General features: G+C 39.7%; 1 protein-coding gene, 1 non-coding gene and 1 pseudogene across 2 annotated transcripts; 2 read left to right on the top strand and 1 right to left on the bottom strand.

The window, feature by feature from the left end:
- Positions 1 to 49,664: 49,664 nt before the first annotated feature.
- Positions 49,665 to 49,804, top strand: LOC121141016. Its single transcript, XR_005877969.1, has one exon. It is a non-coding gene; the product is annotated as a small nucleolar RNA SNORA70 (small nucleolar RNA).
- Positions 49,805 to 49,842: 38 nt separating this feature from the next.
- Positions 49,843 to 50,245, top strand: LOC101840408 (60S ribosomal protein L10-like; the record flags this gene model as incomplete). The annotated part of the gene is made up of 1 exon (XM_005082953.3): positions 49,843 to 50,245. A coding segment is annotated over one exon (324 nt), but the record flags the coding sequence as incomplete, so codon positions are not given.
- Positions 50,246 to 60,509: 10,264 nt separating this feature from the next.
- LOC101824472 lies at positions 60,510 to 118,776 on the bottom strand (annotated as a pseudogene).
- Between the last annotated feature and the right edge of the window lie 25,403 nt (positions 118,777 to 144,179).

Raw genomic sequence — 144,179 nt, 5'->3', positions numbered from 1 at the left:
TATTGCTTTTATTATATTCAGGAACGTTCCTGTTATCCCTGATCTCTCTAGGACCTTTATCATGAAGGGGTGCTGGATTTTGTCAAAGGCTTTTTCAGCATCTAGTGAGATGATCATGTGGTTTTTCTTTTGCAGATTGTTAATATGGGGGATTACATTGATAGATTTTTCTAATGTTGAACCATCCCTGCATTCCTGGGATGAAGCCTACTTGATCATGGTGGATGATTTTTCTGATGTGTTCTTGAATCCGGTTTGCGAGTATTATTTTGAGTATTTTTGCATCAATGTTCATGAGGGAAATTGGTCTATAGTTCTCTTTCTTAGTTGTGTCTTTGTGTGGCTTGGGTATCAAGGTAATTGTAGCCTCGTAAAAAGAGTTTGGCAGTGAGCCTCCTGCTTCTATTGTGTGGAATACTTTGAGGAGTATTAGAATTAGCTCTTCTTTGAATTTCTGGTAGAATTCTGCACTGAAGCCATCTGGGCCTGGGTTTTTTTTGTTTGGGAGACTTTTGATGACTGCTTCTATTTCATTAGGGGTTATAGGTCTGTTTGGATTGTTTATCTGTTCTTGATTTAGTTTTGGCAGGTGATATCTATCCAGGAAATTGTCCATTTCCTTTAAATTTTCAAATTTTGTGGAGTACAGATTTTCAAAGTATGCCCTGATGATTCTCTGGATTTCCTCAGAATCCGTTGTTATGTCCCCTTTTTCATCCCTGATTTTGTTAATTAGCATGCTCTCTCTCTGTCTTTTGGTTAGTTTGGACAGAGGTTTGTCTATTTTGTTGATTTTCTCAAAGAACCAACTCTTTGTTTCATTGATTCTTCTCAGTGTTTTCCTGGTTTCTACTTGATTTATTTCAGCCCTCAATTTGATTATTTCCTGGCGTCTGCTCCTCCTGGGGGAGTTTGCTTCTTTTTGTTCTAGAACATTCAGCTGTGCTATTAATTCTCTAGTATGACTGTTCTCCAGTTTTTTCATGTGGGCACTTAGTGCTATAAACTTTCCTCTCAGCACTGCTTTCAAAGTGTCCCATAAGTTTGTGTATGTTGTGTCTTCATTCTCATTGAAATCGAGGAAGTCTTTAATTTCTTTTTTTATTTGTTCCTTTACCCAGGGATGGTGCAATTATGCATTGTTCAATCTCCATGAGTTTGTAGGGTTTCTGCGATTTGTGTTATTGTTGAATTCTAATGTTAATGCATGGTGGTCTGATAAGATGCAGGGGGTTATTCCAATTTTTTTGTATCTGTGGAGATTTGTTATGTTTCCTATTATGTGGTCAATTTTAGAGAAGGTTCCATGTGGTGCTGAGAAGAAGGTATATCCCTTTGTATTTGGATGGAATGTTCTATAGATGTCTGTTAAACCCAGTTGGGTCATAACTTCTATTAGTTCTTTTGTTTCTTTGTTAGGTTTCTGTCTGGAGGTCTTGTCTAGCGGTGAGAGCGGAGTGTTGAAGTCTCCTACTATTAGTGGGTGAGATTTTACGTGCATTTTGAGCTTTAGTAATGTTTCTTTCATGAATGTAAGTGCCTTTGTATTTGGGGCGTAGATGTTTAAAATTGAGACTTCGTCTTGATGTATTTTTCCTTTGATGAATATGAAGTGTCCTTCTTCATCTCTTTTGATTGATTTTAATTTGAAGTCTAATTTGTTAGATATTAGGATTGCTACACCCGCTTGTTTCTTGGGACCGTTTGATTGGAAGATCTTTTCCCAACCCTTTACTCTGAGATAACGTCTGTCTTTGATGTTGAGATGTGTTTCTTGTATGCAGCAGAAGGAAGGGTTCTGTCCTCGTATCCATTCTGCTAGTCTGTGTCTTTTTATAGGCAAGTTGAGGCCGTTGACATTGAGGGATATTAATGAGCATTGATTGGTGATCCTTGTTTGTGCTTGATTTATTGTTAGTGAAGTTATTTTGTGTAGTTTCTCCTCCCTTTTTCTTTTGGTGTTTTGTATAGTGTGATTATATATTGCCTGTGTCTTTGTGAATGTAGTTATCTTCCTTAGCTCTAGGTTTTCCTTCTAGCATTTTCTGTAGAGCTGGATTCATGGATACGTATTGTTTAAATCTGGCTTTGTCATGGAATATTTTGTTTTCTCCATCTGTGGTAATTGAGAGCTTTGCTGGATATAGTAGTCTGGGCTGGCATCCTTGATCCCTTAGCGTTTGTAGGACATCTGCCCAGGATCTTCTGGCTTTCATCGTTTCCATTGAGAAGTCAGGTGTAATTCGGATAGGTCTGCCTTTGTATGTTACTTGGCCTTTTTCTTTAGCTGCTCTTAATATTTTCTCTTTACTCTGTAGGTTGGATGTTTTGATTATTATATGGCAAGGTGACTTCTTTTTCTGTTCGAGCCTATTTGGTGTTCTGTAAGATTCTTGTACTTTCATAGGCATATCTTTCTTTAGTTTAGGGAAGTTTTCTTCTATGATTTTGTTGAATATGTTTTCTGTACCTTTAAGTTGAATTTCTTCACCTTCTTCTATACCTATTATTCTCAGGTTTGGCTTCTTCACAGTGTCCCATACTTCCTGGATATTTTGTGATAAGCATTTGTTGGTTTTGAGATTTTCTTTGGTTGACGACTCTATATCCTCTAATGAGTCTTCAACACCTGAGATTCTCTCTTCTATCTCTTGTATTCTATTGGTGATACTTGCATCTGTAGTTCCTGATCGTTTACCCAACTTTCCTATTTCCAGCATCCCTTCATTCTGTGTTTTCTTTATCGTTTCTATTTCAGCTTTCAATCCTTCAACTGTTTGAGTTGTTTCCTTAATTTTTTGGGGTGTTTTTTCTTGGTGCTCTTTAGATTCTTTGAGAGATTTGTTTATTTCTTGAATTTTTCCCCCATTTCATGGATTTTTTTGTTTGTTTTTTCTTCTATTTCTTTAAGGGATTTCCTCGTTTCTTCTTTGAGGGTCTCCATCATCTTCATGAAATAATTTTTAAGGTCTGTCTCCTCTTCTTCGTCTATGTAGTGCTTTTCGGGTCTTGCTGGTGTTGGATCCCTGGATTCTGGTGGGGCCATGTTGGTGTTTCTATTGCTGAGTGATCTCTTATTCTGTCTTCTTCCCATCTCTTCTTCCAGTGGGTGCTGTTGGGGTCTTTCCGTCTCCACTGGTCTCCTTCCTTCCTGCAGCTGAATCTGGGGATGCTGACATGGAGTTTGGGTCCTGGTAGGGCTGATGTCTTTCCTGAAGCTGAACTCGCTGGGGTTGGGGTCTTGGAATTGTTGACTTCTTTGCTGTGTGGGCAGGTCTCCTGAAGCTGTACTCACTGGGGTTGGGGTCTTGGAAGGGCTGATGTCTTTCTTGAAGCTGGACTCACTGGGGTTGGGGTCTTGGAAGGGCTGATGTCTTTCCTGAAGCTGGACTTGCTGGGGTTGGGGTCTTGGAGGGGCTGATGTCTTTCTTGAAGCTGGACTCGCTGGGGTTGGGGTCTTGGAGGGGCTGATGTCTTTCCTGTGTGGGCGGGTCTTCTGGGTGCCAGGAGCAGCCCGGAAGATCAAGGGGGATGCGTGATGGGTGGGCGGTCCCCGCCGGAGACCCAATCTCACCTGAAGCTGGACTCGCTGGGCAGTAGATTCTTTTCTAAGGTCTATGACCCCACTAGTCCCAGGAAGCTGCCTAGGTTTTCAGTACCAGACATGATATCCCTCCTTTTGAGTAGGTCTTAAGTCCAATTAGCTGTTGGTTGCTGCTAAGTTGTGGGTACTATTAATTACACCTTGCCAGGCTTGCGTAGGATTGACATCTTTAAGTCAGATCCAGCTTAAATCATCTGAGTCACGTTTTCTAAATGTGTGAAATTGTCAGCAATAGGGGACCATTCTGGATCCCTGAGAAGCAACCATGGCTATGTCAGTAATCTTTATTGATTGGGAATCACATGGACTATCCTCATCAACCATTTGAAAAGAGGTTTATCATGCCTGGTACTGAGATTTTTGTTTATCTATGATTAATTAATTGAGTATTGTCAGCCAAACTGTCTTAACTTCCTTTATACTTCCTATCTGTCAATCAATCTGTGTATGTGTGTCTATGTATTATTTGTAATTTTTGTAACAATAAAATAATGCTTCCTTGAAGCATATCTTATCAAACATATCTGTTGTTGTATATTTTTCATCCCTCCTTTTCTGGATTGACTTCCCACCTTCCTAGTTTTAGCCTCCCCAATTTTCTTTTTCCTACTTCATATAACGATTTTCATTCTGTTGCTTGACAAAACAATCTCACCAAAATTGCTTAGGGGAGAAAAAGGGCCTATGTGACTTATGCATCCAAGTCACATTCTATCATTGAGGGAAGTTAGGGTAGGAACTAAAGCATAAACTATAAAGGAATGCTACTTGCTGGATCTTTTGAAGGCTCATGCTTACCTAGAATTCTTATAAAGTATAGGCCCACCTGCCTAGGAATGGTACCACCCACAATGGGCTGAACCTTCTTTCATTAAATTATAATGAAAGCCAAACCCCTGCAGCTCTGCATACACACCTGCAGGCCAATGTGGTCTGGACGTCCCTCAATTGAGAGTTCTGTCTCTAGGCAATGTCAAGATGAAAATGTAAAGTTAACTATAATACCCATTCTCAACATAACAAATGCAGTGAGCATAGCCGTCTGTCTACATACATAATGAAACCATGTTCATCATGCTTTCATGTCTAGGATGCCCTGCCATTGTGGACTTCCTTATAAATTCATTTTTGGTCCTTAAGATTCAGAACACAGTGGGTACCTTTCCTTGAAGAATTTTAAATTTTCTCTGATTAAAGAAGCTCTTTCGTAGCATGCTGAGTACATTTGGTGTGAACACATTTTTACATTATTCCTCTTAAACCTTCTTTAAAAATAATTATTTTTTTATTTAGGTTAGAAACAATCTTGTTTCACATGTCAGTCTCAGCTCCCTCTCCCTCACCTCCTCCCTCACCTTCCCCACCGGGTCCTAACATGGTTCTTTGATCATATTGCATCATCATATAAGCTTTAGGGTTTAGCAGTAAGTAATAAAATGCAGGGGGAGGGAGGAATGCTTACTGAGTGTTTGAATTAAGTAAAGTTGACTGTGTTTGAAGTGTTTCCATTTTACAGAGTTGCCTGATGCTTCATCAGTGTGTGTGTGTGTGTTTGTGTGTGTGTTTGTGTGTGTGTGTTTGTGTTTATGTGTGTGTGTTTGTGTGCGTGTTTGTGTGTGTGTATGTGTGTGTATTTAAATTAATGAATCCGGATTTAATTAGAACAATTGATTTTATTTTCATAATCATTAAGGTTAAGCCTCTAGTTTAATATTGGCTTCACTTTTACATTTACTATAATTCTGTTTTGCAGTTATCAAATTGAAAATATTCATCATTTTCCCTCCAGGAGTAAGTAGAAGATGATAAGAACACAGCAGATGCATTAAATTTTTGATGCTTGAGTCACTGAGGAATAGATAATTCAGCTTTACTTTGTCGCTATGTGTGAAGTGGTACACACTACAAAATGTCATTCAGATCGTCTAGGGGAAATGCCAGTATTAAAGATGCATTCTTATCTCTCCACCTTAAATGTTGGCTTGCTCTTTGGAAGCAGCAGGTGGTGTGCTGGAGTGACTCTTTACGGACACCTACTACTCATATCATTTGTGCTTCTCACCTACACACAGAGAAGGCCCCTCCTTCAGTTAGAGGTCCAGTTTCCATATCCATCCTCTCTGCTTCCTACATTGAAGGACGTCTTCCTCCTCTGTTCACCAAAGTCCCCAAAGCCCTCTCTCAGAAGATGTGCTCTGTGGCCTTTCACCTTAGTTCTGGAAAAGTCCTGCTTCATTTTTATCCATTTACTTCTTGCCTTTGCAGTTCTTGCTTCCGTACTTTCGGCGAACTGGTAGAAAGGATGAGAAGGTGTGACTGTGACCCACTGGCCTAGAATATATGTGACTATGTAAGGATAACTGAGCAAATGGGTAAATGGTATTTCTGTTAGGTGAGTTACCAATGACACACAGGAACCACAGAGCATTTCAGAAATTGGGTCTCATGGGGAAGAAAGGAAGCCATGTAACCAAACAAATGTCATCATATGCATTAGCTTTCTACATTTCTAGGGTGGGATAAGATGAGATGTTTACATAAATGGCATTTCCCTGAGAGTCAAGACTTAGCAGCTATGAAGAATGGCTAACCAGCCTTTGTGGGACATAATGATCACTTTCCTGTCTATGGAAGAAACCACTATTGCTGCAATGAATCGTGCAAATAAGTCTCCCAGCTGAAAATAAAGTTCAAATTTAAAAGAATGCCTATGTTTCTGCCTGAAAGTGTCCTTGCAGATTTGAAGAATTAGCTGGAAGTAAAATCAAAAGACATGCATTATGGAGAACTGAAAGGAACTCAAGAGCAGTTTCAAGAGGAAAGCGTTTTTGAAGGACAAGCACAGAAGCAAGCAACTCAATCCCAGTGTCAGTCATCAAGAAAACTCATCTGGAGGCATCAGACACCTGGAGAGGAGAAGCGCCCCCACCTGAGTTCTCAAAATGAGCTTCCATTTTACACAGCACAACATACATTCTTGATTGGCAGGCAGATGGCAAGAGACAAGCTCCATAGAGAATACTTCCTGGGGGAAAGGACACACACCTTCTGGACAAGGTCTTCTAATCAAGTGCCCTGTTTATTTACGTTGTTTGCCACTGGTGTTCATTCTGGCTGTGACCTCACATTCTTGGCTGTGCTCACACTTGGGTCAGACTGGTAAGCAGTGAGGCTGCAGCCACAGGAGAGGCCCAGAGCATAAAGGCATGCATGTCCAGAAGCACCTAGATCTTGAGTATTAACATTTATGTTTTTATTTCAAAAAGCAAGCTTTTGAGTCAAATAATTGTGGATGTTGTCTTTTATTGATTTAAAATCCTTTACTTTTTGAAACTATAGAATTTTTACCACCCTAATTAAAATTATGTACTCAATAAAATAAATATTCTCATAAACACAAATCTTGCATACGATTCCATGATATTCTCAGAACTGTAAACCTATTCATGAATAATAAATAAGAACCCTGCCCTGGAAGGGGAATATGAGTTATAAAAGGATGAAGAAGTAACTGCTACAATACAGAATTCAAGGATTCCAAGCACAAACAGTGCATCTCATGAATTAAACAAGAGCTCTATTCTGGAGACAAGGATATGACCTTACCTGTCCCTGACTTAGCTGGTCATGTTTCAGGCTGCCACCCTGAAAAGTGTCTTCATAGGGGTTGATGTCAGCTCTACCAACTCCATCTCTAAAATATTCATACAGTAAATCACAGAAGAATGTCAAAATCTATACAGAGAGAGAAAGAGAGAGAGAGAGAGAGAGAGAGAGAGAGAGAGAGAGAGAGAGAGAGAGAGAGAGAGGAGGGGGTTTCTAGGTGTAAACTAAAAAATGGAAATAGAAGACCACTAAAATGTATTTAATATGATGGAGAGAATGGCAAATTTAACAAAAACAAAATAAACAGCAACAACAAAAACCTCACCAAAGTTGATAATACTGAATGATTAAAGCTAAAATTCTTCAGGGCATAATACTCTACCTGCTTCTCTAGTAAAATACAAAGGCACAATTGAATAATTATGTATCACTGAAATTCTTTCATGGAGAAATCAAGCAAATTGTTCAGAGCCGTGGAGACCTTTTCTTGCCGTGAGCATGAAGGGAACTGTGAATCAGGTTGAAGAAGCTCAGCTGCCTTTCTCAAGAGGCCCAAGTGAAATGCCACCACACATTCCTCAGAGCCTTGTCATGATGCCACCTTCTCTGATGGCAGGGATTAGCCTGGCAGAAAAATCTGTTTGGGGAATGAATGTGGCCTCTTCCTGAACTACAGACTTGTGGGTGACTATCCATACCATCTCCTGCCTTCTCAAGGCTAGAAGACAGCCGCTCTGAGAGAACTTCAGGCCCAATGCCTTTACAAAACAAAAGCATTAAATGACAGTGGAAGGACTGTGAACAAGCAATGCACTGAGCTCTACAGACTATGTTCCTCAAGTAAAGAAAATTGCTTTGAGTCACTGTGCCAGCAGGTATGATGGCCAAGATGGTTAAGTCACAAGATAATGAATTTCTCACTGTAGGGTTATACTCCTGTTTTAGTTATTGCTGCCAACAATCCAATTCATTTGAAGGTCTACAGAAGTACATACATACATACACACACACACACACACACACACACACACACACACACACACACACACACAGTGGCTTCCAGAGAAATACCCTAACTAACTGGAGCTGAGGCTGTATGTATAGATGAGGAATGAGATTACACACAACATCCAAGGGAGGGAGAAAACTATGTCCTAGACAGGCAGTTGAATTTTAAAGACTATTCATGGAAGAGAATGTGCCCAAACCTGGAGACTGTCAGTGAAAACAGGAAGAGTTCAGTTCTAGACAAATGGAAAAATCACAGCCAAACTCAAAGCTGCTTGCCCTCAGGATGCAATCACAGGCCAGTTGCAGTTATTGATGAAGCATGTGCATATCAATGATCTCACAAGACTATAACAGACTGAAAACATCCCCATCTCTAAGGGATATTATTTCAATGTTATATTCGTCTCTATAAACAAACCTACTATGCTGTCTGTCATACATATGCACAGCATAGACAACTACTGCAAATAGTAATTTTTGTAGATGGAATGATTGCAATGGTTCTGTTCATAATCTGTTAGTCCCACAAGAATGAGGGCATGAGTTTAGAAGCCCCAGAATCCAAACAAAGCCTATAATCACAGAGTTGAATAGTTGTAGATGGAAGGATCCCTGGGACTATCTGGTCAGCTGGCCTAGCCAAATCAGTGGGAGACCATGTCTCAAAAAATAAGGTGGAGAATGATAAAGGAAGACATCCAAAGTCAACATCTGACCTCCACACCCAGGTACATACACATTACAAAAATACATACCTACATACCAAAAATGCCTACTGATAAAGAAGGAAATATGCATCTTGGTTTATTACTCTTTTACTATATTTTTTTATTTATTTTAAATGATCCTTCTATACTTGTGAATTAAAAAGTTAACTATAAACGACCCTTGCACAGCTCTTTGGGAGTGATATTGAAGAAATCATTCCAAGGACACTTCAGAAGGATCAGACATGGTTGGCGATGACAGTGGTACTCATGTCTGGATCAGGAAATATATCTTAGTTTTAAGTAAAACCAGTTTTAAAGTAAATAAATTGTTTTAATAGAAAAAGATTTATAAAAATAAGGACATATAAATAGTTTTATACAGTGGTTTGATGTGGTCACATTTCAACTTATAATTGAAAAATATCAAAAAAGTTAAAAACACAAAAGCTCAGAAAGTGAAATTGTTATACTAAGCCAACGTAATTTTACTGTTAGGAAAAGATCCTCTAAAGTAGGTTCAGCATAGTTAAGTTTATCCCCTTATGAGATCTAGAGCGATGTTCTGGAGGTAACCTGGTCTTCACACACTCTCAGCCTTCACTTACTTGTGACTCAAACAAAATCAACTCCTATTTTGTCGGTTTCCTTCAGAGTAAACTCTGTAACCAGGTATATAATTTTTAAATATTTTATGTCATCATTTTCTGTGCTTTTGTGCATTTACATATATTCAGATGCACAAATACTTTATATTATGCTATTAATGCCTGCAGTAATGAGTAGAGTAATGTGTTTACAGGTTTTCAGTGAGCAATAAGCTTTACTCTACCAGGAAGCCTAGATGTGTAATAGAGTCTACCATCTTAGATAGTATAAGCAAACCTTACCACACTCTTACAATGATAGAATCACTCAAAAATTGATCTCTCGGATTGAATCCAAACAGTCAATAACTTATAACTCCAATTAATTTACATATGATTTGTCCTGGAAGTTATATTCAGTCTTTCCTGTGAAAGAATTCAAGCTTCATTCTCTGCCTTTACTATACCCATGTTAGTTACATTCAGTATTTATTACCTTAGTTTTTTCTTTCCTTGTTATGATAATTTTCTGTACTAGACATTACAATTATCTACTTATAGAACTGGTAAATTTTTCACAATGAAATTTTAATATCTATATTCATATTATGACTTTTTGACACTTTTAGTAAAAGCTTATCGACTATCTTTGTTCCTAAGGCTTTTTAAAGCTTTCAAGTAGATTATATTGCATGATATTATGACAGTTAGAGCATTAGATCAAAGCATGTTTGTGTTCATGTATGAGTGTCCCTCAGTCATTCTGTGGTTGAGTGTAACTGAATAGGCAGAGATTCAGCTAAACCCTGGCAGGATAGAGGAGGTATCCTAACGTCTAAGCAGATGTACTTATGTTCCTATATTTGTAAAAAACAAAAATGCATAGATAGCCTGAGACCTTGTGGCCTTCCATACAGGTGAAGACACCCTGGAAATGAACTAGTTAAACTCTGTCATAAACAGTTCGACTCATCTATTGGCCATTCTCTAATGGGTTTCTGTAAACTTTTTTTTTATTATTTATTTTTAAGTTTAAATTTAGATTAGAAAAAACGTTGCTTCACGAGTCAGTTCCAGGTCCCTCTCCCTTAACCTCCCCTCCTCCACTGCCTTCCCCCCCAATCCTCCTAATATCCCCTCATTTCCCCAGGGGGGGTGGGGCCCTCCATGGTGGTATCCACAGTCTGTCATTTCATCTAGGGCAGGGCCCAGACCCACCCCCCAAGAGTTCATGGTGAGAGTGCATCTCACATTGATGGATGGGAGTCCAAAGTCCATGGGTATACTCGGGATGAATACTGATCTACTGCCCAAGGCTCAACAGATTACCTAGGCCTCCTCACTGACACCCCCATTCAGGGGGTCTTGATCAGTCCCATGCTGGATTCCCAGGCATCAGCCTGGGATTCAAGAGTTAACCCTCATCAAGTCAGCTGTTTCTGGGGGTTAAACCAGCCCAGTCTTAATCCCTTTGGTCATCAGTCCTCCCTCTCTGTTACTGGCTTTCTTGAGTTCAGCTCAGTGCTTAGCCGTGGGAGTCTGCCTCTTCTTCCATCAGCCACTGAATGAAGGTTCTGTTTCCCAGACTCTCTGGCCATAGGGTTGTAGGCTGGCACTCCCCAGATCTATGTCTAAAATCCATATATGAGAGAGTACATGCCATGTTTCTCTTGTTGTAACTGCGTTACCTCACTCAGGATGGTTTCTTCTAGTGTCATCCATTTGCCTGCAAATCTCAGGATTGCATTTTTTCTGCTGAATAATACTCCATTGTGTAAATGTATCAAATTTTCTCTATCCACTCTTCAGTTCAGGTGTATCAACATTGCTTCAAAGTTCTGGCTACTACAAATAATGCTGCTATGAACATAGTGGAACAGACATCCTTGTTGTATGAATGGACATCTTTTGGATATATGCCTAAGAGTGGAGTTGCTGGGTCTTGTGGTAGATTTATTCCCATTTTTCTGAGGAATCTCCATACTGATTTCCAAAGTGGCTGAACCAGTTGGCACTCCCACCAGCAATGGAGGAGTGTTCCCCTTTCACCACATCCTCTCCAGCATAAATTGTCGTTGGTATTTTTTATTTTAGCCATTCTGACAGGAGTGAAATGGTATCTCAGAGTTGTTTTGATTTGCATTTCCCAGATGGCTAAGGATATTGAGCACTTTCTCAAGTGCCTCTCAGCCATTTTAGACTCCTCTATTGAAAACTCTCTATTTAGTTCTGCAGCCCACTTTTTAATTGGATCCTTTGGTATTTTGGAGACTTGCTTCTTGAGTTCCTTGTAAATTTTCGACATCAACCCTCTGTCAGATGTGGGGTTAGTGAATATTTTTCCCATTCTGTGGGCTGCCTTTTTGTCTTGCTGACTGTGTCCTTTGCCTTACAGAAGCTTCTCAGTTTCAGTAGGTCCCATTTATTAATTGTTGATCTCACTGTCTGTGCTACTGGTGTTATGTTCAGAAAACTGTCTCCTGTACCAATTCTGTTCAAGGGTACCACCCACTGTCTCTTCTAAGAGGGTCCTTGTGGCTGGATTTATGTTGAGGTCTTTGATCCAGTTGGACTTAAGTTTTGTGCATGGCCATAAACATGGATCGATCCACATTCTTCTACATGCCAGCCTCCAGTTATACCAGCACCATTTGTTGAAGATGCTTTCTTTATTCCATTGTATATTTTTACCTTCTTTGTCAAAATCAGATGTTCATATGTGTGTGGGTTAATATCAGGGTTTTCAATTCAATTCCATTGGTCTACCTGTCTACTTTTGTGCCAATACCAAGCTGTTTTCAGGAATATAGGTCTATAATGGAGCTTGAAGTCAGGGATGATGATGCCTCCGGACGTTGCCTTGTTGAACAGGATTGTTTTGGCTATTCTGGGTCTTTTTTTTTCCATACAAAGTTGATTATTGTTCTTTCAAGTTCTGGGAAGTATTGTGCTGGGATTTTAATGGGGATTGCATTGAATCTGTAGATTGCTTTTGGCAGGATTGCCATTTTTACTACATTGATCCTACCTATCCAAGAGCATGGGAGATCTTTCCTTTTTCTGAGGGTTTCTTTGATTTCTTTCTTTAAAGATTCAATGTTCTTGCCATACAGGTCTTTCACTTGTTTGGTTAGCATTACCCCAAGGTATTTTATGTTGTTTGTGGCAATTGTAAAGGGTGATGTTTCTCTGATTTCTCTTTCAGCCCTTTTATCATCTGTATAGAGTAGGGCTACTGATTTTCTTGAGTTGATCTTGTAGCCTGCCACTTTGCTGAAGGTGTTAATCAGCTGTAAGAGTTCCCTGGTAGAGTTCTTTGGGTCATTGATGTAAACTATCATATCGTCTGCAAACAGTGAAAGTTTGACCTCTTCCTTCCCAATTTGTATCCCCTTGATCCCCCTTTGTTGTCGTATGGCAATGGCTAGAACTTCAAGTACCATGTTGAAAAGGTATGGAGAGAGTGTACAGTCTTGTTTTGTTCCTGATTTTAGAGGAATTGCGTTGAGTTTCTGTCCATTTAGTTTGATGTTGGCTGTTGGTTTACTGTATATAGCTTTTATTATGTTTAAGCATGTTCTTGTTATCCCAGATCTCTCCAAGACCTTTATCATGAAGGGGTGTTGGATTTTGTCAAAGGTTTTTTCAGCATCTAGTGAGATGATCATGTGATTTTTGTTTTTCAGCTTGTTTATATGGTGGATTACGTTGATGGATTTTCGTATGTTGAACCATCCCTGCATCCCTGGGATGAAACCTACTTGATCTTGGTGAATGATTGTTTTGGTGTGTTCTTGGATCCGATTTGCAAGTATTTAATTGAGTATTTTTGCATCAATGTTCATGAGGGATATTGGTCTGAAGTTCTCTTTCTTAGTTGTGTCTTTGTGTGGCTTGGGGATCAGGGTTATTGAAGCCTCATAGAAAGAGTTTTGCATGGAACACTTTGAGAAGAATTGGTATAAGCTGTTCTTTGAATGTCTGGTAGAACTCTGCACTGAGGCCATCTGGACTTGGGCTTTTTTTGGTTGGGAGACTTTTGACGACTGCTTCTATTTCCATAGGGGTTATACGTCTATTTAAATTGCTTAACTATTCTTGATTTAATTTTGGCAAGTGATAACCATCCAGGAAGTCATCCATTTCCTTTAAATTTTCAAATTTTGTGGAGTACATGTCTTCAAAGTATGACCTGATGTTTCTCTGAATTTCCTCAGAGTCCGTTGTTATGTCCCCCTTTCATTTCTGATTTTGTTAATTTGCATGTTTACTAAGGTTTGTCTATCTTTTTGATTTTCTCAAAGAACCAACTCTTCGTGGCATTGATTCTTTGTATTGTTTTCCTAGTTTCTTATTGATTTCAGCCCTCGATTTGATTATTTCCTGCTGTCTACTCCTCCTGGGGGAGTTTGCTCCTTTGTGTTCTAGAGCTTTCAGCTGTGCTGTTAATTCTCTAGTATTACTATTCTCCAATTTCTTCATGTGGACACTTAGTGCTATGAACTTCCCCCGTAGCACTGCTTTCAAAGTGTCCCATAGGTTTGGGTATGTTGTGTCTTCATTCTCATTGAATTCTAGGAAGTCTTTAATTTCTCTTTTTATTTCTTCTTTGACCCAGGAATGGTGCAGTTGTGCATTATTTAATTTCCATGAGTTTGTAGGTTTTCTGCAATTTGTGTTGTTGTTGAATTCTAATTTTAAAGCATGGTGGTCTGATAAGATGCATGTAGTTATTCCAATTTTTTGTAGCTGCTGAGCTTTGATATGTTGCCAAGTATGTGGTTGATTTTTGAGAAGGTTCCATGTGGTGGTGAGAAGAAGGTATATTCTTTTTATTGTGGATGAAATGTTCTATTGATGTCTGTTAATCCCAGTTGTGTCATGACTTCTATTTAGACCCTTTGATTCTTTGTTGAGTTTCTGTCTGGTTTTCCTGTCTAGTGGTGAGAGTGGTGTGTTGAAATCTCCCATTATAACTGTGTGGGGCTTTATATGTAATTTAAGTTTTAGTAATTTTTCTTTTACGAATGTGGATGCTTTTGTATTTGGGGCATACATGTTCAGGATAGACACTTCATCTTGGTGGATTTCACCTGTGATAAGTATGTAATGACCTCCTTCATCTCTTTTGATTGATTTTATTTTAAAGTCTAATTTGTTAGATATTAGGATTGCTACCCCTGCTTGTTTCTTGGGTCCATTTGATTGGAAAAATTTTTCCCAACTTTTAACTCTCAGGTAATGTCTGTCTTTGAGGGTGAGGTGTGTTTCTCATATGCAGCAGAAGGATGGGTTCTGTCTTCGAATCCATTCTGCTAGCCTGTGTATTTTTATGGGTGAGTTAAGGCCATTAATGTTGAGAGATATTAATGACCATTGATTGTTCATTCTACTTTGATTTGGAATATTTGTTGTTGTTGGAATTATGTGTGGAATTTCACCACTTTGTTCTTTTGGCTGTTGGTAGATAGGGATTCTCTAATATCTTATGTTTATCTTGTTGTAGTTAACTACCTTGGGTTGGATTTCCCATCCAAAACTTTCTGTAGGGCTGGGTTAGTGGATACGTATTGCTTGAATCTAGTTTTGTCATGGAATATCTTGCTTTCTCCATCTATAGTGACTGAGAGCTTTGCCGGGTATAGTAGTCTGGGCTGGCATCTATAGTCTCTTAGTGTTGCTAGAATATCTATCCAGGACCTTCTGGCTTTCAGAGTTTCCATGGTGAAGTCAGGTGTAATTCTGATAGGTCTGCCTTTATATGTTACTTGGCCTTTTTCCTTAGCTGCTCTTAATATTCTTTCTTTATTCTGTGTATTTGGGGTCTTGATTATTATGTGGTGAGGGGAAATTTTTTGTGATCCACTCTATTTGGTGTTCTGTACCTTCTTGTACCTTCATTGGCATGTCTTTCTTAAGTTTGGGAAAATTATCTTCTACGATTTTGTTGAATAGGTTTTCTGCCCCTTTGAGGTTGTTTTTTCCTTCTTCTATACCTATTATTCTTAGGTTTGGTCTTTTCATGGTGTCCCATATTTCCTGGATGTTTTGTGTTAAGGATTTGTTGGACTTAAGATTTTCTTTGGTTGATTAATCCATTTCTCTTAGTGTATCTTCAACACCTGAGATTCTCTCTTCCATCTCTTGTATTCTGTTGGTAATGCTTGTATCGGTAGTACCTGACCGTTTTCCCAGCTTTTCTATTTCCTGCCTTTCTTCAGATTGTGTTTTTTTATTGTTTGTATTTCAGTTTTCAAGCCTTGCACTGTTTGCATTGTTTCTTGCAATTTTCAGTTTATCTTTTCATCCATTTGCTGCCTTTTATGAATTTTTTGGTTTGTTCTTTCTCATGTTTCTTGCATTTTTTGATTTGCTTTTTCTTCCATTTCTTGCACTTTTTGGTTTGTTTTTTCTTCCATTTCCTGCCTTTTTTGATTTGTTTCTCTTTCCATTTCTTGCATTTTTTGGTTTGTTTTTTCATCCATTTATTTGAGTGATTTTCCTATATCCTCTTTTAGGGCCTCTATCTTTTTCATGAAAGTGGTTTTAAGGTAATCGTCTTCTGCTTCATTTGCAATGGAATGTTGGAGTCTTGCTGGTGTGGAGTCTCTAGAATCTGGTGGTGTCATATTTGTTTTTCTGTTGCTGAGTGTGTTTTTGTAATGTCTCTTCCCCATCTCTTCTTCTAGTGAGTGCAGAAAGAGCCCCTTACTGGTCTGGTGGTTAGGGGACCAGAGTTCCCTTTTGGTGGGTGCTAGCAAGTCCAATAATCTGGTAGTTCTTCTATTCCTTGTCCTCACTCTGGTCCTGTGGGTGGAGAAGAAGACCAGGAATCTGGGGTGCTTAGCCTCCCACCTGGTCCCCTGGTCTTTTTGCTGGATCAGCTGGTTTCCTGGTCTAGTTGGTGGGAGAGAAGACCTGGAGTCTGGGGTGTTTGGCTTTCACTGGGATTGGAAGCTCTGTGCAGTTCCCAGGCAGTCCCCAGGCACTGGAACACAGGCCCCTATGCAGGGCCTGTTGTACCTGATCCTGCTGGAACAGCTGGGGCCCTTCTGTAAACTTTTAGACTGCCAAAGGCACTTTGAGGAAGAGATTACATATTTCCCACTACTTTGGCCAAATAGTAAATTAGCTTTTCTTTACAAATTATTATTGTTAATAATTTTGGAATAAAGGGAAACTAAGACAGAAGTAGGCATGAAGCTGAATGTCTGGTAACCAAAACGTGTGTGTATATGTTTTTCTTTTCTTGTCATTTCTAAATGACAGACAACACACTCAGACTATGCCCATGTATAACTAGTAAGTGCTCAGTGCATTTTTATTCCATAAAGACAAGACAATAGAAGTTGGCTGCTAACTGAGCGAAATTAAGTTTCAGAAACTTTTGCTCTCAAGCATGAAAAAATTAGCAAATAGCTTCAGAGTACTAATTGTGAACCTTTACAACATATAGGTAATTTTTATAAGCATCTCCAGTCAACTTTCATTATCTGAGCTTCCTAATACCTATGTGAAATACCAGCATCTTCACATTTTTATATATGCAGCAGCATCTGTCAGTTACAATGAAACAAGCAATAGAAAACTGTTCGATACATATATTGCACAAAATTGTCATTCAATAATGACATGAATAACATAAGATAGTACTTTTAAGTAATACCATAAAATATTAGGTTGCAAGCAAAAAGAATAAAACTAATTAATGAGTAAACATTAAAGGTTTCTTTTCTAGAAAATTAATAAAAATAGAGAAACTATACTGAAAAATGATGAATTTGGCAGATACAGAATGTGCAACTTAAACAGAATATCAAGTAATAAATGGCAAGTCAAAAAGGGACTCTATCCAAACTTTATATTTAGGGTTGGGTGAAGGGTGGTAGGTTCAGTCAGTAAAATGCCTACCATGATGGTAAGAGGATGGATCCTCAAAGACTTGTTAGGAAAAAGCAGGGCATTTCCTGTCTACTCTAGTATGTCTATTGGTATCAACCCTGTTCAGAGCATGTCTAGGTAGTCACGTTGGAGAGATTTATGGATGTATCTTTTGCCATTACCAGGAGACACACTTTCATATAAATTCCTTCTGGTTTGGCTCTTACAATCTTTCCAAATCCGATTCTAATGTTCCCTGAGATTCAGAGATGTTTCATAAATATGTCTGTTGGGACTTGGCTCCAGAATTCTGCATTTTGATTGCTTGTGGTTTTCTGTAGTGATCTCTCTCTCTCTCTGTTGCAAGGGGAAGTTTCCTATATTATAAGCATAAAATATGAAATAATAAAACAAGTGTGACAGCATGTTCTACAACCACAATGCTAGAAGATGAGCATATAGGACAATAACCTCAATATACGCAATGTGCTTCAGGCACACTCTACATAACATCTCAACAGCATATTTCAGAAAACCCAAGTGTGCTAGAAATAGTGACAGGAATGAAAAGTTTTAAAATGTCAGCAAGAGCAAATGTAACGGGCATCCTAGGATGGAGTACTGGTTTTGTTGGAGATTGTGGTGAAGTGTTAGTGAAACAGATTCTTTCTTTTAGTTATCAGCAAAACAATGAGCATGTAGGCATGTAGTTTTTGCAAAGTAGCCATGCTAACACCTAACATTACATGAATGTTTATAGAAGCTATATGGACACTCTTTCTTTAAAACTTGTATGTAATTCTTAAAGAAAATTTCAAAATTAAGCTAAAATAATCACACTTACTGTAAGGAATATTTGTCATACTTGGTTATTATAAAAGTGCAAACTAAATTTAAAATGAAATAGCATTAATTATCTATCAACTGCCACATGTAAAATAACAGCATGCCATGTTAACTCAAACTGTACAAAACAATTTATTGTATACATGTGAAATTGTGCACTTTATGGGAAATATAGGCAGCAATTCCTGGAAATATGGCTGATATGTCTACATCTTGGTTCCTCACTCTTCTAGAAAAATTTAGCATACCTATTGTCCAAGAGAAAATGTTACTGTACAATATTACTTGTAATAGCAACAACTGGAAACACATGAAAATTCTAAAATGGTGGAATGTTTATGGATTGAGAGATTCACACAGTTGTATATACCACACCTACAAGAAGGGATGCAATGGATCTTTGATATGAACCCATCACTAAAAGAACTCATTAAAATTTCGAAGCAAAGAATTCTTCAGATAGCATAAAACCGTCTGATGTCTTGCATGGGAGAGAGGATGAGGGGTATGTAGGCTGAATTTTGCTAAAGAGAATCAAGAACATATATGCTAGAACAATAGTTTATTTCAGAAATGAAAGACTACTGGGCAAAGGAATGGAAGTCAGACTTTGAGAAAAGTTAACGTCTTCTTGAAGGAAATACTTAGGCTTAGAAACAGGTAATTTAAGCAGAAGTGTATTTAGTAATGCAAAGGCATAGTACACTTCTGTGAGACAGTGAGAAATTTAAGTAGGCTGACCAGATAGGGAACCAGCAGCCCACTAGCTTCTGCAGTGTGGACTTTGACAAGATTTAATGACTATTGATGCAGTGGGTAGCTTATTCGTGAGGCAAGTGTAACTCTTTCTTTTCCCAAATTGCAGGGGACTAGATTTCCATTCAAGGTATTTCTTCCCATGATCCTCTTTAAAGCCCATAAACAGGCTTGACAGCATGGCAAAAAAAAAAACTTATAAGAAAACTAATGTATTTTCAGGGAGATGCTAACTCTTTCTCAGGATACATATAGACAATTGATTGCCTGTCCATACACCTTAATTTCTGATATAGTTAAAGAAATCTAATTGCAACTTCAAGGATGCTTAAGCTGCAGCTTGAGGCACATTCCAACACAAAGGTCATTTTGACCTTTAGTAGACATGACCTCAAAGGTAAGTTCACATTCCTCTTGGCTGTGCCATAGCTAAATTTCTATCTATTTGATCTCAAAACTCATCTAAATGCATATTTAAGCAATATCACAACCACAAAGATAAGTGACAAGAATTTGACTGTATTTGATCAAATATGGTCAAGATTCACAAAGACATTTTAAGCTTCCATTTATAGGTTCATTTTCATACTAACTTATCTGGAGTGGTAGGAAAATGATGAAGATTGGTATACTGTTGTCAGAATCCAATTTTTAAAAGATGAACAAGAAAACAAAAGCAATGAAATTAAGAAAAATCTATCCATATAAAATTTGAGTGAAAAAATCATGGCTTATTTTTGCTTTTTATTGAAAGTACATAAATTCTATAAATGCATAAAGGACTATCTAAAGGCCATGACAGCCCTACAGCAAAAACTATAGACAGTGACAAGTTAATGCTTTCTAAATAGCATTTTCTGGTTAAAAGGCAGCAGAGTGCTTTGGGTGATTGTTGGTTCCTTATTTGGGGCAGGGGATGCATGATGTGGACTGTGTTTACCTTGTCCTGCCTGGTAGCGAAGAAGCTTCAGTGCCCAGTAAGGTCACACAAAAGCACTCCAGATTCAAACAGAGGATCCAACCAGAAGGGAAAATATTAACTGTAATGAATATCTTAAAACTTTGATGGTAATACACATATAAATAGTGAGGAAAATATAATACAATACAAAAATATAATACAATGTAAAAGAAAGGAATTGAGAAAGAAGGGAAGGGAGCAGAAAGGGAGGAAGGAGGAAGGAAGGAAGCAAGGAAAGAAGGGAGGGAGAGACAATTGAGGGAAGGAAGAAAGAAACAAACAAATTACTTGCTTGTGCTGGGTACTATGTTGATTTTTTTGTGTATTTTTTTATTTTAATTTTAAATAGCTTGTTTTACATGTCAATCCCAGTTCCCTCTCCCTCCCCTCCTCCCGCACTCCCCTTCCACCCTCCCTCCCACCCTATTGCCAAATCCTTCCACATAGGGGATGTCTAGAGTCTATCATTTTACTCTTGGTAGGGTCAAGGTACTCCCCTAAGAGTCCAGGCTGAGAGAGCATCTCTCTTTGTGCTATAGGCACATGAAGACAGATTGTATACCAGGGATAGACACTGATCCACAGCTCAGGGCCCCATAGGTTGTCCAGGCCTTCTCACTGACACTCACATTTGGGGGGTCCAGATCAGTCCCATGCTGGCCTCCCCACTGTCGGTCTGGGGTCCAAGAGCACTCCCCTGTTCAGATCAGCTGTCTCTGCTGGTTTTGCCAGCCCATTCTTTGCCAATTTGCTCATCATTCCTCTCTCTCTGTCACTGGGTTCCTTGGGTTCAGTTCAGTGCTTAGCTGTGTGTTTGCCTCTGCTTCCATCAGTCCCAGGATGAAGGCTCCCGGATAGTTATAGACATCAAGTTCATTATCAGGAATGGGCATTCGAGGTGGTCCCTCCACTATTGTTGATTTTTAAACCTACTCTTAGACTTTCATGTTTCCTTCAAGGTATAAGGTCCTACTCATCTACTCTGAGTGTTGTCTGGCGTCAGTGACTGATTCCTAATGAAAAATATAAAGTTGTGTGTAATCTGAGAGACTACATTACAAAAGATCCAGTTACTTCCTCTTTGCCCAATTTGTGCCCTTATTTGGATTCTTTACTTTGAAAGAAGTAACTAACTGTATAGAAAAGTTCATGTAGCAAAAAACTGGGGTCTCCTACCAACACTCAGAAGGACCCCAGGACTTCAGAGAGCAGCCATGCTATGAATGTTCTGGAAAGAATATCTTTCTCACACAGTCAAATTAAATGAAGATTTTAGTTGTGACTCTTTATAGCTTCACATAGCCTCCTGAGGATGATACAAAATCTTCATTTACACCTGAGAAACCATGTGACAATAAATGTCTCATTCATAAGCACTTATGTTTGGGATAAAGTTGCTACACAGAAACAAATAAATGCTGATATAATTGGAACAGCTTAACCCTCATAAAATTAGACTTAAAAGGAATGAAGACGCAAGGTTTCATAATTCAAATATGAACAATAATTTTCAATAAAGACATAGATGATAAGGGAAAGCATCTTTTTACAGAATCATTTCAGTTAATAAAGAAGAGGGAAGACACCCATAAACAAAACATATTTTGTGAGCCTCAAGGTAATCACTGATCTAGACAACCATCAGTAACAGACGCGGCATTAAAAAGATGGTGAAATGGGAAATTGTGGAACTATGCTGTCATTAAAGGAACCTACTGATTAATCCTATCAGAATGAATCAAATCCAGCTTACCATGTGTTCTTCACTCTTTGTTTACAGGCCAAGAGGAAAGGCTATTTTTGAAATAAAAAAAAGATTTAACTCTGAACTTGAACATACTGTGGCACAATTTTAAGAAATAGCTGATAATTGTAGAAAGTTTGAACTAGCATTCTAGTTCCAAAAGCAATGCCCATAGTTTTATAAGACCAGGTTGTGTGTGCATGAAATGATGGATATACTGGGCTTCTTTCAAAATATGAAAAGAACTGGATCTGCTGTATTCTGACATAGTCAGTCACACATAGCTATTGCAAAACCAGAAACACCAGGTGTAGGAGCTTCACATGGAGCTCAGGGGGTAGGATGCTTAACCTGTACATGTTCCTGGGTTCAATTTTGAGAAAAAGCAAAATAATAATAATGATAATAGATATTCAATTGTCACCAATTTAGAACAATCATCTTAATTGTAGAGCTCAACTGAACAAAAAAAGATTTGTTAATCAGGCAACACCATGAGCTAGTGAACGTTTAGATTACCATATGGGGCAGGCAGCTTTTACAGACAGAATAAGAATATAAGACATTGAAATTCTGTGCATATGATTGGCTGCACTTTAGTTATTCATTGCAAAGATATAATCTCAAGTTAGGCTGTAGATCATTGCACAGTAGCTTAGGTTGTCTAATCAGGAACAGGAAGCACGGGGGGGCTGCTTTATATCAAACACAATTTAATAGCTGCTATCAGTAGTGTAGGAAGTCAATGAGCAAGGAACAAAGAAAGACAGTGGAGGCTTCTTTCTGCAGCCACCATGCCAGGGTCACCTACAACTTTTTATTTATCGCCTGCTGCTCCTCTGATTCATACACAATTCATATGAACATAAAAATTAGAATCCACATTTGTTGTATGAAAAGTAGTTCAGACCAATGGTAGGAAAATTCTGTCTCCCAAAAGCAATGAGTTCTTATATAATTTGATAAACCAGTAGGTTCATGATATTTGAAATCTACTATAATAAAGACAAAATGAATGATCGACAAACATCTCAAAGTGCTAACTTTTCAGTGGCAGACTAAAAGTGACTAAAGGAAACTTTTTCATATTTAATATTTTCTGTGCTTCTTAGTTTTTCACTGTGCAGACTTAACACACACAAGTCTTATATGTAAGCACTTGTTGGGTGAAGACAGGAAGAAACAATGACAAGTCACTTAAGTTTGAAGAGTGTAGCCTCACGCAGAAAACACACTTAGACACTTTTTTTCTAAGTAACACTTGAGGTGTTAGAAGTTTGCACCCTAAAGCCCTATTCAATTTCATGTTTGTATACAAAATTTCCATCTCCCAATTCACTGTCATTTGCCACTGGGGCTTCTACTCTATGTTAATAAGTAGCTAGAATATTTCTCAAATATTAACTATCAGAGGAAAATATTCACATGCCAGACTTCTATCTGGGCCTGCTCGATTCCAAGACAGTGAGACTCTCACCAAGAACTCCCCTGTAAGTGTCAGCAGTGTCTCACATGTGGACCAGAGCCCAGCTTTCACTACCCTCTAGAGGTCAGAAGCCAGAGATAAGCACACAATGAAACACTGCCACCAGGCCAGGTGGCCAAGCTTCTCAGTAAGCAGAATATCTGAGCTGCTGATCATACCAAAAAAAGGTATGTCATAATCATGAAGTATTCTGTCCTGTGAAAATGCTCATTTGTCTATATAACAAGAACTATAAACTCCTTTTGTTTTTACATTTTAACTTTTGAGATTATACTTATAACATTTTCCCTTTCCGTTCCTTTCTCCAAATTCTCCCCTGTAACCCTCATTCTCTTTCAGTCACAGTCTCTTTTTCCTTGCTATTCCATATATATGTACATTTATATTCCTATGTATAATGTACTCATTCTATATAATGTTACCTGTGTGTATGTGTTCAGGGCTGACCATTTGGTATTAGGCAATAAGCTGGTGTGTTCAGCCCTGGGAAAGACCATTTCTTCTGCTCTCAGCATTCTTCAGTTACCGCAGCTCTTTGTATAGGTTTGAGATCTCTTGGGGTTTCCATGTCCATTTTGCCACATCTACTAATGGTGACACTTTATGGATGTATCCCTCACTAGGAAAAAAATGCTACTTATTTTATTTTTTACCATAAAATCAGTATCATTCATTGTTTAAGATCATAATAAAACACTGTTAATATAGAATTAGTTTTACTGAAGTATCTAAAAAGTGGTGTTGAATAACTAAGTATGTAGAGGAAACATTTACGTGTGACATCATTGTAAAGCTCATTTTATTTTAAATGTTATTGAAATTATTGCAATTTTCTGGACAGTGATGGTGCACGCCTTAAATCCTAGCACTCCAGAGGCAGAGGCAGGCGAATATCTATGAGATCTATGAGTTCAAGCCCATCCTTGTCTACAAAGCTACACAGAGAAACCCTGTCTCAAAAAAAAAAAAGAGAAAGAGACAAAAAAAAAACTGCAATTCTACTGAACATTCTTCATGATCATGCCTAAAATTGCATCTTTTTTTTTTTTTTTTTTTTTGGTTTTTACAAGACAGGGTTTCTCTGTATTGTTTTGGAGGCTTTGGTCCGGTCCGGCCTCGAACTAACAGAGATCCGCCTACGTCTGCCTCCTGAGTGCTGGGATTAAAGGTGTTTGCCACCACCACCGGGCTAAAATTGCATTCTTAATTTATAAGTTAGCATATGATCCAGAGTAGAGTTTGTTTACAGTCTTGTCTGTACTTGATAGTTCATAAAATGGAAGAAAAGGAAGCTAAAGTGTTAAAGAAAAACTTTTCTTTAAGTTTCCGCTGACCACTGCGCTCTGGCTTTTCAGATGAGAAATATATTGTGCATAAAAATCAATGGAATTGTGTAAGTCTCCAACCCCAGAGACAATGGGGCAGAGCCCTCCTGGGTCTGGAAGCACAAAAGGGATTGACTGCAGACAGGCAGCAGGAATACTTTGAGAGGTAGAAAACATCCTAAAACAGCTTTCTAATGAAGGAATAGATTGAATTCTACCGTAAAAGCACATGAATTAAATCTCAATAAAGCAGTTTAAATTCATAAGCTGTGTGTACGACTTTTCACATTTCAGCTCTACCACCTAAAGATCCTGGATTCATTGTTCTCATCCCTACAAATAATAGAACTGAATCTTTCATGACTCATGAAACAAATGAGTGTCAGCCCCAAATATGTAGAGGCGGGGCCTTCAAGAAACATGAAACAGCATTCTGCTTCCCAGGAGACAGCACAAGAGACATTCTGGTGGGCATGTTTGCTCATAAGTTTGCAATCACATTTAATTACAGGATGGTAGCTATTAATTACTATGAAGTTGAGACACTGAAGGAATCAGTCTTTGGTTCACATTCTCATAGGCTTCACAAAAGACTTCAAAGTGTGTTTACCTGGGGTTCTTCAAGACAAAGAAAAGAAAATCTACTCTAAAATGAACTCAAAAGTCTTCATAAAAGAGGCTGAACCGGAAAAAGAGAAGACTCTTCCAGAACTTTATATCAGCTAAGGAAGAAATGTCTGTTACACAAAGAAAGGACATCTAAAATGCAGTAGGGTTGATAGGAGGGGCAGGTACACAGGACACCCACACATACTCTCTGTGGTGACTTGTTTTAAGAGTCAATGGAAGCTGAAGATCACAGATATCACAAAGTCCCACACAGAGAGCTCTGTTAAGCGTATATAATGTTTTGATATAATTTTGCTTATAAATTAGACACAACAGACTGGATGACCCAGAGACCTAGGATAGAACCAAAATGAACTAGAGGAAAAAATGTCAATGTAGCGACATCACAGATTGATGTCTAGCCCAACTGTCACCAGAGAGGCTTCATCCAGCAACTGATAGAAACAGACGTAGAGACCCACAGCCAAACATTAGGCAGAGCTCTGGGAACACTGCAGAAGATTGGGAGAAAAGATTGTCAGAGCCAGAGTAGTCAAGGACACCACAAGGAAAGCCACAGAATCAACTGAACAACCAGAAGGCCTACATTTAACTAACCTACTTACTCTGCATATATGTGACAGCTCTTGTGGGACTCCTTAGAGTGGAAGCAGTGACTGTCACTGACCCTTTTACTAGGTTTTGGGACTCTTCCCTCATACTGGGTCACTTTACCCAGCCTTAATACAAGGAAAAGGTGCTTAGTCTTACTGCAACTTTGATATGACATATTTTTTTAATATCCATACGATACCTGCCCTTTCCTGAACAGAAATGGAGGAGGAGTGGATGGGGTGCAGAGGGAGTTGGAAGGAGGGGCTAGGAAGAAAGGAAGGAGGAGCAACCGAGGCAGTGATGTTAAAAAAATATTTAGAAATGGTAAAAGGAAGCAGGACAATTAGTGCAGTATGCTGTATTAAAGTAGGTTTTTGACTCTCCTGTTTGGTTGCCATTGTCGGCTGAAATGAGAGTGACTTGAACACAACTCCTGAATGGACAGCCTGAAGTAACTAAGAGACTGATAACATATGCAGGCCATATTACATGACTGAAACCATGGAGTAGGTACCCTGGATGGGAAATATTGAGACAGTGCAAGATTCAATCTGGTTTCTCATAAAAACTACAGAGTTGAAGGTATGTGGATTATTTCCTTGTCTTTTCCTCTCATCAGACCTGGGCCTGTCACAGGGATTCTTCTAACATCATCTCTGTTGCAAAACATATGATGTGACGCACATTTTGTGTATACAAATCTGCATCAGAACACACTATAACCTGTAAATGTCAAAGTTTCTAGTTTTCCATTCATGTGCAGTTATTATTTTCTTCTTCTTCTTTTTTTTTTTTTTTTTTTTTTTTGGTTTTATGAGACAAGGTTTCTCTGTATTGTTTTGGAGGCTGTCGGTCCAGCCTGGCCTCGAACTCACAGAGATCCACCTGCCTCTGCCTCCCGAGTGCTGGGATTAAAGGCGTGGGCCACCACTGCCTGGCTCTTTTTCTTCTTTTTTAATTAAATTAGAAACCAGCTTGCTTCACATGTCAATCCCAGCTCCCTCTCCTTCTCCTCCTCCCCCGTGCAGTTTCTTTTATCAGTGGAAAATGTGAGCATGCTTTCCACTTGTATTTGCCAAGACAGAATGTAGGGTTTGCTAAAGTTTGTTGTATCCCCATTAAGCCAACTTCACCATCTCTGTCTTCTTTTCAATGATTAAACTTCTTTTCTGATTTTACTAATACATTAAATGTGTTTAAGCCATATTTTTTATTTTATTTACAATTTTTCTCAATTGTTTACCATATACATGTCTTTATTATTATTTTATTTTATAGTTTGCATGCCTCCATCATCACTCTGATTGAGCATGGTTTTTTTTGCTGAAAAATACAAGAGAAAAAGTCACCTCTGTTGCTCTGTTTCTCCAACGTCTGGTGCAAAGAAAGTATTCAATAGTAAACTTTTATTTAATGAATTTTTAAAAAGTCTGTTCAGGTGTGTTGTGAGACTTCAGTCCTTCCAGAAATACAAATTGTGTTCATAAAAGCACAAACAAGGAAACTAGTTGGGTTTTTTTTTGCTTGTTTTTGTTTTTATCTTTCCTTTTTCTTCTTTGAGATGTCTTGACTTAATAGCAGGTAGAGGAACTCTGAAGAATTCAACCTGTCCTAGGAAAAAAAAGAAACCCAAGGACCTTGGTTTTAAGTCTGCTTGCTTGTGTGACCTTCTAACCTGCTGTGAACCAAATCGCTTATTATGTCTACTCTAAATTGCTTATGATGTCTACCGTTTCCTTCCTGTTATCATGAGAAATTACAATGACCAAAACAATTTATAAGAGAAAGCATTTAGTTTGGGGGAATCACAATTCCAGAATGTAATAGAGTTCATGACCATCATGACCGGAAGCATGGGAGCAGGCAGGTAGACAGGAAGGGCTCTGGAGCAGGAGTTGAGAGCTTACATGTTGGTACAAAAACCAGAAGGCACAGAGAAAAAGAGAGATAAAGAACCCCAACTGAACTGGTGTGTGTTCTTGAATTCTGAAATCCTTCACCAACAAGGCCACACCTTCTAATACTTTAAAAAACAGATCTACCAATTGGGTAGCAAATATTCAAACACGTGAGCCTATGTGGGCCAATTCTCATTCAAAAAGGCCAACATGCTTTCATCCCCCAAAACTTGAAAAATAGATAAAGGATTTATATGAAAAAATTCTACCTTTGAAATTAGCAAAATTAACAATAGATATAAACACAAGTTCAAGTAAGTCTGAGATCATGGATCAATATAAACAGTGACTATAAAGTAAAACTCAAAGCAGGTTGTACTGATCTGTAGAACCCAATTCAGAATTAAGATGTTGAAAGTACCTAGAGTCAGGATTGGGGAAAACTACAAAGAGAAACAAGGATAAGGATGACAGTGGGATTCCCAGAATTCATGTATGAAAAAGATGGGCGTGAAATATTTTTTCTTCTTCCAATTGCTTTTATTAGATAATTGAAATATTAGTTTTAAGCAGCTAGTATATTTTCACACAAAGGATCAAGGGGCACATTGATAAAGACATCCACTGAGCAAAAATTGTTATTGGCACATAATCATACTGGGAATTGGACATGAAACCACAATACATGGCTCCAGTCACCTCTATCCCTCCACTAACACTCACACAGATTTCCCACTTTGAACTGTGTTGAAACACTGCAACTGTGTTAGGAACAAAATGCTACCACAGAAGAGGGAAGAAATGTGAACCCGGAAACTAAACTTCAGTTATATCCCAAGGTTCAGTTTTAACACATTGCAAACCCATCAGACTTTAGCTCCCATGAATAACCGTATCACTTATACTTTTTTTTATGACAGGTTCACTCATGCAACATTAGCACTGTATTTGGTTGATATCTGTTGGGAAAATGCTTGTTTGATTTTGTAAATTCGTTTGTTGGGAATTTTTATATTATCATAGTGAAGTGAAAAGAAAGATATGGAAAATTAATGTGCATGGTTTTCTACTACAACAAATAATCATTTTTAGTTTTCCAAGTAGTGTTGCATTTTTTGCTTTCCTCAGATATTGTTAGTTTCTTAAATAAAACATCTTTCTTAAATAGGATAACCTTGTAGAATGTCATTGGGGAATGTCTAAGATTAAGATTTCATTTTCAGTTCTGTCTTCCTCTTAATAAGTAAGCTCTTTTTCAACAGATAACCTAGAATCTGAGATGCCTAAATATTATGGTTATAACAAAACTTGAATTACAATCCACATGACTGGGTGTGAAATTTTAAGGAGTCATAGAGGAGAGACCATTTGCCTGTTCTATATCCAAAATTAAAATTCAAAAGTATGGAAGCAAGAAAAGTAAACATTTCATTTGCTAAAGCTATGCATGAACAACTTTAAGATACATTCAGAAAAAAAATTTCAAGCATAAAGATAATACTATGGGTAAGGATCTCAGCAGTACAAAGATGTGATTGAGGTAAAAAAAATATCCTCTGTTGAAGCAGCTGCAAATGACAGCCTAGTTTTCTATATTACAAAGAAGATAAAGGAGAAAATTATGCCTACAGCAATCGGGGAAAATTAAATAATAACAATGAAGGCACAATTTAAAGGATTAAAAGGATCATAGCACAAAATGGAAGATAGGCATACAAGAGTCAATGAGATTCCTATACAACAAAAGTGAGATTAAAATTTAAACTTAAAGCACATAGTATACAGAAAGGAAATAAACAAGGTACACACAGAATCTACATCTGTCTAAAGCAAGTGAGTGATAGAAGAAGAAAGAATAAGTTGTAGGATAAATACAGGTTGCCAGGATTCAATATTGTTAAAATGTTGGCTCTTTTCATCTTATTTATACCTTATGTAACCACCACAACTCCCAGCAAGTTATTTGGGGGAAATCATCAGTTATTTTAAATGTATATGCTGAAACTTGGAATCTACAATAGCCTAAATAGAGCAAAAGTAACACCATCACCCAGCCCATGACTTATTATAAAGCTCTGGAGTTGTGAGGAATAGACAGGTACCTGAATCAGAGAAGCTCAGAAATGGTTCCCAGTTAGGTGAAATTATTTTCTGTGTGTGTGTGTGTGTGTGTGTGTGTGTGTGTGTGTGTGTGTTTGTGTGTGTGTGTGTGTGTGAGAGAGAGAGAGAGAGGGAGAGAGAGAGAGAAAGAGAGAGAGAGTATGTGTGAGTGAGTGAGTGAGTGAGTGAGTGAGTGAGTGAGTGTGTTGGGGATGGAATCTACAGGTGCACACACCTGCGTGGAAGTCATAGAAGGATCTGTTCTGACATCCACTCTGCCTTATTGGCTTCCGGAAGGGCCTGTCTCGGAGAGCTCACTCTTTTGGCTAAGCTACCTGGTTAGAAAGCTCTCAGGATTTCCCATCTTTACCATACAATGCAAGGATTATAGGTCCATGCAGTCATCCTTATGTTGGATATTTGAACTCAGCTCATCAGGCTTCAGGAGCAAGTACTCAACTACACTAAACCATCTCATCAGATCCGCAACTTTCCACTTAGAAAGGTAAAAGTCAAGTAATCAGCAAAACTACAGTCTTTTCAACAATTGTTTAGTGGATCCAGCATTCAAGCAAGGAAAAAAGGAAGAAACAAAGAAATTCTGTCTCAAAAACCCAAATAATAAGAATAAGAGTAACAGAAACACACACTTTACATCTCACACAAAAAGTAATCAGCACTCTTCATCTTCCTAATATAAACCTCTAACTCTTGTAATAGAAAAGGAGAGAGTTTATATGACCTCAAAGATGATCATTGAGTGAAAATATGGAGAAGCTGGAGTTAACTGAAATTTAAAGATAGGTAGACATTAGTAAGAAAAATTAATAGAAAACCAAAAAATTAAGAAAAGAACTTTTGTAAAATTTATACCAAATGCAAATAATCATTAAAAGTCAATATTAACTTTAAAATGAGATTTTAAGTGGGTAAAATACTAGCTGCTCAGAAGATAAAAGTCAGAAATAGGCCTTTTAATAATCTATCCAGTTTATCTACTATAAAGAAGTTATAAATTAGCATAATGTGGTAGAAAATCTTCATTGCCAACCTGACAAGACTTGGAATCACCCAGGACATACACCCTCAATATATCTTTCAGTGAGTTTCTAGGGATTCGGCTTAACTGAGAAGAGACCACACTGAATTAGATGACACCATTCCCTCAGGCTGGGGATCCAGATTGAATACAAAGAGGAATAAACAGCTGAAGGAGTGTCAGCATCCCCCACTCCCTCCTGTGCACACATTCAGACCAATCGCCACCCACCCGCACCTGCCACTGTGTCTTTCTCATAGCCATGGACTGTATCCAGTCAGACCATAAATCAGCCTTCCTTTCTTACATTACTTCTGACAGGTGCTCTGTTACAGCCGTGAGAACATTCCCCAGTGCACAAAAGAAAGAGAAAAAACTATTAGAATGGATGAAACCATTGAAACTGGCAATGCCATTTCCATCGAGGATATTGAGCAATAGAAACTCCAATTTAATGGTGCAGCCCATTAGGCAGACTGGCCTAATGTAAAAACTTATATATTGTCTAACTATATCTAGCAGTCAAACTTATAATGCATATCCAAATTTGGTGCATAAATATTTATAGAAATAGCACCAGGATAATGTCAAAGTAGACAAAAAATGTCTCCAGTATACATGAGGATATACAAACAAAGGTAATTGGTAATCCTAAAACTGTATACTACTCAGTCACATACAGGAATCAGCTCTCTTTTCACACAGAAGAAAGGAGACTTCCTAAGAACACATTGCTAAGAATAAGAAGGCAGTGTGAAAAAGCCACACACGGTATGAGTGCATTCACATCCAGGTAGAATGCTCAGGTCCTGAAACCCTGGGCATATCAGTGGCCACAGAGGGCAGCCAATAAAGCTCTGAACACATTTCAAGGTGGGTCCAAGACATTATAGAGTTTTCAAAACTTTTAGAATTTTAGCACATAAAGAGTGAAAGGTTATAACATGCATAATTTAAAAAAGAAATGGAGGATAGAAAGCATTGTTGACTTTGATATGACCCTATGCAAGGGGGTGGGAGGAGCTGAACATTCTGAAAAGAGAGGAGTATGAAAGGCTAAGTAGGGACAGAAAAGAAATGGACACCAACTGTATGATCTAGTCGATGATATTATTTTTCACAGGCTTGTGATGAGTAATGCCAATATTCCCTTGGTGTATGACAGTATGGGACAATTAACTAAAGGGAAGACTGGGCCTAGGTTGTTATGATTGGAGTAAGGAGCAGATGAGGAGGGAGTGGGCGCAATGACCTTAGCAGAGGATTACATTGAAGGCATCTGACACTCAGAGGATGCTTTGTGAGTTGAAAACCTAAAAGTCATTGCTTTACAGCAGTTAGCACACTGAGAACTCCATTCTATAACTATTTTCCAATTTAAGGAAGTAGGAATCTTTGGCAAAGAAATTCAAAAGCTGAAGCCCAACAACTTACAATGTCACGGAATTTTAAAAAATGTAAAACAAGACAAAGCAAAGCTAAACAAATCCACAGCTGCAGACATATTCACATAATATGGAGATAAATGTAGGGGAACTAAAGGCTCTCAGTGGCCCAAAATGGGACAATTTCCACAACATGGTGGGGAAAGAACTAAATCACAACAAAACAGAAAATAACTCTCCACAAGTTCTTGCAGGGATGAGTCAGGTATTGGACCCTTAGCAAATTCTGCATGCAGCAGATTTATGAAAGGTTCTAAGTTATTACTCTAATCATGGAATGCCAGAAGAAGCCGTTTTGGCAATGTTCTGCAAAATGTCTGGGTGGTGTTTCTTTTCCTTTTTTTCTTCCTTTTTTTGTTTGTTTGTTTTCAAGACACAGTTTCTCTGTGGACCTCACTCCATAGACCAGGCTGACTTTGAACTCGCAGAGATCCGCCCTCCTTTGCCTCCTGAGTGCTGGGAATAAAGGTGTGTGCCACCACTGCTTGGCCTGTGCTATTTCTAAAACTTCCATAAAGGAGGGATGAGGGGAAGAGAGAGACGTCTTAGCAAACAAGGAAATTCATGCAAAGTTTTCTTGATGAGATCTTGGGACATAGCAGGGTATTTGCTTCAGCTAATAATATTCATTTGTGTTCATTAACATTTGACAAATGTCTCAGAACAGCCGATGCTAATGATGAGTGGTGCTAGGTTTGGCTGTAGAATGCTGCCTTCTCAACCATTTTACAAACTACTTCAAAAAATATTTGGAGTCAATGAAAATAACATCAAAATATGCTTTTTATATTTAATACAAGTTTAACTAATATTGAAATGTGGTTGCAAGAAGTACACCATAAACAGAATAAAGTACACCCAACTGACAAAGTACATTGATGAATATGCTAACATTTGCCTCAAAATTATTAAAATAAGAACAGCATCCTGATGCATCCTCTCCTCCCAGGAGATCACATGGCAACTCTCCACTCTTGACTACATTTCCCAGAATCTTCCTCGACTCCTAGCCCCACCTATCCTGCTTCCCTATTGGCCAACAGTGCTTTATTCATTAACCAGTAAGAAAGACATATACACAGAAGGACTTCCCCCATAAAACAATGACAGATACATGAATAAACAGATAGAGTGTTGTAAATAAATATAAAATAGAACTTAAAACACTCAATAATGTACATATTTATCTTCAAGAATTATTGATTATAACTTTTAACATACTATCACTTCTCTGTGTGATTATTGATTTACTGAAGTATTATTTGCAGCGATAAAATGTTGAGATATTACATAAGAATATTGGTAATTATTGTGAAATCCCTCTAACTGTATATGAATAGAGTCTATATTTACACATTGACTACAGATATGTATTCAGTTTGAAAAAAGCTTATAATTCAAAATTTCATCAAATTTGTGTATATCAAAACTTGGAGACGATAAACTATTATTTTAACATAGAGTTTCTTGGATTATTTGGATTCTGAGTGGTGATGGTTTCCGTGTTACATCTCTTGACTTCACCTGTCATTTATTATTTTGAAATGTGAATGTGTGATGAAAATTAATGTACTATGCATACTGAGTTTGGGCATCTTTTATTAATAATAGATTGAATCTATAAAATTTCCTGTAGAACCATCACCTGGAATAATGTATCCTTCTGCTGAAAGATCATGCTCATCAGAATGTAGAACTCTTAATACCAACAGGACCAGAGATCTGAAGGAGTCATTTACCTTCGGCGTTTCTTTCTTGCCTCCCATGATCACCTATCTAACTATAGGTTCTATCCCAAACCTTCCACACTACATAAGCTATGCTCACATCTAGATCTTAAATGTTAAAAAACAGGGAAGAAAATGATTAAGTACCACATCCTGAAATTGAAAACACATATAAAGATTATAAACAGGAGACCCTGACCTCCTCCTTAAAGGTGAAACATATCTGGGAAGTGAATGTGAGATGAATTAGGTATAAAGGGTGTAACAGTTACATTTTTAGTTATTCAAACCTTGGATATTCACTTTATATTAAATTATGAAGAATATATTGCAATTAAATATAATCTGGGCACTGGAGATTATCATCAGCAATGTTAAATGTGTAGACTAATGGGGATAACACTCAAACTCAAGTGTCTATGACAGATACTTGAAGGTAGGGCATACCAGCTAATAAATAAAAAACTAGGTGGAATAAACTGAAAAATTTATAACTATCTATAACTAAAAATGGGATCAAAGTGAAAGGGTTTTAGATTAACCATGGAAAGTAAAAATAATTGATGACTAGTTTTCCTAGTTATAACTATATATATAACTAAAAATGTGATCAAACTGAAAGGGTTTTGGTTTAACAATGGAAAGCAAGAATAATTGATGGGTAATTTTCCTAGAGCAATGGCTGTCAACCTTCATATTGTGGTGATGCTTCACTATAAAATTATTTTTATTTCTACTTAATTACTATAATTTTGGCACTGTTATGAATTCTAATACAAATATTTTTGGAGACAGAGGTTTGCCCACGGGTTGAGAACCATTGGTGTAATCTATTACTTTTAATTTGTTAAATTTAACCCTTTTAGTTAGCCACTATTAAAAACTGTGTCAGAATGGCTGAGTGGGTGAAGGTACTTGCTGCCAAGTCTTCCTGAGTTTGAATCTGTAGGGCCTATGTTGGGGGAAAGAACAATTTGATACCTGAGGGCTATCTTCTGAACTACACACACAAACACACATACACACACACACACACAGACAAGGACATGCACATGGACACAGACATGGACCAGAACATGCAAGTATACACACAAACAAATAAGTAGACATATAAATGTTTAAAAATTAAAATTAAGTGGGAGAAGTTACTTAAGTTTTTATGTACAGCAATTGCATATGTAATTTTTAATGTGGTGTCTAACTTCAGGAAAAGTATATAAACATATAACTTTATTTAAAACTACTATATAGATTTATGAATATTATTTATATACCCTCTATAAACAATTTTATCAATAATAATGGAAATTATCAGACACATCCTATTCAAAATTCAGGACAGACTTCAAGAGGTTAGTAGAACTATAATTAACATACAGACATGTTAATGTAGCAGTTAGGAAAAATCTTCAAGACAACTTCATTGAATGATTTCAGTTCGTGTACAAGAAATCTGAGAACCTGTGAAGTTGATATTTTTCAGTGAGTGATGGAGATAGACCTATCACAATGTGTTTTTTGTGAAAAACTGTAGAAGCATCGGGTTCCTCCATTAATGTTTTCCTGCAGTTGGAGCACAACACCATGACTCCAAAGTCCACCTGTCCAGGGTCATATGTAATATTATAGCTATTATTGTTAAGGTCATTATTGTTTGAAAAATAGACAACTTAGAAATCATTACTTTGTTGCATTTCAGAATGGAATATAAACTTTCCTCAGAGCCAGACTCAATTATCTTTATGGATGAAATGGCTAAAATAAACTTTGCAATTCATTTTGACACTCTCAGTTACTCATAAAGTGAAGATGGGTTCAACTTTTTAATTGTGTTTTTCTGTGGATTATCCTGGCCAGATGGAGAAGTTGCAAATCATTATGCTTGACATCACCACTGAGCTCTCCAGGTACTTCATAGTTAGGAGGAGATTGAATTTCAGGGCTTCCTGACTTTGGCTGAGGATTGATGGAACTTCTCCATGGGTGTAATTGTAAAATCTACAAAGTGCAGAATTTAAGCACAGGAAAACATCAAATCCAAATCCCTAAATTTTATGATTGAAAATTGTGTTTTCTTAAGATACCAACTGACTTGTGTAAAATCAACAAATGAGGAAAAATCTCCCACAATATGTGAAACAGTAAAGGAACCAATTTGTAGGCAGTTGTCTTACTCAGTAAGACATCCCTTACAGAACTTCATGATCAAGTCTCGTTTTTGTGGCATCTGTGCTTTGCCTCACATTAGTACTATCAGTGTAATGTCAATTACAATGGCTTGTGTGTAATGCTCAGAAATACAGGCATTTGCATTCACTGTGTGTACTTACTGAAGCCAAACAACTGCTTATGCTTACTGCTTTGGCCTTAGTCATGCACTCCCAATTTTGCATCTAGAGCTTTGCGGTGCTCTTGCAATCAGAGCTGATAACCTCTGCTTATTTTTACTCTTGGAAAATGGATTCAATTGTGTGTCTTATCGTTGAAGTCATAGAAGACAGTTATACATTTGGGATTTAATTAAAGTTCACAGATGTTATTGCCTTTGAAAACCACGGCCTGATATTAGGGAGAAAGTCTCTTTTATCACAAATCTTACACTCCATTGTAGGAAAACAGCAAAAAAGCTTCCCAGATTAATTATTTTATAAAGGCACACATGATATTCAGAAACATGGAATATCTTAAACTGGGGAGGAATGCAAACTCCATGGAGTATATTGGTCATGGAATAGATCTTTAGAAGCACAACAGGACTGAGTGGATTCAATCAATATAAAGGAAATGAATTTGTAGAGTGATGAGGGAAGTCCTTCTGTATATATGTTGTCTTGTTGCTTGATTAAATAAAGCACTGTTGGCCAAGAAGGGAAGCAAGATAGGTGGGACAGGGATTTGAGGAGGATTCTGGGAAACAGAGGCACAGTCAGTCATGATGTAGGATGCAGGAGAAGTTAGAGTTCTGGACCCTTTTCTCCAGTCAGAGAAGACCATGTGGAAATACTCAGATTAGCAGTTATGGTTTAATAATTAAGTCTGAGCTAGCCGATAAGGAACCAAGAAAATGACCAACAGCTTCATAATTAATATAATGTTTCATGTGTTACTTGGGGACTGAGACAGCTCAGGACCCAGGCAGCTGGCGGGAAGACTACACATTACTGTAGAGAATGTTGCAAAAGAAAGAACGTGAAGGCAGAAGACAGCAGGTGAAACATATAAATAAAATTTTTAAAAGGTATGTTTCAAAGGGGAGAGTGGAGGAATTACAAGAGCACATTGGGCATGAATGAGTAAAGCCTTTCTCTTTTGTGTATTTTTCTATTTGGGCTGTTATTATTAGGTAAGTTTAACTTAGTTTGAAAACAGATGGTTCCAGACACCATTTCCTATGCCCATCACCTCAGAAAATGTGGTGTCTTCTAAAGACCATCCTGAACAGCATAGTGAGATCCTGGCTCAAAGTAAGTAAATAAGGGATTGGTATGTAGCTTGCTTCATCCACTGCTTTGCCTTGTTATACACAAATTCCCAGGTTCGATTCCCCACATGACATAAATCAGACTTGGTAGTACTTGCCTGCAATCCCAACTCTTGTGTGGTGGAGGCAGGAAGATCAGAAGTTTAAGGTCATCCCTGGCTACATAGTAAGTTTTAAAGCCTTGTGATACCAGACTGATGAATTTCGACAGGTTTTGATCAGTCATATTCATATCTAATTTCCAAGACTTGGAATGAATGGACTTAAGGCCTTCCAGAAGCCTGGAAATAACTCATGGTTTGGCATGAAAAGAAGTCACTGGTTCTTGGGGTGTTTTTTTCAAAGGTTGCATTTACATGTGGGGGTGTTTTCCCTGTATAAGTGAATGTGAACTATAAGTGTGCCTGATGCCAGAGAAGAATTAACCTGACTGGAGTTATGGACAGTTGGGAGCTGCTGTAGGGATTCTGGAAAACAAAGTGGTTCTTTTTTGTGGAGTTGTTAGAGAATATTTCAATTTTATTTTCTATCTGTATGATAGAGAAACACCATGATGAAAAGCAAATTGGAGAGGAGAGAACTTAATTCCATCTGACACTTCCTTGTAACGGTCTCTCACCGAAGGAAGTCAAGGCAAAAGCTCAAGGCTGGAACCTAAGGGCAAAACATGAAGTAAAAGTCATAAAGGAATGCTTGCCAGTGGCTCTTTACTGGCTAGCTAAGCTTATATTAATCTTTTTACTTATATGTTCCAGGCCTAGTTGTATAGAGAGAGTATGTTACTGGCCATAGTGGGCTAGGACCGCCTAATGAATTAGCAATCAAAAAGTATCCCCACAGACATGTCCACAGGCCAATCTGATGGAGGCAATGCTTCAGCTGAGGTTCCTTCTGTCCAGGTGTGTCAAGTTGACAAGCAAGTTTAGCCAACTCAAGAAAATTTACTGATCCAAGTTTGCATGGGCATATGTTCCCATTTTGGTTTCTTGGTCGTGGAACTTTCTTTACTATACAGGGACAGAAAATCAGATAAATATCCAGTTCTCAGCTAAAAGCTAACATTAAGCAAAATGCATAATTATCCATAAAATGATCACTTATCAGTGAATCAGAAACACCATAAATCTTACTTTTATACTTCTTTTTTACATTATTAAGATCCTAGAGAATTTACTTTCTGTAGATTACAGCAGCATTTCCAAAACAGGAGTGTACTTTGCAGAATGAGGTTCCATTTCTGCAGATCTGTGAGGCTAATGGGGGACAAATGTGCCAAGAAAACAACCCTAGGGCCAGAGAAAGGAGTTGGAATCTGCATTCAAGCTGCAGATGTCTCATAGTCATAAATCATGGCTGCCCAGAACTGTTTCTTCCTTTTCAAATGAGGTCTAATGGCAAATGCTATACCTGTTTTTGAGACTTCTAATAAGAACCCAGGCAGAATGTGTATGAAGGCTGCCTGCAGGCAGTAAATACTATAAAGTTCAGTTAATACGTTACAAACATCTAAGAGTGGGCAGTACAGATAAACATGGTCTTCGCCTTCCTGGGGAAAGACACTGGTTCATTTCTAGAATTTTCCCCTTGCATCAAATTTGCTGTACACACACACACACACACACACACACACACACACACACACACACACACACACTCACTCACTCTATATGTCTTCAAGACTCATGATGTTTTCTAGTTTTTCTTCTTTCCACTTGCTAATATTGCTCTCAAATACAATACATGTGATAAACAGCTTGGTAGAATTTCTCCCTGAGGAAAAGGAGAACAGAAGCAAATATTTTTTCCACTCTTCATGTTTATTTGAACCATGATACACATTTGAAGAAAGTCCAAAGGAAGCTGTTGCTAAGTAGATAATTAGTAGATAATAGATGATTGGTATATGATAGCTGAACTGTACTGATGATGTGATATAGATGTCATGGCATAGCTTTCCAAGAAGTTGTGACAGATCCCACTGTCTTCCAAATGACTGTCCTGGGTAGTTGCAACTGTCAAATTGACAAAACCTAGACTCACCCAGGAAAAGGGAACCCGAGCTGAGGAACTTTCTCTATCAGATTGGCTTACAGGTGGGACCATGGGACATTGTTGTGAATGGTGATTAATGTAGGACCCAAGCCACTGTGGGTGACTCCATCCCTATGCAGATGGGCCTGGACTGTCATATAAAGCTAGCTCAGAACAAGTCAGGGAGTGAGCCAAAGAGCTAACAAATTCTTCCACAGATTCTGCTTCAGTTCTTGCTCTAGTTCCTGTCAGGGCCACCGTCAGTGATGCTTATAACCTGGAAGTGCAAGCTGAGTTAACTCTTCCCTCCTGAAGATCAATTTATCACAACACAAAAGCAAACCAGACCAATAACCGAACTGGTAGTAATTTTATTTGTATATGACTTTTGGACAGGGTCACAGAAATGCCTGCAAAGAGGTTTGCTTGACCTTGAATACAGAAAACTCAGGAGGAAGTACGCAAGGTCAGTTTCTGAGGATGCGCAAAGCCAAAGTAAATGGTTTAGTTAACAGGGTATGCATGACTCAGTGTATTCAAAAGTGAGAGCAGACAGAGGCAGGACATATGCAATGCAATCAACATTTCTGTTACTTAAACTGGCGTTTAAAATGCCTGCTGATTCTGACCATTGGAAATAAAGCTACTATGAACATAGTTGAACAAGAGTCCTTCTGGTATAGTTGAATATCCTTTGGGTATATACCCAAGAGTAGTGCAACTGGGTATTGTGGTAGATTGATTCCCAGTTTTCTGAGAAACCACCATACTGTCTTCAAAGTTGCTCTACAAGTTTGCACTCCCACCACAAATGGCATTGTGTTCTCCCTGCTCCACATCCTCTCCAGCATGAGATGCCACTTGAAATGACATGTCTCACTGATAGTCTTGGGAGATCTGCCTTTTCCTAAACAGAAATGGAGGAAGAGTTGAAATAGATGTGACACTGGATATTTTCTACCTCTTGTTAAATTGTTTAAGTGAACATATTGTATTTCCATTTAACAAAAAGGAGCCTTTTCTTTTACCTATTCCTTTATGAGATTAAGATATTTGCTGATACAGCTTTGTGCATACCCAGTCACCTGGATCAACACACACATACACACACACACACACACACACACACACACACACATACACACATATAAAACATAAATACACATACAAACACACATACACAAAAACACATGTACAGACACATGTAAACACACAGAAACATATACACACACATACAAACACACACATACACATAAACACAGATACATACATACACATATACAAATAAACACAGATATACACAAACATACACAAACACATATATGCACATGCACATACAAACACACATAGCGGGGACTGGGGGGGATGGATGGGGAGGAAAGGAGAGGGGAGAAACTGCAGCAGGGGTATAAAAATAAATAAATGCATTTATTTTTTTTAAAAATGACTTGTTGATATAAAGGCACATAGTTAAGCTATAAGCACCACAGGACAAAATCAATGAAGCACTTTGGGGATTTTGAGTCACTAGATATTGTAGAAGGTAACTGCGAAACCAAGGAGATGCTAACAAATAGAATAGTGGTTTCTGCCAGACGTTGGTGGTGCATGCCTTTAATCCCAGCACTCAGGAGGCAGAGACAGGCAGATCTCTGTGAGTTCTAGGTCAGCCTAATCTACAGAGCAGCCTCCAAAACAATACAGAGAAACCCTGTCTCAAAAAAACAAACAACAAAAAAAAGATAGTGGTTTCTAACAGGTATCCTTTCAGCCCCTACAGCCCAGTTGTTGGAACAAAAGGCATGAAGAAAATCCCATAGATTTCAGCTAATTCTTCTCCCATCAGTCATTAGTTTCCTGTAGGTATTTTTTTGTCTAGATTAGAGCCCCCCAAATTTTTCTCTCTTCTACAATAACATGTATTGATCTTGCCACTTTTCTGGTATTGTTTACACAGCCCTTGACTTCCTAGTACTCTAACTCATAGAATCGTACTGCCTAATCCATAGGTACAGGAGCTGTGAAGTCCATGTATCCACTGAAGCTGGGGTTCTCCACAGTATTTTGATCTTGGCATTGCATCCAGTTGTGGGCTATTTTCAGTGATGAGAGACTTCTTTAATTAGAGGTAGAAGCTGAACTTATCTGTGGTATAAAAATAAGATTTAGAATAGAATAAGGGAATATATGGTCTAGCAAAGTGGTAGTAGTAGATTATTTACAAAAGTCCATGACCTCACTGTCCCAGGAAGATGACTAGGTTTTCAGTATCAAGCATCATATCTCTTCTATTGAATAGGCCTTATGTCCATTTAAATAGCTGTTGGTTGCTACTGGCATGTGAATGCCGTTTATCACTCCTGTACACATACCCTGTCCTGTCTATAGGTGTTAGAACTGGGAAGGGCTGCTTAATTGCTTCTCTACTGTTTCCATCTTCCACATTAGTATGTACATTGACCCTGTCTTGCTTGGGTCTTGCCTATGCAACTGTTTCTAGGAAAACTGTTCCACAGCATACTTTCTGGTACTTGAGCTCTTACAATCTTTCTATAATGGTTCTTGAACCATGGATGCAGGAGCATGACTTGGTCTCCACATAGTTTCTTGATCTTTGCATTGTGTACCATCATGGTTTCCTGAGATGGTCTCCATTTACTGTAAAGAGAGGTTTCTGTCATGAGAGCTGATTTTCAGGTTGTGGTGTGGTTGCAGGTTGTGGTTTGGTGCATAGTGGTTGGATTTGGCGAAGAAGCAGAGATAGTGTGGCATAACTCCTTGTATCTTGTGAACTATCACAGCTTAAAATTAGAGCTCAACGTCAACACAAATTGCAGAAACCTCACAAATTCATGGAAACTGAACAGTGCTCAAATTAATCATACCTGGGTAAAGAAAGAAAGAAAGAAAGAAATTGAAGACTTTCTAGAATTCAATGAAAATGAAGGCACAACATACACAAACTTTCAGGATACTTTGAAAGCAGTTCTAAGAGAAAAATTCCTAACACTAAGTGCCCACATGAAGAAACTGGAGAATTGTCACACTAGAGAATTTACAGAACACCTAAAAGCTCTAGAACAAAAAGAAGCAAACTCACCCAGGAGAAGTAGACAGACACAAGGAAATAATCAAATTGAGAACTGAAATCAATAAAGTAGGGCCGAAGAAAACAATACAAAGAATCAATGAAACAAAGAGTTGGTTGCTTGAGAAAGACAACAAGATAGACAAACACTTATCCAAACATACAAAATGACAAAGTATGAGCATGCAAATTAACAAAATCAGAAATTAAAAAGGGGACATAACAACAGACACTGGGGAAATCCAAAGAATCATCAGGTCATATTTTGAAAACCTGTACTCCATTAAATTGGAAAATTTAAAAGAAATGGATTACTTTCTGTATAGATATCACTTACAAAATTATATCAAGAACAGATAAACAATTTAAACAGATCTATAACCCCTAAAGAAATAGAAGCAGCCATAAAAAGTTTTCCAAACAAAACAAGTCCAAGGCCAGATGGCTTCAGTGCAGAATTCTACCAAAAATTCAAGGAAGAGCTAATATCAATACTCTTCAAATTGTTACACACTATAGAAGCAGATGGATCACTGCCAAACCCTTTTTACAAGTCTACAATTACCTTAGTACCCAAGCCACACAAAGACACAACCAAGATAGGGAACTACAGACTGATCTCCCTCATGAACAGTGATGCAAAAATACTCAATAAAATACTGGCAAATCAAATTCAAGAACACATCAGAAAAATCATACACCATGATCAAATAGGCTTAATCCCAGGGATGCAGGGATGGTTCAACATACAAAAAATCCATCAACATAATCCACCACATAAACAATCTGAAAAAGAAAAACTGCATGATCATTTCACTAGATGCTGAAAAAGACTTTGACAAAATCCAACACTCCTTCATGATAAAGGTCTTTGATATCTGGGATAACATACCTGAACAGAATATAAGCTATATACAGCAAACAAATAGCCAACATCAAACTAAATGGAGAGAAACTCAAGGCAATTCCTCTAATATCAGAAATAAAACAAGGATGTCCACTCTCTCCATATCTCTTCAATATTTTACTTGAGGTTCTTGCTAGAGCAATAAGACAACAAAAGGAGATCAAGGGGATACAAATTGGAAAGGAATAACTCAAACTTTCACTATTTGCAGATGATATGATAGTCTACATATGCGAACCAAAGAATTCTACCAGGGAACTCATACAGTTATTAAATACCTTCAGCAAAGTGGAAGGATACAAAATTAGCTCAAAAAAATCAGTAACCCTACTATATATAGACATAAAGGGGATGAGAAAGAAATCAGAGAAACATCACCCTTTACAGTAGCCACAAACACCATAAAATATCTTGGGGTAACTCTAACAAAACAGGTGAAAGACCTGTATAACAAAAACTTCATGTCTTTACAGAGAGAAATTAAACAAGATACCAGTAAACGGAAAGATCTCCCATGCTCTTGGATAGGTAAGATCAACATAGTGAAAATGGCAATCTTGCCAAAAGCAATCTACTGATTCAATAGAATCCCTATCAAAATACCAGTGCAATTTTTCACAGACCTTGAAAGGACAATACTCAACTTTATATGGAAAAACAAAAGATCCAGGATAGCCAAAACAACACTCTACAAGTTGTTCCTATAAAGGAACTTCAGGAGGCATCACCATCCCTGACTTCAAGCTCTATTATAGAGCTATAGTCCTGAAAACAGCTTGGTATTGACGCAAAAACAGACAGGTAGACCAATGGAATTGAATAGAAGACCCTGACATCAACCCACACACCTTTGAACACCTGATCTTTGACAAAGAAGCTAAAACAATACAATGGAAAAAAGAAAGTATCTTCAACAAATGGTGCTGGAGTAACTGGATGTTGGCATGTAAAAGACAGAAGATAGATCCATATCTATCACCATGCACAAAACTTTAGTGAAAATGGATCAAAGACCTCAACATCAATCCAGCCACACTGAACTTGTTAGAAGAGAAAGTGGGAAGTATCCTTGAACGAATTGGTACAAGAAATCACTTCCTGAACTTAACACCAGTAGCACAGACAATGAGATTGACAATTATTAATAAATGGAACCTCCTGAAACTGAGAAGCTTCTTCAAGGCAAAGGACACAGTCAACAAGACAAAAAGGCAGCCCACAGAATGGGAAAAGATATTCACAAACCCCACATCTGGCAGAAGACTGATCTCCAAAATTACAAAGAACTCAAGCAAGTCTCCAGAACACCCAAGGACCCAATTAAAAAGTGGGGTACAGAATTAGAGAATTCTCAGTAGAGGAGTCTAAAATGACTGAGAGAAACTTGAGAAAGTGCTCAACATCCTTAGCCATTAGGTAACTGAAAATCAAAGCAACTCTGAGATACCATCTCACTCCTGTCAGAATGGCTAAAATCAAAAACACTAATGACAGTTTATGCTGGAGAGGATGTGGAGAAAGGGCAGCACTACTCCACTGCCGGTGGCAATGCCAACTTGTACAGCCACTTTGGAGGTTGGTATGGAAGTTCCTCAGGAAAATGGAAATCAGTCTACTGAAAGATCCAGCAATTCTACTCTTAGGCATATACCCAAAGATGTACACTCATATAATAAGGACATCTACTCAACTATGTTCATAGAAGCATTATTTGTAATAGCCAGAACCTGGAGCCAACCTAGATGCCCCTCAACTGAAGAGTGGATAGAGAAAATGTGGTACATTTACATAGTGGAGTACTACTCAGCAGAAAAAAACAATGGAATAATGAAATTTGCAGGCAAATGGTTGGCACTAGAAGAAACCATCCTGAGTGAGGTAACCCAGTCACAAAAAGACAAACATGGTATGTGCTCTCTCATATATGGATTTTAGACATGTAGCCGATCATTGCCAGCCTACAGTCCCACCACCAGAGAGTCTGGGAAGCAGAGAGGACCCTAAGAGAGATATGCATGGTAACCCAGAGAGGGTCATAGGAGGAGATCTCCTAATTGGATTGCGAGGGGGGACAGAAGGAGATGTGAGAAGTATTGGGGGAAAAGAGGAAGGAAGAGGAAGACAGGAGATCAGAAAGGTTGAGCCAGGGTAAGAATACAGGAAAGGAGGATGAGAGATACCATAACAGAGGAGCCATTATAAGTTGGAGGAGAGATCTGGCACTAGTGAGATCTTCACAGATCTACAAAAATGACATCAACTGGCATTAAGGCTACCTCAAATGCCCTCCTATGATAATGAGATTGATAACTACCTTATGTGCCATCCTAGAACTCTCATCCAGTGGCTGATGGAAGCAGAGGCAGACATCCACAGCTGAAAACTGAATTGAACTCCTCAAACCAGTAGCTAAGAGGAATGATGAGCAAAGGAATCAAGATCAGGCTGGTGAAACCCACAGAGGTAGCTGACCTAAACAAAGGGGAACACATAGACCCCAGACTGATGACTGAATGGCCAGCATGGGACTGATTCAGACACCACCCCCTCAACCTGGGTGTCAGAGAAGAGGTCTCAGCAATCTGTGGTACCTTAGAGAGTAGAACATTATTTATTCCTGGCATACAAATAGACTCTGGGAGCCCATTCCACATAAATGAATGCTCTTTCAGTCTGAACACATTGGGGGGGACCTAGGCTCTGCCCAGCATTATATGATAGACTCTGAAAATCCCTCATGGAAGCCCTTACCCTCTCTTGGGAGTGGAGGAGGGATGGAGGGGAGTGCAGGTTGGGAGGATTGTGAGGTCAGGGGAGGAGGGAAGGGAGAGGAAACAGAGTAACATTTGTAAAAAGTTAAATTAAAAAAAACAAGAATTCCCTCCATCTGAGTGGGCATAGTGGTGGAGGTCTTGATTGCTAATTGATATGGGAGTTCCTGAGACACCGTGGGTTTCATTATCCATAGGCAATGGACTTGGGCTCTGTAAAAAAGATAGCTGAGTATGAGCCAGCAGTGTTCCTCCATTGTTTCTGCTCTGTAGGGGCCCGAATATTATATTTCAACATAGGCCTCAGGTCAATTACAGGACCTCAAGTCTTCTATTGTCTTTTAGATGTTGGCTGGTTATCTTCAGATAGCCTGGCCACAGTGGGGAATGTCTTCTAGTTTGCACAACAATAGATCTAGGCCCCTCATGAGGGCTAGTGGGACTTGCCTTGGAGCCTGAGGGCCTTACCTTAAGACTATTGAGATGTACTGGTGAGTGTTCATGCATTCTAGGACTTCTCTAGGGTTAAAGGAAGTGTTTCCTAGTCAGCCCTATATACATGGTCATAGATGTCTTCTGGCAGTGCCCCTGCTTCTAGAAAGCTATTTAAGAGGATGCTTGAATAAACCAGTTTAAAAAAAAGAGAAAGAAAGAAAGAAAGATATGAGAAATGGAGAAACCTCTGTGTTTATCATAGCTTTAGATTGTGTCTTGCTCTAAGAGATTCCATTTTACAGGCATTCTTTACTCAATTTTGAGAGATAAATATAATTCCCTGAGTGAACCCAGAAACTGTACCATCTATCAGTGAGAACTTATCTAGCACAGGTTGATAAACAGTTTATCCTCGAGAAAAAAAAAGGAGCTACCCTCTAAGTTTATTCAGAGTGGAGAACAGTCTGATCTTAACCTACCCACAAAGCTACAAAAATCTCTCTCCATCTTGGTCTTGAAAGACCCCCCCCCACTCAAATACAAGCTAGGGAGGCAAGATCTGCCTCTTGCTCGATCTAAACCTAAAACAGCAGTTTTAGGCAGCAAAGTCTGCTCCACCCAACAGGCACCCAGATGGCCGTTGAGATAGAACAGGCAGAACATCTTGTGGTTCTTTCCAGAAGGCAGGGTGGCCCCACTTCCCTGAACCCTCCTAGCCTGAAATTTCCCCAGAAAAGTGCCATGTGTGACCCCTTGATAATCTTATGGTTTTTGCCTTTAACAAGAGCTTGTAATAGCTGCTCAAGGCTTCTCTGCCTCCCGTGGCTCAGGAGCCAGTTTGCGCAAACGTGGAATAAAATCCTCTTGCTTGTTGCATTTTCTGGTCTGGAGTCTGAATCTGTGGGGCGTCCACCTAGATACTTTGGAATCCCAACATTTCGGGGGGGTCCAACAGTCTCTTCATCTGTAAACAGGTGTCATTACAATGTTCAGAGTTGCTATGAGAATCAAATTAGTTTGGTATATAAAGCATTTAGAACAGAAAAATGAGTTGTGGAAAGTCGCTGTCAGTCTGAGGATGTAGCTCAGTTAGGGGAGTGTTTGCATAGCAAGTGTGTATGAATACCAACATGACATAAACTATGTATGGCAGTGCAACTCAGCAAACCCAGCTTTAAAAAGCTAGAAAGAGGACTATCAAAAGATCAAGGTTACCTTTAGCTACATAGACACTTCAAGACAAGCCTGGGTTACATGAAACATTATTCCCCTGCCAAAAAAAAATCATTGTCTTTGTTTCTGATTTTGTGTAGTAGTTAATGATTTGTGATATATCTACAAAGAACTCAGTTGTGTTAGGTCTGTGAGGATGGTTGTAGATAGCTGCTCTACACTTAAACTCACCAAAGCATTCTTACCATGCTTTCTTTTGGAATTTTTTGTACCAGCACTCCTAGAATGCTCCTTTGTGTCTGCATCATGCTCTTACTCTTGGGTTTATTCCTGACATGTTTATATATGTGATTGTATAAAACTAGTTATTAAATGTTCCTTTATTGAATGACTAGAGAATTTAAAGGCAATAACTTTGCTTTGTTCATTTTTGCAAACTTCCATTTCTTCCTTCCTTTTATCATGGCCTTCAATGATTCAACATAACTCAAACTAGCCTCTATCCTAACTAAAATGTTTCAGTGGATTTGCATTGGTCTTAGCCACAGCAAAACTGTTTTTTCTGGTACTTAAAAGTCACACCATGTCTAATCCAGGTACAAAAACAGAAGGCTAAAAACCCATGCATAATAATGGTCAGTCAGTCTGGCTGACCAATCATGTACACAGAGAAGAAGCTACAGTTGGCCTTGCTATAGAACCCTGCTGGCAAGTGGATTCACCCCCGGCAGTCCAAGCAATCCAGAGTTTGCTGACATTGCTGTGCTAGTCCCACCTACACCCACCAGGAAAGGGAGTGTATCAGACTCACCTGTACCATCAGAGTATTGGACCTGCTTACAACTACTGGAAGAGAACCTTGGACCCATTACAACCAAGAGAGGAAAAGACCCACCAGAATGTACTGGAAGAAGGGATGGGAAGATGGCATTATAAAAACACTTTCAAAAACAAACAAAAATACCGATGTACCACCACCAGAATTCAAGGAATCCACAACACCAAGAACTGAACATCCCAATATAGAATGAAGCAGAAGAGAATGACCTTAAAAACAACTTCATGAAAATAATACAGGCCCTCAAAGAGGATATGAGAAATAGCGTTAAAGAAATGGAAGAGAAAACTAACTAAAAAATGCAAGAAATCAACAAATCTTTTAAGGAAAGCCCAAGAAAAAAAATCAAACAGATGAAGGAAACAATTCAAACAGTTCATAGACCTAAAAATTGAAATGGGAATATTAAAGAAAACACAAATTGAGGGAATGCTAGAAATAGAAAGGCTGGGTAAATGATCAGGAACTACAGATGAAAGCATAGCCAACAGAATATAAGAGAGGGAACAGAGAACCTCAGGCATTGAAGATACACTAGGAAAAAGAGATTCATTGACCAAAGAAAATCTTAAGTCCAAGAAATCCCTAACACAAAATATCCAGAAAATATGAGGCACCATGAAAGTGGCATAAGAATAGTAGGTATACAAGAAGGTGAAGAAACCCAGCTCAAAGCGTCAAAAAACATATTCAACAAAATTGTCGAAGAATACTTTCCCAACCTAAAGAAGACATGCCAATGAAAGCACAAGAAACTTATAGAACACCAAATAGAGTGTGCAAAAAAAGTTCCCTTGCCACATAATAATCAAATCCCAAACATACAAAATGAGAAAGAACACTAAGAGCAGCCAAGGAAAAAAGCCAAGTAACATATAAAGGCAAACCTATCAGAATTACATATGACTTCTCCACAAAAACTGAAAGCCAGAAGGTCCTGGATAGATATTCTACCAACACTAAGAGCCCATGGATGTCAGCCCACACTACTATATGAAGCAAAGATTCCAATCACTAAAGATGGAGAAAGCCATGGGAGCCTGGTGTGCAATGGTTGCAAACAGCAGCCTCCTTGGTAGTGTATGCAGCCTGTTGCCCAATATGGGCTGCTCTAAGGGACCTTGGAGACAATTTTCTCAGTTACTCAAGTTTCTGATCTCAATGATGTCCCCAATCTAGGCTCCAGACAGGTATGCATGGTGCCTTTGGGAAGCCTCAGGGCACAGTGGCCAGGGTTCACATTGGCCAGGTCATCATGTCCATTCGCACCAAGCTGCAGAATAAGGAACATGTGATTGAAGCTCTTCGTAGAGCCAAGTTCAAGTTCCCTGGACGCCAGAAGATCCACTTCTCCAAGAAATGGGGCTTCACCAAATTTTATGCAGATGAATTTGAAGACATGATTGCTGAGAAATGGCTCATTCCTGATGGCTGTGGGGTCAAATATATCCCTAATCGTGGTCCCCTGGACAAGTGGCGAGCCCTGCACTCCTGAGAGCTTCCACAGTACTCTCCTGTACCCTACCAAATCATGTTCAGTAATAAATCTCACATCCAGTATGCTTAAAAAAAAAGATGGAGAAAGCAACATATTCCACAACAAAACCAGATTTAAAAAATACGCATACACTAATCCATCCCTACAGAAACTACTGAAAGGAAAACTACAACCTGAAGAAGATAACTGCACTCACAAAAACATAGGCAATAGATAATCCCACTTTACCAAAAGTCAGATGAAAAAGGGAGGTAAACCCATACACAATACCAACAACAACAACAAATACAAAACAAGCAAGAACTAACACTCAGTGTTCCTTAATTTCACTCATATTAATGGTCTTAGCTTGCCTATAAAAAGACAAAGGATAACAGAATGGATACGATGACAGAATCCATCCTTCTGCTGCATACAGGAAACATACCTTAACTTCAAAGACAGACATTAGCTCAGAGTAAAGATTTGGGATAAGATTTTCCAATCAAATGGACCCAAGAAACAAGCTGGTGTAGTTATCCTACTATCTAACAAATTAGACTTCAAACTAAAATCAATAAAAAGAGATGAAGGAGGTCATTTCATATTCAATACAGGAGAAATCCATCAAAATGAAGTCTCAATTCTGATCATCTATGCCCCAAAGGCAAAGGCATCCACATTGAAAAAGAAACATTACTAAAATTCAAATCACACATAAACCTCACACAGTTACAGTGGGAGACTTCCACACCCCACTCTTACCACTGGACAGGACCACCAGACAGAAACTTAACAAAGAAACAAAGTAACTAATGGAAGTTGTGATCCATTTGGGTTTAACAAATATCTATAAAACATTCCATTCAAATACAAAAGAATATAACTTCTTTTCAGTGCCACATGGAACCTACTCTCAAATTGACCACATATTCAAAAACCTTGCAACCTCAACAGATAAAAATTTGGAATAACCCTGTGTATTTTATCAGACCACCATATTTAATGTTAGAATTCAACAACAAGACAAACTGCAGAAACCCTGCAAACTCATGGAAATTGAACAAGGCTCAATTGTACCATTCCTGGGTCAAGGATGAAATAAGGAAAGAAATTAAAGACTTCCTAGAATTCAATGAAAATGAAGACACAAAATACCCAAACTTATGGGACACTTACATGAAGAAACTGGAGAATAGTTACACTGAAAGCTCTAGAACAAAAAGAAGCACACTCACCCAAGAGGAGTAGATGACAGGAAATAAACTGAGGGCTGAAATCAATAAAGTAGAAACACAGCAAACAATACAAAGAATCAATGAAGCAAATAGTTGATTCTTCAAGAAATTGAACAAGACAGACAAGCCTTTATCCAAACTAACCAAAATGCAGAGAGAGAACGTGTTACCTCAATGACTAGCTTCTTGAGTTCTTTGTATATTTTGGAAATCAGCCCTCTGTCAGATATAGGATTGTTGAATATATTTTCCCATTCTGTGGGCTACATTTTTGTCTTGTTGACTGTATCCTTGGCCTTGCAGAAATTATCAGTTTCAAGAGATCCCATTTAATAAATGTCAATCTCAATGTCTGTGCTACTGGTGTTATGTTCTGGAAGCAGGCTCCTGTACCAATTTACCCAAGGGTATGTTCCACTTTCTCAACAAACATGGTATGTACTCACTCATATATGGATTTTAGACATGGATCAGAATAGTGCCAGTCTGCACTTCCACTGACAGAGAGTCTGGGAAACAGGAAAGAACCTAAAAGATATACATGGTACCCAAGAGAAGAGAAATGAGGCAAGATCCTCTGAACAGATGGGGAACACGGCAAGGGGTGGGGGGGAAGGGAACCTGGGAAATACAGAGGGGGAGAAGTGGAAGAGAGAGTAGGACCTGGAGGAACAGGAAGGTCAACTGGGGGGGGTAGGATAAGGGGAAGAGGGAATCATAGATTAGAAGACAGATCAGGCACCATTGTGACCTCTAGTGATCTAAACGGATGACACCAATTGGCAAGCTAAGCAATAGTGTAGAGACCACCTCGAATGCCCCATTTCTGATAATGAACTTGATGTCTATAACCATCCTGGAGCCTTCATCCAGTGACTGATGGAAGCAGAGGCAAACACCCACAGTTAAATACTGAACAGAATCCAAGGAAACCAGTGACAGAGAGAGAGGAGCGAAGAGCAAATTGGCAAAGAATGGGCTGGCAAAACCAGCAGAGACAGCTGATCTGAACAGGGGAGAGTTCTTGGACCCCAGACTGACAGCTGGGAGGCCAGCATGGGACCAATCCAGACCCCCTGAATGTGAGAGTCAATGAGGAGGCCTGGGCTACCTATGGGGTTCTGAGAAGTGGATCAGTGTTTATCCCTTGAATACTAACAGATATCATGTGTCCATAACACAAAGAGGGTTGCTCTCTCTGCCTGAACTCTTAGGGAAGTGCCAGGACCCTACCCTGAGTGAAATGATAGACTGTAGATATACCCTATTTGGAAGGAATTGGCAATAGGGTGGGGGAATGGGGGGGATGGTGAGAGGGTGCGGGAGGAGGGGAGGGAGAGGGAACTGGGATTGACATGTAAAACAAGCCATTTAAAATTAAAATAAAAAATTATGAGGTGAAAAAAATAAAAAAATAAAGTCAAGAAAAAAAAGAACAAAAAAAAAAAGAAGCTAGTCACCAAAATACCAAATAATCCAATTAAAAATTATTGTACAGAGCTAAACATAGAATTCTCAATAGAGGAATCTAAAATGGCTGGAAGACAATTACAAAAGTGTTCAAAATCCTTAGCCATCAGGGAAATGCAAATCAAAACAACCCTGAGATACCATCTTATGACTGTCAGAATGGCTAAACTCAAAAACATCAATGACATTTTTTGCTGGAGAGGATATAGAGTACGGGGAACATGCCTCCACTGCTGGTGGGAGTGCAAACTCATACACCCACTTTGCAAATCAGTATGGCAGTTCCTCGGGAAAATAGGAATCAGTCTATCCCAAGATGCAGCAATCCCACTCTTAGGCCTATACCCAAAAGATGCACATTCATACAACAAGTACACCTGTTCCACTATGTTCATAGCAGCATTATTTTTAATAGCCAGAACATGGAAGCAACCCAGATGCCCCTCAACTGAAGAATGGGCAAAGAAATATGGTGCATTAAGAAATAGATTACTACTCAGCAGAAAAAAAGAAATCAATGGAATCTTGAATTTGCAGGCACATGGATGGAAGTAGAAACCATCCTGAGTGAGGTAACACAGTCACAAAGAAACAAACATCGTATGTATTCAATCATATATGGATTTTAAACATAGAGCACAGTATTACCAGCCTGCAATCCACACTGCCAGAGAAGCTAGAAAACAAGACGGACCTTAAGAGAGACATACATGCTCCCCAGGAGTAGGGGAAAAGGACAGGATTTCCTGAGCAATTTGGGAGCATGGAGGGAAGAGGAAGGGATTTAGGGAAAACAGAAAGGGAGACAAGGAGGGAAGAGTAGGACGTGAGGGAGCAGCAAGTTTGGGTCAGGGGAAGAATAGAGGAGAGCAAGAAAAGAGATACCACAACAGAGGGAGCCAATATAGATTTAAGTAGAAATCTGGCACCAGGAAAATGTCCAGACATCTGTAAGTATGATACTAACCAACAATCCATGAGATTCACGACTACCCTATATGCTATCCTAGAGACTTTATCTAGTACCTGATGGAAACAGAAGCAGAGATCCACCGCTAAACACTGAGCTGAACTTCTAGAATCCATTTGCAGAGAGAGAAGACTGATGAGTACAGTGGTCAAGACCAGGCTGGAGAAACCCATGGAAACAGCTGACTTGAATGAGGGGAAGCTCATGTGCCGCAGATTTATAGCTGGGAAACTAGCATAAGACCAACCCATACTCCCTGAACATGGGTGTTAGGAGTCCTGGTGCCTCTGGTTGCAGATCAGTATTTGTTCCTAGTGTATGAATGGACTTTGGGAGCCCACTCCATACAGAGGGTTACTCTCTCAGCCTAGACACAAGGAGGAGGGTCTAGGCCCTACTTCAAATGATATGAAAGACTTTGAAGATCCCCCATGGAAGACTTCACTCTCCCTGGGAAGCAGAAATGGGATGGGATAGTGCTTCAGTGGGGTATGTGGGGGATGGGGAGGAGGGGAAGGAGAGGGAACTGGGATTGACAATGTAAAACAAGCTGGTTTCTAATTTAAATTTAATAAAGGAAAAAAGTTTGAAAGGAGAATTTTGAATTTCAGAAGAAGGGGTAAAATTAACAACTATGACATCTCTGAACAAAGGGAGTCTTCCCTTGCTATGGTGATTATCAGGAGACCAGTCAGTCTAGAGAAGACATGCAACTCTAGAGAAATTAATTCTAAATTGCAATAGAAGGTATATTTTGGGTGATGATCTTGCCTGTTGAGATAAGTTTCTCAACATATTATAAGTATGTTTGAGCAAGAAAATAGGAGGCATATTGATGAAGATTAATCTGGGACCAAGAGAAAGCTCAAAGGAGACAGCTGATGCAAACTGATATTTTGGAAGTTTATTAAAATGGTCTCAAGAGATACTGAAGTGAGATAATTAATTTGCATTTAAAAGACAAAGTTTTAAGTCCTGATCCTGTAAAGTGACAAGAAACTTCAAAGGAGAAACAAGTCCTATGACTTTATTTTTGTGGGATTATCATTTAGCTATTGTTAGAAGACAGTGATTTTTATTTTGTTCATTTGGTATACTGAATTAACTGGCACTTGGTCCTTTTTCATTGAAAACTATTTCCAGCCTTTTCATTAAGTTTTACACACCTATCATCTACTTTCCAACATTTTCCATAAGCAAAAGCTGCCTCTGTGTGCCTTCATAATCTGCATTTTTTAGATGGCTCTGCTGATACTTGCAGTGAATAGCCATACTCCCTAGATGACAAACCCGCCTTTCACAGTTTGGAACACACAATTATTAAGATGCTGAGTTAAGATGATTTCTGGTGTGTAGAATATTTATTAAGATATCCCAGGTCTCAGAAAAAATTCAGCATGAAACAAATAACCTTCGTGTGGTTTAATAAAATTAATCCATCATGCTCCTGTGGTGGAGTCCCTTGTATTATTGGGTTATCTATAAAAGCGTTTCCTTCACAGATAGTACAGAGAGTTCTGACCTTGAATTCCCTAAGAGACAATTGGCAGTGCTTCTATGTTATTGCCTGAAGCTAATTTATTCATTAAATGAAGTTAGAGGCACTTGGTCAACCACCAGCTCTCCACAGATCTTTCCATGTCTTCTTTCCAAACAGATTCTGGACACCATGCTGTCTTCTGTTCACATCCTTGACTTTGCCAGAGAGAAGCAATGAATTTAAGTCTCCCATTTCTGCTGATAACTATCTCATCCAATCACTCACCACTGTTGTGTGAAGTCAGTCTTCAAAATCACCTCCAAAGTGTCTGTTTTCCTGTATGTCACCATCCTATTTCTAGGGACATTTTTTTTATTTATCAAAGAGTATCATATTACAGATTGTTGTGTACAACACCGTCTTCACATTCTGGTAAACTTATACTTTGACAATTGAATTTCACAGCCTCTAAGAGAAAGCTATAATCGCCCTATTTCACAGGTGACTGATAATGAAACTGAGAGCCAGAAAGGTTTTTTGTTTGTTTGTTTCTAACCAAAAACAAACAAAAATGAGGCTGGTTTACAAATTCTTACTTCTGAGGTGTGCCTTTTCCAAGATGATTAGAGAAAATGAACTCAAATAGTCTCCATTTGGTTGAATTTTTCTATTCAAATTGTGTTGAGATGTGGGGTAATATATTTAACTTCATTTTAAAAAATTTTAAAGGCTTTTAAGTGTGTGTGTGTGTGTGTGTGTGTGTGTGTGTGTGACTGTATGTGTGTCTCTCTGTGTGTGCTTATGTGCTTGTGTGTGTTTCTCTCTCACTCTCTCAATCGGTCTAAAAAAACTCCTGCTTACACCTGCTTTGGCAACACTAGTGTTACTGTGACTTGGATAGTTTTCAATAGCTCTGTTCTTTTTGTGTCTTCACTCAAATATAACGAAGCAAATGTATACTGGTTATGTGGTAACCCTTCCTCATTTGGAAACATCACTACCACAAATATAGAGATTTTCCAGCAACTTCATTTAGGTAAGATGAAGAGTCCACGTACATACAAACTCTGCATTCTGATGAAATGCAGTATGGGCATCCTGGAGATATGACTGTCGGGTATCTCTTGAATTTCCCATAGGCTGGCCTCATAAAAAAGCTTTTCAAGGAGAATTTATTCTGAGACTGAAGTTCACTTACTGAACTCCAAATATTGGAGCAGTAGTTCATGGTTCCTTGACAAGTCATGGTTAGAGAAGCATATGACTGAAGGATTTGGAGGTATTTTAGAGACTGATGGTGCTTTTCTCACCCACAGTTTTCATTTTGGAAAGCACATAGAGCTCACAAACTCTCGTGCACAAGACACAGTCTAAACATTAGTCAGTGAGGTATTAGCACTGCTGAGATGTGGTGAGCTGAAGAGAAGAACCAAGGTCCCACTCTGAAATTCAAGGCTCTGCTATCAAGATGTTACACATGTCATCTTCCCCTCTTTTAGGAAAAATTATCACTGCTTCTGTTACGACCTGCCATGTTGCAGCACAGATGGTGTCATAATTGTCCATGATCTCTTCTAGTACACATGAATCAGAATGCACAGACTTCATGCAGCATGTGGAAATTCTTCTGAAATTACTCTAAATAGCGTTGCCAAACCATCTACTTTAATGCTAAATACATGAACCAAACATGATCAAGCTGAACCCTGAAGTATCTCACACTGTGACTTCTGCGAAATCACACAGAAGCACAACTGCAGTTCACTGGGATCTCATCTGTATCCAGATCTAAACTCTACTGAACCAGTTGGAATCAATCTGAACTGGTAAGAATATGATTGAGCCAGTCATAACAAGTTGGAACTGGATTGAATATGTCTGAACCATTCAAGAACCAGTTCGTATCAGTCTGAAAAAGGTTGAACCGGTCTGAACCGGCTTTTCTTCTGCTATCTTTTGCATGCACTTTTGTCTACCCTTCAGTGGGCACCTTTTGTGGAGAAGAATCCGCCTTCCCGTCTTTCTTGAAAGCATGGAATCTAGAGGAAGGAGCCAAGTTCATCCCATGCCACTGAAAGACCCTCAGAGTGGGGAGACCCTCACTCAAGTCTTGAGATATGCCAACACACCAATAATTCAAGAGAGACCGTTCTTGATGCAAGCACACGAGGTTTATTCGGGGAACCAGTGCACTGGGGCTGAGCTTGTAACCCTCACGGGGCAGAGGAGTTTGACCCCCAGTAGCTGCAGTCGGCGGTTTTTTAAAGGGAAAAACCATAAAGAATGGGGGAGTTAGGCAAACATCATAAAGGATGGGGAAGATAGGTAAACACCATAAAGGATGAGGAAGTTAAATGATAGCTCATGTCTTAATGGGAAGTTTATAGGTTATCTCAAGCAAGCATTCTTTGGGCTTTGTACAGTTAAACATTGAGCAGGAATGTGGTGAGTTAGTTCCTGAATCAGGGAGTGTTATCTTTTAAGTTTATCTTGAGGTCACTGGTTTCTTAGAAGAGGGCAGAAGGACAAGTTACTCTGTGATGGGCTAGTTGCTAGGGGTCTAAAGATGTTGAGTTGGCATCTCTCATTCCCCACTTCTTTTAGTAAGCAGTTCTAATCATAGAACTGCAAAACTAAATTTCTGACTCTATATAGTCTGCATTGCCCTGTTCTAATCTCTGACACTGTTGGCGTAGCATAAGAATCTGTACAGCACTAACTCTTTGTCTAATACAGCAATTAATCCATTAATTATGCAAGGTCCTATAGTCAGTAAAAGAAGCAAGATCAGTAAGGGACACATCAGGACAGAAAGCAAAGTCGTCATCCATGACAATCTGCTGAACCAGCCCTCGTACCAGTTTTGTGTGGCCTCCCAGTCTCATTTGCGTTTTTCTAATCTTTCTCTGAGCTTGCTCATGGAATCTCTGATTGCTCCAGAGTGATCAATGTAAAAACAACATTCTTCTTTAAGGGCAGCACATAGTCCCCCTTCTTTAAGGAACAGCAGGCCTAAGCCTCTCCTATTCTGCAGAACTACCTCAGAGAGGGAGGCAAGAGATGCTTCTAACTTAGTGACAGAGCTTTCTAGCACTTTGATATCCTGTGTCATAGCAGCCTGCAGAGTATTCAGGCCATGTTGGAGGTCTTGGGGTTCCTTAATGAGTGCTGTAGTCCCAGTACCAATTCCTGCTGCTATGCTCAAACCCAACATTACTGCTAAGGTGAGGGATAGCGGTTCCCTCTTGTCCCTTCTTTGGTTATAATCATAGGCATCTATGACTGTCTCCTCAGGGTGATAGTAGACATGAGGAACCAGCTGAACCATAACATAAAAGTCTCCTGATTGGTTAAACACAACAGTAGAGACACAGGGGTAAGCCCAGTACTACATGCCCACAAGCTATTGTTACTTGGTAACAGATAAGGGTTGGTCTCTGTTACCATAACTGTTGAGGAACTGTTGCAGAGGTGCTGGTGGGAGCAACGTACTATCCCTAGGCATAATCCTGAGCCTGAGACTTCAGTAACAGTGAGCTTACTTCGGGAGCCCCAGGAACACTGATTTGGATCTGCCACAGAGGTGACAGTACCAGAGATGGCAGTTCCTTCATAATAAGGAGGACCAGCAGCAAGACAAAGCCAGCAAGATGAGGTAGCATTGGGATTGGTAGTATTTAAAGCTAGAAAAGCCCCCTTGAATCGGGTTAAAGAGTCTATCACCAGTGGTAGGGGGCAGAGTGAAGGTTTCTGCAGTGGGAATTATCATTCCATGGGGTTGGGGCTCAGAAACGGAGGAATCAGGCCTTATGGGGGGGAGGAGGCGATAGTAGCACCCATTGGGGAGGTCCATGCTCTGAGGTTACCTAATCAGTTCCTATGGGAACTGCTGGAGGGCTCTCAATCTTGAGCCTAATCTGGAACGAAAACTGGTTATCCGATCCTGACATATAGAACCTCAGACCCCAGGTTCGCCCCTTGGACCAGGCAGTAAACTGCTTCCCTGGCTTTATGAAGGTGATGTTGAGGGAGTCTAGGCCCTTGTTTTTTCTAGTGACAATAATCAAGTCCCATAGGGATGTGGGATGCCAGTGGGCATCTCTAGTAGTTTCACGTCCCCATTGTTTGCAATAGAAATGTCCCAGTCTTCCACATCTGTGTCTCCGACCTAGATCTGCCACCTCTAGGGCAAACATAAAAGGAGGTCTGCTGCAGTCTTCTCTGCATAGATCTATCTTTACATCCCGGGGAATCAGCAAGGTGCTGGCCCTGTGAAACTGTTCCTTGATGAAGGGACCGTTTTTATAAATGCACCTCTTCTGAGGGTATTTCTTCATGAGTCAACCCAGGAATGTTCCTTAAGTCTAACCCTGCCATCAGGGCACAGATTTCAGAAAACAAAGAGGGCCACCAAGTACTTGGTAGGGAGGCAACTTTAGAGGTGGGCCAGACTACATCCCCAGTTTGTGATAGAACCTGCCAGGTTAATGCTTGAGGAGCATGGGGATTTCTCTTCTTCTCTGGTGAGCAGATGACATAAATGCAGCTTAAGAGGATCATCAGTCTGTTCCAGCTTGCAGGAGTCATCTTGGGCTTCAGGAGGGGCCACTTTGACGTGGGATGCATGGATCCAAGCTGGGATGCCATCAACCATGATGGCGATGGGGCTTGTCAGGAGCACCAGGTAGGGTCCCTTCCATCTGGGTTAGAGGTTGCCTGATCAATGACGCTGGACCAGGACAAAATCTCTCACTAGGAAACTATGTTGTACAGCTGTGGCTCCCAGTTCATATGCTCCTTTTAGGTGTTCTCAGGTGTCCTTTCTGACCAGTTCAAGAGCCTTTAAATGAGCTAATAGGGGTTGGGAGAAAGAGGCATCAGGATCAAGTACCCCTCCTGCTTCTGGCTCCATGGTGGAGCTTGAATGGTGTGAGTTTAAGTTTCCCTGGGGTGTTCCGTACTTGTAACAAGGCAAAGGGCAGGAGGGCAGGAGGGCTGTCTAGTCCTTTCCACTGGTCTCTAAGGTTAATTTAGTCAAGGTCTCTTTTAATGTTCTATTTATTCTTTCTACCTGTCCTGAGCTCTGGGGTCTATAAGCACAATGTAATCTCCCATTAATCACCAGTTGGGTGGCCAGTCCCTGACCTACCTGGGCAATGAAGGCAGGGCCATTGTCTGATCCAATTACCTTAGGGATGCCGAATCATGGGAAAATCTCCTCTAGTATCTGCTTTGCTACCACGTTGGCTGTTTCCCTCTTTGTAGGAAAAGCCTCTACCCATTCTGAGAAGGTATCTATGGAAACTAATAAATATTTGTTATTATATTTTGCTGGTTTAACTTCTGTGAAATTGACCTCCCAGTATGCTCCTGGCCTGTCTCCCAGGAGGCGTTTGCCGGGGGTGCCTAGGTGATGTCCAGCATTAGTTAAGGCGCAGGCCTTGCAATTCTGAACTACTTTTTGAGCAATGTCCAAGAGGCCCATGACATAATAATCGGAGTGACGTATGATGTCTTTTAGCTTCTTTGTCCCTAGATGAGTTAGTTGACGTAAATTGGTGAAATAATGTTGTCCCTCCTCTTGGGGTAGTATAGATTTGCCATCTTCTGTCTCAGCTACTCCATAGGGCTACAGGATCCAATTTCTTTGACAGGTAGGCCACAGGTTGTTTCCACGGTCCCAAGGCCTGAGTTAGGACCCCTCGCCCTATTCCTGCCCTTTCATCTACATAGAGAGTGAATGGCTTTGTCAGGTCTGCAGGGCTAGGGCTGGTGCACTGAGTAAATCCCTGTTGATCTCTTCAAAGGCTTTCTGATGGTTGAGGGTCCATGAGAAAGTCCTAGTCTCCTTAGTGATGGGGTAGAGTGGGGCTGCCAGGGTGGCAAAACCTGGACTCCAGAGTCTACAAAACCCTGAAGTACCTAGAAATTTTCTCACTTGCTTTGGGGTTACAGGAATAGGGATTTGGGTCATGGTATTTTTCCTAGCTTCTGTCATCCATCACTTCCCCTTCTTAAGAGTGTATCCCAGATAAGTTACTTCTGTCTGACAAATCTGGGCTTTCTTTACTGAAGCCCTGTACCCCAACTCACCTAGCTCAAGTCAGTAATCTCTCAGTCCCCAGTCTGCACTCTTGCTCAGTGATAGCAGCTAGGAGCAAATCATCAACATATTGAAGCAGGGTGACTTGATTTTCTGACCTGAACGGAGCCACATCTCAATGGAGGGCTTCATCAAACAAGTAGGGGAGTTTTTGAATCCCTAAGGCAGATGTGTCCAAGTCAGCTGTCCAGCCTGTCCTCAATCTTAGTCTCTCCATTCAAAAGCAAAGATCGCCTGGCTTGTAGGATGTAGTCTCAGGCAAAAGAACATGTCTTTCAAGTCCAGAACCGTGTACCATCATCTGTCAGGAGGGAGAGAACTGAGCAGGTTGTAAGAGTTAGGGAGAGTAGGATGGATATCTTGCACACTTTTGTTAACTTCTCGTAGATCTTGTACTGGCCAGTAATCATTGGTGCCTGGCCTCCTAACTGGCAGCAACGGAGTGTTCCAGGGAGACTGGCAAGGAACCAGAATACCTAATTGCAGGAGTCTTTGGATTTGAAGTCTGATGCCCTCTTGGGCTTCCTTGCACATAGGGTATTGTCGTACCCCAATGGGGGTTGCATCAGTCTTTAGGCTTACAATGATGGGGGCACCCTTTTGGCCTCTCCCATGCCCATGCTCTAGGGAACCTCTCTAGCCATGTTCCCCCCAATGTCTTGCCTGGCAGGGCTGGGGGCTCAGGTAATCTATATTCTTCCTCCAGTTTAAGGGTCTGCCAATTGACTCTGGTTCCTTCTGAGGAAAAGCTTATTTGGGCTTTTAGCTTAGACAGCAAATCTCATTCCAGTAGTGGCGTGGGGCACTCAGGGATGACGAGAAAGTTACTTGACCTTTTCCCAGATCAACTTTCCTGTTGATGGTCCAAGAATATGGTTTCTGGCCAATGGCCCCAATTACTATGTTTTTTTTTAAAAATTCTCCCAATGGTTTCTTTAAAACTGAAAATTCTGCTCCAATGTCAACAAGGAAGCCCATAGGGGTCCCCTCCACAGTTAGGGTTACCCTAGGCTCGGGGAGGGGCCCTGAGCCCCGTCTCCCCTAATCATCTTCTTATAAGGTGAGGACCTTGGGTGTCTTGTGTTTCTTCTTGGGGCAGTCCCTTGCCCAATGTTCCTTTTCCTTACAATAAGCACATTGATCCTTATCTAAAGGCTGCAGAGGGGGTCCTTCAGGGTTCCCAGGTCCCCTTGGCCCTGCATTTCCCAGGTACTCTGTCTGCCTTGTTCCTTCTTCCTTCCTATGAGCTTTCCTGTCACCTACTACTGTGGCCAAAATCCTAGTTAAGTTTCTTTTTTGCCTTCTATGTCATCTATCCTGTCTCTCCTCGGCTTCCTTTTCTCTTTCTCTTTTCTCTTCCTCAGTCTCTCTCTTATGTTATACTTTCTCTGCTTCCTTAACTAGGTCTTGCAAAGATAATGTTTGCAGACCTTTCAGGCTCTGTAACCTTCTCCTAATATCAGAGGCAGACTGCTCAATAAAAGCCATAGCAATTGCTGCCTGCTGAGTCTCGGAAGTAGGATCAAAGGGAGTATAATGCCTGTAAGCCTCTAAGAGACATTCTAAAAACACAGATGGGGGTTCCTTCTCCCCTTGTAGAGTTTCCCTTACCTTGGCCAAATTGGTGGGACACCTGCCAGCTCCCTTGAGACCTGCCACCAGAGCCCGGTGATAGACTGTCAGTCACTCCCTGCCTTCAGCTGTGTTGCCATCCCAGGTAGGATGATTTAAGGGGAAGCCTGTATCTATTTCATTCTGAAGTTGAGTTGGTTGACCATTGATTCTAGGCACATTATTCCGCGCCTCCAAAAGTATTCTCTCTCTTTCCTTGGTGATGAAAAGAACCTGCAAAAGCTGTTGACAATTGTCCCAAGTAGGCTGGTGAGAGAACATGAGGGACTCCATCGGACCTGTAATGCTTGAGGGATTTTCTGAAAAAGGGACATGGTTAGATTTCCAATTGTAGAGGCCGGCCGAAGACAAGGGCCAATATTGGAGTAATTGCAGCTGGTCAGGATTTGCTGGTAGGGGGCTATATACACGCAGAGGCAATGCTGTAGTTGAATCTGCCCGCTCGGGACTCTGGGCATGTCTGCTCCTGGTCCCAGTGGCCGGTCTTTCTGCTACTCCTCCAACGGCACCCTGTTGAGGATTCTGAGGGGGTATCAGGAGGGGATAAGGGGGTGGGATACTAGGCCATTCTGGAGGCTCCTCAGTTTCAGGATATATATTAGGAGGAGCCGAGGGTTGAGTCTTATTTGGCGGTTCAGACTCCACCATTTTTGCATTCATTTTTTTCTCTGTATCATGGAGCACCAGGACTTGGGAGCCTGGCTTACTTTTCTGGGCCCAAGGTTTTAAACAGGATGGAGGATCTTGTGCCAGATCTTCCCAGACACAAATATAAGGTCCTTGGTCAGGGTGAGGCCCTGGTCCCTTCTGAAAAACCATATTCTTAATGGCAGAAATCACAGTAATTTCAAGTGTACCCTCTGGAGGCCAGCCAACATTGTATATTGGCCATTCTGAAGAACAAAAAGTTCTCCAAGGTCCTTTCTTAACTTCTACAGACAGGTTGCATGCCCTAGTTCTAATTTCTGTCCAGTGGTCAAGAGTCTGACCAAGAGGAGTACTGACAGTGTCACACAAAAGAAGACAAACAGAGCTCTAAGAAAGACTGAGAAAGCCAAAACCAGAGCCCACCTTTTGTGGGACTTTCAACACGAGGAAACGGATCAGACGGCTGAGGGAACACAAAGTCTCTCCTTGGCACCCAGAAGGGAAATCTCTGGGCATCCCCAGACTTCACTCAGACATCCTAGGTTATTTCCTGACATGTCTTCCCCTCCATCCCAGACAGGGAGATCATTGTTCTCATGAGCGCAGATGACTACAAACCGAAAGTACTAGATTCAGACACAGCCGGCAGACAGAATCTTACCTCCAAGAGGGGTCCCCAAGAATTTGGGTGGTCACAAATCCCGGACGAGATTCCAACTGAAAGACTCCCAGAGTGGGGAGACCCTCACTAAAGCATCAGAATAGGCCAACACTCCAATAACTCAAGAGAGACCATTCCTGATACAGGCACACAAGGTTTATTCGGGGAACCAGTGCACTGGGGCCGAGCTCTTAACCCTCACAGGGGCAGAGGAGTTCAACCCCCAGTAGCTGCAGTTGGCGGTTTTTTAAAGGGAAAAACCATAAAGAATGGGGGAGTTAGGCAAACATAAAGGATGGGGAAGTTAGGTAAACACCATAAAGGATGAGGAAGTTAAATGATAGCTCATGTCTTAATGGGAAGGTTATAGGCTATCTCAAGCAAGCATTCTTTGGGATTTGTACAGTTAAACATTTAGTTGGAATGTGGTGAGCTAGTTCCTGAATCAGGGAGTGTTATCTTTTAAGTTTATCTTCAGGTCACCAGTTTCTCAGGAGAGGGCAGAAGGACAAGTTACTTTGTGATGGGCTGGTTGCTAGGGGTCTAAAAATGTAGAGTTGGTGTCTCTCAGCACAAACATAAAACCCCCGACCCAGAGGAGGAAGAAAACACGGTGACCCTAGGTCATTTGTCATGTTGAGTCCATGTATTTGCTCTCTGACTCCAAGGTCGTAACCAACTATTGCTGGAAATCTCAGGTTCATTTAGAAAGGAAGGAATGGGAAGTCTAGGGGGTAGAAGCAACACACTTACTCTTTAGCTGGTGCCAAAGTAAACCATGAGATTCTGATTCCTTTGGCATAAGATGCCAATAACATTTAATTGCAAGTGGTATTCACTAACACATTTTAAAAGTCCATAAGAAGCAAAATTGCAGTAAGATAAGACAAATGTAATATAATATTGATAGTCATGTGACTGACCATATGGCTAGATGTCTTTTATAACACTTTTTCAAAAATTCAAATGACTAGTGATACCATTCCTGTTTACAGAGGAATAAAGCTGAGGATGAGGTGATGTAAGACACCTGCCGAAGCCTGCCCATCTTCATGGCAGCAGACAGACATCCTAGCCCCAAGTGCTGTGTTACCAGGTGTCACAAGTGCTGTGTTGACAGAATCATAGGGAGCAGCTCAGAACCCTGCTGCTTTCTGTCTTTCAGCCAGTGAGATAGATCCCTGAACTTGGGAAGAAGTTTGCTAGGTCACCAGCTTTCTCTAAATGAAATTCTGCCACAAAGCCTCAAGGATCACTTCTGAGAGGAGAAGAGGACTTAAAAGAAAACAAGAAAATGTCCAAATTTGTTTGGTGGTGCTGAGGAAAAAGAGAAATCAGGGAAAAGGAAGAAATGCTGAAAACATAGGTTCCCTAAGCAGATAGAAGAGGGAAGTAGAGCCTGATTGATTTTGGAAAAGAAATTGGTGACACTCAACGAGTTGAAATCATGTGTCACCAAGCAAAAGAGAGACTCTCCAAGAAGTATGTCTACAGGCAATGTGAAAACATCAGACTGTACTTACACAAAGCTGATGGAAAACATCTTTAAGGCTGTGCTACCCCTCAGTCAGCACATCCCATTTCACTGGTAATGTAATAGAGGGCATCCTAGAAGAATATTGGGTCACCCAGGACTTCTTGCTGTGGAAATGCACTGGCAGAGTGTCAGGGACAGTTTATCCATAACAAGTGCTCTCATTGTGGCCTGACACAGAAGGTCTGTATCTGCTGCCTGCAGTGATGTCCCTTTCACAGTTTCTGTGATATTGATTCTGCCACCTTGTAGGAAAAAGTCCTTCTGCTTTGGCATGCAATTTTCCTCTGCATCCAACTTGTTTGGTGTTTCAGACAGCTTCTGTTGTTGCAGGTCAGGGGTGCTGACTGAAAACAGTTTCCTCTGTGACTGTGATCATCATCCTGAGAGGGTTCAGCTTCCACACTTGGTCATCAGTCTAAGTCCTAGCATTGCTTCTCCTCTGACTCAGGTCATTTTGGTGTTTAGTACCATTGTCTTCAGTGTGGACCAACTATCTTGCTTTATTCTTGTTCTTCAAGATCATAACTGTGGTAGAAGCAGATAGAGTCAGAACCTGAGTCACTGTCACTCTTTCTTTACTTTCCATTGCAGTACTACTTTCAATCTTGTATCAATACCAGCTGTGGTATGTCCTACCGGAAACATTGTATTTCAGAAGTGTTTAAGAAACTCACATGCATACAGTCACAGGGACAGATAGTGAAAGCCACTTTTTATGGGCCTTCTTGGTCCTGACATCCTGCTCATCAAGTCTCAGTGAACATGAAATATTCTTCTTCCTCAAGTCCCAATTTACAAAGCTCAGGCTGGTCCAACTGCACTGTGAGTGCAACTCTCTAATCAGCATGCATATGCTCTGTCCCTCTCTATGTCCCAAGATTGTGCAATTTTGAAAACATATTATGTTAACTAATGGAAGAGTATTGTGTCAACTAATGAAAGCTAAGAGCTCAACTTATACAAGCAAATAACTCATGCTTTGAAACATTATTTGGTTGCAGATAATTTTCCAAGCAAAGAAGTTATAATCCAATTTTACGAGTTAAGCAGATAAAAATATAGAGATCACTGCTTCAGGTCAGTGTGGGTTCTCCTTTGCCACAACCCACACCCATTAACCCCTCTCTAGATCTTCCTGGGCCTGCTGCTAACATTGAGTGGTGGATCTGTCCAGACAGGAAGGATGGGATTCCTGCCATACCACACATGTGGCTCACTCTCTGCCCACTGAGCTATGCTTGAGTACGGAGAATACCAGGAGAAGCCGCACCATTTGAATTGCAGATGCTGAAGTGTTGGGCCTTATACACCACCAGGATACCAGTGGAGACAGAGAGAGCCCACCAGCATTCACTCGAAGAAGGGATGGGAAGATGACAGTATAAGATTTAGAAAGACCAATATGACTCCAGCAAAATAGAGAGACAACATGCCAGCAAGACCTGAAAAGCATAATGCAGATGACACAGAAGAGACAGACCTTAAAAATTATTTTAAGTGGATAGAAATAAATCCCTTAAAGAAATAGAAGAAAAAACAAACCAAAAGATTCAAGAAATAAACCAATTTCTTAAAGAATCTAAAGAGAGCCAAGGAAAAATAAACAAACAAACAAGGGAAGGAAACAACTCAAATAGGTCAAGACTTGAAAGCTGAAAGAGCAACAATAAAAAAAACACCTAATGAGGGGATGCTGGAAAAAGAAAAACTGGGTAAATGATTAAGAGCCACATATATAAGTATAACCAATGGATAAAAGAGAGAATTTCAGGTTTTGAAGACTCATTAGAGGATATACAGTCATCAACCAAAGAAAATCTCAAGTCTAACAAATGCCTAACACAAATATTCCAGGAAACATGGGATAACATGAAGAGGCCAAACCTAAGAATAATAGGTATAGAAGAAGTTGAAGAAATACAGCTCAAAGGTACAGAAAACAAATTCAACAAAATCATAGAAGAAAACTTACCCAACCTAAAGAACAATATGCCTATGAAAGTACAAGAAGCTTACAGAACACTAGATAGAATGAACCACAAAAAGATGTCCCCTCATCACATAATAATCAAAACAACAAACTTACAGAATAAAGAGAAAATATTAAGAAGAGCAAAAGAAAACGTCCAAGTAGCATATGAAGGCAGACCCATCTGTATTACACACTCCTTCTCAATGGAAACTATGAAAGAGAGAAGGTCTTGAATAGATGTCCTACAAATGCTAAGGGAACAAGGATGCCAGCCCAGACTACTGTACCCAGCAAAGCTTTCAACTACTATAGATGGAGAAAACAAGATATTCCATGACAAAACCAGATTTAAACAATACATATCCACAAATACAACCCTACAGAAATTACTGAAAGGAAAACTACAACCCAATGAAGATAACTACACCCACAAAAACATAGGCAATAGATAATCCCACTTTACAAAAGACCACTAGAAAAAACAGGAGGGGAGCAAACCACATACAATAAGACCAGCACCAATGAATCCAAAGCAAACAAGAATCAACAATCATTGGTTATTAATAACCCTCAATGCCAATGGTCTCAACTTGCCTATAAAAAGACACAGGCTAACAGGCTGCATAAAAGAAATACATCTCAATGTCAAAGACAGACATTGACCTCAGAACAAGGGATTGAGAAAAGATTTTCCAATATAATGGAGACAAGAAACAAGCTGGTGTAGCAATCTTAATATCTAACAGCTTAAACTTCAGATTAAAGTGAATCAAAAGAGATGAAGAAGGGTATTTCCTTTTCTTCACAGGAAAAGTCCATCAAGATGAAGTCTCAGTTCTGAAAATCTATGCCCCAAATATGGAGGCACCCACATTCATAAAAGCAACATTACTAAAGCTAAAATCACACATAAAACCTCACACACTGGATCTAGGAGACTTCAACACTCTGCTGTCACTACTAGACAGGACCTCCAGACAAAAACTTTGCAAAGAAACAAAGGAACTAACAAAACTTATGACCCAATTGGGATTAAGAGACAACTATAGAACATTTCATCCAAACACGAAAGAATATGCCTTCTTCTCAGTGCCACACAGAACCTTCTCAAAATTCGATCACATACTTGGCAACATAGCAAACTTCAAGAGGTACAAAAAATTGGAATAATTCCTTGTATCTTCTCAGACCACCATGCTTTAAAGTTAGAATTCAACAACAGCATGAATCACAGAAAACCTACAAACTCATGGAAGTTGAAGAATTGAATAATGTGCAATTGTACCAGCCCTGGATCAAGGAAGAAATAAAAAAGGAATAAAAAACTTTCTGGAATTCAATGAGAATGAAGATACAACATACCCAAACTTATGGGACACTTTGAAAGCAATGCTAAGAGGAAAGTTCATAGCACTAAATGTCCACAAGAAGAAACTGGAGAATAGTCACACTAGAGAATTAACAGCATAACTCAAAATGATATAACAAAAAGAAGCAAACTTACCCAGGAGGAGGAGATGCCAGGAAATAATCCAATAGAGGGCTGAAATCAATAAAGTAGAAACCAGGAAAACATTACAAAGAATCAATGAAACAGAGTTGGATCTTTGAAAAAAATCAACAAGATAGACAAACCGTTATCCAAACTAATGAAAAGGCAGAGAGAGAACTTGCTAATTAACAAAATCAGAAAAAAGGGGGGCATAACAATGGACAATGAGGAAATTCATCATCAGGTCATACATTGAAAACCTGTACTCCAAAAAATTCAAAAATTTTAAGGAAATCAATAATTTTTGGAATAGATAGAACTTACCAAAATTAAATCAAGAACAGATAAGCAATTTCAACAGACCTATAACCCCTAATGAAATAGAACCAGTCATCAAAAGTCTCCCAACCCAAATAAGCCCAGGGCCAGAGGGCCTCAGGGCAGAATTCTGCAAGAAATTCAAGGAATAGCTAACACCATTTCTCCTCAAACTGTTTTACACAATAGAAACAGAGGAGTCATTGCCAAACTCTTTTTACAAGGTTTCAATAACCTTGATATCCAAGCCAGACAAAGACACATCTAAGTAAGAGATCTTCAGACCAATATCCTTCATGAACACTAATGAAAAAATAATCAATAAAATACTGTCAAATCGAATCCAAGAACACATCAGAAAAATCATCCAACGTGATTAAGTAGACTGCATTCCAGGGATTGAAGGATGTTACAACATATGAAAATCTGTCAATGTAATATTTAAACAAGCAATATAAACAAGCTGAGAAACAAACATCACATGATCATCCCACTAGATTCTGAAAAAGCCTTCGAAAATTACACCACCCCTTCATGATAAAGGTCTTGGAAAGATCAGGGATATCAGGAACATACCTAAACATAATAAAAGCTATTACAGCATGCCAACAGCTAACATCAAACTAAATGAAGAGAAACTCAACTCAATACCTCTGCAATCAAGAACATGACAAGGGTGTCCCCTCTCTCCATACCTCTTCAATATTGTACTTGATACTCTAGCTAGAGCAATAAGACAACATAAGTAGATCAAGGGGATACAAATTGGAAAGGAAGAAGTCAAACTTTCACTATTTGCAGATGATATGACAGTTAATATGTGACCGGAAAACCTCTACCAGGGAACTCCTACAGCTGATAAATACCTTCAGCAAAGTGGCAAGATACAAGATCAACTCAAAAACTTCAGTAGCCCTATTATACACACATGATAAAAAGGCTGAGAAAGAAATCACATAAACATTACCATTTACAATTGCCACAAACAACATAAAATACTCTGGGGTAACCCTAACCAAACAAGTGAAAGACTTGTATAGCAAGAACTTTGAGACTTTAAAGACAGAAATTAAAGGAGACACCAGAAAATGGAAAGATCTCCTATGTTCTTGGATAGGTACAATCAACATAGTAAAATTGGCAATCTTGCCAAAAACAGTCTACAAATTCAATGCGATCCCTATCAAAATCCCAGAATTCTTCACAGACCTTGAAAGAACAGTTCTCAACTTTATATGGAAAAGACCCAGGATAGCCAAAACAGCTCTGTTCAACAAAGGAACATTCAGAGGCATCTCCATCCTTGACTTAAAGCTCTATTATAGAGTTACAGTGCTGAAAACAACTTGGGATTGGCACAAAAATAGACTGGTATACCAATGGAATTGAATTCAAATCCTGATGTTAACCCACACTTGTATGAATACATGATTTTTGACAAAGAAGCTAAAAGTATACAATGGAGAAAAGAAAGAAACTTTAACAAATGATGCTGGCATAACTGGATGCTGACATGTAGAAGAACGTGGATAGATGCATGTCTTCGCCATGCACAAAACTTAAGTCCAAATGGATCAAAAACCTCAACATCAATCCAGCCACACTGAACCTCTTAGAAGAGAAAGTGGGAGGTACCCTTGAACAAATTAGTACAGGGTACCGCCTCCTGAACAAATGACTGGTAACACAGTCACTGAGATCCACAATTAATAAATTGAATCTCCTGAAACTGAGAAGCTTCTGAAAAGCAAAAGAAACAGTGAACAAGGCAAAAAGGTAGCACACAGAGAGGGAACAGATATTCATTAACCCCACATCTTACAAGAGGACCATGACCAAAATTTACAAAGAAATCAATATATCCAATTAAAAAGTGTGGTACAGATCTACATAGAGAATTCTCAATAGAGGAGTCTAAAATGGCTGATAGACACTTAAGAATGTGCTCAACATTCTTATCCATTAGGGAAATGGAAATCAAAACAATTCTGAGATACCATCTTATTCCTGTCAGAATGGCTAAAATCCAAAACACCAATGATTGCTTATGATGGAGAGGATTTGGAGAATGGGGAACACTCATCTACTGCTGGTGGGAGTGCCAACTCATACAGCCACTTCAGAAATCAGTATGGAGATTCCTCAGGAAAATGGGAATTAGTCTACCACAAGACCCAGCAATTCCACTCCTAGGCATATACCCAAAAGATTCACATTCATACAACAAGGATGTCTATTCCACTATGTTCAAAACAGGATTATTTGTAATAACCAGAAACTGGAAATAACCTAGATGTCCCTCAACTGAAGAGTGGATAGAGAAAATGTGGTACATTTACACAGTGGAGTACTACTCATGGGGAAAAAACAATGGGATCTTGAAATTTGCAGACAAAATGTTGGCACTAGAAGAAACCATCCTGAGTGAGTTAACCCAGTCACTAAAACACAAGGTTGGTATGTACTCACTCATATATGGATTTTAGACATGGATCAGGAGATTGTCAGGGTACAATTCCACCACCAGAGAGTCTGGGAAACAGGGAAGTCCCTAAGGGAGAAAAGCATGGAACACCAGAGAAGGGGAATGGGACTGGATCTCCTGAGTGGATTGGCAGTGTGGGGAGAGCGGAAAGCCAGATGGAAAAAAAAGAAGAGGAGAAGAGGTGGGGAATGGAGGACATGGAGTAGCAGGAAGGTTGAGAAGGCAGAAGAATAGAGAACAGTATGAGAGATACCATAATAGCGGGAGTCAAGTATGAGGAGACATCTAGCTAGCACTGGTGAGATTTCCAGAGATAACAAGGATAACACAAACTGGCAAACTAAGCAATAGTGGAGAGACTACCTTAAGTGCCCTTCACCACTATTGAGATTGACGACTACCTTATACACCATCCTAGAGCCTTCATTCAGTGACTGATGGAAAGCAGAGGCAGACACCCACACCTAAACACTGAACTGAACTCCTGGAAACCATTTGCAAAAAGGGAGAAGTGATGAGCAAAGATGTCAAGACCAGGCTGGTGAAACCACAGAGGCAGCTGATTTGAACAAGGGGGAGCTCTTGGACCCCATACTGATGGGTGACAGGCCAGCATGGGACTGATCCAGACCCCCTAAATTTGGGTATCAGTGAACAGGCCTCAGCAATTGATGGGGCCTTGGTGAGTAGATCAGTATTTATCCCTGGCATACAAATGGGCTTTGGTAGCCCATCCCACATCGAGGAACGGTCTCTCAGCCTGGACACATTGGGGAAGGTCTTAGGCACTGCTCCGAATGAAATGACAGATCCTGGAGATCCCACATGGAGGGCCTCACCCTCCCTGGATATTGGAGTGGGGGTTTGGTGGGCAGCTGGGGGGGTTGGAAGGCTGGGTAGGAGGGGAGGGAGAGGGAGCTGGGATTGATATGTGTAGCAAGCTTATTTCTAATTTAAATTTAAAAAGTAAAAATACTAAAAAAAGAAGTTATCCAACTGTGTATAAAACAAAGCACAGAGCAGATATTTAGTAAAATTAGCACCAAAACAAAATGAAAAAAGAAACAAAAAAGGAAAACCTACATACTTTACTTACAATATTTGTCGATTTATCATTTTGCTGTTTAAAATATTTTTTATATTATTCCTTTGAGACTTTCAAATTTATTACGTGTTTTGATTATATTTATTCATCCTCCCAATTCTTTCCAGATCCACCCTCCCTCCCATCTTTCCAACTTTGTTTTCTTTTCTTTTCTTTCTTTCTTTCTTTTTTTTTGAGTGAAACCAACCTTATTCCTGACATCAAAACCCCAAAATATTTCAAGATACATTGAAAGGGAACTCCTGATTGAAAACAACCAAATTTTAAACATTATTTGCAAATTTAATATCCTGAAATTTAATTAAATATTCTCAAACTTCAAAATGTATTTTTTTCATTTGTGAAGTAAGTATTCTAATAATTCTGTAATATAGTATCTTTGGGGAATTAATCAGATGTATATAAAACTCCTATCATGGTTCCTGGTGACATTTAACAATTACTGCTTATCTTTTTGTTTCTTTCCAGATATTTTTATTTAAATTAGAAACAATCTTATTTTACATATCAATCCCATCCTCCCAAGCCCCCCCCCCACCAAGCCCTATGCCTCATGGAATGTGAGGCCTTCCACAGGGGATTATCAAAGTCTATCACAGCATTTGGGGCAGGGCCTAGCCTCTCCCCCATGTGTCTAGACTGAGGGAGTAACCCTCTGTAGGGAATGGGCTTCCAAAGTCCATTCAGACAATAGAGATAGATACTGTTCCAATACCAGAGACCTCATAGACTGCCCAGGTTTCCTAAATGACAACCACACTCAGGGGGCCTGGTTCAGTCCTGAGCTGGATTCCCAGCTGTCAGTCTGGGGACCAAGAGGTCCCCATTGTTCAGGTCAGCTATTTCTGTGTGTTTCCTCAGCCTGGTCGTGTCCCCTTTGCTCATCACACCTCCCTCTCTACAATTGGATTCCAGAAATTTGGCTAAGTGCTTAGGTGTGGGTCTCTGTTTCCAAGTACTTCAGTTGCTGGATGAAGGTTCTAGGATGGCATATAAGGTAGGCATCAATCTCATTATTGGAGAAGGCATTTATAGTAGCCTCCCCACTCTTGCTTAGATTCTAAGTTGGGGTCATCCTTGTAGATCTCTGGACATTTCCCTAGTGCCAGATTTCTCTTTAAACCTATAATGGGTCCCTCTATTAAGGTATCTGTTTTCTTGTTCTCTTCTATTCTCCCCAACTCAGTCTCCTGCTCCCTCATGTCTTCCTCTCCCCTTCTTCCCCCCTTCTCTTTCTCTTAACTCCCTCTCCCCTCCACACCATATTCCCAATTAGCTCAGGATATCTTGTCCCTTTCCCCTTCTCCAGGGGACCATGTATATCTCTCTTAAGGTCCTCCTTATTTCCTAGCTTCTACAGAGGTGTGGAGTGTAGACTGGTAATACTTTGCTTTAAATATAATATCCATATCTATATATGAGTGAATATATACCATGTTTGTCTTTTTGTGACTGGGTTACCTCACTCACGATGGTATCTTCTAGTTCCATCCATTGCCTGGGATTTCATTGTTTTTTTTCTGCTGAGGAGTACCACATTTTCTTTATACATTTTTCAGTTTAGGGGCATCTAGGGTGCTTCCAAGTTCTGAATATTACAAATAATGCTGCTATGAACATAGTGGAACAGATATCCTTGTTGTATGAATATACATCTTTTGGGTATATGCCAAAGAGTGGAATTGCTGGATCTTGAGGTAGACTGATTCCCATTTTCTTGAGAGACTCACATACTGATTTCCAAATTGGCTGTACAAGTGTGTACTCCCACAAGCAGTTAAGGAGTGTTCCCCTTTCTGCATGCACATCCTGTCCAGCATAAACTGTTCTTGGTGTTTTTGATTTTAGCCTTTCTGAGAGGTGCAAGATGATATCTCATACTTGTTTGGATTTGTATTTCCCTAATGGTTAAGGGTGTTGAGCACTTTTTTAAGTGTCCTTCAGCCGTTTAAACCCCTCGATTGAGAATTGTCTATTTAGTTCTGTACCCCACTTTTTTAACTATATTATTTGGTGTTTTGGTGACTAGGTTCTTGAGTTCTTTGTACATTTTGGAAATCAGCCCTCTGTCAGATGTGGGGTTGGTGAAGATCTTCTCCCATTCTGTGGACTGCCATCTTGTCTTCTTGACTGTGTCCTTGCCCTTCCAGAAACTTCTCAATCTTAGGAGATACCATTTACTACATTTATTAATTTTTGAACTCAGTGTCTGTGCTACTGGTTTTATGTTCAGGAAGTGGTCTCCTGTACCAATTTATTTAAGGGTAGATCCCACTTTGCCTTCTAAGAGATTCATTGTGGCTAGATTTATGTTAAGGTCTTTGATCGATTTGGACTTAAGTTTTGTTCGTGGAGATAGATATGGATCTATCTGTAGTTTTCTACATGCCAGCCTTTAGTTATACCAGCACCATTTGTTGAATATGCTTTCTTTTTTCCATTGTATAATTTTAGCTTCTTTGTAAAAAAAAAAAAGCAGGTGTCCATAGGTGTGTGGGATAATATCAGGGTTTTCAGTTCAATTTTTGTGCCAATAACAAGCTGTTTTCAGTCCTGTAGCTCTTTAGTAAGGCTTGAATCAAGGATAGTGATGCCTCAAGAAGTTACTGTGTTGTACTTTGTTGTTTTGGCTATCCTGAGTTTTTTTGTTTTTCCACATAAAGTTGAGTTTTCTTCTGTCAAGGTCTGTGGAGAATTCTGAAAGTATTTTTATGGGGATTGCATTGAATCTGTAGATTGCTTTTGGCAAGATGACCATTTTTACTATGCTATGCCTATCTATCCAAGGGCATGGGAGATCTTTCCACTTTCTGGTATCTGCTTTAATTTCTTTCTCTAAAGCCTCAAATTTCTTGTTACATAGGTCTTTCACTTGTTTGGTTAAAGCTGCTCCAAGATATATTATGCTGTTTGTGGCGATTGTGAATTGTGATGTTTATCTATTTCTTTCTTAGTTTATTTTTCATCTTATATAGTAGGGCTACTGATTTTTTGAGTTAACCTTGTATCCTGCCACTTTGCTGAAAGTGTTTATCAGCTGTAGGAGTTCCCTGGTAGAAGTTTTTAGGTTATTTATGTAAATTATCATATCATCTGCAAATAGTGAATGTTTGATTTCTTTCTTTCCAATTTGTATCTCCTTGATCTCCTTTTATTGTCTTATTGCTTTAGCTAGAACTTCAAGTACAGCATTGAAGAGATATGGAGAGAGTAGACAGCCTTGTCTTGGTCCTGAATTTAGAGGGGTCACATTGAGTTTCTCTCCATTTTGTTTGATGTTGCCTATTGGTTTTCTGTATATTGCTTTTATTATGTTTATGTATGTTCCTGTTATCCCTGATCTCTCCAGGACTTTTATCAAGAAGGGGTGTTGGATTTTGTCAAAGAATTTTCCAGCATCTAGTGAAATGATCATGTCAGTTTTCTTTTTCAGTTTGTTTATATGGTGGATTACATTGATAGATTTTCTTTTGTTGTACCATCCCTCTGTCCCTGAAGCCTACTTGATCATGGTGGATGATTTTTCTGATAAGTTCTTGGATTCAGTTTGCCAGTATTTTATTGAGTGATTTTTCATCAATGTTCTTGAGGAAAATTGTTCTTTACCTCTCTTTCTTTGTTGTGCCTTTGTGTGGCTTGGGTCCCAAGGTAATTATAGCCTAATAAATAATGTTTGGTAATGCACTGAAACTGTCTGGCTCTGGTCTTTTTTCAGGTGGGAGATTTTTGATGACTGCTTCTATTTCATTAGGTGCTATAGGTCTATTTACATTGCTTATCTGTTCTTGATTTTATTTTGGTAAGTTCTATCTATTCAGAAAATCGTCCATTTCCTTTAAATTTCAAATTTTGTAAAGTACAGATTTTCAAAGTATGATATGAAGATTCTCTGGATTTCCTTAATGTCTGTTGTTGTGTCCCCCTTTTCATTTCTGATTTTGTTAATTTGCATGTTCTCTCTGTCTTTTGGTTTGTTAGGATAAAGGTTTGTCTATCTTGTTGAATTTCTTGAAGAACCAATTCTTTGTTTTATTGATTCTTTGTATTGTTTTGTTTGTTTATATTTTATTGATTTCTGCCCTCAATTTGATTATTTCCTGGTGTCTACTCCTCCGTGTGAGTTTACTTCTTTTTGTTCTAGAGCTTTTCAGTTGTGCTATTAATTTTCTAGTGTGACTCTTCTCATGTTTCTTTATGTGGGCACTTAGTGCTATGAACTTCCCTTTTAGCACTTCTTTCAGAGTGTCCCATAAGTTTGGGTATGTTGCGTCTTCATTCTCATTGTATTTTTGAATGTCTTTGATTTTCTTTTTTATTTCTTTCTTGACCCAGGTGTGGTGCAATTGTAGACATTTAGCCATGGTGATTAGATAAGATACAGATGGTTATTCCAATTTTGTTGTTGTTGTTGTTGCCAAGTATGTGGTTGATTTTAGAAAAGGTTCCATGTGGTGCTAAGAAGGTATATTCTTTGTGTTTGGATGGATTGTTCTATAGCTGTCTGTTAAACTCATTTGGGTCATAACTTCTCTTAATTCCTTTGTTTCTTTGTTATGTTTCTGTCTGGTGGCCCTGTGTATTGGTGAGAGTGGACTGTTGAAGTCTACCACTATAAGTGTATGAGGTTTTATGTGTGATTTGAGTTTTAATAATGTTTCTTTTACTAATGTGGATGCCTTTGTATTTGGGGCATAGATGTTCAGAATTGAGACTTGCATCTTGATGGATTTTTCCTGTCATGAATCTCTTGTGATTGATTTTAGTTTGGAGTCTAATTTGTTAGATATTAGGATTGCTACATCAGCTTGTTTTTTGGTTCCATTTGATTCACAAATGTTTTCCCAATCATTTATCCCTTCTCCCAGTGGGTGGAGGAAGAATTAGCACTGAGATGTAGGCAGGCTCTGGATGACTTGGCCTTCTGGGGCAGCTTCCACTGCATGAATTCCCCAGACCAAAAGACTCCAAGGAGAGCAAGTCTGAAATAGGCTCAGGCTCACTGCTTTCCCATGGGTGCATGCAGGACCACTTGTTCTTTTATGAACCCTTCAAGACCAACTTCTCCTGAAGAAAATATTCTTGGATGTGTGAACTTCCTCTGTAGCAGGTTGACTTACAAAAAGGTAACTTTGGAAACAGAATAATCTTAAGGTATATGTAAGCAATTAGAGGCTGGAGAGATGGCCCAGCACTTAAGAGCACTAGCTGCTCTTCCATTGTCCTGAGGTCAATTCCTAGCAACCACATGATGGCTCACGACCATCTATAATAGGATCTAATTTCCTCTTCTGGAATGGAGAGCACTCATACATAAAATATAGATAAATAATATATATAAGCAATTAATTTGCATTTCCTACAAGTCATGTATCAGGTAAAACACACTCACAGAGTTAAAGAGCCCTATTCCAAGAAAAATCCAATTGATTGGCAGGAAAAGCCAGCAAGTGTTCAAAATGATTGACAGGAAGAAAAGAGTTGTTGTTTTTTATCTGATTACCATATAATTCAATTCTTTTATTGCCAGTTGTGAAAATTAGTGTTAATTTTCAACTTGGGAAAATCTAGGCTCTCCTAGGAGAAGGCCCTATGGCGTATCTGTGTGGGTTGTCTTGGTTGCTTTTAGGTGTAAAATCTGCCCACTGTGGAATAGTTTGCTTGTCTAAGCGTAGAAAAGGAACAGAACAGCTATACTCATTGCTTTATGCTTTACCTAATAAATGTCTTCAAAAAAAATCAAAAGCACAAACAAAAATTGTTTGATTGTTTCCAGGAAATTCTTAGAAAGTTTTCTGGGATGACTGAGATATATTTTATAGTTTATTTCTAATACTAGGTCAGTTTAACAAGGACAACCAAAGCCAAAGCAGAGATCACACACATCATTCATCTTTTCATTCCTACATACATATGTGCAATTATATTTATGTAAGAGGGAAGATAGGAGAGATAGAGGGAAGGAAGGAGCAATGGAGGGAGGGAGACAGAAGGAGAAGGAAGAGAGGAAAGGAAGGTGTTGGAAGAGAAGGAAAGAAGCAAGGGAGGGAGAAAAGGAGAAAGGAAGGGAAGGAGAAAAAGGAGGAGGAGGAAGGGAAGGGAAGGGAATGGATAGTAAGTACCTTTTTGTGAGTTTTCCAGAAGAGTTAACAAAGTGAAATTTTCTCTCTGATGGAATGGCTTGACTGAGAGCCAAGAGACTAGTGGAAGGTAATGAGAAGAGGAACTTGACATCTGATGGGAGGAGAGTGAGCCATAACTTGGCTACCTGAACAATGCTGTTTGGAGGTGGTGTTGATAGTGCCCTGGCTGAAGTGACAGGCTCCCTAGAGGATCAGGGCACACAGATACCAGCATTCTTCCCTGCATTTTCTAAGAGTTATGCATCAAGATCAAACAGTGTCAGCAGACTGAATGCACTCATCCTCTGTTGCTTCATCTCTTTGCTCATTCAGTTGCTCAGTCCATCAATAAATATGCATGAATCACCCAGACAGTGCATTGAGATCTTAAATGGATTCTAGGCTGTTCAACTCCTTAAGAATATTAAAATCCAAGAGGAAGAAAGGGGTGTTAAATACACCTATACATTCAGTTACCATTATTTGAAATCCATTGGCCATGTAAACTAAGATTCATCTAGTTGCATGTTTTAGAAATGATCCCTCTGGGATGGATATGCAAAGATTTACTTCATAATGAGAAAATTTTTGTCAGAATTAATTGGTACATAAAAGTGATGGTTTTTGTATGTTTCTGTGGATTCTGTGACTTTGATGACTGTATTAGATGAGGTTTCTAATTGAATTGTTAGGTTCTTTTCCATATACAACTAGATTGTCTGAAATTGAGCTATTTCCCATCTTCCTTTTCTAGTCATACCTGTCTGTCTTTCTTTCTGTCTTATTGTTCTAGCTTAGACTTGAGGTATTGTGTTGACTATGAATACCATGGTAAGGCAGCCTTGTCTCTTTCATCCTTTCCCATCTAGTATAATACAAATCATAGACTTGTTGAATATAGACTCTATTGTGTTGCTGTGCTCCTTCTCGTCATTATTTCTTCAGGATTTTTGTCACGAAAGTATGTTTAACTTTTTCTTGTATCTATTGTGAAGATCTTATAATTTCTGCCTTTAACTCTATTCATGCAGTATAACATACATTGATTTATGTTAAACCACCCTTGCACACTGAGAATACAAACAACATGGTTGTGCTAATAATTTTTATTGTCAACTTGAATGGATTTGGCATCTCCTATAGGACACATCTCAGGATGGCTATGACAGTAGTTTTAGAGAAATTTAACTGAAGAAGAAAGAATCACCATGCATGTGGGCAGATTACTCTCCACTGATGATCTTTGTATTGGAGCAAGCACTGCCTCACCAAAGCACTCAACTGGACTTGAAGCTTGAAATCACGTCAGCTTGTCCTGAAGGTACAGCTCTTTTCACCAGAGCCATCTGTATTTGAATGGATTACCTAGCAAATGCAGCCCTTGCTTCCCCATCCCCCACTATGGAGTCGCAGTGTTTATTTTGGCTTGCTTCTTTTCAGTGCATCACGTTGTCTTTGCCTCTGAATTTTTCAGGTACCCTGACCTATATTTGTGAATTCCAATGCTTTTCTTCAATTTCTGTCTTGGAGTAGACTGTTTTCTTTTGCTAACTAATTCTTCCCTGTCACAGTCAGGCAGCTTAACCCAAAGTCCTCTCTGCTTGGTCTCAAATGTGATTAGTTAACAAACTCATCTATTTCTCCACTTTCCACCAGGATTACAGAAAGTTGTGAGAATATAAAATCTATTCAATAGATTTGTTAATTTTTGGATTTCTTAGTCTGTTGCTTTTTTTAACCTATCAATTCACTGTTTTCCTCAAACTCTAATAGTGGTCTCATTATCTATGACTTTCAATTTGAAAAAGCAGTTGTGCCTGGATTTTCTTCAAATAAATCCCATTGAAAGAGTAATCCTTTACAAATACAATAGTTTTGCTATGTCACTACTATTTTACTAGGGAACTTCCAATATTATTTCTGATTTTCATAGTTTAGGTCATCATGATGATAATTTTGTTTCACTTTTCTCTCTCATGGTCTCCTTTTCTACTGTCAAAGCTGTTTTTAAGTAGAGAGAATTTTAATGGTATTTACATCCCTCCATCTTCCGCATGAGTCCATCATCACCAAAGTGTTCAAACGCTAAGATAAGAATTCCTTACATTTCAATCATTATTTAAATTACATTACTAAGCCATTACATGTTTGGAAGGAGTTTTTTAATTCCTGTAACATATACAATATAATTATCTTTCCATCTATCTATCTATCTCTCTATAATGATATATGCCAACTTCATGTATAATAATATGAAGACATTTAAGATTATACATTTTCCTCTTATGTTTACTTCATTGTATTCCACAAACCCTGACATACTGTGTTTTCATTTCAGCCAAATATAGACATAAAATTTCCTTCAGAATTTCTTCAGTGACCTATTCGTTAGTCAATGCTGTGTTGCTTAATCCTCATGAGTTTACTTTTTTCCATTTCTCATCTTATTGATATCTAGCTTTATTCCATTGTACTCAATACAGCATGCTGTTTCAATCCCCTTGTATTTGCTGAGCCTTGCTTTGTATTCTAATGAATGCACTTCTGAGAAAAATGGGTTTTCTTTAGTGTTTAGGTGGATGTTCTGTAAATATGTCAGTTCCATTTGATTTATGATCTTCAAGTCTTTTTTGTTTCTGTTTACTGAGTGGGTGGGTCACTTATCTACTGGCTATAATAAAATATTGAAATCCCTCACTATAACTCTGTGGCACTTAATCTGTGGTTTTATAACACATGGTATATACTTATGAAAATGGGAATCAGCTGCACCTGTGATGTATTATATACATATGGTCACAATTAGTTGTTACCTTAGTCAGCATGAAGGGATATGCTTTATCTTTTTAGACTAGATTTAGTTTGAAGTCTACTTTGTCTGATATTTGAATAGCCTGTTTATTTCCTTGCATGGAGTACTTTTCTCAGCCTTTAACCTTAAGGTATTCTTTATGTTTGATCATAGGTTAGTGTCTGTGTCTTTTTATTCATGAATTGAAACTACTAATATCCAGATCTATTGTAGAAAGATTCACATTAATTTTTTGCCAATCAAAAATTTTTGATTGTGGGGTTTTTTGGGGGGACTGTTTTGATTAATTCTTTTTTTTTACTATTTATTTTTCCTCTGTGACCTCTTAGATTTGTTAATCCTTCTCTTTAGTCCTAAGAATTTCCTCCAGTGGCCTCTGTACAGCTGGTTTTGAGTTCATATTTTCTCTAAGTCTGCTTTTAATTGTAGGATTTTTAAATTCACCCTGTAATTTTAATCGACAGCTTTGCTGGGTGTTATCTTCTGGGTTAACAGTTGTGACTTTTGCGAATGTGGAGTGTGTTTTTCCAAGCCAATCTTGTTACAAAAGTTTCTGTTGACCAGTCACCTGTTGTCCTAATGGTTCTGCCTTGTATTTGATTCAGCTCTTCTCACTTGGAGTTTTCAGTAACCATTCAGTAGCTTGTGGATTCAGTGCTTTAATTATAGGCTGTCATGGGGAGTTTCTTTTCAGGTCATATGTATGTCATATTTTGTGAGAATTTTTAAGTATCTCTTTTTCTAGATTTAGGAATTTTCTTTCCTACAGTTTTATTAAAAACGCTGACTGTGCCTTTGGCCTGGAATTCCTCTTCAGTTTCCATAATTCATAAGTTTGATGTTTTTATATGGTTTCAAAGTTCCTTTATTCATTGCATTTACTGTTTGATTTGGTGATACAGTTCTTCTGTCTTGTGTTCAGAACCCAATATTCTGCCCTCTATCCAATCCATTCTGTTTGTGAGGCTTTTCACCGAACTTCAGATGAGATTGCCAGGGTTTTTCATATCCTGCCTCAGTTTGTGTTTTCTTTGGTGTTTTATCTCCTTATTGAATTTGATTTTCATTTCCTGAATTGTCCTCATTATTTCACTCAGCAGTTTGCTTGTGATTTTTCAACTTCAATAATTTCTTTTCTGTCCTCTTAAATTTGTCCAATGATTATCTGTTTGACTGCTTTAAAATCGTTGAACATGTTTATATTTGTTCCTTTGAAGCAGTATTGGTGCTTTTGTTTTGGGGTCTGGCATCTAGATTTAGGATTTTGATTGTCTTTTACATATCAATTATTAGTCCACTCAGCAGGGATAATCATGTAAACTGGTGGTGGGAAGAGGGTTTGAGAGAATCTCAGGAGTGGAGCTCAGGTTAAACATATTGAAGAATTGCAGCTTATGGGTGTTGCATTCTAATCCAGTGACTGGGCTCCTGAGATGCAAGAAGCTTCAGGGATGGGGCACACATGGGTCTCTGTGGCATGTGTACCAGGAGGCACAGTATGTTAATATGCACGGGTAGGGTGAGGTCTTCCTATGAGCTCCAGGCCTGGGTGACTGTGCAAAATGACAAAGATTGGAGACCAAGGTCTGAGGAAGTGACAGAGTCTCTTCCTTGTGCCAGGTCAAGGGACAGAAAATTGGAATCATGTATTTCTGGCAAGTAGGATTGGAGGTGAATGGGCCAGGGGGCAGAGCACTGCTGAGGCACAAGAGACCACATAGAATGATTGTGACACCTGAATTCTAAAACAAAGCAAGAAGTCAATCTGTTTTTATGATGGATTAAATCTATTGATTCTATTTTATTTTTCAATTAAATTTAATACAACATAATTTGATGGGCTTTCCTTTCTCCCAACTCCTTCCATTTCCTTCTGCACCTCCATATCTACTTTGTTCCTTTTCTCTCTGTCTTTAAAGCACCCTATATATAAAATGAAAATCAAATAAAAACAACAACAATGACAAAATCAAGACTAAAAGTGCCCAAACAAAACAAAACACAAAGCCCACAAAATATACCACCAACTACCAGGCATGGGGCCTGCCCTAGAGAGTGGTTAATATCCAATAAGATGCCACTTTTATAAAACAAATTTTCCCCTTTGCAAAGGAGTGTCAGCTGCAAGTAGATTCTTGGTTGAGACAGGAGCCTGTGTCCACTTTCCAGTCACAATGCTAGGACCCTTTTGTGGCTTGAACCTTTTCAGGTACTGTCTCTATGGGTTTATAAGTACACCATCTTGTGTCTGGAAGACATTATTTCTTAGAGTTTAATCGTGTCCTTCTCTTAGAATTTTTCTGTCTCCTTTTCTGTATAGATCTCTGGGCATTGAGGGAAAAAGAGTCAAGATACCTCATTTAGGCCTGAGAGCTCCCAAGTCTCTCACTCTCATAACACTTTTTAGTTGAGGATCTCTGTGTTTATTACTATCTACTATTGAGGAAAATTAGCCTACATAAGATAGGGAGGTCATATGATATTTTATTAGTGAGAAATCACTTACATGAGAAGCTGAGAACCCAAGGCCAGTGCTCTGCTGCTCTCCGAGACCTGACTGGAACCCCAAGAGAGAGCTGGAAAGTTGTCTCAGCAATTAAGACCACTTATTATTTTTGAGCAGGAGCTGAGTTTGATTTCCAGCACCTATATCCCTGCTCACAACCATCTGCAAGTCTAATCCCAGGTGATACAAGGCCCTGTTCTGGAGTCTGCTGGTACTACAGGTACTACACCTTCACGTAATACCCCTCCATATCCGTAATCAAAAATAAAATCAATTTTAATAATAAAATGATAAACTATCTGAAAATTAATACAAAAACTCCAATTTACAGTATCATTGACAAAAATAGAATATTTGGGAGAACATTTGATAAAATATATGCAAATCTTGTACACTACAAACCCGCAGAGTGTGGGGAGGGCATGATCAAAATACATTGTATACATACACAACATTCGCAAAGAATAAGTTAATTTAAAAGTTGAAGGAAAAAAGTAAACAGAAAAGAATCTCATCCTTGTGCATTGTGAGATGGAGCATTGTTTAAATGACAACAATTTTCCTATTTGTCTATAGACAAATTTATATCAAAGTCCCAGGTAGCATTTTGAAAATATAAACAAGCTGAAGGATTCAGAATGATCTACATATTCACCTTGTGCTTTATCTTGCTATGATATGAACGCTTAACACTAGGTATACCTCTCTCAAACTGTTCTCAGTGGCAAAGCACACTGCCTTGTTGAATGTAGGTTTGGAGATACAGCAGAGGCCTACAGCTTTTACTTCCTGTTAAGCTGAAACTTTACACCAGTATATGTGCAGCTGTTACTTCCCTCCTCTATTAATTTAAAACAAAACACAGTTTTGCATACACAGTTAAAATAGAAAGTTGCATTCTTCCAGTGAGGGACTGTTATATCTTATGAGGTAAATCCCACCATTTGTGGACACAGAAAACACCGCCACTTGAGGCTACTGGTTAGGTATGGGAAGGAGATATTAAATGATCATATTTCAGTCACGTCAAGTTTCTGAGTCACATTCAGCAAATGCACTCTTATAACTGCTGTTCTTGGAAGAGGCAGAAGTCCTGCGGGGGGGGGGGGGGGGGAGGTAGGAGAAGGAGGACTGAGAATTTTCTGTCACTCTGATAGATTTCCTGGACCAGAGATCCTAATTTCTGTTTTCCTGGTGTGTGAAATCTGGCCCCAGAAGCAGTGCTTTTATGAATGCCTGTAATAACAAAAGTACAGCCTTAGGGGACTCACTGAGGCTTTTTTGTGTCATCCAAGTCTTTTAGTGATCTGAACCCAAACCCAGGGCCATGTGTGCTTGAGTTTGTTAGGTAAGAGTCGTCTTGTTTGTAATGTTCAGAGCCAGGGGATTTAACGTTTGAGAAGCAAAGTTAAGTGCCCTCTCTCTCTCTCTCCCCCTCTCTCTTCCTCCCTCCATATCTCCTCTCCTTCCTTCCCCTCTCATCCCCTCCCCTCCCCTCCTCTCCTCTCCTCTTTCCTTTTAAAAAGGAACACTGATAACTAAACAGGTCATTTGTTGTAACCCTATTCTCTAGAATTTGATATAGGAAGCATGAGGTAGACTGAATAGTCTAAAGGTCCAAACACTTCTGTATGTGGCCAATATTGCCTTTCTTCCAACTCTTTTTTAAATTCCTGTGATTGCTGTGAGGTTACCTTTCAAGTGACCAAGATTCCATGATGTAGGAGGATCCCATTACATGGTCTCTCAGGCCTTGGCAAACTCGTGAATGGACTCCGGGGTCCATGATATATGAAGAAGACCAAGCACTGGATCTGAAATACAAGCATCTTTGCCCTCAGAATACAAGAAGAAATACCCAACAAAAACTACAACTTCTTAAAAACGTCTCTAAAATGTACCAGGCCAGCTGACATAAAATCTCAGTGCAGGGCCTGTCACTGTGGTGAGAGTCCTGTGCGAGAAGCTTGCCTTTTCTGAAACACTGGTGCTGGTTTCATTTTTGGAAGCTCTAGGGTTATGAATGACCTAGGATGAATGGTTGTCTGAAAGACTGTGATGATTGCTCTGCTGGTCTCTGATATGAGGCAGAACACTGAGTGAAATGATGTCTACAAAGGTGGGGTGAGAACAGTTGGAAATCTTTTCTAGGTTTAAGTTTTAACATAAAATTAGGTCTAAAATAAATAGATTAACCCTTGTTGCCTTACTCCTACAGAGGTAACCTGCCAAAGTCAGAAATTTAGGAATATATTTCTTTATTAGCAAACTTAAAATTTGTCTTTAGTTTATATTTAATAACATAGAATTGTATGTGTATATCTGTAGCAAACCCTTTAGTGTACTCTGTAAATTTGCAATCTAAGTACTAATAATGTAATAGTACTCATTGAATAACTATCATTTTGTAGTGAATTACCATTTGTCATAATGTGAGTTTCCCCTAACAGTTTTTACAGTTTCACCTTGGCACAAAGCAAAAACTATGATCTGGTGACAATATAACCATGCTTGTGCAAAAGAAAATATAGCACAGTTAAATGTGAAATAAAGCTCACAGTCTCAGCAACTCAGATGGGTCACAAAGAATATGGGGATCCAATATGGAGCTATAGGAAGAGATAAAAGCAACACCTAAGATTTCAAGATGCGCAACTTCATATGGAAATGACATCATCCCAGGAGAAAGGAAGAGTAAGAACTAAGTCCACATCTTTTGAAGGGCAAACACTCTTGAACATAGATTATTCAGCTAGTCAGATTACCACCAAGACAGCTGTGAGGAAGGACAGCAAGCTTTGAGGGCAACTTCATTCAGAGGAGTCAATGAATAATAAAAAATACAGGGATCACTATATTTACTTTCTTAAAAAACATACATTATTTTTATGTGTATAGATGTTTTGCCTGCATGTGTGCCTGTGTGCTACATGGGTAACTGGTGCCCATAGAGGCGAGAAGTAGGTGTTGGATTCCCAGGGACTGGAGGTATGTTCAATTGTGAATTGCCATATTGGCTCTCTGGGTTGAACCTGGAACCTCTGGAAGAACAGCCAGTGACCTTAACTACTGAGCTTTCTCTCCAGCCGCTCTGTTTACTGTCTATCTAAAATTTCTTTCTTTTAACATTTATTTTAGTTTTAAGTTTTCCTCCATTTTCCTTACAAGTAACACTGTAAGTCTGAGATGTAATGGCTTTATACATACAATGAACAATTTAATATTCTAAATATTATATATGTCTCCATCCCAAGGAGTTTTATGAAACATAAAAGTCTCTACCACCATCAGGATACAAAATATTCACATCATCATGAAATATATTTCCATGGCCCTTCACAGTTAATGCATATACATTGTGCTCCAATTTCATTATTATTCTGCTTTATGGCAATATGCAATTGGTTTGCTTTGTCTAAAATTTCACCTAATAAGTGTTAGCAAGATTAGCAAAGTTTCTTACTGCTAAGCCCGAGGGCTTGAAGTCACTCTCCAGAATCCACATTTTGCAAAGAGAGAGCCAACTCCCACAAACTGTTCTCCAACATCCACAGGTGTGTTGTAACATGCTGACACCTACCTCAAATTAAAGCAACAAAGGGAAGAAGGAAGGGAGGGAGGGAGAGACGGAGGGAAAGATAAAATTTTACCTGAGAAGAATTTAAGATATGCCTTAATGTGTTTTCTTTCAAGATAAGGCAAAGGACACAATCAAAAAGACAAAAAGGCAGGCCACAGAATGGGAAAAGATATTCACTAACCCTACATCTGACAGAGGGCTAATCTCCAAAATTTACAAAGAACTCAAGAAACAAGTCTCCAAAACACCAAAGGATCCACTTGAAAGGTGGGGTACAGAGCTAAATAGAGAATTCTCAGTAGAGGAGGCTAAAATGGCCAAGAGACACTTAAGAAAGTGCTCAACATCCTTAGCCATCAGGGAAATGCAAATCAAAACAACTCTGAGATACCATCTTACTCCTGTCAGAATGGCTAGAATCAAAAACACCGAAGACAATTTATGCTGGAGAGGATGTGGAGAGAGAGGATCACTCCTCCATTGCTGGTGGGAATGCCGACTCATACAGCCTCTTTGGAAATCAGTATGGAGATTCCTCAGGAAAATGGGAATTAATCTACCACTAGACCCAGCAATTCCACTCTTAGGCATTTATCCAAATGAGGCAGGTTCATACAACAAGGGCATCTGCTCCACTATGTTCATAGCAGCATTGTTTGTAATAGCCAGAACCTGGAAGCAACCTAGATGCCCCTCAACTGAAGAGTGGATAGAGAAAATGTGGTACATTTACACAATGGAGTATTACTCAGCAGAAAAAAACAATGGAATCTTGAAATTCGCAGGGAAATGGATAGCACTGGAAGAAACCATCCTGAGTGAGGTAACCCAGTCGCAAAAAGACAAACATGGTATGTACTCACTCATATATGGATTTTAAATATGGATCAGGATAGTGCCAGTCTGCACTTCCACAGATAGAGAGTCTGGGAAACAGGAAAGAACCTAAAAGATATGCATATATGCATAGTACCCAAGAGAAGAGGATGGAGACAAGATCCTCTGAATGGATGGGGAACAGGGCGAGGGGGGGTAGTGGGACCTGGGAAGAGTAGAGGGGGTAAAGAGGAAGGGAGTTGGTCATGGGGGAACAGGAAGTTGAGGGGGTGGGGGTAAAATAGGGGAAGAGGGAATCATAGGATCGAAGACAGATCAGGCACCAGAGTGACCTCGAGTGATCTAAAGGTATAACATCAATTGGCAAGCTAAGCAATAGTGGAAGGACCACCTCGAATGCCCATTCCTGATAATGAACTTGATGTCTATAACTATCCGGGAGCCTTCATCCTGGGACTGATGGAAGCAGAGGCAAACACACAACTAAGCACTGAACTGAACCCAAGGAACCCAGTGACAGAGAGAGAGGAGTGATGAGCAAATTGGCAAGGAATGGGCTGGCAAAACCAGCAGAGACGGCTGATCTGAACAGGGGAGTGCTCTTGGACCCCAGACCGACAGTGGGGAGGCCAGAATGGGACTGATCTGGACCCCCAAATGTGAGTGTCAGTGAGAAGGCCTGGGCAACCTATGGGGCTCTGAGCTGTGGATCAGTGTCTATCCCTGGTATACAATCTGTCTTCATGTGCCTATGGCACAAAGAGAGATGCTCTCTCAGCCTGGACTCTTAGGGGAGTGCCTTGACCCTACCAAGAGTGAAATGATAGACTCTAGACATCCCCTATGTGGAGGGATTTGGCAATAGGGTGGGAGGGAGGGTGGAAGGGGAGTGCGGGAGGAGGGAGGGAGAGGGAACTGGGATTGACATGTGAAACAAGCTATTTAAAATTAAAATAAAAAATGATTAAAAAAAAAAAAAAAAAAAGATGATGTTTTATAAATCATCCATGCTGTGAGTATCAGTAGCTTATTTATTTTCACAGAGAAACTGTCAAATTTAGGAGCATTCAAGCACTTAGTTATAGTGTTGTATTGAAACTGCATTTGTAGATTGTGCTCAGTTTTTTTTAGAGATTTTTTAATTTTATTTTAAATAGCTTGTTTTACATGTCAATCCCAGTTCCCTCTCCCTCCCCTCCTCCTGCACCCCTCACCATCCCCCAATCCTCCCACCCTATTGCCAATTCCTTCCACATAGGGGATATCTAGAGTCTATCATTTCACTCAGGGTAGGGTCCCGGCACTCCCCTAAGAGTCCAGGCAGAGAGAGCAACCCTCTTTGTGTTATGGACACACGATGTCTGTTAGTATTCGAGGGATAAACACTGATCCACTGCTCAGGACCCCATAGGTAGCCCAGGTCTCCTCACTGACTCTCACATTCAGGGGGTCTGGATGGGTCCCATGCTGGCCTCCCAGCTGTCGCTCTGGGGTCCAAGAGCTCTCCCCTGTTCAGATCAGCTGTCTATGCTGGTTTTGCCAGCCCATTCTTTGTCAATTTGCTCTTCGCTCCTCTCTCTGTGTAGCTGCATTCCTTGGGTTCTGTTCAGTATTTAACTGTGGGTGTTTGCCTCTGCTTCCATCAGTCACTGGATGAAGGCTCCAGGATGGTTAGGTTAGAAGACAGATCAGGCACCATTGTGACCTCTAGTAATCTAAACGGATGACACCAATTGGCAAGCTAAGCAATAGTGTAGAGACCACCTCGAATGCCCATTCCTGATAGTGAACTTGATGTGCTCAGTTTTTATATGCACCATTTCTGTATACAGAATACAAATATTTATATACAAATACATGTATTTATGTATGGATAAATATATGTAATACTTTTTAGTGGCAATTGGGTTGTTTCAGTTCTGGGCTGTTGTAAATAATGTATACTCTTTGATATGTCTTCATATTTTTGAGCATATTTATGAGGTTGGATTGGCTTGCAAGCATTATACATGTTTGTTAAAATATTTCAAGAGTTGTCAAACTGTGTTTCTAAGTGAGCACTCTGCTTTACTTGAAGCGTGGTCGTGAGTGGAGCTGTTCTACATCGCTGCAGCACAAGGCGTTTCCAATCCTAAATACCCTCATCCATTGGACTAGGAAGAATCTCACCATGGCAGTATTTTCTCAAATTTGGGTATGTATTCATTTGAAATTACTCTTAAATAGTGTTTCATTATCACATACTTTGGGAAATTCCTTTGTGTCTTACCTTTACTTTCCCCAATAGAATCATTGAAGAAACTATCAAACTTTGCTAAAATTAATGTATCATTACCTTTTCTCTTACAGTTATAATTTGTGTGTTTGTGTGCCTTTTGTAAAAAATGGCTTCCCAGTGCATACTTGTATGTTTTTTAAATAGTGATGGCCACTGAGAGGTGCTTACTCTGAAGTAAGATGAATTACACAATAATTTTTAGGTGACATTTTTATTAGAAATAAGTTATTGTTTCCTCATAGTGACTTATAAGTCTAAGCAAATAACTTTCTATTTTGATAAGATGTAATTATATTTTTCTATTTTAGTTTGTTATTTTTACAAAATCTATTTGCTGTCATGTAAATTATTAATTGCTCTAAATTATGAATTGCTTCTTTCATATAGGTTTCCAAGGACCCGGAGTTTATTGTTTCATATCACATGATCTAGAAATGTTTTTTTTTTCCCCACAGTGATGTCATGTAGACCCAGCACCATTTACTACAATCCTTGTCCTCCCTTGTGGGCCATGTTAGCAGTGATGTCTTCGTACACAGGCAGTCTATTTCTAGACTATTTGTGTCCCATAGAAATCATTTCAATCACTTTCCACTCTTTATTATATTTCTATGGGCTAAATCAAGTTCCTCTTTCCAGTTTTCATTCAGATTGTCTAGATGTTTCTTAGTCTTTATATTTGCATCTAAACTTTAGAAGTAGCTTATCTTTGCCCATTAATACTAGTTTTTGAGTCAAATTGCCTTTAATTTATAAATTAGTCCCATAAAAATTGAGTATACATCTTTTCAAAGCTTTGTTTAACTTTAATTTGTATATGTTTATGTTTTTACATATCATCAAAATGATTTTTTGATAGTGCTTTGGCATTTTTTAAAAGACTTATTTACTTACTACACATACAATGTTCTTCCTGCATTTATATCTATAGGCCAGAAAAGGACATCAGATTTCATTATAGATGGTTGTGAGCCAACTTGTGGTTGCTAGGAATTGAACTCAGGACCTCTGGAGGAGCAGCCAATACTTTTAATCTCTGAGCCACCCCACCAACCTCACAAAATTATTTCTAAATATTATCAGTGTATAGAGTTGGGCTTGTATTTTGCAATTTTACCATGTAGCTTTGCTTAGCACACGCATAAATACTAAAATTATATCATCAACGTATCATGAATGTTTTGTGTAAGTATTTCTATATTATATTTTTGCAACTTCAGATTTTGGTATTTGGGCTAGGATTTGAAATACAAGGATGATAATGTACGTCCATATTTCTTTCCCAATCTCAAGGAAAATTTTCTGAACATTTACCAGTAAAATATCTGATGTTGATTTCTTTTGCTTATTCCTCCCACTAAGCTAAGAAATTTCACATCAACTGTTAGCTTGCTGACTTGAATTTTCAGTTTACTCTTTTATTGACACAGTATGGCTTGGTGTTATATACTATGGTGTGGGGTAGTGTGGATGGCATATGGTACAGCCTTACTGTATTATGGTGTGGTATCACATTACTCATATTACTTGTTGCTGTGACCAAATTTCTGACAAAGGCAACTTTAGGAAGGAAGGGATTATTTGGGCTCACAGTTGACTGATCCAGTCAATTGGGATTCAGACACCATGGCAACAAAATCTTGAGGATGTGTGGTACACCCACAATCAGAGAAAGTGCTGCTGCTCATCTCAGTTTTATCCTTGTTTCTGCCTAGAACACCATCCCCTGAGTGATACTGCCTTTAATTAGGGCAGGTCTTCCTCCATTAGTTGACCTAATGGAGACGCCCCCTCACAGATATCCCAAGATATTGGTTTCCACTGAAGTTCCAAATCTCGTCAAGTTGCCAATCAAGATGACCATCACAGGGGACAGTGTGGTTTGAGGTGGTGTGTGTATAGTAAACTGTGCTGCATGGTGGTATGGTATGGAGTATTGCGCCTTCCATAGATGATATATTTCAATGTCTTAATTTCCTTTTTCATTCTGTGCATTGCACTCAGTTTAAAATAGTTTTACTTGTTTCCTCAGGCAACTAAAAGTGTTGACAAAATAATTGCTGCGTTATGAGCCTGGGCCTTTGTAACAAAACATTTTAAGCACTAGAGTCATTACAGGAGAAAAACGAAATACTAGGAAAAATATAGATAAAGGTAGACCTTTACATTTTATTTATTTTTAGAAACACTCTTATTTACATATACATCCTCCCATTTTACTGCCCTCCCATCATCCTTTGCTTCACACTGACCTCCCAAGCCACACACCACCACCACCTACTACCCAGTGATAGTGAGACCCTCCATGGGGGATCGTCAAAGTCCATAACATCATTTGGAGGAGGGTCCAGGTCCTCCTTTCTGTATCTGGGCTGAAATAGTATCCCTTTCTAGGGAAAGGGCTCCCAAAGTCCATTTGTGACCTAGGAATAAAACCTGGCTCCACTGTTAGAGGTTTCATAGATAGACTGTCTTGGCCTCCTAGCTAGTACCCACATTCAGAGGGCTTGGTTTGGTGCAATGCTGGTTCTCCCACTTTACAACTAGGGTCTGCATGCTCTCATTAGGTTAGGTCAACTGTTTTTGCGGGTATCTCCAGTTCTGTCTTAGTCCATTTGGTCATCTCTCCTCCCTCTCCACAACTGGATTCCAGGAGTATGGTTCAGTGCTCAGCTGTTGGTGCCTGTTTCTGCTTCGATCAGCTACTGGGCCAAGGCTCTCGGAATGGCAAACAAGGTAATCATCAGTCTCATCATAGGGGGAAGGGCATCAAAGGCAGCCTCTCCAAAACTGCCTAGATTCTTAGTTGGGGTTATCCTTGTGCATCCCTTACCATTTCCTCTGTGCCAGACCTCGCTACAAACCTGTACTGGCTCCCTTTATCAAGGCATCTCCTTTCTTGCCCTCTTCTATTCCTTCCCAATCCCAGTTCTCCTCCCCCTTCTCCCCTTCTTCTCCTCTTTCCATCTCCCTCTTCTCTCCTCCCATGCTCCCAATGTGCTCAGGGGTTCTTGTCCTCCTTCCCTGCTTTGGGAGACCATGAATTTTTCTCTTGGGGTCCTCCTTGTTTTCTAGATCTTCAGAAGGTCTGGATTGTAGGCTGGCAATCCTTTTCTCTAGGCCTAAAAACCATATATGAATGAGTACATACCATGTTTGTCTTTTTGTGACTGGGTTGCCTCACTCAGGATGGTTTCTTCTAGTTCCATACATTTCCCTGCAAATTTCAAGATTCCATTGTTTTTTCCTCTCAGTAGTACTCCTATGTGTAAATTTACCACATTTTCTCCATCCATTCTTCAGTTGAAGGGCATGTAGGTTTCTTCCAGTGTCTGGCTATTAAAAACAATGCTGCTATGAACATAGATGAACATATGTCTTTGTTGTATGAATGTGCATTCCTTGGATATATACCCAGGAGAGGAATTGCTGGATCTTGAGGTAGATTCATTCCCATTTTCCTGAGAAAGTGCTATACTGATTTCCAGAGTGGCAGTACAAGTTTGCACTCCCACCCACAATGGAGGAATGTTCCTCTTTCTCCATATCCTCTCTGGCATAGACTGTCATTGGTGTTTTTAATTTTAGCCATTCTGGACCGAGTAAGATGACATCTCAGAGTTGTACTGAGTTGCATTTCCCTGATGGCTAAGGATGTTAAGCACTTTTTAAAATGTCTTTTAGCCATTTTAGATTCCTCTATTGAGAGTTCTCTATTTATTTAGTTCTGCAAACTGGATAGTTTTGTGTTTTGGTGGATAGCTTCTTGAGTTCATTGTGTATTTTGGAAATAAGCCCTCTGTCAGATATGGGGTTGGAGAAGATATATTCCCATTTGGTGGGCTCCATTTTGTCTTGTTGACTGTTTCCTTTGCCTTACAAAAGCTTCTAAGTTTCAGGAGGTCCCATTCCTTAAGTGTCCATCTCAATGTCTATGCTATTGGTGTTATGTTCAGGAAGCATTCTCCTGTACCAATTTGTTCAAGGGTAACTCACAAGGATATTGAAGCCTCCTGAAAAGGGTTTGGGAATGGCCCTTCTGCTTCTATTATGGAAAACAGTTTAAAGAAAATTGGTATTAACTCTCCTTTGATTTCCTGGTAGAATTCTGCACTGAGGTTATCTGACCCTGGGCTTTTCTTCGTTGGGAGACTTTTGATGACTGCTTCTATTTCATTAGGGATTATAGGTCTGTTGAAATTGCTTATCTGTTCTTGATTTAATTTGGTACGTTCTATCTATCCAGCAAATTGTCCATTTCCTGAAAAGTTTTGTATTTTGTGGAGTACAGGTTCTCAATGCATGACCTGATGATTTTCTGGATTTCCTCAATGTCCATTGTTATGTCCCCCTTTTTCTTTCTGATTTTGTTAATTAGCATGCTCTCTCTGTACCTTTTAGTAAGTTTGGATAAAGGTTTGTCTATCTTGTTGATTCTTTCAAAAAACTAACTCTTTGTTTCATTGATTCTTTGTAATGATTTTCTGGTCTCTACTTTATTGATTTCAGCCCTCAATTGGATTATTTCCTGGTGTCTACTCCTCCTGAGTGATTTTGCTTCCTTTTGTTCTAGAGCTTTCAGTTATGCTGTTAATTCTCTAGTGTGACTGTTCTCCAGTTTCTTCATGTGGGCACTTAGTGCTATGACTTTCCTCTTAGCATTGCTTTCAAAGTGTCCCATAAGTTTATGTATGTTGTGTCTTCATTCTCATTGAATTACAGAAAGACTTTAATTCCATTTTAATTTCTTCCTTGACGCAGGGCTGGTGAAATTGCCCATTGTTGAATTTCCATGTGTTTGTAGGTTTTCTGTGATTTGTGATGTTGTTGAATTCTAATTTTAAAGCATGGTGGTCTGATAAGATACAGGGGGTTGTTCCAATTTTTTTGTACCTGTGGAGGTTTGCTATGTTACCAAGTATGTAGATGATTTTAGAGAAGGTTCCACGTGGAGCTGAGAAGAAGATATATTCTTTTGTGTTTGGATGCAGTGTTCTATAGATGTCTGCTAATATCAATTAGGTCATAACTTTTGTTAGTTCCTTTATTTCTTTGTTAAGTTTCTGTCTGGCAGTCCTGTCTGGTGGTGAGAGCAGAGTATTGAGGTCTCCTACTAGCAGGGTGTGAGGTTTTATGTGTGATTTGAGCTTTAGTAATGTTTCTTTTACAAATGTGGGTTCCTTCATCTTTGGGACATAGATTTTCAGAGTTGAGACTTCATCTTGATGGACTTTTACTGTGATGCATATGAAATGCCCTTCTTCATCTCTTTAGTTTTATTTTAATTTGAAGTCTAATTTGTTAGATATTAGGATTGCTATACCAGCTTTTTTCGTGTGTCCATTGTATTGGAAAATCTTTTCCCAACCCTTTACTCTGAGGTAATTTCACGTTGAGATGTGTTTCTTGTATGCAGCAGAAGGATGGATTCTGTCTTTGTATCCATTCTCTTAGTCTGTGGCTTTTTATCAGCAAGTTGAGATCATTGGCATTGAAGGATATTAATGACCATTGATTGTTGATTCTTGTTTGCTTTGGATTTATTGGTGCTGGTGTTATTGTAGTGGATCCCCCCCTTGGGATTATCTATTGCTTATGTTTTTGTGAGTATAGTTATCTTCATTGGGTTGTAATTTTATTTCCATTAATTTCTGTAGGGTTGGATTCACAGATATGTGTTGTTTAAATCTGGTTTTGTCATGGAATATTTTGTTTTCTCCATCTATATTAATTGAAAGCTTTACTGCGTACAGCAGTCTTGGATGGCATCCTTTTTCCCTTAGTGTTTGTAGGGCATGTATACAGGACCTTCTGGCTTTCATAGCTTCCATTGAGAAATCACGTGTAATTAAGATAGGTCTGCCTTTATATGTTACTTTGCCTTTTTCTTTTGGTGTTCTTAATATTTTCTCTTTATTCTATAGCTTTGTTGTTTTGATTATTATGTGGTGCGTGGACTTCTTTTTGTGCTTCAGTCTATTTGGTGTTCTGTAAACGTCTTGTATTTTCATAGGCATATTGTTCTTTAGGTTGGAGAAGTTTTCTTCTGTGATTTTGTTGAATTTGTTTTCTATAATTTGAGCTGTATTTCTTCACCTTCTGCTATACCTATTATCATTAGGCTTGACCTCTTCATGGTATCCCATATTTCCTGCATTAGTGTTAGGGATTTGTTGGACTTGAGATTTTCTTTGGTGAATGACTGTATATCCTCTAATGAGTCTTCAACACTTGAGAGTCTCTCTTCCATCTCTTGTATCCTATTGGTTATACTTACATCTGTATCTTCTGATCTTTTACCCAGCTTTTCTATTTCCACCATCCCCTCAATCTGTGTTTCCTTTATTGTATCTATTTCAGCTTTCAAGCCTTGAACTGTTTGAGTTGTTTCCTTCACTTGTTTGTTTGTTTTACCTTGGCTCTCTTTAGATTCTTTAAGAGATTTGTTTATTTCTTCAGTTTTTTAGTTTGTTTTTTCTTCTATTTCTTTAAGGTATTTTCTCCTATCCTCTTTGAGGGTCTCCATCATCTTCATAAAATATTTTTTAAGGTCTGTCTCTTCTGCTTCATCTGTGTTGTGCTTTTCAGGTCTTGCTGGTATGGAGTCTCTAGATTCTTTTGGAGTCATATTGGTTTTTCTATTGTTGAGTGAGTTCCTGTACTGTCGTCATCCCATCCCTTCTTGGAGTGGGTGCTGGTGGGTCTCTCTGTCTCCACTAGTCACCCTGCCGCGTATGTGGGCCAAGACATCAGCGTCTGCAACTCAAATGGTGTGGCTTTTCTTGGTAATCTCCACACTCAATCAGAGCTCGACAGAGAGAGTGTCAAGAGTGGGGTGTGGCAGGAATCTCTTCCTTCCTGTATTAAAAGGAACATGGTGGGTGTGAGGGGAGCCAAGAGTGGTGTGTCACAGGACTCACCCCACTAGATTCGAGGAGCAGGCCCAGGAATATTGAGAGATGGGGTGATGGGCAAGAGTTGTGGCCTGAGGAGGACCCACATTCACCTGAAGTGGCGATCTTAATATTTTTATCTGAGTAACATTTTTATAATTATAGTTTATAATTATAACTTCTCTGGAAAATTATCTGCAACCAAATAATGTTGCAAAGCATGAGCTATTTGCTTTTATAAGTTAACCTCTTATCATCCATCAGAGGACACAATATGGCTTCAAAATTACACACCCTTGGGACATAGAAAGGGACAGAAAATATTCATGCTGATTAGACAGTGCCACTTACAGTACAGTTGGACCAGTCCTATCTGTGTAAATTGGGACTTGAAGAAAATAAATATTTAATTTTCACTAAGACTTGATGAGCAGGATGCCTGGTCCAAGAAGGCCCATGAAAGGTGGCTTTCACTACCTGTCCCTGTGGCTGTAATGCATGTGAGATTGGTAAACACTCTTCTAGAATGATGTTGCCAGCAGGACATCCAATGGCTGGTCTGGATACAAGATTGGAAGTGGTGCAGCAAGGGAAAGTAAAGAATGAGTCGCTCAGTTTCCAACTCTGTCCATTTCTACCACAGTTAGGATCCTGAAAAACAAGCATAAAGCCAGAAACCTGGTCCACACTGAAGACAACGATACTAAACACCAAAATTACCTGGGTCAGAGGAGAAGCAATGGTAGGACTTAGACTAATGACCAACTGTGGAAGCCAATCACAGTCACAGAGGGAACTGTTTTCAGTCAGCACCCCTGATCTACAGGAACAGAAGGTGTCTGAAACACCAAACAAGCTGGATGCAGAGGAAAACTTCAGCCAAAGCAGAAGGACTTTTTCCTACAAGGTGGCAGAATCAATATCACAGAAACTGTGAAAGGGACATCACTGCAGGCAGCAGATACACACCTTCTGTGTCAGGCCAAAATGAGAGCACTTGTCACTGATAAACTGTCCCTGACACTCTGCCAGTGTATTTCCACAGCGAGAAGTCCTGGGTGACCCAATATTCTTCTAGGATGTCCTCTATTACATTACCAGTGAAATGGGATGTGCTGACTGAGGGGTAGCACAGCCTTAAAGATGTTTTTCATCAGCTTTGTGTAAGTACAGTCTGATGTTTTCACATTGCCTGTAGACATACTTCTTGGAGAGTCTCTCTTTTGCTTGGTGACACATGATTTCAACTCTTTGAGTGTCACCAATTTCTTTTCCAAAATCAATCAGGCTCTACTTCCCTCTTCTATCTGCTTAGAGAAACTATGTTTTCAGCATTTCTTCCTTTTCCCTGATTTCTCTTTTTCCTCAGCACCACCAAACAAATTTGGACATTTTCTTGTTTTCTTTTACGTCCTCTTCTCTTCTCAGAAGTGATCCTTGAGGCTTTGTGGCAGAATTTCATTTAGAGAAAGCTGGTGACCTAGCAAACTTCTTCCCAAGTTCAGGGATCTATCTCACTGGCTGAAAGACAGAAAGCAGCAGGGTTCTGAGCTGCTCCCCATGATTCTGTTAACACAGCACTTGTGACACCTGGTAACACAGCACTTGGGGCTAGGATGTCTGTCTGCTGCCATGAAGATGGGCAGGCTTGGGCAGGTGTCTTACATCATCTGGTCCTCAGTTTTATTTTTCTGTAAACAGGAATGGTATCACTAGTCATTTGAGTTAAAAAAAAAGAGTTATAAAAGACATCTAGACATATGCTCACTCACATGAATCTCAATAGTATTATATTTGTCTTAGCTAACCTCAATTTTGTTTCTTATAGACTTTTAAAATGTGCTAGTGAATACCAATTGCAATTAAATATTATTGGCTTCTTATGCTGGGAAGATGACAAAAGAATCAGAATCTCGTGGTTTACTTTGGTACCAGCTAATGAGTAAGTGTGTTGCTTCTACTCCCTGGACTTCCCATTCCTTCCTTTCTAAATGAGCCTGAGATTTCTATGGTTACCACCTAGGCATCAGAGAGCAGAGAAACGGACTCATCATGACACATGGTCTAGGGTCACAGTGTTTTCTTCCTCTTTGGGCTCTGTGGATTTAAGTGTGTGGCATGGGATTAACTTGGCCCCTTCCTCCAGATTCCATGCTTTGGTTCCCACAAAAGGGGTCCAAAAAAGGGTAGATAAAAGTGTATGCAAAAGATAGCAGAAGAAAAGCTAGTTCAGTCTGGTTCAGACTAATATGAACTCGCTCCTGAATGGTTCAGACATGCTTGATTCGGTTCCAAACTGTTACAACTGGTTCAATCTGGTTCTTTGAAATTGTGTGTGGATTTCCATCCATTTTTATTGGCTGTCCCTAAAGTGGGATTATCTATTGACTTTGTTTTTCTGGTTTTAATTAACTTCCTTGGGTTGGAGTTTTTCTTCCAGAACTTTCTATACAACCGGATTAGTGGATGGATATGTATTGTTTAAATCTGGTTTTGTCATAGAATATCTTGTTTTCTCCATCTATAATAATTGAAAGCTTTCCTGGGTTTAGTAGTCTGGGCTGGCATCTGTTGTGTCTTAGTGTTGGTAGAATATCTATCAAGGACCTTCTGGCTTTCAGAGTTTCCATGGAGAAATCAAATGTAAATCTTATAGGTTTGCCTTTATATGTTACTTGACCTTTTCCCTTAGCTGCTCTTAATATTCTTTCTTTATTCTGTATGTTTGGGGTCTTGATTATTATGTGTCAAGGGTATTTTTTTGTGGTCCACTCACTCTACTTGGTGTTCTGTACCTTCATTGGCATGTCTTTCTTTAGGTTAGGAAAGTTTTCTTCTATTCTGCCCTTTGAGTTGGGTTTCTTCACCTTCTGCTATACCTACTCTTCTTAGGTTTTGTCTTTTCACAGTGTCCCATAGTTCATGGATATTTCATGTTAGGGATTTGTTGAACTTAAGATTTTCTTTGGTTGATGGATCTATTTCTCCTAGTGTATCTTAAACACCTCAGATTCTCCTTTCCATCTCTTGTGTTCTATTGGTTATTTCCCCAGATTTTCTATTTCCAGCATTCCCTCAGACTATGGCTGTTTTGTTGTCTCTATTTCAGCTTTCAACCCTTGCACCGTTTGAATTATTTCTTGCAGTTTTTGCTGTGTCTTTTACTCCATTACTTACATTTTTTTGGTTTATTTTCTCTTCCATTTCTTTCAAGGATTTTCTCATATCCTCTTTGAGGGCCTCTATCAATTTCATGAAGTTGCTTTTAAGGTCATTCTCTTCTGCTTCATCTGCATTGGGTTGCTTGGGGCTTGCTGGTGTAGAGTTTTTAGACTTTAGCGGTGTCATATTGTTTTTTTTTCTGTTGCTGAGTGTGTTTTTATATTGTGTCATTCCCATCCCTTCTTCCAGTGGGTGCAGAAGGAGTTCCTTCCTCTCCTGGTGGGTACAGGAACAGGGCTACCTTCTGGAGGGTGCAAACAGGGCCAATATTCTGGTGGCTCTCCTCTTCCTGTTAATGGATGTGGTTCTAGTCCTGGGGCCTTGGCAGTCTCAGGGTAGGGTGAACCCTGTCAGGATGGTATCCACTATGCACAGTCCCCAGGCCTGAGATGATCAAGTACAGGGCATAAGAATGCGGGCCGGAAACAGACCGAGGATTGCCTAGTTAGTAGGCAGAGACAAAGAAAAAAAGGGACCATAATGCTGGCAGGCTCTGGGAGACTTGGTTCCTGCCAGGATGGGAACCACAGTGGCAGTCCCAATGCCGCAGCTGGTTGAAGTATATAGGTTTTCAAAAGAGGAAAAATGATGTTTTGATTAGAAGAAAAGATGCCCAACTTCTCTCCAAATTAGAAAAATGTGCTTGGAAAAATAGATATAGACTGTGGATCATTAAGGCTGATGATACTCTCTGAAGGTATAAGTGAGACAGTATACACATATGCTGAATATTCTGACTGGCATTATCTTTGAGGAGAAATTCCTTAATGCATTTCAAAATTTGAGACTATATAAAATCTGCTATTCTACTAATAAAAATTTATCCTTAGAAACTACTTATATGTCTGTGTAAACTCATGTAATAATTTTCATTACCTCATAGTTAATGAGAACATAAAGCTAGAAAAATGTAAAGTCCATCAGTAGAATGTAGCTAGAGTATTATTTGTATATTCATACAATAGAATACTGTGCAGACTTTGAAAATGATTGTTGTTACTCCTGAGATATGCAGAAATTATAAATTCCTCTACACAGAAAAGACACAATGCAGAAGTACATATAAATTGTATCCCAGCTTTATAAAGCAAAAGGATGCATTAATATACATATTTGCATTCCAATAGAACATCTCCACAGTGATAATTAAGAAACTGAGAATAGTGGTTGCCTCTGGGAAGGACTACTGGAAACTAGGGTAAAGAAGATACTTGGCATGCTCTATCCCTTTCTCTGCCTCTCAACTGCTGTCAGTTGCCCATAGCTCTTTAGTTAGGAGCAGACTATGTGCCAACTCCCCTGTCCATGATGGGTTTTGTCAGGTTTACTTTGCTCAAGTCTTATGTAAGCTGTCACAACTGCTGTCACTCACATGTGCCATTGCCCTAGTATGTCTAGAAGACTTTGTTATTACCTACTACTTCTGCCTCTCCTAATCTCCTTGTCTCCCCTCTCACAGTGATTCCTAAGTCTTTTGAGGAGGGTATAATATAGATCACCATGACCCAGTTAGGACTGAGCATTCATCAGTATTGGTTTGTTATCCCATGCATTTGACCAGTCATTCATCTCGGTGTTTGTGGTAATCACCACTAACTGCAGAAGAGGTTGTGCATCTTTCATGGCAGGGTTGAAAATTGATAATCTATGGGCATAACAAGAAATCAACAGTAATTTAGTGCTATATCCATTTAGCAAAATAATAGTGGCAAGTTCTTCCCTAGGGTCTATGATCTGTGTAGCATGTGTGCTTGGCCCTGATAATGACAAGTATGAGTTTCATCTTGTGGAGTGGGCCCTAAATCCACCAGAAAGTGTTTAGTTATTCCCATGACTTTGTGTCATACTTATCTAGCCAGTGATTATTGTAGTTCACAGAGTTCGCTGCTGGGTAAGACAGATGATTGTTGTTCTCCTCCAGTAATACACATACCACATTCCAGCACGATGAAAGCGGGCCAGTTAAGGATGAGGCTTCCAGGTCAGCACCAGAAGAATACATCCATATTTGATAACTAAATCATGTTATATCTTCAGCAGTACTGTCTTCCCATCAAATTCTGGAGGCTAACCAAGAGTAATGGTTATAATCTGTAATGTTTTAGAGGTCTGTGTGATCCTCTCAGCCAGGAACTCAGAAAGAGGTAACCTGTTCCTGGCATTGGGCTTTTCACTTGTTAATTTGTAGTGCCTCATAAGGATGTTGTTCACTCTCTTACATGGTAACTCCATTTAACCACATTGTATGTATCTGGGTAGTCTTAGACAGTCAAACATAAGAGTCTCTGGGAGCCATTTTCATTCAAATACCCCCATACCTATATACATTGACTTTCAATGTTCATAATTTCATGTTCTCAACAGCTAAATAATATTTCATTGTATAAATGTACCCACAATTTCACTAACTATTCTTTAGTTGGTGTTCACTTATGATGTTTCATTTCCTGGCTATGGTAAGTCAGCAGTGAACATAGATGAGCAGTTAATTGCTTTAGGAGGATATGGAATCCTTGGGTATATGCCCAAGAGTGGTCAGATGAATCCTATGATAGTTCTATTTGAGGAAACTCTAATAATTTTCATTGTAGTTGTACCAGTCTGCATTCCCAGTGGTGATAAAGTATTCGCCACATCTACACCAACATCTGTTGCCATTTGACTTTTGTGGTCTTAGCCATTCTGCCTGAAGTAAGATGAAATATCAAAGTAGTTTTAATTGGCATTTCCCTAGTGGCTAAGGATGTTAATTTAAAACAAAAAAATTCTCATCCATTTGTATTTTAGCTTTTGAGAATTCTGTCTAGTTCCATGCTCTATTTTTAATAGTGTTGTTTGTTTTCTTGACACTCAGTTTGAATTCTTTGTATATTCTACACACCAAGCCATTGTCAGATGCATAGCTGATAAAGATTATTTTCCCATTCTGAAAACTCTCTCATAACTTGCATGATGTTGTCCTTTGCCGTGCAGATGTGTTTTAGTTTCACACGGTCCTGTTCATCATTTGTTGTTTGTAATGTCTGCACGATTGGAAACCTGCTCAGACATTTCTTCTCTTTGTCTGTAAATTTACATATTTATGAATTTCCTTATGAGATTCAGGTAAGCACATCATATGTTGAAGTCCTTGTTCCTCCATTTGGAGTGGAGGAAGGACAGCTTCATGATAAGAGTGTGAGGCTTGAACGTATTTCACATGGAAGAGGGCTTGTTTCCTGATGACAGCATAAGGCTGACATTTTTGTCCTCCACTCTTGGAGAGAGGAAAAGACATCCTATGAAGACCTCTAAGAGTACAGGCCCCTTCCCAGTCTTAACACTAACGTCCATAGCAAATGCTTTGCCCATAAAACTTCAAGACAAACTATTGCCAAATTGTCAGTAATCAGACATATTAGACAGACAGGAAAAATACATCTGGCAAAAACAAAATTCAATATTAAATGCTCTCACAGGTAAAATATAAATAATGTGACACAATGTCTTCAGAAGGAGCCAGAGTCTTCCACTGCAGAGTTACATCAGAACTGCATGAACGAATTAAGGCCTGAAAGCCATGATACTTACCCAGGGCAAAAGGTTTTGTCATGTGTCATTAATGTTATAAAATATGAGAAATGTCAGAAGGGACAAATGAAGTGCTTAGAATCACCAGGCTAATTGGGAAAGCAATGAAATAGATGTTTACTAGTAAAGATATGCATATAAAAAGGATCAGGAATACAATGCAGATCATGAAGAGATGAATAAAAGTTAATAAAGAAATTGATGTGGAATGAACAGCAAATAATATATGAAAACAAGCCTTGTTAGAAACATTGAATAAAAAGAGTAAAACCAGGTACAGTGGCTAATGTCTGTAAGGCACTGGAGAAGCTATGGCAGGGGATTGTGAACATGACTGCTAAATTGAATATACATACATAGGGATACCTTAACTTTAAAAAAGAAGTAAAAAAATGTTATATAGGGGAAGACGTTATGCTATTGTTTCCTCAGGAAACCAAAGGCTATGGATTCATTCCAGGTTAATATGGAAGCATCCGGTGTGACGGGGGAAAACCTCCTGAATCTTGACAGTGATATACATCAACAAGCTGGTCTTCTCAGGGCTTGGCCTTTATCTCAGTTTTCTCAGGAACCCCTAAATACGCCTTTGACCACAGACAAGAGAAAACATCCTAGAGAAAGTGATGCCCCATTCCCAGGAGGGAGTGGGTGATTGTTGATTTTCTGCTGGGTTATGGGTTCTTGTTAGCATTTCGGGAAATATGGGAATATAGGATAGAAAGGCAACTATTAACCTCAGATATTTTTATTGGCATGCATTTTGACATATTGATACAAATTTAAAATTATTTTTGTTATGTAGCATATATGTTTCTAGTCTTGCTTGGAATATTGTGCTTATGCTGCTTATTTTAAAATGCAATGTATATTTAAGAAATGAGATTAGAAGTTAATCTATAATAATCAAACTTGTAGTCACATTAGTTATGTTTTCAAGGATAAACAGGCATATTTTAGGCAGATAGATGATTTTCAAACACTTCAGAGACCTACAGAATATGGTATTTAAGATGTTTAATGATCTAAGGATTTTTATGACAATAAGACACATCTGCTTCTGGCAACACCAATTTACTTCATAAAAGGATGATGGACATAGGAGAAACTCCATATGGAGCTTGCTTTCACTGTGGCAAGGTTAGTCATTTGAGCAAGAAATTGCTTTGTCTTGACTGCTGACTGTAGGATTTATAAACTTAATGTGCAGGACCCATTTATAAGAGACTGCTGAACTTTCCAAAACAAGACAATACAGTCATTCAAAATTCCCACTTCACAGAAGAGTCTACCAGATACTTTGCAGGACAGAGAAGAAAATGACTGATGAAATTTGCCAATAAAAGGGAGAAGAGTCCTTCAATTTTCCTGATTCACTGAAAAGTCTGCCAGATATTCTAGGCTAGTATATGGATGCCCAGAAGCAAAACATACTTAAAGAGAAATTGGATAATTTAAGTTTAAAAAGCTGACTAAAAACAAGCCTAGGTAAGTCTGTGAATCCATATGTAAGGATAAGTCTCCATTTATTTATGTGTTTATTTATTTATATTACCATAACAGAAAAAGCTATAAGAAACAATATATGAAATACTTCAAAATTTAAGGGGTTTGTAAAGCAGCCACAATGATAGCAATTTTAGGGCATAGAAATGCAATTATGATGGTTTATAGAGACCAATTTTTATAAGTCATCATTCTGTTATTTAAAAAACCATATCTTATTTTATACACACATTGTTTTAGAATATGACAGCAAAATATCTTCTCATAGTTCAACTAACCAATGAGAGGATAAACACATCATTTAAATACATCCTATAGGCATTTGATAAAATTCCACTTTTGTTATTCTAAAAAAAGAACAGGAAGCAGCACTAGATGTAAACACCCTGAATCTAGAAAGTAAGCATCAATCCAAGCTTCCCTGGCAAAATATGCTTTTGTTGAAGTTTTTTAATGGTCTTAAAGTGGTCCAGAATTAGGCATCATATTAAAGTTATTATTGTAAGTTGAAGAAACTAATATACATATTTATATATCTTAAACATGGATTATGACCAGCGAATTTGGCTACCAATGTGAAAAAATGGACTGTATTAAGTCTTCATCTCACAGATGAGGGCAGATGTCAAGTTCAGGGTAACTACTGCTCCCTTAATGAAACAATTATGAAACATATCCGGCTGAGCCATGTAGTCAGGTGCTTGGGGACCTGTATTGATGCTCAATGGGCATGCTACAGTTATACAGATTTCTCTATGAAAAATCGAAGCAGTAAGGGAATGGACTGTTTTGATTCATCTACTTCAGTCTTGTCATATTTTAAGTATACATAGAGTAAATTTAGTTGTTATTTTTTAGAAGACAAAAATCGTGAAGTTTTAGGGGAAAAGGAATATTGAAATTATTTTAATACTTTAATTTTTGTAATATAAAATACTATTAAACAATTTTAAAACTGTCATATTACTATAAATGAAATGTGATTTGAAAATAGTGTTGCATGTTTCATGCATTTCACAAACTTCTATGGCTTCCTCACAGATACAACTGAGGTAGTACAGAGGGACATTCTTAAGAGGAACAAGAATATTTACCCAGTGAAGTGGGTGATTAAAAAAGGACATATCCAAGAAAAAATGCTCTTGGCATCTGAAAGTGCCTGTAGAAAAATTAGAAATCAAGATAAGACAGGAAAAAAACCTGTCAAACTCTAAGTGATGTGATTTTCTAGAATTTTCTCAGGACTGTGGTACAACAGTTTGAATTCTTCTAAGAATGCCAAGGAAAGAAAATGCCACAGCTTAATTTATAATATTCACAGTGAGTGTAATTTGCAGCTATTTCTCCTTTCTCTATCCCTCATGTCCATTTTTTTTTGTTTTATTGTTTCTTTTCTCTTTTTTTTTCAGGTATTTTTGATCTATATAACTGGAGGGGAATTCCCGAAAATAGGTGTGAACCTAGTATAGTGGGAATATATAGACAAGGGAGTCCCAGATAATGCAAAAATCACAGGGCAGAGAGGTTGGAGGGAAGTAGGCAAGAAGCTGGAGTCCTTTCCTGACTTTGCTTCCTGGCTTGTTGGTACTAAGGCAATCTCCCCAGGACAAACAAACAGGTCAGCAGACATGTCCCCAAGTACGGGACACACACCACCAGCTACCTCAAATATCCACCCCACATCACATCTCTCTTGCGCTTGGCTTAGTTTACTTACTTTTCTAAGCTGTGAGAGTAGCAGAAAGCTGCTCCCTTGGTCCGAGTCCCACCCCATCCTGAGTCTGTCCTCCTTTAAGAAGTTTACCCATAGTATGTGATGGGTAATGCAGGAGCTGGGTGACGGGGCCAGGGCAGACAACGGAAGGTCGAACACATAAATTAAGTCACCCAGAAAAACGTTCATGTGTGGTTCATCGCTCAATAGATGTGCTGTGTTCTCACACCCTTGGCGCGGTCTGGCTGAGCTCAGCCAGCTGAGGCTCTCCGGGCTTAAACGGTATTTTCATGGCCCTAGTCTCCACCGATCACAGGATCAGAGTACCGCCAGGCTGCCTATTCTGCTTGCAATATAAAAACCTCCTCTAAGACTTTGAACCAAACTGCAAAGATAAAAGGGATTTCTGTATCATTAGGCAGGTCATCTTTCATTTCTCTGACAGTTTAGAAATCCACGCTTATCGTTTTCCCAGGGATATGGAAGCTCCACGATAGCGAAAGAGAACAGCCTTAAATGATTTCTGAGGACAAAAAGTATATTATCATTTCTCCCGTGTCTCATCTTGGTAAGTGATAAAGCACGTGTGTGGCAGGCTTTATTCTACAGTACCTCAAATGAATATGCACGGGGCATTCGGTGAGTGAGAAAGGAAAATGCTGTACAAGGAGGCTGACAGAAGCCTACAGAAGTTTCTGGATACTCACCCAGGTTGGCTTCTCATTCTTCTCAAACATCAATAGCTACTTGAGATAAAAAAATGGCTTTGTTTAAGTGGTTTCCTCTGGTGATGGGTTCTGAAGCTCAAAGCCATTTTGATTTTCATTTGTCAGTTAATGTTATTTTACGTGGACCTCTTCTGCCCATCTGTAATGCATTCCAGCATCTCTAGTATTTAATATTCATACTGGTAACAAACTCATAATGGAAAAGAACTAGCAATCAGACATTGCTGAAGAGAGGAAGCGAAATAATTTTTTCCACTTAAAATACTCAATGAGCAACAAACAAACAGTTCATTCAGGAAGAGACGCCTTGCTGGGCATTGCAGAGATTGTAATTGTGATCTTGACATGGTGATCTAGTAAACAGAGCGTAGATATCCCAGAGAGGTGAGAACACCTAGCAGGCTGTTCTGAATCTATTGTTTCCAGTCACTAAATTTGACCAGGAATAGGGTTATTATTCTCTGGTGGTGATGATCACACCATAAAGGAAAACTGGCCATTTTAGCTGCCCACAGCTGCGATGAATATGGTGTACACTGTTACATGCAGGCGTAAACTTTATCACATTCTGTCTATAGAACTTTTCAATTCCTCAGACTGAAACTCACTCCCTATTAAGCACCAACTCTCTATTGCTCCCTCCCTCACCTTCCAGCTGTCCTTCTGATTTCTGTTTCTATAAGTTTGACTACTATAGGTACTACCCATTGAAAGACCCCAAGCGGGGGACTTTCACGGGAGGGAGACCCGAACCCAAGGAACACCGAGACCATGAGCTTGGATGCAACAGCAAGAGGCTTTATTGATAATACACGGGTACCCGGGGCATCTCAGTCTCGGGAACTGAGAGCCCCGAGCTGGGGACTCAGGGGTCCTTTTATAGCAAAAAGCGGAGTACAGAAGCAAGAAGCCTAGTTACAGGACCTTGATTGGGCAATTTAAATGAGGCTAGGGCTCAGAACGAGGGCAATTAAGGTTTCTCTCAGAACTCAAGTCTCGGCCTTGGCCCTATCTGAGGAACAATAGGAGGTCTCTGTGCTTGCCCAGTCTTTCTGGGCTGGCTATAGACACCTGTGTCCCTGGGCAGAGTTCCCTTCTGATAAAGAAATGACTATTCAGCTGTAAAGACCTTGAGCTGAGCTTCTTTCTGATCAAAAAAATGACTATTCGGCCGAGCTGTGGGGGAAAGGAATTTTCCATAGGCCTCAGCCACCTGTGCTGGGCCGGGGTCTTTCATTCCCCCATTGCTCTTGTAACTGAATGAAATCTTTCATTCAGAGGTTTCTGCCATCTCGAAATCCCTTTGCTTTAGCTGCTGGTATTGTTGAGTCAAAACCAGTGATTGTACAATTGATAACCTTTCCTTTATAAACTGGATTAATCTGTTTAAGATGCATGGCCCAAACATCAGAATCAGCAATATAATGATCAGGGGTCCCATAATGGTGGATATGAGAGTTGAATACCAAGGGGACCTGTTATACCAATTCTGAAACCATCCCTGTTGGGACTCAATTAATTGGTGGTACTTTTGGCGTCTTTCTTTTATTTTAGCCAGGTTATCTCTTACCACTCCGGTATGGTCTGCGTAAAAGCAGCATTCTTCTTTAAGGGCCGCACAAATTCCCCCCTGCTGTAAAAATAAGAGGTCTAGTCCCCTTCTGTTTTGGAGGGCTACTTCTGCCAGGGAGGACAGAGACTTCTCCAGGGCAGCGACAGATTCCTCTAACGACCGAATATCTGCACGCATTACTTGTTGTAGGAGTTGGAACTGTTTAGTTTCCTGCAGTGCGGCTGTACCGGTTCCTATTCCTGCTGCTATGCCTCCCCTGGTTAATCCTCCTAGTAGGATGGCAGTAGTGATGGAGATAGGTTCCCTCTCACTGCGGCCAGTTCTTATCAAGTCATAGTCAGAGGGGTGGTAAATTACCTTAGGCCATAATTCAATCAGAACACAATAGTCAATGGTGGCATCTAGTACCGTGGTGGAGACACAAGGGGTTAATCCAATGTTGCATGCCCAATATGTCCCATTGGGGGCTATCAAGTAGTGGCCACTTTGGGGCAAAGGCTCAGTAGCATTGCATAGTCCTTGATGCGTGGCGGGGGACGTTACCTATACATAGCCCCTTTCCAGACACTTCTGAGATGGTTAATTTATGTTGCATGGCTGTCCCACAAAGAGCCTCGGCTGTGGCCTGATTTGTATATTCGCCCACAACCGCTAAGCCTTCATAATAGGGAGGTTGCGGAGTCAGACAAAGCCTGCATTCCTTAGTCTTATCTGGGCGAGTTAAATTCAGAGTGGCATATGTCCCTTGGATCAGGGCTAATATTCTATTTCCCGTGCCTTTAAGGGGGGGGACCCGAGGGGGGGGTTGGGAGTGCTTCCTGGGGAGAAGTTGTGCGCGGGGGCGGCTGTGGTTCTAGGCAGGGTCAGGGGCCTGGTATCAGCCTTGGGCATGAGTAGGCTAGGCCGCTTTTGATCAGCAAGGACCTGGTTAGGGCCTATGGCCTGTGGATTAACCGGAGCCACCTTACATCTGATTGTAAAGATTACTCCCCTGTCTGGCCCATATAGATACCAACGCAAACCCCAAGCATACCCAGTCTGCCAGTCCGGGGCTTGCTTTCCCTGCACAGTGAAGGAAATGGCAAGAGGCATACCTATCATTCCAGATTGTCCTTTGTCCCAGCCTCTGCGTACTTGTATTTTATCCCAGGATGAGGACGGCCTCCAATATGCATCCCCTGTAGTCTTGCACCCCCAAGCTGCACAGAAAAAGTAGTCATATCCCCCACATTTCTGGGCCTGTTGCCAGGCACGCCCATCTCGGGGGCAAACATAGAAGTCCTTTGAACTTAGCTGCTCTCTGGCTCTTTGATCAACATACCCGGGGGTGGTTTCTCTGGAGTCCATGAGTGCACGTCGACGTCTGTAAAAGTGGGAGCCACTGGCACATACCTTTGGGTGGCAATGAGGAATGTCCCAAGTGTCCAACCCTGCTACTAAATCATAAAATTCAGGCCACAGAGTAGGCCACCATGTCCCAAGTGCATGTGGTTCCGTGACAGCATAAATGACCTCCCCCATCTGGGAGAGGACCTCCCAGGTTAATTTATAAACGGCATGGGGACTGGAGACCACACCAGTGTTTGATTTTATGAGGAGGGCTATTAGCAGGAAGGAGAGGAGCGGGTACGTTTTATTTTTAAAGGATTTTGAGTGCGTTGAGCTTTCCATCCTGGGTCCGGATCCTCAGGGAAGGCAGCTTTTACGTGCCAGGCATGTATCCAAGCAGCAATCCCGTCCACCTTGAGAGCAGTAGGGGTGGTCAACAGGACCGTGTATGGTCCCTTCCAGCGAGGTTCAAGGTTCTTAGCCTGGTGGCGCCGGACCCAAACGCTGTCTCCCACGTAATAGGAGTGGGGGGGACAATAGGGTGTCTCCTCTGGTCTCGGTAGGCTTGGGCCAGAGGCTTCCAGACTTCCTGCTGAACCAGCTGGAGTGCCTGCAGGTGAGCTTGAAGAGAGGAGGAATTGGCATAATCAGAAATGTCTTGGTCAAAGAACTGAACAAAGGGAATGGTGGTTCCATATAACATCTCAAAAGGGGTGAGACCATGGGGGCCCGGTGTATTCCGGGCACAATAGAGGGCAAGGGGGAGCAAGAGGACCCAGTCTTTAGTGCCAGCTGCCAGCGATAATTTAGTTATAGTCTCCTTAATGGTTCTATTCATTTGTTCTACCTGTCCTGAGCTTTGGGGTCAGTAAGCACAATGCAATCTCCAATTAATCCCCAACAAGGTGGCCACAGACTGACTTACCTGAGAAACAAAGGCAGGCCCGTTGTCTGTCCCCAATACCTGTGGCATTCCGTAACGGGGGAAGATTTCTTCAAGAAGTTTCTTGGTGACCACCTTTGTTGTCTCATGCTTGGTGGGGTAGGCTTCAGTCCATCCCGAGAAGGTGTTAACAAAAACCAGGAGGTCTGTGAAATCTATTTCCCAGTGCACCCCAGGCCGGTGCCCCCGAGCTCGGGTCCCCATGGGTAGCTTTAGCCTGGTCGCATTTACGTGGGCGCAGGCGTCACATCGCTCAGTCACTTGCTTTAGTATTTTCCCAACAGGTGGCGGGTATTTTCTTCCTGGGCTAATAGTTCTCTCATTTTCCTTCTGCCAGTCTCAGGGCCTGTGTCAAGGCAATCAGTTCTGCTCGTTGAGCCGATGTTCCTGGCGGCAGGGCCTCGGCCCAAATTGTTTCTGACTCAGTTGTCACTGCAGCACCGGCCTTCCGCTCCCCTTGATGTACAAAGCTGCTTCCGTCCGTGAACCAGACAAGGTCAGGGTTGGGAAGGGGTTGATCCGTGAGGTCAGCTCTCGTCCCATGGACCTCAGCTAGGACCTGCAAGCAGTCATGAGTCTCTGCTTCCCCCGGATGGGGAAGTAGCGAGGCGGGGTTCAGGGTCACCGGAGCCCCGGAGTGAATTCGGTCCTTGTCCAGCAACAGAGTCTGGTAATGGGTCATCCTGGCATTGGTGAGCCAGCGGCCCGGTGGCTGCCTGAGCATAGATAGTCAAAGGCTGCCCCAACGTCAATTTGTCAAAGGGTTCAGTCAGATCAGGTAACCCCAGAGCTGGGGAGCTGAGCAGAGCCTTCTTGATGTCCATGAAGGCTTTCTCCTGGCTCTCCCCCCAGTCAAAGTTGTCCCAAGATTCCCAGGTCTGCATCCTGCCATTCAAAGGCAAACAGTGGCTGACTGTCTTTGTGTAACCGCAGGCAGAAGAAGGCATCCTTTAAATCCAGGACTGAGTATCAAACATAGTCAGGTGGCAGTCCACTCAGGAGGTTATAGGGATTGGGGACCATGGGGTGTATGTCCTCAACCCGCTTATTGACTTCCCGGAGGTCCTGGACCGGCCTATAGTCATTGGTTCCTGGCTTCTTGACTGGCAACAGGGGAGTGTTCCAGGGGGACCGGCAGGGGGTTTGGGTCTCTGAAAGGTCCTTCTTTCTAAGTGAGGCCCCCTTTGTCCCTCTCTCTACCTATCCTGTCTCTGCGACTACTGTGGCCAACAGTTTAGTCATTTCTCTGTTACGTTTCTCGTCCCTTGCTATCCTGTCTCTGACATTCTGTTTCCATCTTTTCTCTCTCTCTCTCTGAGCTTCTCTTTTCATTAAAAAATGCGTTCTGTCTCCCTCAATACATCTGGTAGTGTATACCCCTGTCATATGGGGTATACATTCTGTAAGCTTCCTTAAGTCTTTCAAAAAATGCGGCTGGCGATTCCTCTGCCTTCTGAACTATCTGTCTTACCTGGGCCAAATTTATAGATTGCTTATCCGTCTCTCGGAGACTCGCTACAAGCAACTGGCATTAAAGACATAGATGGGTCCTACCTGCCTCAGTGGTGAAGTCCCAGTCTGGGCAGCATCAATTTCATTTGGAAGCTGCGTAGGTTGTCCATTTGCCCCAGGAACAATTTTTCCGGGCTTCAAGAAGGATCCGCTGTAGTGAGAACCGATTCTAATAGATCAGTCAGTCTCACGGGGTCTGCTGAAAAGGAGGGGTTATTACTTTTCCAGTTATAATGATCTGAGGCAGAGAACGGCCAGTACTGCAACTGGCATCATGGCCCGTCCAGAGGCAGGGTGGTTGACCGGAGTGGGCTGAGGCGGCGGCGCCGCCCGGAAGGGCCGGAGCGTCTGCCGGGGAGTGGGGTGAGGGCATGGCGGCCGCTCTCTGTCCGTACCCAGTCCACCGCGGGCCGCGGCAGTGAGAGCACCGAATCCTAACCACTAGACCACCAGGGAGGTAGATGAAGCTCCCCTCGCCGGTCACGCCGTCACACTCAGGGCGCCCTTCCCGCAGCGGCTGGGACGCTGAACGCAAACCGGAAATGAGCCGCAGCCCGAGCGGTGCCTGCCGCTGCAGCGGCGGCGGCGGTGGGGGTTAGGGAAGAGGAGGGGGAGGGAGGGTCATGGACCAGCACTTCCCAGGTAACTATACTTGGTCCGGGTGGCCCTGGGGTCCAGGATCCATGACTTTCTCTTTCACCTGGAAAATAATTTGAGAGTTAAAGGTGCCATCTCGTGGCCAGCCAACATCAAAAGTTGGCCATTCAGAAGAGCAAAAGGTGATCCATTGCTTCTTGTGCGCATCGACAGTCCGGTTACGAGCATCTCGAGAGCGATGACAAACGACACTCAGACGGACGAACAGATAAGAAACAAAAACAAACAGATTTTCGCTGCGCGGCTTTGACGAAAGTCAAAAGCAAATTCAGATCGGGGACGGGGGCCTTGTGCTCCCGTCCTCGCCCCCTACCAGGATGGAAAATCCCTCGGCCAGTGGGACTTCCCCAAACAGACGGGGCAGATTCCTAGGCATCTACCCCAAACAAACGGTTCCTAAGAACTCCAGCTCCAGATACAGATCTACCCCAAACAGACGAGTTCCCTAAGAACTCCAGACGGGGCAGATGGACATCTGCCCCCAACAGACGGGGCCCCAAACAGACGAGTTCCCTAAGAACTCCAGACGGGGCAGATGGACATCTGCCCCAAACAGACGGGGCCCCAAACAGACGAGTTCCCTAAGAACTCCAGACGGGGCAGATGGACATCTGCCCCAAACAGACGGGGCCCCAAACAGACGAGGCAGATCGTGTCCTAGAGCTGCGGTCGGTGCCACCAGATACAGATGTATACAGCTGTATATTACAGACGCAGGCGCGATAAAACAACAGGCATAGACAGACAGACAGCAGACAACAGAAACAACAGAAATTTAGTCCGGACAATTCTTACCTCCCAGAAGTGGGTCGGTGGTCCCTGGGGGGGGTCTCAATTCCCGGCCAACGCACCAAATGAAAGACCCCAAGCGGGGGACTTTCACGGGAGGGAGACCTGAACCCAAGGAACACCGAGACCACGAGCTTGGATGCAACAGCAAGAGGCTTTATTGATAATACACGGGTACCCGGGGCATCTCAGTCTCGGGAACTGAGAGCCCCGAGCTGGGGACTCAGGGGTCCTTTTATAGCAAAAAGCGGAGTACAGAAGCAAGAAGCCTAGTTACAGGACCTTGATTGGGCAATTTAAATGAGGCTAGGGCTCAGAACGAGGGCAATTAAGGTTTCTCTCAGAACTCAAGTCTCGGCCTTGGCCCTATCTGAGGAACAATAGGAGGTCTCTGTGCTTGCCCAGTCTTTCTGGGCTGGCTATAGACACCTGTGTCCCTGGGCAGAGTTCCCTTCTGATAAAGAAATGACTATTCAGCTGTAAAGACCTTGAGCTGAGCTTCTTTCTGATCAAAAAAATGACTATTCGGCCGAGCTGTGGGGGAAAGGAATTTTCCATAGGCCTCAGCCACCTGTGCTGGGCCGGGGTCTTTCACCATAAGTGGAATAAAACAGTATTTGTTGTTGTGTGAGTGGCTTATTTCAACTACTGTCTGGGTTAGCGTTACCATTGCTGAGATGAAGCACCATGACAGAAAACAAGTTGGGGAGGAAAGGGTTTGTTTGGCTCACACTTTGCATAGCCCATCACTGAGAGAAGTCATGATATGAACTCAAATAGAGCAGGAGCCTGGAGGCAGGAGCTGATGCAGAAGCAGTGGAGGGATGCTTACTAGCTTGTCTTCAGTGATTTGCTCAACTTGGTTTTTTTTTTTATACAAACCAGGGCCACCATCCCAGGGATGGCATCTCCCACAATGGGCTGTGCCATTCTCCATCAGTCACTAACTAGGAAAATGCTCTCTAGACTTCCCTATTGCCCAATCTTTGGAGACATCTTTTTTTTATTTTTAAACTAGGATTCCGTCCTCTCGAGTGACTCTAGCCTGGGTGAAATTGACATAAAATTAACAAGCATACTCAGTATAATGTCTTAAAGGTTGACCCAGGACATAACTTCTAACAACTAACATACTAGCACTATTGTTTCACCCTCATCCAACCCCACCTTCTTACCCAAGAAAACTTTGGACATAGATATAACACATGCATATACTACATTTTGAAAATACTCACCCAGAATTTCCTCCTTTCCAGGTCCTATCCCACCACCACTATCTGTGTTCTTCTTTTTTAAGGCCACAAAGTCTCTTGAAAATATAAAATCATTTCTACCCCTTTTCTCCCATCTCCAATACTCTCTCTCTTCCCCAACTTTCTCTCAAATCCATGACATTTTTCAAAAGACACACACACACACACACACACACACACACACACATATATATATCATACACTCAACCTACTGAACATATTTACTGTTGCTTGTATGTACATATGTACATGTGTTTAGGCCTGACCACTTGGGACAGGATAACCTCTCAGGAAAAGTTTGAATCTACTAGTTCTAATTTTCATCCATTTTCATGGAATGTGAAAATGTTACCACTATAATAACTTTAATAAAACATCTCATAAGCAGTCACTGCTAACACTGAATTGATTTACCCTAGATCTACATGTTGCTTTTGTAGCAAGGTGCTTTTATGTCCTTTGTTAATAGGTATGCTTCAATAATATGTTATGGATTAAATGCTCTGTGTATATTGATCTTTTATTTCAATGAGTCACACAATAAATTTGTCCAAATGAGGTGTCTCCTCTTTAAGTGATAGGCATACTAATCTAGTTGCTAACAACATTCAATACTAAAAGCTGACAAATGTTGAAACAATTTCCAAGAATGGCAACAAAACCACCGGGAATTTTTGGTGTTATTTTTTTTAAACAAATGCCATTCTATATTTAAAATGTGAAAATCTTCTTAGTATGAATGTATATTGTATTTTCTATATAGTAAGTTATATTAGACATTTTTAGACAGCATAGGTCAATTAATTTTGACATTGTAAATAGCCTAAAATCAGGAGAACATATCCAACTACTTGCTACATATATTCATATTTAATTACAGTCTCAGTGCTACTATCTGATAATTATTTAATGGTGGAAATATCTAAAGATCAGTAGTCAATTAGGTCAACCATGGCTCACTCATTGTGATGTACAATGAAAACAATGTTTTCTATTTTCTTTTTTAAAAACATTTTGGCTAGCATGAAAATTTTGGGTAACATGCTCATGTACTTGATATATCTTATTATGCTTTTTTCTTATTTGAGCCCCACAACTGTCCCAGTCCTTCCTCCCCTTTTCTAGATGGCCTCCTTCCTCCCCCAGGCATTCTCTTCATCTGTTTCCATGAAGTGCATTCTGACATTAGTCTCTTTTGTTACACACACATAAAGAGAGCGAGGGCGGGGGGGAGGGCAGGAATCCCTGAGTGAATGTGCCAGGAGAAATGAAGTCTGCAGTGAGGAATGTGTGTTGTTCACAGGAGCATGCCTATGTTAAAGACCACAATGCTTCAGACCCATAGCCATGATAAAGTCTTCCCCTTTCATTCTTTAAAGGTGAAAGTACATTAGGCACATTATTTTTTTATCCTTTCACATGTTGGTAGACATCTAGGCTGATTCAATATTTTGTCTATTGTGAATAGTAGTATACACAGATATGAGAACATAGTAGCTTGGGATCCTTCGGTATATACCCAAGAGTGGCTAAACTGAATAATGTGACAGCTCTATATTTTACTTTTAAAGGAATCTTTCTACTGAATTCCATAGTGACTACAGTACTTTACGTTTCCACCAGGAGCATGTGATGACTTCTCTTTGCCCATAGCCTTGTCAAATTCACTGTGCTTTGCATTTTTGTTGATAGCCATGTTGGCCATAGTTAAGATGTAGATCTCAAAAAAAATTTTAAACTGAATTTCCTTGGTGACTAAGCATGTTCAACATTTTCTCAAATGTTTACCAGCCATTTGTATTTCTTCCTGGGGTGACTGTCTGTTCAAATTCACTAACATATTTATTAGTTGGATGACTCAGTTGATATTTCATCTGTTTTATATGGAGTCTAGGTCTGCTACTAACACACTGATTTACTAATTTCCTGGCAGCTTTATAGCTGGCAAAGATATCCCATTCTGTAGATTACTGATGGCTTCCTTTGCTGAACAGAATTGTTTGGGTTGCACCACTCTTTTGTCATTTATTTGGGATTAAGTACTGTGCTCTTAGAAACTCTGCACAAAGTCCTTAACTGTCCTAGTGTTTTGAGATACTTTCTTGGGGTTTTAGATCTCTTGTTGTTGTTTTGTTTTTGTTTCTCAAGACAGGGTTTCTGTGTGTAACTGCTCTGGCTTTCTTGACTGCTGGGATTAACAGTGTGCACCACCATTCCTGGCAAGATTTTTGGATCTTATGTTGAGGTCTTTGATCCAGTTTGAGGCGACTTTTGATCAGCATTAGAGAATTCGACTGAGTTTTATTCATTTAGTTATAAATATCAACTTCTCTCAAAACCATTAGTTGAAATGGTCTTCTTTTCACTGATATTTTTATAACTTTGTCAAGAGTTAAGTTGGCTGTAGCTTTGTGGCTTTGTTTCAGGGTCTTCTGTTTTATTCCACTGGTCTATTTGTCTGCTTTTGTACCAGCACTATTCCTTATTGTTGTTGTGGCTCTGTGTTATTGTTTAAGGTCAGACATGAGATTCCTCCAGTATCCTTATCCTTACCCTTACCTTTACCCTTACCCTTACCCTTGCCCTTACTCTTTACTCGTATTTTAGAGACAGGGTTTCTCTGTGTATCCCAGGCTGTCCTGTAACTTGCTCTGTAGATCTGACTGGCCTCAAACTCAGAGACTGACCTGCCTCTGCCTCCAGAGTGCTGGAATGATGTACTCCCCAAGCCCATTTCAGTAATGTTCTTTACTCTTCGCTTTTGATAGTTCTGGGTCTTTTCTGCTTCCATATCATTTTAGAATTTTTCTCTAGTTCTTTGAGAGTAATACTGGGATTTTCCTGGGGAGTACATTTAAGCTGTATGTCTCCAGGTATATATCCATTGTCAGGCTATATTAATTCTGACTCGTGTATGAAAGTTCTATCTTTTAGCTCCAACTTCTATTTTAGTGCCATAAGGTGTTTATTCTATAACACTTTCACTGTCTTGTTAAGTTTATAGTTAAATAATTTTTGAAGCTATTGTGAATAGGACTTTTTTCCTTGATTTCTTCTCAACAAGTTGGTGTTGGAATATAGAAAAATCTACTTATTTTGTATGTATCTTGCTATACTGCAAAAAGTGCTTTTAGATTTAATAGTATTCTGGTATAATATTTCATGCTTTTTAAGTACAGGATTATGTGGTTTGCAAATAGGGATAACATTATTTATTCCTTCCCTTCTTGTATCCTTGTTATTTCTTTCTCTTATGTTACTATTGTAGTAGAATTCAAGTGCTGTACTGAATTACAGTGCAGATAGCAGACTCCCTTGTTCTGCTTCTGATTTTAGAGAAAATAATTCCTGATTTCCTCTATTTAGTATAAAGTTGGCTATAGCAATAAAGATTTGTTTCTTCTGTTCCGAGTTTATTGAGGACATTTTATTTTAAAGAGATGTTAATTTTTATTGGAGGTCTTTTGTGCAAGTATTGAAATGATCATGTGATTTCTATATTTAACTTTATTAGCCGGGCAGTGGTGGCACACACTTTTAATTCCAGCACTCGGGAGGCAGAGGCAGGCTGATCTCTGTGAGTTCGAGGCCAGGCTGGACTGACAGCCTCCAAAGCAATACAGAGAAACCCTGTCTCTTTTTTTTCCATATTTTTTTTATTTTCCAGTTTAAATTTAGATAAGAAACAAGGTTGCTTCACAAGTCAGTTCCAGGTCCCTCTCCCTTTCCCTCCCCTCCTCCCATGCCCTCCCCCCCAACCCCCTCCATTATCCCCTCATTCCCCCAGGGAGGGTGAGGCCCTCCCTGGGGGTGTCCATAGTCTTGTCATTTCATATAGGGCAGGGCCTAGACCCTTCCCCGAGAGTTCACGGTGAGAGTGCACCTCACATTGTTCTATGGGAGTCCAAAGTCCGTGTGTATACTTGGGATGGGTACTGATCTGCTGCCCAAGGCTCAATAGATTACCTAGGCCTCCTCACTGACACCCAGATTCAGGGGGGTCTTGATCAGTCCCATGCTGGATTCCCAGGCTGATGCCTGGGATTCAAGAGTTAACCTTTGTCTGGTCAGCTGTTTCTGGGGGTTACACCAGCCCAATCTTAATCCCTTTGATCATCAGTCCTTCCTCTCTGTTACTGGCTTTCTTGAGTTCAGCTCAGTACTTAACCGAGGGAGTAAGCCTCTTCTTTGATCAGCCACTAAATGAAGTTTCTGTTTCCCAGACTCTCTGGCCATAGGATTGTAGGCTGGCACTCCCCAGACTATGTCTAAAATCCATATATGAGAGAGTACATGCCATGTTTCTCTTTTTGTGACTGGGTTACCTCACTCAGGATGGTTTCTTCTAGTGTCATCCATTTGCCTGAGAATCTCATGATTCCATTGTTTTTTTTTTCTGCTGAATAGTACTCCATTGTGTAAATGTACCACATTTTCTCTATCCACTCTTCCGGTGAGGGACATCTAGGTTGCTTCCAAATTCTGGCAATTACAAATAAAGCTGCTATGAACATAGTGGAACAGACATCTTTGTTGTATGAATGGGCATCTTTTGGCTATATGCCTAAGAGTGGAGTTGCGGGGTCTTGTGGTAGGTTTTTTCCCATTTTTCTGAGGAATCTCCGTACTGATTTCCAAACTGGCTGAACCAGTTGGCACTCCCACCAGCAATGGAGGAGTGTCCCCCTTTCACCACATCCTCTCCAGCATAAATTATCATTGGTGTTTTTGATTTTAGCCATTCTGACAGGAGTGAGATTGTATCTCAGAGTTGTTTTGATTTGCATTTCCCGGATGGCTAAGGATGTTGATCACTTTCTCAAGTGCCTCTCAGCCATTTTAGACTCCTCTATTGAAAACTCTCTATTTAGTTCTGCAGCCCACTTTTTAATTGGGTCCTTTGATGTTTTGGAGACTTGCTTCTTGAGTTCTTTGTAAATTTTGGAGATCAACCCTCTGTCAGATGTGGGATTAGTGAATATTTTTTCCCATTGTGTGGGCTGCCTTTTTGTCTTGCTGACTGTGTCCTTTGCCTTACAGAAGCTTCTCAGTTTCAGTAGGTCCCATTTATTAATTGTTGATCTCACTGTCTGTGCTACTGGTGTTATGTTCAGGAAGCTGTCTCCTGTACCAATTCGTTCAAGGGTACCACCCACTTTCTCTTCTAAGAGGTTCAGTGTGGCTGGATTTATGTTGAGGTCTTTGTTCCATTTGGACTTAAGTTTTATGCATGGCGATTAACATGGATCGATCTGCATTCTTCTACATGCCAGTCTCCAGTTATGCCAGCACCATTTGTTGAAGACGCTTTCTTTATTCCATTGTATATTTTTAGCTTCTTTGTCAAAGATCAGATGTTCCTACGTGTGTGGGTTAATACCCGGGTTTTCAATTCGATTCCATTGGTCTACCTGTCTATTTTTGTGCCAATACCAAGCTGTTTTCAGGACTATAGCTCTATAATAGAGCTTGAGGTCAGGGATGGCGATGCCTCTGGACGTTGCCTTGTTGAACAGGGTTGTTTTGGCTATCCTGGGTCTTTTGTTTTTCCATACAAAATTGATTATTGTTCTTTCAAGGTCTGTGAAGAATTGTGCTGGGATTTAATGGGGATTGCATTGAATCTGTAGATTGCTTTTGGCAGGATTGCCATTTTTACTACATTGATCCTACCTATCCAAGAGCATGGGAGATCTTTCCATTTTCTGAGGGCTTCTTTAATTTCTTTCTTTAAAGATTCAAAGTTCTTATGATACAGGTCCTTCACTTGTTTGGTTAGCATTACCCCAAGGTATTTTATGTTGTTTGTGGTAATTGTAAAGGGTGCTGTTTCTCTGATTTCTTTTTCAGCCCTTTTCATCATCTGTATATAGTAGGGCTACTGATTTTCTTGAGTTGATCTTGTAGCCTGCCACTTTGCTGAAGGTGTTAATCAGCTGTAAGAGTTCCCTGGTAGAGTTCTTTGGGTCATTGATGTAAACTATAATATCGTCTGCAACCAGTGAAAGTTTGACCTCTTCCTTCCCAATTTGTATCCCCTTGATCCCCCGTTGTTGTCGTATGGCAATAGCTAGAACTTCAAGTACCATGTTGAAAAGGTATGGAGAGAGTGGACAGCCTTGTTTTGTTCCTGATTTTAGAGGAATTGCGTTGAGTTTCTGTCCATTTAGTTTGATGTTGGCTGTTGGGTTACTGTATATAGCTTTTATTGTGTTTAAGTGTGTCCCTATTATCCCAGATCTCTCCAAGACCTTTATCATGAAGTGGTGTTGGATTTTGTCAAAGGTTTTTTCAGCATCTAGTGAGATGATCATGTGATTTTTGTTTTTCAGCTTGTTTATATGGTGGATTACTTTGATGGATTTTCGTATGTTGAACCATCCCTGCATTCCTGGGATGAAACCTACTTGATCGTGGTGAATGATTGTTTTGATGTGTTCTTGGATCCGATTTGCCAGTATTTTTTTTGAATATTTTTGCATCAATGTTCATGAGGGATATTGGTCTGAAGTTCTCTTTCTTAGTTGTATCTTTGTGTGGCTTGGGGATCAAGGTTATTGAAGCCTCATAGAAAGAGTTTGGCAAAGACCCTTCTGCTTCTATTGTGTGGAACACTTTGAGAAGAATTGGTATAAGCTGTTCTTTGAATTTCTGGTAGAATTCTGCACTGAGGACATCTGGACCTGGACTTTTTTTGGTTGGGAGACTTTCGATGACTGCTTCGATTTCCATAGGGGTTATAGGTCTATTTAAATTGCTTATCTTTTCTTGATTTAGTTTTGGCAAATGATAGCTATCCAGGAAGTCATCCATTTCCTTTAAATTTTTGAATTTTGTGGTGTAAAGGTTTTCAAAGTGTGACCTAATGATTCTCTGGATTTCCTCAGAGTCTGTTGTTACGTCCCCCTTTTCATTTCTGATTTTGTTAATTTGCGTGTTCACTCTCTGCTGTTTGGTAAGTTTGGACAAAGGTTTGTCTATCTTGTTGATTTTCTCAAAGAACCAACTCTTCGTTGCATTGATTCTTTGTATTGTTTTCCTGATTTCTACTTTATTGATTTCAGCCCGCAATTTGATTATTTCCTGGCGTCTACTCCTCCTGGGGGAGTTTGCTTCTTTGTGTTCTAGAGCGTTCAGCTGTGATGTTAATTCTCTGGTATAACTGTTCTCCTGTTTCTTCATGTGAGCACTTAGTGCTAAGAACTTCCCCCGTAGCTCTGCTTTCAAAGTGTCCCATAGGTTTGGGTATGTTGTGTCTTCATTCTCATTGAATTCGAGGAAGTCTTTAATTTCTTTTTTTATTTCCTCTTTGACCCAGGGATGGTGCAGTTGAGCATTATTCAATTTCCATGAGTTTGTAGGTTTTTTGCAATTTGTGTTGTTGAATTCTAATTTTAAAGCATGGTGGTCTGATAAGATGCATGGAGTTATTCCAATTTTTTTGTAGCTGCTGAGGTTTGATATGTTGCCAAGTATGTGGTCGATTTTTGAGAAGGTTCCATGTGGTGGTGAGAAGAAGGTATATTCTTTTTTATGTGGATGAAATTTTCTATAGATATCTGTTAATCCCAGTTGGGTCATTACTTCTATTAGACCTTTTGCTTCTTTGTTGAGTTTCTGTCTGGTATTCCTGTCTAGTGGTGAGAGTGGTGTGCTGAAATCTCCCACTATAACTGTGTGGGGCTTTAGATGAGATTTAAGTTCTAACAATGTTTCTTTAACGAATGTGGATGCCTTTGTATTTGGGGCATAGATGTTCAGGATAGACACTTCATCTTGGTGGGTTTCACCTGTGATGAGTATGTAATGACCTCCTTCATCTCTTTTGATTGATTTTATTTTAAAGTCTAGTTTGTTAGATATTAGGATTGCTGCCCCTGCTTGTTTATTGGGTCCATTTGATTGAAAAATTTTTTCCCAACCTTTAACTCTCAGGTAATATCTGTCTTTGAGGGTGAGGTGTGTTTCTTGTATGCAGCAGAAGGAAGGGTTCTGTCTTTGAATCCATTCTGCTAGTCTGTGTCTTTTTATGGGTGAGTTAAGGCCATTAATATTGAGGGATATTAATGACCATTGATTGCTCATCCTTCTTCGATTTGCAATGGTTGTTGTTGGTGGAATTATGTGTGGAATTTCACCCCTTTGTTCTTTTGGCTGTTGGTAGAGAGGGATTCTCTAATGCCTATTTTTTCTGGTTGTAGTTAGCTTCCTTGGGTTGGAGTTTTCCTTCCAAAATTTTCTGTAGGGCTGGGTTAATGGACACATATTGCTTGAATCTAGTTTTGTCATGGAATATCTTGTTTTCTCGGTCTATAGTGATTGAGAGCTTTGCTGGGTATAGTAGTCTGGGCTGGCATCCATGGTCTCTTAGTGTAGGTAGAATATCTATCCAGGACCTTCTGGCTTTCAGAATTTCCATGGAGAAATCAGGTGTAATTCTGATAGGTCTGCCTTTATATGTTACTTGACCTTTTTCCTTAGCTGCTCTTAATATTCTTTCTTTATTCTGTATGTTTGGGGTCTTGATTATTATGTGGTAAGGGGACTTTTTTGTGGTCACTCTATTTGGTGTTCTGTAGGCTTCTTGTACCTTCATTGGCATGTCTTTCTTAAGGTTGGAAAAGTTTTCTTCTATGATTTTGTTGAATATGCCTTCTGCCCATTTGAGGTGGATTTCTTCTCCTTCTTCTATACCTATTATTCTTACGTTTGGTCTTTTCATGGTGTCCCATATGTCCTGGATGTTTTGCGTTAAGGATTTGTTGGATTTAAGGTTTTCTTTGGTTGATAATTCCATTTCTCCTGGTGTATCTTCAACATTTGAGATTCTCTCTTCCATCTCTTCTATTCTGTTGGTAATGCTTGTATCGGTAGTGCCTGACTGTTTGTCCAGCTTTTCTATTTTCTGCCTTTCTTCAGATTGTGTTTTTTTTTAATGGCTCTATTTCAGTTTTCAACCCTTGCAGTGTTTGCATTGCTTCTTGCAATTTTCTGTTTATCTTTTCGTCCATTTGTTGCCTTTTATAAATTTTTTGGTTTGTTCTTTCTTCCATTTCTTGCATTTTTTGGTTTGCTTTTTGTTCCATTTCTCGCATTTTGTGCTTTGTTTCTTCTTCCTTTCCTGCCTTTTTTGGTTTGTTTTTTCTTCCATTTTTTTCATTTTTTGCTCTGTTTTTTCTACCATTTCTTGCATTTTTTGCTTTGTTTCTTCTTCCATTTCCTGCCTTTTTTTGGTATGTTCCTTCTTCCAATTCTTGCGTTTTTTGCTTTGTTGTTTCTTCCATTTCTTGCATTTTTTGCTTTGTTTCTTCTTCCATTTCCTGCCTTTATTGGTTTGTTTTTTCTTCCAATTCTTGCATTTTTTGGTTTGTTTTTTCTTCCATTTCTTGCATTTTTTGGATTGTTTTTTCTTCCATTTCTTTGAGGGATTTTCCTATATCCTCTTTTAGGGCCTCTATCATTTTCATGAAAGTGCTTTTAAGGTCGGTCTCTTCTGCTTCTTTCACATTGGAATGTTGGGGTCTTGCTGGTGTGGAGTCTCTAGAATCTGGGTGTGTCATATTTGTGTTTCTGTTGCTAAGTGTGTTTTTGTATTGTCTCTTTCCCATCTCTTCTTCTAGTGGGTGCAGAAAGAGCCCCTCACTGGTCTGGGGACCAGAGTTCCCTTTTGGTGGGTGCTAGCAAGTCCAATAATCTGGTGGCTCTTCTATTCCTTGTCCAAGTGCTGGTCCCGTGGGTGGAGAAGAAAAACAGGGATCTGGGGTGCTTAGCCTCCTACCTGGTCCCCCGGACCCTATGCTGGGTCCTGTTGTACCTGAACCGAAACAGCTACTCCCCTGGTCTCCCTGGCTCCTCTGGTTTCCTGGTCTCGTTGGTGGGAGAGAAGATCTGGAGTCTGGGGTGCTTTGCTCCCACCAGGATTGGGATCTCTGTGAAGTTCCCAGGTGATCTGCAGGTACTGGAACACAGGCCAGGAAGCCAGCCTGTTTACATGATGCTGCAGGAGGAAGAGCTGCTTCCCTGGACTCTCAGCCTCCTCTGGTTTCCTGGTCTCGTTGGTGGGAGAGAAGACCTGGAGTCTGGGGTGCTTGGCTCCCACCAGGATTGGGAGCTCTGTGCAGTTCCCAGGCGATCTGCAGGTACTGGAACACAGGCCGGGAAGCTGGCCTGTTTACCTGATGCTGCCAGAGGAACAGCTGCTTCCCTGGACTCCCAGCCTCCTCTGGTTTCCTGGTCTCGTTGGTGGGAGAGAAGATCTGGAGTATGGGGTGCTTGGCTCCAGTCGGGATTGGGAGCTCTGTGTAGTTCTCAGGCGATCTGCAGGTGCTGGAACACAGGCCGGGAAGCTGGCCTGTTTACCTGTCTCTTAAAACCAAAAAAAAACTTTATTTGTGTGCTGTATAACACTTACTGACTTTGCGTATTGTGTATATGGTCCCTGTATTGAAGCCAATTTGGTCAAAATATATGATTCTTACAATATGTTCAGGAATTTAGTTTGCAAGAATTTTATTGAGAATTTGTGTATCTATGCTTACCCTGGTAATTAATATATATTGACTTTTTCAGTTGTATCCTTCTCCACTTGTGGCATTATAATAATACTAGCTGTATGAAATGAGTTTGGTAAACTAAAGCACTTGTTGTTATCCCTTCCTTAAACATATATTATTTATGATTCATTAAAGCTTGCCTGAGGATTCCAAAAGCAGTCAACCACAAGCTATAGAAGCCATGTGGTGGTGGTACACACTTTAATCCCACCACTTGGGAGGTAGAGGTAGATGGATCTCTGTTAGTTCAAGGCCACATTGAGCTACAAGAAATATATCCAGTCCTAAAGAGAAACACTCACCCAAAGATGATCCCAGCACTTAGGATCACACTCCTTTAATACCAGGACTCATTAGAGGTATGTAACACAGGAACAGGGTCTCAGAGCTGGCATTCATTCTCCAGCCACATTGAGGACAGGAAGACATTGAAGTCTCTGGATTCTCCAGCCACACTGAGGAGAGGCAGCAGTCTGAGATTTGCTGGAGCTAAAATCTCCTTTCATTCTGAAGTGGAGTATGAACTAGTGAATAGTTGCTTTGCTTTTCTGATCTTCAGCTTGAAGCTTGAGCCCAAATACCAGTCTACGGATCTGTAATGTCTTTGTCATCTCTATTGCCTAAAGGATGGCCTCTCATAGCTACTTATTTAAAAGATTGTTTCATTAATATACCAGTACAAGAAAATAAAGGGAAAAATTGCCTTGACAGTGTCTACTTATAATAATTCTCAGTCTGCTAAAAATACCAATGGGAGGTTCTCCCACAGGGAATGCTATTCAGCGCTACCCTGTGCCAATATTTTGTAAGGCAGCCTTTGGAAATAATATGTAAGCAATTTCCTCTATCTATAATTTATCTTTACATGGATGACATTTTACTATCTGATTCAAATGTAGATAACTTAGAAAGACTGTTTGAAGAAGTAAAGAAAATTTTGCCTTGTTGGGGATTACAAATTGCCCCAGAAGAAATACAAAGAGGAGATTCTATTAATTATTTAGGACACAAAATATGTTTACAAAAAATTAGACCCCAAAAGAGGCAGATTAGGAGAAATCAATTGCAGACTCTTAATGAATTTCAAAGATTGCTATGAGACATTTCCCATCTACAGCACATTATTGGAATAAAACCTGATCAACTGATTCATTTAAACAAAACCTTAGATGGTGACAGGGAATTAAATAGTCCCAGGGAATTAACAGCAGAAGCTGTGAGACAATTGGCATCAATGGAAGATGAATTACATCTGTACATGTAGATCATGTGGACCCAAAGCTTAACTGCATTCTAGTCATGTTATGCTCTCCCCTAGAGGAACTTGAATGCAGAGGGAAGATAATATCTTAGAATGGATCTTTCAACCACAGAAATGAAGTAAAAACTTAAAAACTTATGTGGAAAAGATCTCTGAGTTTATTCTAAAAGTAAAATTGAGACTGCACAATTAACAGGAGTAGATACAAAAGAAATTTCAGTACCTTTAGTAATGATGAAATTGACAAATTATGGGTAAACAGTGAACCCTGGTAAAGAGCTTGTAGTAATTTTTAGGGAAAGGTTAACAACAATCACCCAAAATAAGCAGAATTCAATTTATAAATATAACTGACTGGAGCCTTCCTTGAATTGTATGGGGAGCACCAATAACTGGAGTCCCCACATTCTGTACTGTCAGAAATAAATCAGGAAATGCAGGTTACAAATTGGAATTTTTTATTTAAATTAGAAACAAGCTTGCTTTACATGTCAATACCAGCTTGCTCTACCTCCCCTCCTCCCCCAACTCCCAACCAGGCTCCCAAGCCCCCCACACAGTCCCCATCTGATTCCCAAGGAGGGTGAGGCCCCAGGCTGAGAAAGCATCCCTCATTGTGGGATGGGCACCCAAAGTCCATTTGGATACCAGGGATAAATATTGATCTACTACCCAAGGCCCCATAGATTGCCTAGGCCTCCTAACTGACACCCACATTCAGGGGGTCTGGATTAGTCCCATGCTGGCCTCTCAGCCATCAGTCTGGGGTCCAAGAGCTCTCCCTTTTTCAAGTCAGCTGTTTCTGGGGATTAAACCAGCCCAGTCTTGACCCCGTTGTTCAACAATCTTCCCTCTCTGACACTGGATTCCAGGAGTTCAGTTCAGTGTTAGCTGTGGGTGTCCGCTTGTGCTTCCATCAGTTGCTGTATGAAGGTTCTGTTTTCCAGAATCTCTGATGGTGGGATTGTAGACTGGCACTCCACTGATCCATGTCTAAAATCCATATATGAATGAATACATGTTATATTTGTCTTTTGTGACTGGGTTACCTCACTCAGGATGTTTTTTTCTAGTGCCATTTATTTGCCTGAAAATTTCAAGAATCCATTGATTTTTTTTTTCCACTGAATAGTACTTCACTGTGTAAATGGACCACATTTTCTCTATCCACTCTTCAGTTGTGGGACCTCTAGTTTGCTTCCAAGTTCTGGCTATTAAAAATAATGCTACTATGAATATAGTGGAACAAATGTCCTTGTTGTATGAGTGTGCATCTTTTGGGTATATGCCTAAGAGTGGCATTACTGGGTCTTGTGGTAGACTGATTCCCATTTTCCCGAAGAATCTCCATAAAGATTTCTGAAGTGGCTGTACCAGTTGGCACTCCCACCAGCAGCAATGGAGGAGCATTCCCCTTTTTCCACATCCTTTCCAGCATAAACTGTAATTGGTGTTTTTTATTTTAGCCATTCTGAAAGGAGTAAAATGGTATCTCAGAGTTGTTTTGATTTGCATTTCCCTAATGGCTAGGGATATTGAGAACTTTCTTAAGTGTCTCTCAGCCATTTTAGACTGCTCTATTGAGAGTTCTGTATTTAGTTCTATAGCCCACTTTTTAACTGGATCCTTTGGTGTTTTGGAGATTTGCTTCTTGAGTTCTTTGTAAATTTTGGATATCAGTCCTCTGTCACATGTGGGATCAATGAATATCTTCTGCCATTCTGTGGGCTGCCTTTTTGTCTTGTTGACTGTGTCCTTTGCTTTACAGAAGCTTTTCAGGTTTAGGAGTCCCATTTATTAATTATCGATCTCAGTGTCTGTGCTACTGGAGTTATGTTCAGGAAGCAGTGTCCTGTACCAATTTGTTGAAGAGTACCTCCCACTTTCCCTTCTATGAGGTTCAGTGTGGCTGGATTTATGATGAGGTCTTTGTCCATTTGGCAATAGACAGGGATCTATCTGTAGTCTTTTACATGTCAGTGCCCAATTATGCCAACACCATTTTTTGAAGATGCTTTCTCTTTTCTATTGTATAATTTTAGCTTCTTTCTCAAAGATCAGGTGATCATACGTGTATGGGTTAATATTGGGGTGTTCAATTAGTTTGCATTGGTTTACCTGTCTATTTTTGTTCCAATACCAAGCTGTTTTCAGGATTATAGCTCTGCAATAGAGCTTGAAGTCTAGAGCTAGAATTGCAAGTATAATATTGAAGTAGTATGGAGACAGTGAGCAGCCTTGTCTTATTCCTGATTTTAGAGGAATCATGTTGAGTTTCTCTCTATCTAATTTGATGTTGTCTGTTGGTTTGCTGTATATAGCTTTTATTAAGTTTAGGTATGTTCCTGTTATTCTGGATCTCTCCAAGATGTTTATCATGAAGGGGTGTCAGATTTTGTCACAGGCTTTTTCAGAATCTAGTGAAATGATTATGTGATTTTTGTTTCTCAGCTTGTTTATATGGCGAATTATATTGATAGATTTTTGTATGCTGAACCTTCCCTGCATCCCTGGGAAAAAACCTACTTGATCATTGTGGATGAGTTTTCTGATGTGAACTTGGGTCTGATTTACCAGTATTTTATTGAGTACTTTTGCATCAATGTTCATGAGGGATATTGGTCTGAATTCTCTTTCTTGGTTGTGTCTTTGTGTGGATTGGGTATCAAGGTTATTGAAGCCTCTTAAAAAAGAGTTTGGCAAAGACCCTTCTGTTTCTGTTTGTGGAAAACTTTGAGGAGAATTAGTATAAGCTGTTCTTTGAATTTCTTGTAGAATTCTACACTGAGGCCATCTAGACCAGGGGTTTTCTCGGTTGGTAGACTTTTGATGATTGCTTCTATTTCCTTAGGGGTTATAGGTCTATTTAAATTGCTTGTCTGTTCCTGATTGCATTCTGACAACTGATATCTATCTAGAAATTTTTAAATTTTCTTTTTTTTTTTTTGGTTTTTCGAGACAGGGTTTCTCTGTATTGTTTTAGAGGCTATCGGTCCAGCCTGGCCTCGAACTCACAGAGATCCGCCTGCCTCTGCCTCCCGAGTGCTGGGATTAAAGGCGTGCGCCACCACCGCCTGGCAGAAATTTTTAAATTTTCAAATTTTGTGGAGTACAGGTTTTCAAAGTATGACCTGAAGATTCTCTAGATTTCCTCGGTGTCCGTTTTTATGTCCCCCTTTCCATTTCAGATTTTGTTAATTTGCATGTTCACACTCTGTTATTTGGTAAGTTTGGATAAGGGTTTGTCTATCTTGTTAATTCTTTGTACTGTTTTCCTACTTTCTTCTTTATTGATTTCAGCCCTCAACTTCATTATTTCCTGGCATCTACTCCTACAGGGTGAGTTTGCTTCTTTCTGTTCTGGAGCTTTCAGTTGTGTTAATTCTTTTGTGTGACTATTCTCCAGTTTCTTCATGTGGGCACTTAGTGCTATGAACTTTCCTCTTAGTACAGCTATCAAACTGTCCCATAAATTTGGGTATGTTGTGTCTTCATTCTCATTGAATTCTAGGAAGCCTTTAATGTTTTTTTTAATTTCTTCTTTGACCCAGGAATGGTGCAATTGCACATTGTTCAATTGCCATGTGCTTTTAGGGTTTCTGCAATTTACGTTTAGTGCATGGAGGTCTGATAAGATACATGGAGCTATTCCAATTTCTTTGTACCTTTAAAGGTACAAGGTACAAGGTTTGATATGTTGCCAAGTATGTGGTCGATTTTTAAGAAGGTTCCATGTGGCGCTGAGAAGAATATATATTCTTTTGTGTTTGGATGGAATGTTCTATAAATACCTGTTAAATCCAGTTGGGTCAAAACTTCTGTTAGTTCCTTTGCTTCTTTGTTAAGTTTCTGTCTGGTGGCCCTGTCTAGTGGTGACAGTGAAGTGTTGAAGTCTCCCACTATAAGTGTGTGAGATTTTATGTGTGATTTGAGTTTTATTAATGTTTCTTTTATGAATGTAGATACCTTTGTATCTGGGACATAGATGTTCAGGATTGAGACTTTATCTTGGTAGATATCTCCTGTGATGATTATGAAATGTACTCCTTCATCTCTTTTGATTAATTTTAGTTTAAAGCCTACTTTGTTAGATATTAGGATTGCTACCCCTGCTTGTTTCTTGGATCTATTTGATTGGAAAATATTTTCCAAACCCTCAACTCTGAGGCAATATCTATCTTTGAAGTTGATGTGTGTTTCTTGTATGCAGCAGAAGGATGAATTCTGTCTTTGAATCCATTCTTTTGCCCTGTGTCTTTTTATGGGTGAATTAAGACCATTAAAATTGAGGGATATTAATGTTCATTGATTACTAAATTTTGTTTGTTTTGAAATTGGTGGTGGTGGTGGAATTGTGTGTGGATTTTCACCCTTCTTTTCTTTTGACTGTGGGTAAAGTGGGATTATCTATTGCCTATGTTTTTCTGGTTGTAGTTAACTTCCTTGGTTAGGAGTTTTCCTTCCAGTAAATTATGTAGGGCTATATTAGTGGATTCATATTGTTTAAATCTGTTTTTGCATGGAATATCTTGTTTTCTACATCTATAGTGATTGAAAGCTTTGCTGAGTATAGTAGTCTGGGCATCCGCGGTCCCCTAGTGTTGGTAGAATATCTGTTCAGGACCTTCTGGCTTTTAGAGTTTCCATGGAGAAGTCAGGTGTAATTCTGGTAGGTTTGCCTTTATATGTTACTTGACCTTTTTCCTTAGGTGCTCTTAATATTAATATTCTTTTTTTATTTGGTATATTTGGGGTCTTGATTTTTATGTGGCAAGAGGATTATTTTTGTGGTCCCCTCTATTTGGTGTTCTGTAAGCTCTTTAACCTTCATTGAAATGTCTTCCTTTAGGTTGTGAAAGTTTTCTTCTATGATTTTGTTGAATATGTTTTCTGTCACTTTGAATTGGTTTTCTTCACTGTCTTCTATACCTATTATTCTTAGGCTTGGTCTTTTCATGGTGTCCCATATTTCTTGGATGTTTTTGCTTTAGGGATTTGTTGAACTTAGGATTTTCTTTGGTCAGTGAATTTATTTCTCCTAGTGTGTCTTCAACACCTGAGAATCTCTCCTCCATGTTTTGTAATCTGTTGGTTATACTTTTATCTGTAGTACCTGACCATTTGCCCAGCTTTTCTATTTGCAACTTTCCTTCAGACTGTTTTTTTATTGTCTGTATTTCAGCTTTCAATATTTGCACTGTTTGACTTGTTTCTTGCAATTTTTGCTTTCTCTTTTCCTCCCTTTCATTTTTTGGATTTTTTGGTTTGTTTTTTCTTCCATTTCTTGCCTTTTTTGGTCTGTTTTTTCTTCCATTTCTTTAAGAGATTGTTTTTCATATCATCTTTGAGGGCCTCTATCATTTTCATGAAGTTGTTTTTAAGGTCATTGTCTTCTGCTTCATCTACATTGGGGTGTTCAGGTCTTGCTGGTGTAGTCTCTAGACTATGGTGGTTTCATATTGTTTTTTTCTGTTTCTGAGTGTGTTTTTATATTTTCTCCTTCCCATCACTTCTTCCAGTGGGTGCACAAGGAGACTCTTCCTCTCCTAGTGGTTACATGACTACAGTTCACTTCAGATGGGTGCAAGCAGGTCCAGTACTCTGGTGGCTCTCCTCTTGAATGAATGGAAGAAGTCCTAGTACCAGGGCCTTGGCAGTCTTTGGGTAGGCTGAGTCCTATTGTCATGGGATCTGCAGTGCACAGTCCCCAGGTCTCTAGTGGTTCTGCTCAGAGCACCAAAATTCAGGCCAGAAGCAGGCCCACACGTTCCTTGCCTGTCTTGTGGGAAGAGAATGGGACATGGATGCTAGCAGTCTCTGGGGGACTGACTCCTGCTGGGGTGAGATGAGCAGTGTGGAGTCCCCAGGTCACATCTGGTTGCCCACAGGGCACTGGAAGTTGGGCTGGAGACAGGCTCAGGCCTACTTAGTCCTGGGGGCAGAGAAAGAGATTAGGATGCTGGCAGTCTCTGGGTTGATTGACTCCCACCTGGGCGGGAGCTGCAGTGTACAGTCTCCTGGCCTAGGCTAGTTGTGGGCAGAGACCAGAAGGTGGGCCTGAAACAGGCCCAAGCCTACCTAGTCCCATGGGTGAAGAAACAGACTATGGTGTTGGCAGTCTCTGGGTGGGCTGAATCCCATGGGGGTGGGATCTGCAGTATGCAGTCCCTAGGTCTCTGGTGGTTCTTTGCAGGGACCCAGAAGGGATGCCAGAAACAGGCCCTGCTTACCTTGCCTGTCCCATGGGTAGAGAATGGGACTTGGATGCTGGCAGTCTCTGGGTGGGCTAACTCTTGTGGGGATGGGATGCACAGTGTAGAGTCCAAATCATAAAGTTTAAGTAAAGTGGATCTTAGTACTTATAATACTGTCCAAATGTCAGAATTATATGCTTTTCTCATGGTGTTAGTGGATCATTAAGAACCTCTCAATATAGTTACTGATTCACAATATGCAGTAAGTTATTTTACATATTGAAACCACTGAACTTATGCCGGATGATACAGAATTGACTTTAGTATTTATTCAGTTACAAGACATAGTCAGGGACAGGAATCATTCCATGTATATAACAGACATTCAATCCCATATGGCTCTTCTAAGCCTTCAAGCACAAGGTAATGATGAACTTGATCAACTTTTGATTGGAAGTATGACAAAGGCCTCAGAATTTCATGGAAAAAAGTAATGCCATGTCAATAGAAAAGTTTTGAAATAACCTTTTCTGTCACATGGCAACAAGCCAAGGAAATTATTAGGAACTGTCCCACTTGTTCTTCATAAAGCCAAACTTCACTACCTGCAGGAAGTAGCCCAAAGGGTACTCAGAGACATGCAATCTGACAGATGGGGGTGTTCCATTTTGTAGAATTTGGAAAATTAAAATACTTATATCCCACCATTGATACCTATTCAGATTTCAATGGGCTATTGTTTCAAGTTTGGAAAAGGCTGATTTGGTAATTACACATTTGCTAGAAATTATGGCCATCATGGGTATACGTGCACAAATAAAGACACACAATGCTCCAGCATATGTCTCTAAGAAAAGGAAACAACATTTTTTGCTTGTTATATATAAAGCATATTACAGGTATAGCACACAATTCTACAGGGCAGGCAGTTATAGGAAAATCCAGTTGAACTCCAGAGAATCTGCTAAACAAACAGAAAGGAATAATAAGGAACCCCCAAAATAGATTGCATGGTGTTTTATTAACTTTGAGTTTTCTGAATGCTAATGAGAACAGAACAACAGCTGCAGACATTGGATAATAGAAAAAAACTACAGAATTAAATCAGCTACTACACTTCAAAGATACCTTGACCTCCAAATGCAAACCAGAACATGTGTTACATTGGCGAAGAGGTTGTGCCTTTGAAATGCTATGGATACCATCAAAATAGAAAAAGATGCAATTTGAACAAGTCACCTCATATTTAAAGAGATAATTGTTTATCAAGCAGTATGGCCATTTAATCTAAACTAACCTATAAAACTAACAAATATTTTTCATTTGAACAGATATAGCTTACCAAAAGAGAACCTCCCCAAAATTTAGGTTTGGGGTAGGTTTTATTTTTGTCTTTTCAGGAGAATAAAGGTATCCAGCTAAGGAACCCAGGGACCACTTGACAATTGAGACATCTGAAGAAAAGGGACAAATAATCAAAAAAATTGTCGCAAGCAAAGGAGTAAATTGACTTATTAATATATAAACTTTCCAATATGATAAAATTTCATAAATCCCTCAAAATGTTTGTTTCTGCTTTTCTCTTTAGATATAATGTAAATGGTTCTTTTGTAGTCCCAATCCAACTAAAGTTTAAAGCTGGCTTTGAAGTTCGAGTGTGACACTCTCCTTCTCTAAACCCAAGCATACTTTATAAGGAAAAATCATAATTCTCTTTATCATGTCAGAAGACCCACCTGATATGAAATAGAAGAAAAACAAATATTTAAGGACTATTCTATTGCCACTAATCTCTTAATTCTTTGGTTTTATATTGACTTTTAACAGCTTTTCTTAAAACATAAATATTACATTTATATAAAAATTTTAAGATTAATATACATGTATTTTAAAGGTTTTGTCACAATATTAATGTTTACATAGAGTACTAACTAATTCAAGAAATGGTTTCATGTAGCTTCATGAACATGATTTTCTGTTTGAGTCTCTACCAGTTTTCTACAGTGAACTATGACCACACCTAACAGTGACCTTTGAAGTCTCCAAAAGGAGAATGGGACTCTACAACAATTTCACCAGGATAATGATAGCACCATTCAGCTGAATAATAGCAACTAATGATTGAATTGCAACTATAAACTGTTCAGAATAAATTCAAGGTTGCCAGTGGAGACAATTCAGCCTCATACCAATTTTGAGGAGGCTAGCTAAGATGATTCAGCCTCACAGACTACTTTAGCCAGAACTTGAAACAAGCCCCACAGTTTCCCAATTATGCAGAGACTAGACAAAAATAACACAGCTTGACAGTTAACCCAAATTTTTCTTTTCAGGATCCCCTGAAGATGCCAGCACCCCCAGATAGCAGGAAATTACTTTAAAAACACAATACCCACACTCCCAAGAGGTGGAATGGGTTGTTTTTGGACATTCATTGGGTTATGGATATTTGTCATTGTTTAAAGATTGGTTACAGTCAGGAAGAGAGTTGAACAAAGGGAACTAGATTTAAAGTTCTTGCTTTTGGAATAAAAGGGGGGATTATGGGTATAGGATAAAAACATAGACTGTTGAGTCTACTTTCAAAAGGTAACTACTAGTTTTGAAAATTTTATGTTGGATTGGACTTTTGTATATTGTATACAAATGTATATGGATACAAGTTTGAAATTGGTTAAAACATACTGCACATACATTTCTAATATTGTTCAAGGTATTGTACATTACAACTCATTTAACAATGAAATACAAATTTTGAGTCCTTAAAAGTCATTACCAGTTATGTAAGATAATAAGGAAATGTAGGTTAGTAGTTACCTACTATTATCAAATGTATAGTCACATTAGGTATGTTTTCAAGGTCAAATGGAGATATATTTTAGATAGACAGGTCGATATTCAAACACAGGAGATCTACAGAATATATCATTTTAAAATGTTTTAATAAAATAGATTTTTTTTGACGAGACATGTCTGCTCCTACCAATCTACTTCAGAGAAGATGATGGGCATCGAAGAAACTCACATGGGGTTTACTTTCTTTGTGGCAAATGTAAGCCAATGAGCAAGAAAGTATCCTTGCCTTGACTGCTAACACTATGCTATCCAAATTGGACATCAGGACACAAAAGAGAGTGTGTGTGTGCCAAACCTACCCAAGACAAGGCAGGAAAGTCCTTCAGAAAATCCTGATTCACAGGAAAGTCTGTCAGAGATGCTAGACCTACAGGTCAAAGATTGAGGCCCCTAAGTTGCAGAGAGACCCTGGGTGACTATCCAGGCAGTCAGCTGTTTGGTTTTTTTTTAATCATTTCCCACATTTTATGTAAGTCACTTGCTTCTACTTCCTGTTTACTCAGTTAATATTATTTCTTTCTTGGGCTTCTGAGGGAGTTGAAGACTAGATAGTTACAGTTATAGTTTTCCTTGTTTACCAGACTCAGAAAAGAAACTCACTGAAGAGGTGTAAAGTGTAAAAGTTTGAGAGACATTAAAAGATATTTTGACAATGCAATTTAGAATAGAAAGTAAATTAGGTACAAGACTTTGGACTCACCAAAGTAGGATAGATAATGAAGTTTTTTTTTCTCTGAATTTCTCAAATGCAAATAAACAAAATATTTTCTCTGAATTTATTTAATGCAAATGGACTAGACATTGCTGATGAAATTGTTGCCTATATATATTTATATACTTTTTGTACTTATTGCACATAGATTTTTTTCTTATGTTAGTTTTTGCCTTCTATTTGTATTAGACATAAAAAGGGGAATTGTGGTGATATATTATTTATGAAGACTGTTTAGAAAAGCTACAACTGAAAAATCTCATATTTGCTCAAAAATTTGAGGAGAAAACAAATGTAAATCTAGCTGATTGGGCAGGAACTCAGGCAGGAGGGACTCAGGGGGGAGTCACCCCTGAAGCTCAGGTTTGGGTCTGGACCAGTAACCTCAAAGAGGATTTTTTCATGAATTCATACTTTAATATTGTATAACAATTATAGCATGATAAAAAAAAGAGTCAGAGACAGATTTGGGGGTTCAAGCTTGAAGCTAAAGATAAGAGAAACAAAGCAGCCAAGCCAGTAGATCTTACCTCTACCAAGATGAAATGGCAATCCTGTCTCCACAGGCAAAATGTTCAGAATTCTATCTCCTCCTCCTTTTATTCCTTTCTCCACCCTCCTCTCATATCCTCCTGTCTTCACCTCCCTAGTGCCAGGATTAAAGGCATGTAATCTCAAGTACTGAGATTACCTCTTTGTGAGCTATTTCTTTAGGACTGGACCAATTTCATGTAGTCAGTGTGGCTTTGAACTAAAAGAGAACCATCTACTTCTTAATCCTGAGTCCTGGGATTAAAGTTGTGTACCACCACTGAATGATCTCTATATCTTGGGGCTGGCTTTGCTTTCTGAATTCTCAGACAGGCTTTAATAAATGATAAATAATATATCACTGCAGCAAACAATTTACATGCCCCTACCAAAGAAGGGATAACAAAATGTGCTCTATTTACACAATGAAATATTATTTAGCCATTAGAAACAATGATATCAGGAAATTTGCTAACAAGTGGATAGAACTAGAAAAGATCATTCCAAGTGAGGTAAACCAGATGCAGAAAGACAAACATGGTAGGCACTCACTCATAAATATTAGCTGTAAAGTAATGGAGAACCATGCTATAATGCACAGATCCAGAGGACCTAAGTAACACGGTGGATTCAAGGGGGTGTGGGTAAGAAGCTCACCATGAAGGAGAAATAGAATGGACATTGCCAGTGGATGGGGAGAGTGACCTGGAAAGAGAAATGGGGTTGGAAACAGGAGGGGTCTGGTACAGGGAAGATGGTGTTAGAGAACACTGGGAGAGACAACTAGAATCTGGGGGCATCTCTGGAATGAGCTAGAAACCTAGAGCAATGGAAGCTCTCAGGAATTTATGAGGGTGGCCCTAGCTAATACTCCTAGAAATAGGGTACACAAATCCTGAACTGTCTATCCCCTATAATCAGGCAAAACTTTCTGGGAAGGGACTGATACACCAACCCAGTCACAAACACTTTGACCTACAAAGTGTTCTCCCTACAAGCTGTAGTATGGTAAAGATGGCCAGAAATTGTGGAAGTGACAAACTAATGACTGGCACAGCTAGAGACTCATATCCTGAGAGGGAGTTCACCCTTGAGGGCCAGATCCCAGAGGTGGGATACCCTAGAGACTTAGGATGGTATCCAACACTAGTGGGGGGAGCCAATGAAATGACTACTAATGATATTCTGCTATACTGTTGGATTGGTACCTAGCTCAACTGCCATCAGAGAGGCTTCACTCAGCAATCAGAGAGGCTTCACTCAGCAACTAATGGAAACAGATGCAGACACTCGCAGACAAACATTAGGTAGAACTCAAGTAATCCTGCACAAGAGGGGAGACCCAGTGGGGTCAAGGTCACCACAAGAAAACTCACAGAACCAACTAACCTGGGATCAAAGGGGCTCACAGAGACTGAACCAACAACTAGGGAACCTGAATGGAACTGACCTAGGCTCTCTGCATAAATGTTATAATTCTGCAACTTGGTATTCATATGAGACTCCTAACAGTGAGAACAGCGGCTGTCTCTGACTGTGTCACCTGCTTTTGGGGATCCATTCCTCCTTTGGGATTGCTCCTTCCAGAATTAATGGAAGAGGAAGCTCCTAGTTTCACTGTAATTTGATATACTATGACTGGCTGATATCCATTGGAAGGAGGCCTGCCAGTTTGAAAAGAAACTGTGGAGGAGGAGTGGATAGAGGAAAGGAACTAGGAAGAGAGAAGTGAAACTTTGTATAGGATTCAAAAACAACAAACAAAATACTAACCTATCTATGTAAGGTGAATGTGTAGAAAGATTAAAAGGCAATATCAACAGTACCTTTGGAGAATGTTCAAGGTAGGAAACCTTAGGAAAGTTCAGTCCTCTAGGCTGGGCTTGGCTGGGTTATAAGTGCAATCCTGCTGGTCATATGATGATATATTTATGTACTGCCATCATTAAAGCTGTGGTCAAGGGAAGTAATAAGAAAAACACACAGCATATGAGTTGAGATTGAACCAGTCAGAACCAGATTGAACAGGTTGGAACCATTCTGAAATTGCCAGAACCAGATTGAGCTGGTTGGAGCCAGTAACAAAAGTATTGGACAGGTCAGAACTGGTCTGAACCTGTCAGCACCAGAATGAACTGGTCAGAACCAGTCTGAAACAGTTAGTACTGATCTAAACTGGATTAAGCCAGTTGGAACCGGTCTGAACTGATCAGAACCGGATTATACCAGTCAGAATCAGTCTTAACCAGTTGGAACTGATTAAAACTGGATTGAACCATTTGGCTGGTCTGAACTTGTCAGATCCTGGTTGAACCAGTTGGGGTCAGTAAGAACCAGCTGCAACCATGCTGAACTGGTCTGAACCTGTCAGAGCCAGATTGAACTCATCAGAATTAGTCTGAACTAGTTGGAACTGAATTGAACCAGTTAGAATCGGTCTTAAGTGATAATAACTGGATTGAACCAGTTGGAGCCGGGCATAATAGGATTGGACAGTTCAGAACTAGTCTAAACCTGTCATAACCAGAATGAACTTGTCAGAAATGGTCTGAACCATATTCAACTGGTCAGAACCAATCTGAAACAGTTGGAACAGATCTGGATTGAATTGAACAGGTTGGAACCAACCTGAACAGGTCAGAACCATATTGAACTGGTTAGAACCAACCTGAAGCAGTTGGAACTGATCTAAACTAGATTTAACTGTTTGCTGAACTAGTGATAACTGGATTGAATGAGTTGGAGCTGGTAAGAATGGGACTGGACAGGTCAGAACTAGTCTGAATCATTTGGAACAAGATTGAACCACTTGGAACCAGTCTGAGCTTGTCAGAAGCTGATTGAACTGGTCAGAGCTGGTCTGCACCAGCTGGAATCAGTCTGTAGTGTTGTGAACTGGTTGAAACCAGATTGAACCAGTCAGAACTGGTCTGAACTAGTCAGAGCTGGATTGAACCAGATGGAACGGATCTGAACTGGTCAAAACCAATTTCAACTGATTAGAATCAGTCTGAACCAGTTGGAACTGATCTGAATTGGATTGAACCTCTGTTGAAACTGGTCTGAACTGGTCAGAACTGGATTGAACCAGTAAGAACCAGTCTGTGTTTCTCTACCTGTCAGTCAGTCAATGCCCTTATATTTTTATTAGGAAAGTTTTCCGAATTGAAATCCCAGGCTCTATTTCAGTCATAATAATGTAACTAATTCACAATGGATTTTAACCAAGTCATTTTGGTCTTACACATCTATAACCTTTGATAAATGCTTTCTGAGTTTTGCCAAAATTGTACCTATAACAGTCTCTGCTGATTGAATTATATTTAATATATCTATTTAAAGTTGAAATGTCATATTATAAATAAAATAAGGGGGGAATTTATATGATCACGGTGTTATTTAAAAGTCAAAAAAGGCTGTTTAGACAGTACGTAAACCATAAGCTTAAATGAAAAGGTACTTCAAATTTAGTATATTTTTAGGCAGGAATGATCCACAATGTGTTTCTCTATATTTTGTCCTATGACTAAACACTGCCATCACAATTCCAGGTCTGCAGATTGTTTGTTTGCATTTAACTCATTAGATTTTAATACATTGATTATATATGGCACACAAGTAGCAGAGTTCATAGACTCAGATGTGTTGCTAAGCAACTATAAAAATCAACAAGCATGCCTTTTCAATCATTATTTCTAAAACTTGCTATCATTTTTCTTCATGACAGAACAAATTCCAGTTATTTTTCAAAGTATATCAGTGAATTTTAAATAATAGTCATTATAGTGGCCTACTTCTACATACTACATAAATGAACTGTGCTCAATATATTTGTATTATGTTCAGTTTCTTTCTCATTTACTAAACTTTAAGAAATATATGGACATCTGTAGATACAATTGGTTTCTTATATCACAGAACAAAAGTCTACTATATAAATATCATTTATCATCTTTAAGTCTTCAAAACTTTAATAATTTTTCTTGTGTTAAATATTAAATACTACTACTATGACTTTTAAAACTTCTCTTTGCGATGTCTGACCTTGTGAATTTGCATCCTATTATTGGAGCTATTATTTGATGTAAATAAGTTGAACATTAATGCCTCTTCTATGATGCTATGAGGAGCCAAACCTCATGTACTAGCAGATCTTTTGATATCCACACATAGATGAATAAGAGGAATTTACACAAACATCATTGAGCTCAGAGGAAATATCTTCCTTCAGTAAGTGAAATGACAACCACAAAAAGGAAAGGAAATGAAGAATCAATGTTTAGCTGAGTGTCAGTCCCATGACTTTGATGGCTAGTTAATCCCAGAGAACACCTGCTTTGCCAGGGTTTTGAACAGAAAACACTCTACTGCTAGAGTGTTCAGCAAACTGATCGGGTGATCTGGAATGAGCTGGCCCTTGAGATTTGAGGAATGGAGAGCTAGACCTATGTGCTCCCTGGAAATCTCCCATGCTCCTAACTTAGTACTAACAGAACACTTTCTGCTCTTTACTGTTACTTTATTGCTTAGGTTGTTCACTTCATGCAGCAGTCTCTATCAATGCATCCTGTGTTATTCAGTTCTTTAAAAGAGGTGTTTTTGACATGGGTGTACAGATGTGTTTATCTTGTGAGTGAGGTAAGCACATGTACAAACAGTGCATGGTTATTAACTTGCTGTTTATCAGTACAGAGATAAAGTGCTTGCAAAGTTAGCAATTTTGGAAAGAAAGAGTCCATTCAAATGCTTTTACAAAAACTTAATTTCCAGTTCAATTGAGGAATAATGATTTTAAGAACAGGACCTGAAGAGTGGCTAGAGAAAATATGGTACATTTACACAATGGAGTATTACTCATCAGAAAAAAACAATGGAATCTTGAAATGGATAGCACTGGAAGAAACCATCCTGAGTGAGGTAACCCAGTCGCAAAAAGACAAACATGGTATGTACTCACTCATATATGGATTTTAGACATGGATCAGGATAGTG

This window comes from Mesocricetus auratus, unplaced genomic scaffold, assembly GCF_017639785.1.
Source record: "Mesocricetus auratus isolate SY011 unplaced genomic scaffold, BCM_Maur_2.0 Super-Scaffold_100006, whole genome shotgun sequence".
Lineage (NCBI taxonomy): Eukaryota > Metazoa > Chordata > Mammalia > Rodentia > Cricetidae > Mesocricetus > Mesocricetus auratus.
This window is presented reverse-complemented; position numbering and strand designations above follow the sequence as displayed.